At 39.6% G+C, this 144,179-nt stretch overlaps 3 protein-coding genes across 3 annotated transcripts; 1 reads left to right on the top strand and 2 right to left on the bottom strand.

The window, feature by feature from the left end:
- Nucleotides 1-66,830: 66,830 nt before the first annotated feature.
- Nucleotides 66,831-67,849, bottom strand: dctpp1 (dCTP pyrophosphatase 1). The gene has a single exon (XM_056265092.1). The coding sequence runs from the start codon at nt 67,746-67,748 to the stop codon at nt 67,194-67,196; it is 555 nt and encodes a 184-aa protein (XP_056121067.1). The 5' UTR covers nt 67,749-67,849; the 3' UTR covers nt 66,831-67,193.
- A 105-nt stretch (nt 67,850-67,954) lies between these two features.
- On the top strand, nt 67,955-85,036 carry gatb (glutamyl-tRNA(Gln) amidotransferase, subunit B). Its single transcript, XM_056265091.1, has 13 exons — nt 67,955-68,133; nt 69,729-69,879; nt 70,020-70,133; nt 73,975-74,173; nt 74,263-74,385; nt 76,127-76,240; nt 77,263-77,347; nt 79,697-79,741; nt 82,446-82,638; nt 83,538-83,671; nt 84,137-84,215; nt 84,329-84,463; nt 84,742-85,036. The coding sequence occupies exons 1-13, from the start codon at nt 67,970-67,972 to the stop codon at nt 84,865-84,867; spliced, it is 1,662 nt and encodes a 553-aa protein (XP_056121066.1). The 5' UTR covers nt 67,955-67,969; the 3' UTR covers nt 84,868-85,036.
- A 4,955-nt stretch (nt 85,037-89,991) lies between these two features.
- On the bottom strand, nt 89,992-118,198 carry fhip1aa (FHF complex subunit HOOK interacting protein 1Aa). The gene is made up of 13 exons (XM_056265089.1): nt 117,960-118,198; nt 106,157-106,284; nt 104,372-104,580; nt 102,413-103,105; nt 99,562-99,720; nt 99,032-99,118; nt 98,777-98,944; nt 97,513-97,592; nt 97,074-97,273; nt 95,316-96,269; nt 94,409-94,587; nt 91,095-91,209; nt 89,992-90,349 (listed from the first exon to the last, which is right to left on the bottom strand). The coding sequence occupies exons 3-13, from the start codon at nt 104,474-104,476 to the stop codon at nt 90,147-90,149; spliced, it is 2,943 nt and encodes a 980-aa protein (XP_056121064.1). The 5' UTR covers nt 104,477-104,580; nt 106,157-106,284; nt 117,960-118,198; the 3' UTR covers nt 89,992-90,146.
- Between the last annotated feature and the right edge of the window lie 25,981 nt (nt 118,199-144,179).

Here is a 144,179-nt window from a genome sequence, read left to right as displayed (position 1 = left end):
TTGCAAGCCATTCGATCAAAATATATAGTTAAATCACGTCAAAAACAGTGTATGTAGCTTCCTGCGCAGTGAGCAAGAGCGAGCTGTCATGTAGACTCGCATGACTTGACGCTCTGAAATTTGAAATCGGTGGGAAGATGGAGAAGCAGTTGCCTACGGTTGCCTTACATAAAGGTCTCGACTGTCTAGCGTTATATTTTGCCAAAGAACTCAAATTGAAAATGTGATATGGCTTTCTGCCTTTATAAAACAGCAAAAGACTTTAATTAAGTAGCCTATCGGCATTCTGTTTGTGCTGCATGATTTAAAGAAAAGTGCGCACTTTGCTCACGCGATCAGCATGGTGATCTGGTGTTTTCTCCAAAATGAAAGCTCAAGGGTTTATTTCTGGCAATTGATATACTGTGTATATACCTATACTGTGTAATTTAATGCAAAATACTTTTAGGCTACATTTATAGGTCTATATGGATTTTACGTCATATGAATAATTATATAAATCATTATTATAATAATTGTTTGGCATCCTAAAACACCAGTGATAATGTAATGTAGACTGAGACTCTATATATCATAACTAAAAAGATGTTTGAGCCCTCTTTAATGTCCAGGTACAAGTCAAAGCTTTTACTTTGTTCAATGTGCATATGGGTTAAAGCCGGTTGAAGCTCTTAATTTTGAGCTCTCAGAGTGCACCAGATTGAGCATTTAACCTTAAAATGTACAACATTTTCTTGCGGGGGAGCATGCCCCCGAACCCCCCTACAGGGACAGAGGTCCACCCAACATAGTTTTACAAACTCCTATGGGAAACAGATCATTTATGAACTTTACTCCAGCATAGTATAACAAAGTTCCTTTTAAGTCAGTAAAGCCTGGAACACACCAAGCCGACGGTCGGCCGTCGGGCAGTTTTTGTGCGTCGGCCGACTAAGTTTCCTCGGTGTGTTCCGCGCCGTCGGCTGAAATTGGTCCTCGTCGGCTTTGTTTCGGCCGATTTGACATGTTGAATCGGCGTCGGGCCGTCGGTGAAAGAGGGACCTCTGATTGGCTGTTCAGCTTAGTGAAAGAGTCAATGCACGAGAATAATAGCAAAACAGTGAGCGAAGTCGTCAAAACTCTACAGATAGAAGGCAGTTCTTCTTACGTCATCTTACCTGAGTGTTCCTTGGCGAATATTTCAATATTAACACGAGCGGAGTGGAATAAAGAAAGTGGTCACATGAGCTTACCGTTTTAAATCTCAATCCTGCTAAACACAGGAGTCATATGAAAAAGGTATTGACTCTAGGGTGCTCGACTACGCCACCTGGGGCCTTTCACACCAAGATGTACCTTAGCTAGACCTCCAACACCTTGATTAGACAAGAGGGCTCTCACACGCAGATACTTAAGTAATGACAGAGACGTAGTATTTCAATATAAAAGTACAACAATATTTATTAACAAATAATTCAGTAAAAACAGTCTGGGGCTTGTTTCTCATAATAGTGTGAGACGATACAGATTAGGCCCCATAGGCCAGCCAGAGGGAGGTAGTGGCTGCCGCCAGAAATATCAAAACACAAACAATAATGGCTTCAATGGGTCGGCTGTTCGGAAGAGGTTACCTGTCCTGGAAGAGGAGTGAGACCGACACACCACCCGTGCTGCTGACTATGTTGCCTATTCACGCAAACACACACCTGCACACACGCACACACACACACACACACACACACACTCATAGGCACAGATACTATAAAAACAAAGTGATCACTGCAAATAGTGAGGTGCACATTACCACTACAAATACTGTGTGCGATGCGTGAAGAGGAGGACTCAAATCCGGCGACCTACTCCACGAAACAGCTTCAACACTCTGGTTGGATCAGGAAGAGGAAAAGCTAGATGTTAGCATTACCACAGCAAAATAAATGGGGCAGCCAATATCACACCTATGGCTGACATACGACAAAATAGAAGAGGGAAAATAAAAAAACAAAAATCAACCAACCTCGCCTAGGTTTAGGCCAGATCAGACAGGAAAAACAAAATAACAAAAATGAAGCAAACAAAATGAGGCAAAAGCTACAATTACATTAAAGTTACAGAAGGCAAAGCAGCAGTGACAATCTCTAGGGATACAACATTCCACATAAACGGAAATGGGGCCCCAGTTACCTCCCCCGCATGCAAACCTCAACTCGCATTCCAATAGGCAATGACAGAGCGCGCGCACATAGCGTCTTCCAGCCAAGACCTTCGGTAGATAACAATATGCTACCCGGAGGCATCTGGTACAACGTCACACATCTTTCAAAGGCGACAGCACAGCGAACACAGTGTAAGGAGGACGTACGCGGCGAGGGATTACTCAGTTTTCCACCTGATGTGCCGGTTTTATACAAAGTGCTATTGACACTAATGAATAACTAGCCTGCTTACAAGCTAACTAGAGGGCATGGCTGAGAGGAAGAGGGATATGGCGAGCACAGAAGGACAACCTTGCTACGGCCGTTACTATGCCGGTTACATTTGCACTGCTTTGTTTATGGTTTGTGTATCTGCAGCCGGCAGCGTCGGTTTCCCCGTTTTGAATGACGAATATAAATGAATATATCTGCAGAAATAGACAGTTGTCTCATTTACATGCAGGTGCAGAAGGCACATTCTAGCTAACAGTCGGCAGTAGTTCTCTCGGTGTGTTCAAGTGCAGCTTTTTACCCCTACGCGAGGTGACAACACAGTCGGCTTTCATCAGCGCTAGTTCACCAGCGTCGGCTTGGTGTGTTCCAGGCTTAAAACAGTTAATGCCAAATTAAAATGTCCTTGGACAAACTACATTTGGCCTGCCTAAGGGGGGCCTACAAGACATTGTGCCCAGGGCCCTCTGAATTCTTAATCTGGCCCTGTCCAGTCCGTAACTTTTTTGGGTTAAAAATTATCCAAAATAATTTGAGCAAGTACATAACCAGCCAGTGTTCAAAACTATATGCTTGCCTTAGCTCGATTCAAAACGGTAAGCTTGTAATAATGTTTTTAATTCATGTGGTACTGGTGGATTTCCACGGGAAATTCGAGCATGTCTTTGCGTCATCACGTCACATCTGTACACATAAAGAAGGTGCCTCTAGTAGGCTACATTGCAAGTGAGGATGTTGGAGGTGGAGATTTAAAGCCTTTTCTCACAGCACTTGATATAATTAAACTTATTAATTAACAACTAGGTTTTCTAACAAAAAGGAAGGCCACGGGCCTCATAAGCCATAGAAATAGCCTACCTGCTCATTCGTAGCTTGTTTGCTGAGGAACCCGGTCTGAGTGAACTAAGGCATATCAGCAATTAATCAGTTTTACGCCACTGGGCAGCGCGGTGGATCTAACTGTCAAGTGTCCTGACTGGGGAAAGCAAGTTGAGCTTCTATTGGTCCGCCATTTGAAAGGGAAGAGGACAGAAGGCCTGCAGAACAATACAGCAGGCTATATTGGTGGGAACCTTAGGCACATAACCTGGTCTAGGGTGAAGAAACGCTTTGACCCTCCAAGGAACAAGCTCAAGTTAGGAGGAGGCAACCGACAGGGCCTGCAAATCTCCTACCCTTTTTAGAGATGTGATCGCTAGCAAGAAAACCATCTTGAGGGGCAAGAACTTATCTGAAGCTGCTTCAATATAGCTGCTTTAACAAAATATCAACTGGTTTCTCCTCAATGATCCACTACCCAAAGGTGCATGGTAAGCTGCAATGGCCGCCACATAAACCTTTAGAGTGGAAAAAGTTAACCCTGCAGAAAAACAATCCTGAATGAACTGGCCAGTTAACTTTAACATCAACTTTCTGCTCCCTGATTCAGGTGGCCAGGGATGTAAACTGCCCTAGACCAAGAGCAGCTTCCCCTGGGCCCACAGGAGGATCTGGTGTGCCAATCTGCAACGATGGCACAATCCCAGACCCCCCTGAAGATTTATGTATGAGACCACCGATGTGTTGTCTGTACGGACAAGGACATGGTGGCCTCTGAAGTCCATGATGTATCTCAGTGCTAGAAATACAGGCAACATTTCCAGGCAGTTTATGTGCCATGAGAGAAGATGACCTCTCCACAGACCTCGAGTCGAGCGGCTCTCTAGGACCACACCCCAGCCCATGGGGGAAGCGTCTGTCATAAGTGTTCTGTGACGACAAGGCGCCCCCAGCATGGGACCCTGGGCCAAGAACCAAGGCTTCTTCAAAAACAATAGAGTACGAAGGCATCTACGCACAACCCTGATGCAAAATGGGTTGCCACTCCGGAAAAAACTCTTGGTCTTGACCCACCACTGCAAGGGTCTCATGTACAGAAGGCCAAAAGTAATCATGTTGGACACAGCTGCCATGAGTCCCAAGAGTCTCTGGAATTGTTTTACAGTGACTGCTTGGCCTAACCTAATCTTGCCTAAAGCTGAAAGAATTGACTGGATACGAGCAGGAAACAGGTGTGCCTACATCATAGTCAAGTCGCATACCACCCCTAGAAAAGTGGTTCTCTTTAGTGAAGAAAGCACATTCTTCTTACTAGAGTCTTAACCCCAAGCACCTCATGTAGGCGAGAACGATTTCTCAATGCTGAACCTCTATTTTTTCGGATATAACTCCTTGTCAATTTAATTGACTACACGGATGCCCTGGAGTCGCAACAGAGGCAGAGCTGCATCCATGCACTTCGTGAAGGTGCGAGGTGACAAGGCTAGGCCGAAAGGAAGAACCCGCTACTGGTAAGCTTCGCCCCCGAAAGCAAACCTGAGGAACCTCCGTTAATGAGGAACGACAGATATATAGAAGTACACGTCCTTAATATTGTGACAAAACTTGGATCTAATTTGAGTTCCGATAAGCTTTAGTGTTAACGTCTTTAAACTGTACATCCTCAGAGTACAGTTAAGCTGACACAGATCTAAAATTGGATGCAACCCACCATCCTTTTTTGGAACTATGAAGTACCAGCTGTAAAACCTGGAGTCTCAAACCTGGAAGAGGAACACGTTCTTCGGTCTCTTTTGACTGAACTTCCTGCTCCAGGACCGGAGTGGATGACCAGCAGGTAACAACCGAACACAACTATACCCTACAACTATACAACTATACACTCCTCCAATACCCTCCTTGGAGGGGCCGTCCCTCCCAGTCCCACAATGTTTCCAGGTGGACACTGAGCTGGAAACACTGAGGGCACAGAGATGAAGCAGGCGCACTTAGAGCTGGTGTGGACTAGAGGTGGGTATTGGCAAGGACTTCACGATACAATACGCATCACGATACATGGATCACGATACGATTACATCACGATACAATAAATATTCCGATATTCAACACAGTTAACTAAAAATGTAAAAATAAAATACAAGTTACGGTGTGCCATCTGTGAACGATCACATTGATAAATCAGCAGAAAAATTGAGTCAAAACAATATAAATGCAAAATTTCCTTTCCAATTTATTTTTTAGCTGCCATACCAAAATAGACTTGCACTTTTAACAATGGACACACTGATATTGAAAACATTAAAATAAAGTGCATTAGATATTTAAAATTAAATTAAAGTCCAGTGAAGTTAACTCACTGAGGTTGTGTGGGGCTGAGCTTAAATGTAAAAAAAAAAAAAACATGAAAATAAAGTGCAGATGCTCAGGTACTACCCATGTAAACAATGAAGTGAAATATTATAAACAATGTTAATAAAACTAAAATAGTCAGTGTGTTGTAAACAAATACAACTCAAATGATTTTTGCATGTGTCCATTAAACGTTTATATGAACCCTTGTTAAAAGCATTGGTTACATGGTAGGCCTATTTTGACTTCAGATTTTTGTTTAGGAACAGAATCTGATCAACATGTTCTGGGGTAAGTGCATGTAACAGAGTGGTTTCTAGTTTTAATTGTTCAAGTTGGGCGCCAGACAGTTTAGTAACTGACAAACATTTTTATATTTTTCTGTTAACCACCCGTTATGAAAAAAGAAAAGATATCGAAATGTCCATTCACATCTTGTAGCAATAAACTTTATAGTCTCTTAGTGTCCAGAAACACACCTTCAAGAACGAGCAAAACGAAACAATTATTGACAAATGAAATTGCCTAATGGCGCGTCTGCGCACCGGCCGTCAGGGTTCAGCAATAGGCTTTTGCTTACAACAAAAAAAAAAAACAATAAAAGAAATCAAAAACATTCCAAAACATGGTAAATATTTAGTGGAAACTAAATTTGTTCAAACACTGTTAATGGGAGTCAGTAAGGAGTGCTAGTAATTGTTCTTCCGATGATGTGGGGTGGGGTCGTTCACTATTGTTCAAAGTTTTATTGAGACTAGTAGCCTAATCACGAAGGCACGGGAAGGCAAATGTTTTCTTTACCTCTTGGATAGGTGATCTCAGGTCGTCGAAGTGAAAGAACCAACACTCACAGATTTTCAACTTCACTGTCAAAATCCTCTTTGGCTTTGGTTTCTTACGGGCGACGTTCAGGTTTCAGCTCGCTCGGTTAACCCCGTCTATTCAGTACATGCGCGTCCCTTCCCATCTTTGCAATGCAGAAATTCGGATCATCCACATAAACAATAATCCAACAGGGAATCTTCACGACACGCTGAAACAACGTCCTCGATTTCACTTCAACTTCCTCAGACTGGAATCCCAACTTCCCGACTGGACCCTCCCTTCCGCTTCTCTACTTCCTCTTTTCTTTTCCTCTCAATGTCACCAACCCCACCTCTTTTCGTTATTATTTTTAGGTTTTCGTTTGTACGAATTCTAATAAATATTATGAAGTTGTGTAGATTTATTTTTTGTGTCATTTAATGTGATTATTAATTAAATATTATTTGACAATTATCCTCCCCCCATTGGAAAAACAACCATTGGTTGTCCTACTCTTAGAATCCTAAGAATTCTTCTTCATCTGAAGAGTCCTGAAAGATTTCCAGAAGTTTTTGGTTTTCCCGTCTTTCCATCTCTTCAGCCGTAGGATAACAAGGTTTCAGGTTACAAACATGTACATTCTTTAGATCTTCGCCAGTGCTTTCCAAGACAACTTGATAATTTATCGGACCCAGCCGACAGACGATCCGGTAAGGACCTCTCCATTTCTTACCCAATTTAGCAGTGAATTGATGTGGGGCACTTGACTTGGGAAAATTTCTTACCCACACTCGGTCTTGAAACTGGTAAGTCACTTCTCTTCTGTTCTTATTATAGTTTCTTAATTGTCTGAGACGGGCTTTTTTTGAACTAGCTTCTGCCTTTTTTTTAAGTTGATGGAGTCTATCCATAGTTTCATAAAGTGGAGTCTCGGGCAGAACAGGGATTGCGGACTGAAGAATTCGGTCCATAGGACTCTGGAGCTTCCTGCCTACTTGAAGTTCGGCCGGCGTTAGTCCTGTAGTTTCCTGTACTGCAGTGTTTAACGCGAATCTTAACTCAGGAAGGTATGTATCCCACTTCTTATGATTGTCTTCAACGTACGAGGCAATCATACACTTTAAGGTCCGATTAACACGTTCAGTCATATTAGTTTGGGGGTGATATGCTGTAGTAAGCTTTGGCATGACTTTCCATTGCTCACACAATTCCTGAAAAATGGCCGAAACAAACTGGGAACCTCGATCCAATAGAATAAATGCTGGAACTCCCCATCTTGTAAGAACTTCTGCTCTAAGGATACGAGTAATGGTAGAAGCTATTGCCTTCCGAATGGGGAAAATCTCAACCCAACGTGTATAATAATCCACCACTACCATTATGTACTCATGTTGTTGCGAACTGCATGGAAACGGGCCCATAAGGTCTACTCCCAGTAGCTCATTTGGTCTGTTCACAAAAGTCTGTTGTATTTTCCCTGGAGGTTTTTTTGTTGTCACTTTTCAGGACTTGACACTTCTCACAGCATTTAACAAAGTCTTTTACTTCGGACCACATCATAGGCCAGAATGCAACATCATGAATCCTTTTGTAGGTCTTGAAGATGCCCAAATGTCCATATAGGGGGTTCTCGTGATAAGCCTGTAACGTTCTGGCTTTTAGTGAGGAAGGAATATAAATCCGGTAGTGATATTGGTGATCAGAACCCTGCGTTTTCCTATACACTTTGTCTTCCAGCACTGTAAATTTTTCCATCATGACGGAATCTCCTTCTGCTAAAGCACGGAACACCTTTTCAATCTCAGGGTCTTGGTGTTGTTCTGCCCACACCATATCAGCAGAAAAAGGAAGATCCTCAACTTTTTCCTTTGCAGAGAACAAATTGTACCCAACCATCAAAGGAATTCGAGAGAGAGCATCTGGAACAACATTGAGCTTGCCTCTCCTGAACTCTACAATAAAATCAAATTGTGATTTTCACACAGTGAATGGAAGATCTGGTTTGGGGTGTCCTAAAACTGGGGAAGAAGTCAGATGTGATTTTAATTTATCGAATGCATTCTGACACTCAAGAGACCAGATAAAAGGTTGTCCTTTTCTTTTCAAGTTATTCAAGGGTTCAGCAATGTTAGAGAAGCCAGGAACGAACCTGTGGTACCATCCGGACATTCCTAAAAATCTTTGAACTTCCTTCAGGTTCTTAGGTACAGGATACTGCTGAATGGAGCGTACCTTCTCTGGATCTGCTGCAACACCATTGGTATTTACAATGTGTCCCAAAAATCTGATCTCTTCCAGACAGAACGTGCTTTTCTTCATGTTGATGGTTAGTCCTGCTTGCTGGAGTTTTTCGAATACCATTTGAATGTCCAAAAAATGTTGTGTCACCAAGTAAGAATAAATGATTATATCATCTATGTACACCAGGCAACACTGACCACGTAAGTCTCCCAGAACCAACTCCATTAACCTCTGGAATGTGGCTGGTGCATTTTTAAGCCCAAAAGGCATCACATTAAAATGGTAGAGGCCTGAGTTAGTTATAAAAGCAGTCATAAACTTACTCTCAGGTGCCATCTCCACTTGCCAGTATCCACTATTTAAATCGATAGTGGAAAAAATGGTTGAACCAGAGAGAGACTCCAGAATCTCTATGATGGACGGAAGAGGATAAGCATCACTTTCTGTAAGTGAATTGATTTTCCTGTAGTCCACACAAAATCTTTGTCCACCATCTTTTTTAGGTACCAGCACCACTGGGGAGGACCACCCAGACCGCGAGGGTTCGATGATCCCTGCAGACAACATCTCTTCGAGTTGTTGTTTTACTATGGTCTGTTTTACAGAAGACATGCGGTAAGGTTTTTGTTTTATAGTAATTTGGGCAGTTGTATATATGTGATGTTGTAAAACATTGGTTCTACCAACGTCATGGGTACACACTTTAGGATTTGCTTGTAGGATATCATTCAACTGTTTTTTTTCATATGTTTGTAGATTGGCAGAAGAGACAGCCTGGTTTATGTAGTCTTGAACATCGAGACGATCAACCTTCAGCTGAAAACCTGGGGGAGGTATAGAACTGATGAGGCCAAGTTGATGTTTTGGGGAACCACTGCCTTTGTTGTTCCTTAATTCCTGGGTTTTCCAGCCAGACACTGAAGCACTGCCAGGTTGAAAAGGATAAGTAACTGAAGGTGTCTGTTTAAAAGCATACACTTGGTCAGCGACATTTATTTGGAGCTGGCTATGGTAAATAAAGTCAAGTCCCAACACAATTCCATAGGCCAGAGCTTTAGAAGGAAGCACAGCTTCCTCTGAGCTGTTATAATATCCCCTGCAGTAGAGAACTCTCTCTCTCTGAGGACACACTAGTTCCCGGGATACACAGATATTTCTTTGCCATGTGTGAAAAGAAAGGATACTTGCTCTGATTCCCTTTCCACTAGTCCAGTGGACTGACAACACCAAGCGGCAGGGGAGCTTCCTCTTTGTATCTTGAAATCTCCTCCTTTGCCTGCCCTCTGCAGTTTTCCATTTCTTTGCAGGTCCTGTAGCATCTGTTGCACCAAGTAGGTCAGCTAGAGAATGCCTGGATCTCTTGGATGGTACAGCAGAAATGTCTTTTTGCAAAGGACCTTGATTGCCGTCCTCATCCTCTTCTGGCACCACATTCACAACAGTCTCCATCTCCACTGAGTCCACTCCAAGCTCATTCTGCTGAAATAAACAGCAAAGTAAATTAAACATTAGCTTTAGAGAAAAAGTATTTTAAGTCCAGTACAATGAAAGAATTACATTTATCAAACTATACTATATACACTATACTATAGATGTTTGCCTATCTTTTACTGGTATGTGATTTTATTTTAATACTGAACATTTGAATAACTATTCTTAAATGTTGATAAAACTTGACAACAGTATGTTTTATTGTATGGCATTGTTTATCTTACCTGTAATGCTTTGCTCCCTGTAGCTTCTGCAAGGATTGTAGCATAGGTGTCCTGGCGTTGGTCTTCTGAAAGGAAAGGCAGGGCCTTAAACCTCGGATCCATAGCTGTGGCCACATAAAGTGTCTCCTTGTTCAAGTACCTCTTGTTGAGATCCTGGCACATGGCAGATTTGATTTCCTTTGTCAAGTTGGGCTGTCTTGTAGATCATGGATCAGCTGGGCAAGGAGTGGTGCTACAACTGAAAGTGTTGGAGTGGTCTCTTCTGACATGACTAGTGTAGCTACCTTCATTGGCTTCATAGCAGTGACAACTTCTTCAGCAGCTGTTATGTCTGCCTCACTGAGGGTGCAGATGTCCTTCTCTTTCTTCCTCACCTCAGCTGAGAGGAGGGCAGCATGGATGGCTGGCTGCTGTTCTAGGAAGCGCTGCAGCATGTCATGTGCACTATTCCATCTGGTAACTACGTCAGTGAGCAGTTTGTGGTGAGGCAGATTTAGCAGTTTTTGTTTTTCAAGCTGAAAGTTGATTATTCTTCTCACTCTTCCCAGCAAACTGGTGTGAGTTGCAGTGCACGCTGTGAAGCCAAATTCAATGTATACACAAAACATTTAAAATGCAAAGGTCATGTTTGACGCGTTGTCTGTGACGATGGCGGGGTCCTTGCTTTTTATGTCCCATTCCTCTAGTCTAATGCATCTTCCAACACCTCGGCGATGTTACTGCCAGGATGGCTCTCGTGCATTGCCCTCATCTGCAAAACATGAGAAATTACTTCCCAGTCCTCATTGATGTGGTGCGCCATGATCGTAACATACGATTCAGTCGCCCTCGATGTCCAGCCGTCGCATGTAAGGGCAACTCTTTCTGCTGAGCCAAGAGATGATTTTACAACTTGCTTCACCTCTTCATACATCCTGGGCACAGCTACCTCGGTGATGTGTTTGCGAGTCAGGATCACATAGCGCGGTTCCATTGTGTTTACCATATACCTGAAGCCACGGTTTTAAACGACATTGTAGGGGCGCAAATCATGACAAATGAAATGCACCAACGCCTCTGTTATTTTTAGAGATCGAGCTGAGATAGATGGAAGTTTGTTATCCAGTGTAGTCTGCTTCTGGTCGCCAGGTTTCGGTTGCTTCTCTTTCAACGTCATTTCTGCATGGCGTCTGACGAGGTGCGTTCATAAGTTGGTTGTGTTACCTGAGTATTTTATAGCAGTGTGACAAAGCTTGCATATTGCGTTTGTTTTATCCAAGTTCATGTTCCCTGGTTTGTTTTTAAAACCGAAGTGCACCCACACATCGGCTTTATATTGTGAAGGGGCCGAAGTAATTTTGTCGGATGAGTCTGCCATGGCGGCGATTCCAGCTTTCACTATCAAAAGTCGCGCTCTCTGGTGGGCGGCACCCAGCAGGTTGAGGGAAACTTAAGCCGCCGTACTGCGACATCTACAGTAACGGAGGTTGTAGTTCACACCCGTTCAAAATGTGATTTTTTTTTAACATTGATTTTTTGAGCTAGAAATCGATGTAGTATCTGAATTTAAAAATCATGATATATTGCTATATCGATTTTTTACCACACCACTTCTCCCCGGAGGGGCCTGCCCTCAGAGGCCTGAGCCCTCTGGCATCAGGATCTCTTTCCCGAAGCCTTCTTAGAGAGAATGATGGTCGTCAGCAATGTTCCCTCTAATTTTTTTAGCAAAACTTTTTTCTATTGGGCGGACATTTTTCGCCACCTGAGCAAAAATATTCTTTATACCTGACCTGTACAGCATACGTAGAAACACAATGGTTTCAACATTCAGTTGTAACTATTAACTTGAATGTGCCATTTCTATGTTATTTGACCCTTGATGTAACTTATTGGTATTAAATCATATTTTCGAAAAACAAGCTTCTTAACAAATTAAGAAGTCACTAAATGAAGCACATTTTAGGTTACCTGATTTTTTTTTTTTTTTTTTTTTTTACAGTGCTGTTAACTGTACAGTCTTTAGCAAGAAATCCTATGAAAAATAATTACAAAATCTTCTGCACGACAGTTCAATTCTTTACAATAATAGAATATAGTATGGAAGAAAATTAAGCTGTTACACAGATGGTTTGGGAAAACCATAAAGTGTTTTTGTACAGTGAATTAATTGTGTACAGGAAGCATTAAATCAAAGTTAAATGATTGTTTATTGCTTATGAATTTCCAATATTTTCTTTAGCAGGGGGTTTCAAACCTTTTAATGGCAAGGAGCCCTAAACAATACCCTTGTGAGATTCTTTATTTAGGATTATAATATAATAAAATATAGGCCTAATATAATATAATATAAAAAAACGAATTGAAGTATTTGAAGTGATATAATATATCAGTTTAAATGCTTAAATTTGTTTACATATTATATTATTATAATATGAAAACAAAGCATTTAAATAGATCTAATAGCTAAATATTTTCAAGAAAAGTTAATATAATCTAATCTTTTATAATCTAACCATCCCTGAAACTCACACACACACACAAAAACATCTATTTAATCTAATGATGTATTTTGAGTTTGCACGCGGGTGGGTGTGTAATTGTTACCGTTCTGTGTCCATCAACCGATTATTTCCACCACTTTAATCAAACCACTCTTCTTTAAAACATTATGATGTGGTTTTATTTCACATGTCTTTGCGTTTCTCGTTGCCTCTCGTATTGAGCTATTTGGTCCGCACACACAACTCACTGCCAATCACACGTGCTCACATCATCTTTCTATGAAACCTGTAAACTGCATTCACCAGTTTTCACTCTATAGCGGTTGACCAGAGCACTGCAATTATTTCTCACTTAAACTACAATCAAATGGATTTCCCCACACATTTCGCGTCAGTCATCTGCATGGCATTTTATTCTTTTCTGCGCGCCGCCGCTTCAGAATTCAGATAGCAGACGGATGTGGGCCACTTCAGGCAATGATGCGGCACTGGTGGCCTTCTTATGGCCCGGACCAAATGTGTCTGAGCCTGAAGTGGCCCACATGTAAAATGGCAAATATGGCCCAAAAAATGTAAATCACATGTGGGCCATTTTAGGCAAAGATGCGGCACTCATGGCCATGTGTAATCTGAATCTTAGCCTAAAGTGGCCCATTTGATAGATAATAAATATGGCCCAAATATGACAAACCAAATGTGGGCCACCTATGGCAAATATGTGGCACAATTGACAATGACTAATCTGGATGTAAACCAAATATGGCCTACATATGTTTCAGCAAATGTGGCCCAGTTATCTTAAAACATATCTGGGCCAGGTTTGGCAAAGATATGGCTCAGTGGCACTGGCTCATCTAGATGTGAGCCAAAAGAGGCCCACATATAATGTTGCAAATGTGGCCCAGTTATTTTAAAACATATCTGGGCCAGTTTTGGCAAAGATATGGCACAGTTGCACTGGCTCATCTGGATGTGAGCCAAAAGTGGCCCACATATAATCCTGAAAATGTGGCCCAGTTATCTTATAACACATCTAGGCCAGGTTTGGCAAATATATGGCTCAGTGACCACTGGCTCACCTCGATGTGAGCCAAAAGTGGCCCACATATAATGTTGAAAATGTGGCCCAATTATCTTATAACACATCTGGGCCAGGTTTGGCAAAGATATGACTCAGTGACCACTGGCTCATCTAAATGTGAGCAAAAAGTGGCCCACAAATAATCCTGAAAATGTGGCCCAGTTATCTTAAAACAAATCTGAGCCAGGTTTGGCAAATATATGGCTCAGTGACCACTGGCTAATCTGGAAGTGAGCCAAAAGTGGCCCACATATAATGTTGCAAATGTGGCCCAGTTATCTTATAACACATCTGGGCCAGGTTTGGCAAATATATGGCTCATCGAGCACTGGCTCATCTGGATGTGAGCCAAAAGTGGCCCACATATAATGTTGCAAATGTGGCCCAATTATCTTAAAACAAATCTGGGCCAGGTTTGGCAAATATATGGCTCAGTGCACTGGCTAATCTGGAAGTGAGCCAAAAGTGGCCCACATATAATGTTGCAAATGTGGCCCAGTTATCTTATAACACATCTGGGCCAGGTTTGGCAAATATATGGCTCATCGAGCACTGGCTCATCTGGATGTGAGCCAAAAGTGGCCCACATATAATGTTGCAAATGTGGCCCAATTATCTTAAAACAAATCTAGGCCAGGTTTGGCAAATATATGGCTCAGTGACCACTGGCTAATCTGGAAGTGAGCCAAAAGTGGCCCACATATAATGTTGCAAATGTGGCCCAGTTATCTTATAACACATCTGGGCCAGGTTTGGCAAATATATGGCTCATCGAGCACTGGCTCATCTGGATGTGAGCCAAAAGTGGCCCACATATAATGTTGAAAATGTGGCCCAGTTATCTTATAACACATCTGGGCCACGTTTGGTAAAGATATGGCTCATCGAGCACTGGCTCATCTGGATGTGAGCCAAAAGTGGCCCACATATAATGTTGCAAATGTGGCCCAGTTATCTTAAAACAAATCTGGGCCAGGTTTGGCAAATATATGGCTGAGTGACCACTGGCTCATCTGGATGTAAGCCAACAGTGGCCCACATATAATGTGGCAAATGTGGCCCAATTATCTTATAACATATCTGGGCCAGGTTTGGCAAAGATATGGCTGAGTGACCACTGGCTCATCTGGATGTAAGCCAAAAGTGGCCCACATATAATGTGGCAAATGTGGCCCAATTATCTTATAACACATCTGGGCCAGGTTTGGCAAAGATATGCCTCAGTGGCACTGGCTCATCTGGATGTGAGCCAAAAGTGGCCCACATATAATCCTGAAAATGTGGCCCAGTTATCCTAAAACAAATCTGGGCCAGTTTTGGCAAAGATATGGCACAGTGGCACTGGCTCACCTCGAAGTGAGCCAAAAGCGGCCCACATATAATGTTGCAAATGTGGCCCAGTTATCTTATAACACATCTTGGCCAGGTTTGGCAAATATATGACTCAGTGACCACTGGCTCATCTGGATGTGAGCCAAAAGTGGCCCACATATAATGTTGCAAATGTGGCCCAGTTATCTTATAACACATCTGAGCCACGTTTGGCAAAGATATGGCTCATTGAGGGCTGGCTCATCTGGATGTGAGCCAAAATTGGCCCACAAATAATGTTGCAAATGTGGCCCAGTTATCTTATAACACATCTGGGCCAGGTTTGGCAAATATATTGTTGAGTGACCACTGGCTCATCTGGATGTAAGCCAAAAGTGGCCCACATATAATGTGGCAAATGTGGCCCAATTATCTTATAACACATCTGGGCCAGGTTTGGCAAAGATATGGCTCAGTGACCACTGGCTCATCTGGATGTGAGCCAAAATTGGCCCACATATAATCCTGAAAATGTGGCCCAGTTATCCTAAAACAAATCTGGGCCAGTTTTGGCAAAGATATGGCACAGTGGCACTGGCTCACCTAAAAATGAGCCAAAAGTGGCCCACATATAATGTTGCAAATGTGGCCCAGTTATCTTATAACACATCTGGGCCAGGTTTGGCAAAGATATGACTCAGTGACCACTGGCTCATCTGGATGTGAGCCAAAAGTGGCCCACATATAATGTTGCAAATGTGGCCCAGTTATCTTATAACACATCTGGGCCAGGTTTGCCAAATATATGGCTCAGTGACCACTGGCTCATCTGGACGTGAGCCAAAAGTGGCCCACATATAATGTTGAAAATGTGGCCCAGTTATCTTATAACACATCTGGGCCAAGTTTGGTAAAGATATGGCTCATCGAGCACTGGCTCATCTGAATGTGAGCCAAAAGTGGCCCACATATAATGTTGCATTTGTGGCCCAGTTATCTTAAAACATATCTGGGCCAGTTTTGGCAAATATATGGCACAGTGGCACTGGCTCATCTGGATGTGAGCAAAAAGTGGCCCACATATAATGCTGCAAATGAGGCCCAGTTATCTTAAAATGTATTTGGGCCAGTTTTGGCAAAGATATGGTACAGTGGCACTGCCTCATCTGGGTGTGAGCCGAAAATGCCACCCATATGACATGGCAAATATGGCCCATATAATTCATAACAATTTGGACCACATTTAGAAAATATACAGCACAGTCAGCATTGGCTAATCAGGGTGTAAGTCTAACTTGGCCACATTCGAAATATGCCCCCCAAAAATTTAAACCTACATGACAAGTCCATTTCTGGCTTAGATGCAACACTTCTGACAATGGCTAATTTAGCTTAAAAAGGACAGACTTTGAAACTGCCTTGAATTTTTTTTAACAACATTTAACAATATTTTTGGTATAGATGCAGCAGACACTTAGGCTCGTGTACACCAATACGTTGTTTTTTTTCAAGCGACTGGTGTGTTTCTTCAATTGTTTTCAATGAGAGGGCCGCGTTTTTAAAACGCCATGAGTGTAACGAGGTGCTGAGCTTTTTTATTTTTATTTTTTTTTATCTGGCTATAAAGCGCTGAACACTCAGCATTTTTTACAGATCGGCTATTGAGTTAAAGAATGTTCAACTTTGGTTAAAATGCTCATCACTGTCACTTTCTACCAGACCGTCCAATCACAATGGAGGAGGGGCGGGAAAAATACCACACCGACCAACTGTCACAACATTCTTTCTGTACAACATCAAATAGCAGAGTAGATGGAAAAATAATATTTCTGGTCTCCGAACATACGTGTCTATACAAACATTATTAGTATTATACAAATTATCAGCGAAATCAGTTACAAGTAAACTGTGCCACGGATATTCTCAAAGCGTCTCAACAAAAAAACAACAACAACAAAAACGCTGCACTGCCAAAACACTTTCAATCGCTCACAGCTAGGCCTTTTCAGATTGCCATAGCATTTTCAGCTGGCTAAAAACGCTTTGATGGACACATGGCCTTAGGCTGGATGTGAGGGTACATGTACTTACATCTGACATAATATGCTATTGCTCACATATGTTTTGTAGGTAGAGTGTCTAGAAAAGTTCAAGTGTTTAAGTTCAAACTTATGAAGAGTTTTGTTATGGTTTTGGGATGTACAAGAAGATACTTAGTTGCTATTTGTACAAAGCTTGGGGCACAATGATTTTGCCAAGTACATGTCCCTGTATCAATATATTTTTGTTGATCTTGGAACATCATTCCTGTCCATAAAAATAGTCCTAACCCTAACCCTAACCCTAACCCTACAATCAGAGGGACACTATAATAACACTGATCCAGAAGCATGGTTGAAAGCCTAAACTTGGCATAACTTCAAACTTCAATTCTAATTTGTCGATATGAATGCTGTTCCAGGATCAATAAAGATGTTGAGCCAGGAACATGTTTGGTGAAACCATCTTGCTAGCAGTGTCATCTAGGCCTAACTTCTAAAGCAGACCCGGACAAACTTCATATGTGGCCTCAAGATGAGTTAAATTTATGACAAATTAGTCAATCAAGATATTTCTTTATTATTTGGCTATTTTTATAACAAATGTACTGGATTTGTTGTGGAGAATTGACTAGGTCAAAAAGGTTGTGATTCACTGTTCCTGTGACCCCACAAAGGGAAAGATTTGAAACCCCCTTTAAAATATTCAAGTATTTAAAATATAGGCTAATCAAATGAAAAAATTCTAATATTTTCAATATTGAAAATATAAAAAAAATTATTGTAATATTTTAAAATGAAATAAACATATTTTAAATAAATAAATAAAGATTTAATTTTATTACATTTCTGGCTTAATATAATTTACATTTATACAACTGTCATTTTTAGGCTATAAATGATCTTTCTTAAAGATAAAAAATAATTGACATTATAATTGATGAAATACGATTTTTTTTTTTTTGCTTCAGCTTACTTCTTTATAGAGATAATATCTCTATTTTGTTTATAACAAAATATTTACTGCATTTGAAGTTGTCTTTGAAAAAAAAAATCTAACTGACGATTCGGCCCTTTAAATTTAAACGTAGCCGTAAAGCGCGAAAAGGTCAGAGGATTGTCAGTTGGAGGGAAGACGAATACTGCAAACAATCAAGGTAAGATATCGATACATTTATATTTTCTTAGCGATTGCTTCGTTATATCCATGTTGTGTGAGTTAATGGAATAACTTCTAATTTCGAAGTAACATTATTTTGGCTGTTTTACCTCTAAGCTATCTATTATGGTTGTCGAATGCGAAATGAAAGTAACTTATCGATTGAACGGGCGCGCCAATACATTTAGATTTGCTTATGTTGCTCGATCTTGCCAACCTTCAGTCAGTTCTGCACGGTGAAAGTATTTAACACTTGTCTTATTTTGGCACAACAATGAAAAATGTATAATTGCCTATGGTGTAATATTTCATGCATGTTTACATTGGGCATACAGTGATACTGCAGTAACTGCACTAGTTTTATTACTCTGTGACATCATTTTTCGTTAACTAGCAATAATGCACAAATTACATGCTTTATCTTACAATAAAAGCTTTTATGAGATGATTACAAAGTAACAATAGCCTAATAGATATTATTGAGCAAGTTGGTTCAGGTATTATTACTCTATGTATTTCACATTTTTAGTATAGTCATTTTAAAATTAGTTTGCCTGCTTTGTTTTTTTTTTGTTTTTTTTTCATTTACTGTTTTGAGTCAGGATGTTTTTCACCTTAATAACACATGTCAATGTGATTTGCTACAGAAAACTGCTGGTGGGAATAAAATCGCCAACAGTTTAGAATTCACTGTCACCATTAAGGTAAGCTGCTGATACATTGCGTGTGGTACAAAATAAAAAAGTATCAATGTAAAAAATGTATATATTTTTTTCTTTCTTTCAGCGCACCTTGTTCTTGACTGCACTTCGTGAAATTGTAGGTGTAATTACTGTGTCATGGAGAGAGAAAAGTGGAATATCATTTGCAGCAATTTAAGGAAAAGGGCTGTTAAAAGAGTCACCCAGTTTATGAAATCTTTGAATGATGAGGTTAACAACCATAGTTAACCATGTAAACCTCTTGTAACCACAGCCACCTCAAGTGATCTGAGGGCACGGGCGCTTCGGTCTGCGCAAGCGCCGGAAAGCGCCGGAAGTGATCTCTCGCGCGGTTGCGGAAAAAATTCAACATTGTCTGTTGATATATATCGAAATCGTCTTCCATTGCGATTTCCTGTATATCTAAATATGTTTAGATCTTCACAGTGAAAGGTAACACTTCCGAAATCTCTGTGTAAACAATGAGTGACGTACACGCGCGAGAGATCACTTCCGGCGCTTTCCGGCGCTTGCGCAGACCACATGATATGTTCATGATATAAGACCACATCTATGACCAGATGAAAGTGTCAAGTGTGGGCCAGATCTGGGCCACAGCAATTTTGGTGTCTGGGCCAGATGTGGGCCAGTTCTGCTTCATTTGTTTTGTTTACGGCTGACATGCGGCATTGCTATGGCTTAATTGTGGCCCAAATCTGGCAAACAAGAGCGGACCGCCCAAGTGCCATCATTCCACGCGGTATGTGGGCCAGATGAAAGTGTCAAGTGTGGGCCGGATCTGGGCCACAACAATTTTGCTATCTGGGAAGTGCGCGGCCGAGGCATCAGAAGTGCGCGGTCGCGCACGCGCGCAGCTTAGAGGGAACATTCGCTTTCCCCTGTGAAGGCTTCGTCAGTGCTCTCGATCAGTAGGCTATTCTAAAATGAAAAGCTCGAGAACGCCCCAGTAATAACTGAAGTCATTAAAGGAATAGTTCACTTAAAAATTCAAATTCTGTCATTATTTACTCACCCTCAAGTTGTTTCAAACCTGTATGAATTTCTCTATTCGGCTGGACGCAAAAGCAAATATTTTGAAGAATGTCGGTGACCAAACAGTTGATCGACCCCATTGACTTCCATAGTATTTCTTTTCCTACTATGGAAGTCAATGGGGAATTTATACATTATGCATTATTCACATTAATTATGAACCTGTATATAGTAGTTATTAGTAATCCTCTGGTAGGCAAAAATAATGTTAATTATTGTAATTATTAATTAATGATGGAACAGTATTCTAAAGTGTTACCCAAAATATCTTTGGTATTTGAAATAAATCAGCACACTTTCAGCACTTATCCTCTTTATAGGTCAGCAATGAAACACAGTGGTTTTGTTTCTGTGTTTCTAGATGATTTCTAGGAAGAATAAGAAGTGTGTTTACCAATTGAACCCCAACTTAAGATGCTCATGTGCTGTCTCAATGTAGCTTGTGCTGAAGATTCTCAGCTCAACAGCTTTGACATTTATTCACGCACCATGAACCTTTTCTTCCATGTAGGTTGATGCATGAACGCAACAATCTTTGAAGCAATAGAAATGATCATTCCACTCATTATGTAAGGCGAATTTTAGACCCCAAGCCTTGAGGTCGTTTCAAGAGGGACCCCCCTCCTAGGTTGAGGATGCAGCTGTCGGTCTATTCTCTCTGGCATCAGTGATCTACTTTCTTCTGTGCCAGCGAGCTACTGGTTTGTAATTGCTATTTTGATGAGAATAAATGTGGATAAATAAAATTAAAGAAATTAATGAGTTAGAGGAGTAACGGTGCGTTTCAGGCAGACAAAAGCCTTTGTGTGCCAAGAGATTAGCGCTAAGATTGATTTTTTAATTCTTTTTAAAAAGAAACTAAATGAAAATACTGTGTTATTACTATTGTTGTTTCTTGTTTTGGGTAGAGGAAAGTGGAAATTTGCAGCATTTCCCAAGTATCTACTCAAAATAAATAATTCCCTGAGAGCTTTTACAAGATCGAAGCATTGGATTTTGAATAGTGACAAATTTATGCACCATCCATGTTGACTTACTATTATGGACACATACCTATGGCATACAATCACTGAAAATTGCCTTTACCCATATCCCAGTATGAACCATCAAAACACACAAATGCTGGCCTCACTTAAAACCGATAGACAACAAGAGGATGTAAAACAGCTTTGAAACAATATTTAAAGGGGTGGTTTACTGCTTTTTTTCTTTGCATGATTGTGTTTATGGGGTGCAATATAACATGTCTTCGTGTTTTTTATTTTTAAAAAGCCTTATTTTTCATAAATTTCACCTTGTAAGCCGCTTTCTCCTCTGTCATTTGAACGACCGGTTGACTTCCTGATTCTATGAAACCACTCCCTCAGAAACAGGCAATGGGCTCAGATTGGTTAGTTGGGCCGATGTGTTTTAATTGGCTAAACTGCGTAGTGCACGTTGTCCGGAAACTTCACGCCCATTACCTTTACGGGCGAAAGTTGCATATGCTCCGGTCAAATGTAAATAATGGTGTCAATACTGCCGTATCAGTTTGAGCCAGAATCAGACCCAGAAAGCAGCGATGAAGAGAGTCAAGCAGAACCTCCCCAAACACGGCTCTTACAAAACGTGTCTGAATGGTACTTTTTTTTATTATTATTATTCTATTCTATTCTACTATTATTATATAAGAATACGCTGTTACTTGAAAATGCCACTGCTGCTTGTTAGCTTTTGAGATATGGTTTTCTCCTGATTAAACATTTAATATAACTGAATAAATGACTGAGCAATACCGTTTATTGAAGTTATTGTTTTATCGATATAATGAACAACCGTTTATCTATTCACAAAACTTAGTTTACTCAGTGTATCGTTTTCTTTAGGTGTACATGTGGCAACTGTGTTAAAACCATACTGTACATACTGATAACAGCAGCTGAAGTTTGCTGTTGCGATTACATATATTTTTTTTTACTTTATACACGTTTGTCTTATTCACACAAAATAGCATCGAACTAACTGGCTGCTACATACAAACAGCGTTATTACGTTCTTGATCAGATTACGTTCAGGTCCAAAATGTTTGTACGCGTTTGACACACAAAAAAGCATAACTAAGTGGCTACTAAAGCCAGCGCTGGCATTTGTTTACGTCCTTGATAAAACTAAAACATTACGTCTGAAATTATACATGCAAATACATTTAAAATGATTAAGTCTTACTTACAGTTTGTGGCCCAACAACTGCTGCCTCTGGTTTTAAAGTTGGAACTGCTTCATGTTTTAATAACAGTTTCTTGTTGAATCCGGCATTGAATTCGTGGAGATTCTGGAAGCTGTCTTCCGTAAAATGCGCAGCACAGAGAGCTAAATTACGATGGTAATTTTCAGGAACATAATCAAACATAAATTTTAGCCATTGTTGACGAACTACAGCGTCCGTGGGAAGCCCGAACACAGAAGACCTGACAGCTTGCAATAACACACTTCCGATGGCATGGCTACAGCTCTCCACTATAACTCTTCCTCTTTGACAAAGCTGCAGAAATATGGCCATGCCCCCTTTTTTGCATATTCCGGAGGGAGAGTTGATGTAAATTTATGGGTTAGTTACGTATAAAACCCGGGAAGTATCTCGTTGTAGTCCCATTCGAGTCGTTTTTGTAGGCATTAAACTTCCTGATTTTTAAAAGATGATATCTCTGCTTACGTTGAACTTTCAGCGCAGCAACTTTGCAGATACTGTTCATGCACCAACAGCAACATTACACACTATTTAAAATGAAAAAAGTGAAATCGCAATCAACCACCCCTTTAAAAAAAACTTGCCGGCCAAAAACTGACAAGTATTCAATTTCACTGGCAGCCTGAAGCAGAGCCAAACAGATGTTCACCACTGTAAAATGTCTCCTCAGAGAAAACTGTTTTGCTGTATAGCTAGTTACTGTTAAAAAAATATTGGTTATTATTAAAGTAATAATAATTATTATTTGTATTATTATTAGTCGTATTGATGTTGTTATATAAAATAAATAAACGTCTCCAAAAAATGCTCAGAAGTGCAGAATAAGTTAAGTCTAAAATAAAGTAGTAACGCAACACTGATAGTCCATGTGTGGGTTTTTGTTTGTTCTCTTGAGATTACTTTCTCCATTCCAAATCAGAGAGCTTGGAAAAACACGAGAATGTGTCAAGAGTGTTCCCAAATTGTGTGTTTGTTTGTTTCTATTCTTGTTTAGTCGGTAGAGATGTCCTATTTTCAAGTATATTCACATCTCAACCAAAAATAATAATTTCCAGTGTTTCTCCTTTTTTTCTTATTCATTTCTGCTACATAATTTAGCAGCTAGCCAAGGCTAAATACGATTTTATTGTATGTTTTCCTACTGCTACAACTCCCATTTTACATACGTACCACAGAACAATCTTTAAATCTGTCTTCATAACATTCTAAGGTAATGATTTTGTTAGTAAATTTTTATAATTCATTTAGTATTAGCAGTGTAATTAGAGATGGTTGAGAAGCTGTTGAAGTCTATTGAGTTGTGCTCACATAAGAAACATTATGCTAATCTCATTCAATCACAGTTATATTTCCTTTTGTGCCATAAAAAAGATATAACAAAACAGTTAAACTGCTTACAGTATGTGGAAATGATTGAAAAATGCAGATATTAATAAAAATATACTGTAAGCTAGAACAGAAATTCAAACAGAACCTGTTGTGTTGTGGGTTTTTTTTTTTTTTACAAACTAGAAGTTTTTTTTTTTTTAAATCTTTTTTAGATTAATTATGATCATGTGACCAGATCAAGCTCTTTGTCTCAATGGCCTTCCACTGGTTGGATTCATTTCATTCATGCACCATTGTTTCAGCATTCAGCGTTTGAATTATAGATGGAGGTCATGTTTTGTTCTGTTTAATCAGAAAAGACATTACGGTATCCATGGTTTCCAGTGAAGTGGGGTAGTGTGTGTGTGTTTTGTGTAGGGCGAGGGGTGGAGGCTGATAAACAAGCTTCATGTGTGAGGACAGCACTTTAGTTCACTCCACTTTTTTCTGCCGATCCCGCTCTCTCTTTTCTACCCCCTTCTTTTTCTCTCAGCCCTTTGAACATGGAGGCCTTGGATTTGTGAAGAGTTGTGGGAACAGCAGGGTTCTGAATAGGTGGCCTTCACTCTCTGGTGCTCCGAGCGGCCCTCTTCCACAGGGAGCGGAGCCAAAAAGAGCTTTCACTATGACTCTGAATGGAAAAACGAAAACAGATCCCACCAACAAGAGAGGGCCCATCAATGGGGCCCTACTGTAATTAGTTATCTTTTTACCTGGCAACCCTCTTGCTCACAGTGCACTTTCTATTGAGTGTAGTTCAGATGTGGCATAGAGATTCACTAATTCTCCTCTCATTTGTACCACTGGGGCCCCTGAGAGGAATCAGCAAAGACCCTCGATGGGCTGATTTGTGTCTTAATAAGGCAGAATTTAATCGCTATTTAGAGCACTGACAGTCATCAGGGTCCTCTGTGGTGTGTGCCCTCAAGTGGATGCCCCACTATATTACATAGTACATTGTATGTATTTCCATCAAGAGATGAAAATGTGCTGGTTAACATACAGTTACAGCTCTTTCTGCCAAATGTTGTAACAGATTTAGCATAATATAAATATTTATTTCATTTTATTATAATAGTGAACGATGAATGGGGGAAGATGCCAACCTTATGTGCCATTTGTGCAGCTACTTTAAATTGTAAGATATATACATTTAAGGTGACATTAATATAAAATATTATACAACAGTTTGTTTTGGTTCTCGAATCTGATTGGCTGAGAGCTATTTCCAGCCATGCAACAGGAACCATTTCACCGTTTGTATCACTCTGCTTTGCACCATTTTATGACGGATGAGCAAACCCACCATAATTTCACAAATACTGTTTGTTGTGTCACGGAATGTAGTTTTAAAAGTTTTTAGGCAAGAATGTTGTTATTTAGACTTAAAATATGCGACTTATTTATAAACATAGTGCCTATTTGACCATTTGTGCAGACGTTTTCGATATGTGAGCTCCAGGCCGACAGCTACCGTTCAACGCTCATGTACCCGCCGAGAACAGCTTTATCTTGAACAGTCCTTCAGGAATTTGCCACTGGCTCTTTAAACATGAGGTATAATTAATTTTGGGTATTTCAAACAGACAATCTTTGGTCTTATTAATCTATGTTCCAGGGCAAATCAATTTGGCTAAGGGCAAAGTTGTTTCATAGCTTCATATTTTTATTTAATTGAAATCCTGTACTATAACTAGATGCTTTTGTACTTTTGACTGAACTGTTTGATAATGTTTATTTCCTATTGTACAAACTTCTTCTACTTATTTAATGGCTAATATTGTTCATTTAAATACTCTGTTGTTGTTTCTTATTCATCTACATTGTGCCGTCGAACAGTTCTGTTCACAGGATCACAGCCGTGCTGATATAGAGCCATATTGTACTGCTACTCTAAGTCAACTATTCTATTTTATGTTGTATTTCAACAATTAAGTTGAATAACTGATGGCAAAATGCCAGTAAAAAGGATTCCCTTTAAAATGGTAAATGTATACATATTTAATTGCCCATATTTTTAAATTAAGATATGCCATATTAGCAATTCTTTTTTCAGAGACCCTAAATTAGATCTCACATATGTTGATATTCAGATGAAACTGATTTCAGAAGAAAGTAGATATGCAGACAAAATTGAGAAGAATATTGCCGTTCCCCTGATAGCAGCAAACGCACATCACAGATAAGTCTATTTGATGTCTGTAATTACATATATAAGACGTATTTTTTTTAGAGTTTGCTCATCTGCAATATGTCTCCAAGACGTATCTTGTCAGATGTTAGGCTTTTTTCTAATACGTTTATATAACACATGTTTTTCAGATTACGTGCTCTTTAGCAGATATCTTAAGCCGGGGACACAATGGGCCCTATCTTGCACCCGGCGCAAATGACTTTGTATACTGACGCATGTATCATTCCTATTTTGCATCCGTGCAAAGCGGGCTTTTCCCTCCACAGACGCACGTCGGTAAACTAGGAAATGAACTTGCGCTCCCTGGACGGGTCGGCGCAAAAAGGAGGCGTGTTTCGGCGCAAACATTCCCTAGTGCTATTTAGCAGTTCCAGAAAACAATTCCGCCACTGACCAGAAAAAACCTAGTCTAAAGTCAGTGGCGCGTTGTGCGTTGTTCATAATGCTATTTTAAGCGCGCATGCTTGGCCATAATGTAGCGGGTGCACAACGCGCATACACTTTGATTATCTCATCAACACAGATGATGCAAATCATACATTATAACAAGGAAAAATATTAACACATGAGGGAAATCATTGTGGTGTCCATGAAGATGTAAAAAAAAAAATGTAGGCCTAAATCTAGCTTACACATTTACCCACATTTTTCAGGCTAATTGTAGTAATGACGGATCAGACCTGTTTGCCCAGTAGTGGCAAGACACATGTAGCCTATATAAGGACATCTGACAAATTAGTTTGTCCGTCAAGAACCAAAAAAAAAAAAAAAAAAAATCCCATTCCCATACAACGTCACTTCTCTGTCTTTCACTGCCCTGACAAGAACATCGGTCTCCTCGGCTGTGAACCGCTCCTGGCGCGCGCCTGGTATATCCGCCATGCAACATGCGCACCTGCTCTTAAAGGGTATGTTGGATGACGCTCTGATTGGTTTATTTCACGTTACGCCCAAACCACACCTATGAATAATGAAGCAATTTCAGACTTGCGTCGGGCGCGAGTCATTTATCCCGCCGGTAATATAGTAACAGCGCCCAAGACCCGCCCACAAAGTTACTCGCGCTTCGCGCTTGATACTTGCGTTTCAGATCGTTAAAATAGGGCCCAATGACTGTAAGGCCGATTATGAATGTAATTTGATACAATTGATTATGCCCAAACGCAGCGAGTCAGAGACAGTTGCGTTCAGTCGGTGCTCACAAACGGTGTTTAAAATCTGCTCCAGTCGTTGAAAACAGTGTGTATTTCACAGTTCTGCAAGAGATAGGACCCAAATGCAAATGAGCAAACAAGGGGTTTTTATTTACAAGACAGAAGACTAGAGACAGCAGGGAGAGTGAAGCGTGAACCACAGTTCAAACAGTAGGGCAGGCCAGACGACGCAACGACAGGCAGGATGGGTAACCACTGAGACGTCAGTGAGATGGTGATAACGTGAGTGCAATAGAGGCAACTCCAAAGCAAAGACCAGACAGGAACACAAGGAACTCGCAGCTCGATGAAGATCTCAGATGTTGCACCAGTCTTGCCACCAGGTAGAGGCTCACAGCACCAGAGGCTTGAAAGGAGCTAGACAGCTGCACCAGTCAGGCTGCCAGGCAGTTAAGAGAGTCAGTGGCCATGGACTCAGGATACAGGGCAGGAACACACAGAAAAACATACAAGACGAGACTCAAGACAAGACAGACAAGATAAAGCAACAATAAAGATAACCAAAACTAAACTGATAAGATCAATGACTAGAGAAACAAAAAGTAGAGAAATAAATATATTTAAAAAAAAACTAAAATCTAAGAAAAAAAAACTGGAGTAGCTAAAGAGAAGCAAGACTTCCACTTGCAGGGAAAATAAGAATTAAAGAAAATAACTAAAAATAAAATTCTAAAACAAAAGAGAACTCAAACTAGATTATAAAGCACAAGAGCTAAAGCTAAGCAAAACAAAATAGCAACAGGGATAATCTGGCACTGGGAATATGATAACAAACCAGCGTAAGCATTAGGATCATTTCAAGATCACAAACCAGAAAACACCACAAAGTAAAACAAACCAACAAAGGGGCTGTTTACACCTGGCCACTTCATGCATTTTCTGTGATCGGTTAGCTATCCGATCGTGAAAAGACCAGATGTAAATGCCCTCCGTAACGCATTCGAGACGGATTCAAATCCGTCCGCTCAAACCACTTCAGGAGGTGGACAGGTGTAAATGCATCTGGTTGTTGAAACCACATATGTAAATTTTACTCCTCCAAAAAATGCTAAAAATTAAACGTGTGAGAGCGTGTTATAGGCTATATGTCATGTTAGTCAGATATGACGACGCTACTGCAACACGCATCACCTCAGCTGAACGTCTAACGTTATTCATCAAGCCAACACGCCGCAAACTATTGCAAATCAAAGTGAAAGTCGCAGACGCTTAACACACAATAATCTTCATTAAAAGTAAAGAAACGAAATGATCTTACCAGTTCTGTTAACGCTCTCATATTGCTGTCTTTGATTTTGAAATTAGCTGATGATCAATAAAATGGAGCAATATCTGTTGCTTTCGGTGACGTGCACTCCATTAAATCTGCAGCAGAGATTGCAGATCGGATTTATATCCGTTTTGCAAAAAAACATTTATGTGACCAGGTGTAAATGGAATCGTTTTGATAAATCAGATAGCTATCTGATCTGAGAAAATGCATGAAGTGGCCAGGTGTAAACAGCCCCAAAGACATGAGGGAAAGAGGCACAATATAAAGGGACCAGAGCACATGAGGATCAGGTGAGCACAATTAGTGAAACGGACTAAACAAGGGGGCCATGGTAACAGGAAACAAGGAGGCGGGACATGAGGAGCACATGGCAAACACAAACCAAGACAGAGCCATGTGCTCAAACACAAGACAAACATAGAAATATGAAACCACAACAACACAGACAAGGCTGCCAGGGCAGAACCCTGACAGTGTAAGTGTGTTCAGGTCAGTCTTAGAATGTTTCAGCTAGACGTTAAGTGTGTCCCCGGCTTTAGAGACGTACCTGTGCTATCTGGGTCGTGAAGTTTGAGATGGGATTGTGTGTCATCTGTGATTAAGAGAATAAACAAAGGGGGGTGGGGGGCATCTTTCCCCCACTTACTCTAAATGCTCCCATTACTTTAGGAAACATGAAATCCAATCAGCCAATCAGAATGGCTACAGCTCAGTTGATCTTGCAGAAATGTGCACCCATGGGCAAAGATGACAGATTACAATTGTGTCCTTCTGAGTGGTCCTGCCCTAAGCATCTGCAGATTAGCTTAATGGGGAAGCTTATGAATAGCCCATTCCTGTATTATAGATCTCCTTGATTCTCCATGAACTGTGACTGTAAGGGCCAGTTCACACAGAACGTGTTTTTAGAGACAAGTTTTTAAAGGACGAACTTCACTTGACCGTGTTCTGTGTGAACGGCTCGGTCACTATTCAAAGTACTATTATACATACTGTATATACACTATATATACTACAACCCCATTTACAGAATAGTTGGAACATTTTGTAAAATGCAATAAAATCAAGAATCTGTGATTTGTTAATTCTCTTGAACCTTTTTATTTAACTGAGAAATGTACAAAGAAAATATTTCCAATGTTTTCACTGACCAATTTAATTTTATTGTGTAAATACAAGTTTTGATTTTGATGGCTGCAAAGTTGGGACAGAGGCATGTTTACCACTGTGTCACATCACCTTTCCTTTTAATTGGACTTTTTAATCATTTGGGAATTGAGGATACTATTTGTTCCAATCTGACTTGTAATGCTGCCCGAATCATACACTGTTCCTTCGTTGGGCAGAGGAGAACTGGCCCTCCGACTGAGTCTGGTTTCTCCCATAGACAGTAAACGAAATGGACACAGCGACCCCATAGACTTCAACAGAGAAAAGTGAAGTCAAATAGTGTCACGTGTAGGAGAGAGGACCCAAAAGCAAAGGGCAGTTTGACAAAGTTTAATAGTTCAGGTAAAATAACACAGGTGGCACATAAGGCGAATAAATCCAACTGAAGATAGTCTCATCCAAAGGAAAACGGAAAGTCTTTCAGTAATAGAACAGAAATGTACGGTCAGGGCCGGCAACGGGAAATCCCCGGAGGATGAGACAGGCTGGGTCCGTAGAGAGCACGGGAACGCCAATCCTTGACCACTCACGTTAGCTGAAGAAGTAACAAAGCAGAGACGAGGTAATACGGTAGACAGATTGAGGCACGCACCAGACAGGACACGACACGACAGGGCTTGGTTCAGCAGGCACACAGGTACGTAACATATGGCAATAATCTGACAAAGAACAAAGGACAGGGAAGACTAGAAATAGAGAGTCTAATCAGAGAAAGTGGGAACCAGCTGGGGAGGAGAAGAGGGAGAGTGATGAGGTGATGAGAGACAGCTGAGAGCGGCAGAGATAATGAATGGGAATGTGTGTGTGTAAATGGATGTAATAAAGAGTGTGACCAGGAGAGGGTGGTAGAGTGTAAGAGGAGGATACCGGGATCATGACAGTACCCCCCCCCCCCCCCTCAAGGAGCGCCTCCTGGCGCAACGGAGGAGGAGGACTGGCGGGAGCGGTAGAAGTCATCGATCAACGAGCGGTCCACGACGTCCCGGGAAGGAATCCAACTTCTCTCCTCAGGACCGTATCCTTCCCAATCAACCAGAAACTGATGACCCCGACCCCGGGGGCGCACGTCGAGAAGTTTGCGAACCCTGTAGATGGGAGCGCCTTCAACGCGGATAGGGGTAGTGACAGGACGGGGAGGAACACGAGTAACGGGTTTAATACATGACACGTGAAAAACCGGGTGAACGCGTCGAAGATTGGCAGACAATTTGAGTCTGACTGAGACAGGACTGAGTATCTTAAGGACGCGGAAAGGCCCGATGAATTTAGGGGCCAGTTTACGCGAAGAGGATTGGAGAGGAAGATTAAGGGTGGACAGCCAAACCCTCTGCCCAACGGAATAACGGGGGCTTTTGACACGACGTCTATTAGCGGCCCGCCGGGTGCGAGCACGAGACTTCAATAGAGCGGACCTGACCCCTCTCCAAGTACGCTTAGCACGTTGAATGAAGGCTTGTACGGACGGCATCTTAGAGTCTGTATCTTGTGACGAAAAAAGCGGAGGCTGGTAGCCGAGACAACACTGAAAAGGGGATAGACCAGTGGCAGAAGACGGGGCGGAATTAAGTGCGTCCTCCGCCCAGGGGAGCTGCTCTGACCAGGAAGCCGGATTGCGGAAAGCGAGGCTACGGAGAATGCGACCGATTATCTGGTTTGCTCGTTCGGCTTAGCCATTGGTCTGTGGGTGAAAGCCGGAGGAGAGACTAGCCGACGCTCCAATAAGGCGACAAAACTCCCTCCAGAACAGGGAAGAGAACTGGGGACCCCTATCGGAAACGACGTCGGAGGGAAGACCATGAATCTTAAAGATCTTGTCGACGACAATCTGGGCGGTCTCCCTAGCAGACGGGAGTTTAGGTAAAGGAATAAAGCGGGCGGTCTTAGAAAAACGATCAACGACAGTAAGTATCACGGTGTTCCCCTCAGAGGAGGGGAGGCCCGTGATAAAGTCCATGGCGACGTGAGACCATGGGCGAGACGGTAACGGAAGGGGGCGCAGCAACCCGGCCGGGGGAGAATTACCAGATTTAGTCTGAGCGCAAACGGCACACGAAGCGACGAAACGGCGAATGTCGCGCTCACGAGAGGGCCACCAGAATCTTTGGCGGACCGCGGCGAGCGTGCCCCTAACGCCGGGATGGGCAAACAGTTTGGATGAATGGCCCCACTGAAAGACCGCGAGACGAGCAGAAGGAGGAACGTACCAAAGACCCTTAGGACAAAGACGAGGAGTAACGGCGTGGGCCAGAGAGCGCTTGACCAAACGTTCTATTCCCCAGACAGCTGCACCCACCACCACGCCCTGAGGAAGGATCTCCTCCTTATTGGGAACAACCTCTGGGGAAGCAAACTGTCGCGAAAGGGCATCAGGCTTGAGGTTCTTAGACCCGGGGCGGAAGGAGATGGAAAAATCGAAACGCGTAAAGAAAAGTGCCCAACGAGCCTGACGAGCGCAGAGCCTCTTCGCGGAACGAATGTACTCTAAATTTCTATGGTCCGTCCAGACAACGAACGGGACTGAGGCACCCTCAAGCCAGTGACGCCACTCTCCGAGAGCTAAACGGATGGCCAATAACTCGCGATTGCCAACATCATAATTTCGTTCGGCGGGCGAAAGACGATGCGAAAAGTAGGCGCAGGGATGAACCTTCTCATCAGAAGATGAGCGTTGGGAGAGAATAGCTCCAACGCCCACCTCTGATGCATCAACTTCAACAATGAACTGTCTAGAGATATCAAGAGTTCGTAAGATCGGGGCGGAGGAAAAAAGGGACTTGAGGCGATCAAAAGCTGTCTGAGCCCCCTCCGACCAGGAAAATCGGACCCTGGCGGACGTGAGGGCAGAGAGAGGGGCGGCGATCTGACTAAAGTTACGGATAAACCGACGATAAAAATTTGCAAAACCTAAAAAACGTTGAAGAGCAACGCGCGACTCAGGCACTGGCCATTCCGTGACCGCACGGACCTTGGAGGAATCCATGCTAACGCCCTCAGCGGAAATTACCGAACCAAGAAATGAGATGGATTGCGCGTGGAAGGTACATTTCTCGGCCTTAACAAACAGTCGGTTCTCGAGGAGACGTTGGAGAACTTGTCGAACGTGTAGAGTGTGTACTTGGAGAGAGGGAGAGAAAATTAAAATATCGTCAAGGTAGACAAAAACGAAAATGTTCAACATGTCTCTGAGCACGTCGTTAATTAACGCCTGGAACACGGCGGGAGCGTTGACCAGCCCGAAAGGAAGAACGCGATATTCAAAGTGTCCTAAGGGGGTGTTAAACGCCGTCTTCCACTCGTCCCCCTCCCTAATGCGGACAAGGTGGTAAGCATTACGAAGATCTAGTTTTGAAAAGATCTTGGCCCCCTGCAAGATTTCGAAGGCAGAAGACATGAGAGGCAAGGGATAACGGTTCTTGACCGTGATGTCATTCAAGCCTCGATAATCTATGCAGGGGCGTAATGAACCATCCTTCTTTTTAACGAAGAAAAAACCCGCACCGGCAGGGGAGGAGGAAGACACAATGGTACCAGCTTCGAGCGAGTCAGAAAGATACTTCTCTAGGGCTTCGCGTTCGGGGGCGGAGAGAGAGTAAAGTCTACCCCGGGGAGGGGTGGTGCCTGGAAGGAGGTCGATAGCGCAGTCATACGGTCGATGGGGAGGAAGAGAAGTGGCCCTGGAACGACTGAAGATCGCTCGAAGATCATGGTACTCATCACCCGGCTCCTCCTGAAAGACAGAGACAGAAGAGACAGGAGGGACAGCAGACATCAAACACTTGACATGACACGACAAATTCCATGAAAGAATTGAACCTCTAGACCAGTTAATCTGAGGATTATGCTCGACTAACCAGGGATGTCCTAAAACAACAGGGTTAAAAGGAGAACGCAAAACTAGAAAAGAAATTGTCTCTTGATGATTGCCAGAGATGGTGAGACTCACCGGAGCAGTGGCAAAGCGCACTCTAGAGAGGATACTACCATCAAGAGCGTGGACAGGGGTGGAGTCTTTACGTTCAATGAGGGCAATCCCCTGTTCTCGAGCCCAAGTCTCATCCACAAAATTTCCCTCGGCTCCCGAATCGATCAAAACCGGACAGGAGGTGGAAAACCCTGGCCAGCGGAGAAGAGCAGAGAAAGTAGTGCGTGCGCGTGACGGAGGGTCTAGGGTTGAAGCGCTCACCTGTAACCCTCTCTCTACTGGTGAGCTTTGGCTTTTACCGGGCAGGAGGCGACACGATGGGAGGCGGAAGCGCAGTACATGCAGAGACGAGCCGTTATACGGCGCTGGCGTTCGGCCGCGGAGATTCGTAAACCACCCAGCTGCATCGGCTCGGAGTCAGTGAAAGGCGGCGGTGTAGAAGAGCGAGCCGGGGTGGAGAAAAGTGCCCTCTCAAGGCTGCGGCTGCGGCGGCGCATGTCGAAGCGCTTCTCCACACGAATGGCCATATCAATAAGAGGATCCAGTCGAGTGGGTGATTCACGGGCGAGGATCTCATCCTTTATGTCAGCATTGAGCCCTTCGAGGAAACGGGCTACTAAGGCAGGCTCGTTCCAGTTACATGAAGCAGATAAGGTACGAAATTCAATTGAAAAATCTGCTGCTGACCTTCTCCCTTGACGAAGCGTAGACAAAAGACGGGAAGCCTCCGCTCCGAATGCAGAACGGTCAAAAACCCGCAGCATCTCCTCCTTGAAGAAGGAATAACGGCTAAGACAGTCAGCCTCCGAACTCCACACAGCTGTTCCCCACTCCCGCGCCCGGCCAGCCAGCAAGGAGATGACGAAGGCGATGCGAGAGCGATCCTCAGCGTATGTGGAAGTCTGTAGTGAAAAGACAACCTCACACTGAGTTAAAAAGGATCTACATTCCTTGGGCTCACCGGAATAGCACGGCGGGTTGTTCACTCTCGGCTCAGGCGTGTCACGGCTTCTAGAGGTGGAGGATTCCACTCGGAGGTGATGAAGCTGTTGTGAGATATCGGTCATGCGAGTAGCAAGAGAATCCATGGCATGGTGAGCGGCGGCCAGTTCATCCTCATGACGGCCCAGCATGGCTCCCTGGATCTCAAGTGCAGATTGAAGAGGACTCTCCCTTGCTGGGTCCATTTCTGGTCAGATTATTCTGTCACGTGTAGGAGAGAGGACCCAAAAGCAAAAAGCAGTTTGACAAAGTTTAATAGTTCAGGCAAAATAACACAGGTGGCACATAAGGCGAATAAATCCAACTGAAGATAGTCTCATCCAAAGGAAAACGGAAAGTCTTTCAGTAATAGAACAGAAATGTACGGTCAGGGCCGGCAACGGGAAATCCCCGGAAGATGAGACAGGCTGGGTCCGTAGAGAGCACGGGAACGCCAATCCTTGACCACTCACGTTAGCTGAAGAAGTAACAAAGCAGAGACGAGGTAATACGGTAGACAGATTGAGGCACGCACCAGACAGGACACGACACGACAGGGCTTGGTTCAGCAGGCACACAGGTACGTAACATATGGCAATAATCTGACAAAGAACAAAGGACAGGGAAGACTAGTAATAGAGAGTCTAATCAGAGAAAGTGGGAACCAGCTGGGGAGGAGAAGAGGGAGAGTGATGAGGTGATGAGAGACAGCTGAGAGCGGCAGAGATAATGAATGGGAATGTGTGTGTGTAAATGGATGTAATAAAGAGTGTGACCAGGAGAGGGTGGTAGAGTGTAAGAGAAGGATACCGGGATCATGACAAATAGAAGCACTGACTTCCTGATTGCCAAGCGAACTGCGCAGGCTCAAACTGAGCTGGACGACGTAGATGTGACGAAAGCAACCTGTCTCACAGTTGTACGTCTTCTAGTAGCAGTGCCAAGAGGAATCTGAATCTTTCCCTTCCGAATCTTGCAGAGCCGGAGATCGTAAGTATTAGCTGTGTATGAGCTAGCAGCAGGATCAACTTTATGACTTTCTATGGGCTTCTTGCTTGACTTTATACCTCCACGTCCCCCCGATTGCGAGCGAGCTTCTACTTCTGTCTATACGGTCATTTCTCTACTGTGCGACAGAGAGTCGCGTGTTATGACGCAATCGTTAGCCTATTTTTATAAAAACGGCTTCTACGGGGCCATAACGTAAGATACAAGGTAATGGAGCCTTTTATACATTGTCGTGTTTCTTTAGAAATAAACAATGGACAAATTGAGTCTTTAAACGCCTCAGATGTAAAGTTATTCACTGTCAAAGTGACGCCAAAATGAATGGGAGTCAATGGAATGCTAACAGCAGGTGAAGGCTTGTTAGCCAATGGCGGCCCCCGGGGAAACTTCAGTTTCCGGCTGATGGATTACCCCCTTAGTTTTTTCAAGGTTTTTTTTCTCCATTCTGTCACCTGATGGAGTTTTGGTTCCTTGCCACTGTTGCCTTGGCTTTTGGCTTGCTTAGTTGGGGACATTTAATATTCAATAATATTATTGATCTGCCTTACTTAAGGTGGACGTTGACGCAATTTTCTTTTAGAAACAAACTTTGTTGTATTATTTTCATGTTATCACTGTGAAGCTGCTTTGATACAATCTGTATTGTAAAAAGCGCTATATAAATAAAGGTGACTTGACTTGACTTGACTTGACTTATTTGTTGCAGTTTTGCAAGTGGAATATTTGCCCAATCTTGTCTGATACAAGACAGCTGCTCAACAGTCTGTGGTCATCATTGTCCGATTCTCCTTTTCATGATGGGTCATACATTTTCAATAAGAGACAGATCTGGCAACACATTCTCATCCTTTGGCGTCATATAGGTGACGCCATATGACATTTCGTCGAAATCTTACGCACATGGCATCCTTTAGCGTCAATATAACACGCACTGTTATGGGTAGGTTTTGGTCTGGGGTAGGGTTACGGTTATGACGCCTTGGGATCTGCGTCTCATGAATGAAGGAATGAATGAATGAGGCATTTATATAGCGCTTTCATATGTACTAGTACACCCAAAGCGCTTTACAATCATATCAGGGGTTCTCTCCTCAACCAGCACCAGTGTGCAGCATCCACTTGGATGATGCGACGGTAGCCACAGTACAACGGCGCCAATGCGCTCACCACACACCAGCTATAGTTAGAGAGGAGAGAGAGTGATAGAGCCAATTCAGTGGATGGGGATTATTAGGAGGCCATGATTGGCAGGGGCCAATGGGTGGAATGTGGCCAGGACACCGGGGTTACACCCCTACTCTTTACGAGAAGTGCCATGGGATTTTTAATGACCACAGAGAGTCAGGGCCTCGGTTTAACGTCTCATCCGAAGGACGGTGCTCTTTGACAGTATAGTGTCCCCGTCACTAAACTGGGGCGTTAGGACCCACACAGACCACAGGGTGAGCACCCCCTGCTGGCCTCACTAACACCTCTCCCAGCAGCAACCTGATTTTCTCAGGAGGTCTCCCATCCAGGTACTAACCAGGCTCAGCCCTGCTTAGCTTCAGTGGGCAACCAGTCTTGGGCTACAGGGTGATATGGCTGCTGGTTCTCATATTGACGCTAAAGGATGCCATGTGCGTCGGATTTAGACGAGCGTCACCTGTATGACGCCTTGGGTTCTGCGTCTCATATTGACGCTAAAGGATGCCATGTGCGTAAGATTTCGACGAAATGTCCAAAGCGTCACATGTATGATGCCTTGGGATGAGAACGGGCTGGATCTGGACTGCAGGCAGGCAGTCAGGCACATCCCTTCTATGGTGCAGAGTGTCTAGCAACCACTCAGTTTTACCATGTGCAAAATGAGGCCTGGCATTGTCTTGCTTCCCAGGAAAGATGTCATCTTGATGGCAGTTTATGTCTGTAAATCCAAATATATGCCTCCATGTCAGTGATACCTTCGCAAAATGCAAGTCACCCATACCGCTTGCACTGATGCACCCCAATACCAGGACAGATGTTTACTTTTGCACCTGTCGCTGATGAAAGTCTGGATGGTCCCTTTCGTCTTTGGGACTGAGAACTCGATGTTTGTTTTTTCCCAAAAACAAGCTGAAACATGGACTCATCTCACCACAGCACACATTTCCACTGTCTTTTAGACCATCTGAGATGAGCTCGGGCCCAGAGAACTCAGTGGCATTTCTGCATAGAACTGATGTATAGCTTTCTCTTTGCGTAACAGAGATTCAATTGCCATTTCTTGATGCAGCATCAGACAGTGTTAAGTGAAAATAGTTTTCTAAAGTACTCCTGAGCACGTGACTGTATTTAACACTGTAGCATGATAGTTTCTCATGTAATGCCGTCTGGGGGCTCAAAGGTCACGCGCATTTAAAAGAGGTCTCCTGCCTTGCCCTACACAGACTGAGATTTATATGGATTCCCATGAATCTTTTCACAATGGTATTTGTGGTAGATGGTGAAAGACATAAATTCTTTGCAATCTTGCATTGAGAAATGTGATTTTTGAATTGTTTGACAATTCTGTCATGATATTTGGCACAAAGTGGTGAGTCATGATCCATCTTTGCTGGCAAAGACTGAGAAGCTCCTTTTTCACCCAAACATGATACCCTCAACTATTACCAATTCACCTGTTCATTGTGGACTGTTTCAAAAGAGTTGGATAATCTAATCTTTATAATCTTTTCACTTTTATTTTGCCTCTGTCCCAACTTTTTTGTAGTGTGTTGCAGCCATCAATATCAAAATGTGTTCATATTTACAAAATACAATTATGTTGGTCAGTGAAAACATTGTAAAACTTCTCTTTGTGCTTTTGTCAGTTAAAAAAAGGTTCAAGAGAATTAACAAATCACAGATTGTGAATTTTATTGCATTTTACAAAATGTCCCAACTTTTCTGGTAATGGGGTATTACAATTAAAATCTGGAAAAAGGAAAACTGCAAGCAGGTGAGACTCAAACTGAGGAACTGAGAGGAATGAATTTACCAAATTAAGAATAGCTAATGACAACATCAACAGCCCAAAACTGCTCTAATATACAGTAACCTCAAATAGTATAAAAGTATAAAAAGCCATACCATATCAATGTTGTTTCTAATAATGCAGCTTTAAACAACTGTTCAGAAAATATTGCTTAAAGACTTTCCCAAATTACACTCTATTTCCTTTAAGAACACACTTAAAACCATTTTTTTTAGCTCAAAACAAGCACCAATGTCCAAAAACTTTAGTGAGGACCAACAAACTTCAGACAGAATAGCCTGTAAAGTCAGAGGGACATCTCCGCTCCTCATGCATATCTGAGACTGGCCACACTCATCACAAATTCATTTTACACAGATGAAATGACTAATGGGCCAGAAGGCTGGGGAGTAAATGAATAAAAACAACCTTGCAGCAAGAGGAATGTGCTGCCGAATCTTGTATTAAGCAGAATAGGAATGTAAAGCAAGCATGAAATGAAGGCGGGCAAGAAGCATTCAGCAGCATGCATGGAAAGTAGGTCAAATATGCTCAGAGAGACTCATTTCAGGATTCAGTTCGCTGTTAATCCGTCTCCTGTAATTTCCATATGTAAACATCGGTAGTTAAACACCTAAGGGGGAGAGCAAAATTAAAAACCATTTGTTACTAATAGATACTGAAGACCAAATAGCCTACTTTACATTGAAACTTCAACAAGATATTAACAGTACAATTTTTGACAAGTATCTGCATTATAACCAGCAAACATCCAAGAATTGATTCAGATGACAGCTGATTATCAATTGCTTCCACCAGTGTACAGTGCAAGAAAGCTTACATTGTCCATGAGAATTTGGACCACTTTCAGCAACTCATAAGAGTGAATATGATCCTTCTGTTTTAAAATTAATATAAACTTTGGTTACACTTTAGATTCTCACTATTAACTAAGACTTTTGCCTAAATAAACACCTAATTAATGCTTATTAATAGTTAGTAAGGTAGTTGTTAACTTTAGGTATGGGATGTAGAATATGGTCACGCAGAATAAGGCATTAATATGTGCGAAATAGGTACTACTAAACAGCCAATATCCTGTAAATATGCATGCTAATAAGAAACTAGTTAATAGTGAGAGTTGGACTCTAAACTAAAGTGTTACCTAAACGTCATTAACAAACATTATGAAGAGATTTGCAGCTTCTCAGCATGCCAATGAAATATGCAAGCAGACATAGTCCATGCCACAGGCGCCATACATAATCTATGACCTCACACACACACATAAACCAGTGCCCAGCCATGACTCAGTCATTGCTGCCTGACGCCACATTGGATAACAGCTGGCAGATGCCGCCTTGTATTGTTCTGGGCCAAGTTTCCCCTAAACAGGGATGCCTATACAGTATATCACATTATGAGGATCACAGCCTGTTGAAGTAGTAATTCCATACAGAGCATGGTTGGTCAAAATTCTGAATTTAATTCGGAATTGGCTTACATTGGAATTTGAATTGAATTGGCCACACAACACAGGAAGTTGAATTGGTATTTCGATTGAAATGACAGGAAGAGGAATTTACTGAATTCCAATGCAAAGAAAATTGACGCATAATGCATTCTGGGAAATGATGTGTAGCCTACTAGCCAGTGTTACTAAGGCTAAAACACACACACACAAAAAATAATTATAATTAGCTGGAATAAAATAAGAAATATAAAAGAAAATATTTTAAGAAAAATAAAAAATAAAACACTTGAACTTAAAAAAATAGAAAGGCTGCCTTGGCAACTAACTAGAATAAAATAAGCTGAAGTACTAAAATAACTAAAACTAAATACCCAAAATATTTTGTGGAACAAATAATAACAACAACTAAAAATCATTAAAAAGCATATAACAAAATTACTAAAACTTAAAATAAAATTTAATTCAAATATACCATTCAAAATATTAATATATCATAGATGTCATGTTTGGTTTTTTGTTTTGTTTCATGTCCATGTTTTTTATTTTGAGGTTTTCCCATTGTCATGTTCCTGGTTTTGTCATGTTTCCCTTACCCTCAGGTGATCATGTCATGTGCTTTCCTTGTTTCATGTGTCATGTTTTCATTAGTTGTTTTAGTCATGTGGTTCTCTGTTCTGCTTGGTCATTGGTTCAATGTTCATTGCTCTTAGGTGTGTCAAGTCTATACTGTACAGCCCTCATGTTACCATTTTCTAGTTAGTTATTTTGTCTAGTTTTGTTCATTTTTGCTAAGCTTAAGTTCGTGTTGTGTTCATGTTTATCCACAGCTCAAGCCAAGTCTTTTATTTTTGTATTTGTTCACTTTTTTTTTTTTTATAAAATTAATATGAGTTTTCATCAAACTTGCCTTCAGTGGATTTATTACAATAATATTTGATTTATAATACAACAACTGGTTCTACCTTGGTCCACAAAATTAATATCTGAAATTTAATGAAATAAATTCAAATTTCATTAGGTGACATTTCAAACATATGTATTTATTTAAGAAATAGTTCTATGAATTTATTTAGATTTTAATTCTACTTCAATACATTCACATGCTAAGTGCATTTCTGCATTCTTTGCTACCTTGAAATTCAGTTCAATTCTGATTGGCATGCATGCAACCCTGCTAAAAAAAGATCTTCTGATACATCTTAATATAGCTTTCTGTCCTTTTTAATGATTTATGCACACTGGAATTGGACACCGGGATGGTTAATTCCAATTAGCTAAATTTTGTTGCCTTACTTTAATACAGATTGAGCTCACAGTTTCCACTTTTTAGCATCTGCAGATAAAGTTCCACAGCGAAAGTTGTTGTCACGGTCTATGGTTTCCCATTTCATCTGCAATCTCAGTGAATCCCTCCCACACCAAGTTCTCAAGCTAAGCTCTTTACGTCTGGCAAAGTGGCCAAATCTCCAGCAGATATATGGGAGATTTAACTTCACTATCAAGTATAAATTGACAAGGGACCTCTTTTTTTTATCCCTGAAAATAGCATGCTGGAAAAACAGCATTGCTCATTGCCCCTCAAGGAATTGCACATGCTGTGGTGAGAAGACATAATCGCACCAAGCTGCAATTAGGCAGTACTAGGTTAAATTACATGCATTGCCGATATCTTAAAGCTGAGAAGAGGAAACTTGTTCAGGTAATCAAAGCCATGCTGCTTGTTCATTGCACTGTTCGTGTCTGCAGGAAGATGTGTGAGGTTTCCTGCCCCGATATGGCATGAGCAATGACCTGTCAGATCAGGAGAAAGATGAGGCAGCCAGTAAAGGATGTGGCCAGAGCGAAAAATAAAACATGGAGGTGTGATACGACAGACAGAGAGGGAGGAGGACAAAACAGCTGAGGAGACTCATCCACGAATTGCATCAGATTTGACGTTGAGATGGAGGTTTTTTTTAAAGAAAATATTGGTCTATTCAGGGACAGTGGACTGAGCTGAAAGTGGAGGGACACATTATAAATCTCATCTTTTCACAAGTAGGGCCTATGGCACGGTTTCAAATACCTACTGTAGTTGACATGAATATACTTATATTAAAGCTGCAGTCCGCAGTTTTTCCTCTTTGTCGCCATCTCGAAATCTGCAATTGCAGTCATTTGCGGAATTATCAATTTTACACTGAGTTGTACTTCAACACCCTCGACACTGCACAGCGCGGATGAACACAATGTTTGAGGAGGCTGTCAGTCACAGCGCCGGTGTGGATACTGTCATTCAGAATCACAGATTATTCTTTTTGGAAGTATGACCAGCATAATAATTTTCACCGGAAAATGTCATCTGAACTAGTAAGAAACATCCACTTTTGTTCTGGTTCTGACATTGCAGTAAATCGTGCTGATTAAATCTAAAAATCGCTTATAAGTTATCATATCACGCAAAACCGTGAAAATTATACTTTGTTCTCAAATTGTTAATGTTAACAACGTCAGCATTGCGTGACTATATGTAATGTCCTTCCGATATGTATCCTTGTTTTCGCATGGGTCCGGTTGCAGTCTCTTATTTTTCTGTAGCCACAACGGGTGAATCTCCAGTTGTCACTGATGATTGTCGTTTGAACCTTTCTGGATCCACCATCAAATTGATAAGTTTAATTATATCAAGTGCTGTGAGAAAAGGCTATAAATCTCCACCTCCAACATCCTCACACGCAATACAGTCTACTAGCCGAGACTCCTTCTTTATGTGTACAGATGTGACGTAATGACGCAAAGACATGCTCGAATCTCTCACGGAAATCCACCAGTACCACTGGAGTTAAAAACATTATTACAAGCTTACCGTTTTGAATCGAGCTAAAGCAAGCAGATAGTTTTGAACACTGGCTGGTTATGTATTTTCTCAAATATGTATTTTGGATCATTTTTAACCCAAAAAAAGCTACGGACTGCAGCTTTAAATACCTGTTGAAAGCTTAAAGGTGCTCTACGTAACTTTTAGCGGCCTCTAGTGGTGATGTTTCAGATTGCAACCAAATTTTACAAGAGCGCTCGTGCTCAAACTCATAGACAATACCGTCTATTACGCAAATATCTCGGCGAATACTAGACGGATTCGGCGAGCACCGAGCTCGTTGGGACCATCTAGTCGAGCTGAAAAGAACCATATAAGTTCCATAGTTTTTGATGGTGTTTTCGCAGAGATATTAGCAGAAAACCATCGGGCGCGCTGCAAAATTGCGGACGCCGGTGACGTCACGATCTCAAAAGAAAATCGCTCGTATCTTTGGAACGCAAAGGCCCAGAGAGCTCAAATTCGGGGGAGGAGGTCCCAGGGGAACCCTTGCCCGAACGCTAGAGTGGCGGGCCTCGGGGATACCCCCTACCGGATCGCCGTTCGCTGGGACCCCCGATTTCGAACGGCTATAACTCGGGGAGCCGGGCGAGTTGGACCTCGGGGGTGGGCTCGTTCGAAAGGCCCCGTCCAGCACTACGAACGATTAGAGTCTTGGGAATATTGATCAAAGATTGACTGAGATATAAGCCGAAAAACGTGCGCCTTTAACCGGACGTAACTCCCTGACCGTCTACAATAGACTGTATATAAGGAGAGAGGCTCGGGAGCGCGCATGCACGTCACATCCGTTGGATTTCGCGGTAAATCCGACCCGGAGACTTCACATAGAAATAGGAATACTGGCCTTCAGAGGTAATAGCAAAACCCGACAAGTGGATCATTGTAATGTGTGATTACAACCCCTTCACACACAGGCAATAAAAAAAGGATTCATTTTAGAAGAAAAGTTCCATATAGCACCTTTAAAATCATAGGTTCTCAAAGTGCGGCCCGCGGGCCAATGGCGGCCCGCCGAAACATTTCTGGCGGCCCGCGATAACATCTGTAAAACTGTTAAAACTATTGCTTTGAAAAAATGAATATCTCCGTTTAGTGGTGTTTAGCGGCATCCATAGGCATAAGCGGTAATTACATGATCCGACCGACCGATCGTACTTGACCAAGGCCACCAGGAACAGTGGTTGTCTACACAGGAATAGGAATCGTGGCCAACCGAAACCAGCACCACAAATCCCATTGCAATTTAAAAGGGTATGTTGACCAAGTAATCAATATTCAATATGACTTAATAATAATCTTAACAATGTCAAGCTTATTAATAGCCGCGTTTCCATTACCTTTCAAAATGTTCGCGGGCGCGAACACCTGCATTTTCCTATCAACAGTGGAAACAACTTAAACTAGTCTATCATTTCTGGTCATACAGAAAATAATAATGCATTATTCGCAACTACTTTTATTTGTGTAAACTCATAACAAGAAAACGTGCTTTTGTAAAATAAAATAAAACAATCAGTAGCCTAGGCTACTACGCGCTTTCATGATATCCGTGAACTGGAGCGCGAGAACTGAAACAAAATATAGCCTGTAGGCTAAAGCTTAAAATGTGCACTTTTAAACAAACAAACTCGAATCGAAAGCAAATACCTGATTATGTAATCCATATGAAAGGTGGATTTCTCTCTAAAAGCGCATCTGCTTAACAGCGGAGATGGAGATATGTTTTTAGCCGACACTTAGAAAACAATAGTTTATTAATAAACAATTAAAATGCCTCGCTGTTTTTTCAGACGCATTTATTATCATTAGCCTATAACTCACATATAAATCAGGCTAGATCAGACACGTACAGGCTATATGGCTCTTCTCATTCATCACTGCGGGAAAAATATAAATTCCACGTTCTAATTTGGCCTTAGAAAACCAGTAAAATCGACATGTTTTCCATATTAATTTGTGAATATTTAAAATGTTTAATAAAGGGGCAAAAAGTCATTTAAACAAAAATCTGAAAAAGTCTGTCGATATTTACTTTTTTTGCGCAGCAGTTGGTGAAGCCAGTTCAAATTAAAATTATTTTGTTCAACTTTGCGTTTTAAAAAGACAACAACCGTTCATTTTTCGTTTTTCAGTTACGGGTTAAAAAAGATAGATAATAATATGCAAATCTGCAATAATGGAAACGCGACTGACAAGCAATGATAGAAATGAATGATGATGATGACTTGTTTGGTAAGCTTCTATTTTAAAAGTTTCTTTCTCTCCCACCCAAAATTTTCACAAGTTTTGCCAGGTTTAGCCTCAGTTATGAATTAAAATGTGTTTATTGCAACTAATGTAAACTGTAGAGATGCAACCTGGTCATTAAAATAATTTCAAATGGGATTTTCTTTTCAGTTTTTTTTTCTTCGTTTTCTCCCCCGCAAGTGGCGGCCCTCAGTTCAATGTTGGGTTCCTAAATTTGCCCTCACCTATCAAAACTTTGAGAACCCCTGTTTAAAATGAATCTTTCCAAAAACGTCAATCATTCGTTTTGTCCACCCAAAAATGAAAATTCTGTCATTAATTAGTTAGTCACCCTCACCTTACCAAACCAGTAAGACTTTCGTTCATCTTCGTAACACAAATGAAGATCTTTTTGATGAAATCTGAGTGCTTTCTGTCCCTCCATAGACAGCGGTTTAGTCCAAATTTTCTGAAGAGACTCAGTCGCTTTATATAATAAACAGATTTAAAGGGGAACCTGGTAACTATTTCAACTTAAAGCTGCAGTCCGCAGTTTTTCCTCTTTGTCGCCATCTCTGTTCGAAATCTGCAATTGCAGTTATTCGCGGAATTATCAACTTTACGTGAGTTGTACTTCGACACGGCACAGCGCGGATGAATCCAGTGTTTGAGGAGACTGTGAGGCTGTCAATCACCGCTCCGATGTGGATACTGGCATTCAGAATCACAGATTATTCTTTTTGGAAGTATGACCAACATAATAATTTTCACCGGAAAATGTCATCTGAACAAGTAACATCCACTTTTGTTCTGGTTCTGACATTACAGTAAATCGCGCTGATTAAATCTAACAATAGCTTATAATATCACGCAAAACCATGCAACTCAATATACTCAATATAGTCTACTAGCCAAGACTCCTTCTTTATGTGTACAGATGTGACGTAATGACGCAAAGACATGATCGAATCTGCCGCGGAAATCCACCAGTACCACTGGACTTAAAAACATTATTACAAGCTTACCGTTTTGAATCGAGCTAAGGCAAGCAGAGAGTTTTGAACACTGGCTGGTTATGTATTTTCTCAAAAATGTATTTTGGATCATTTTTAACCCCAAAAAAGCTATGGACTGCAGCTTTAATAAAACCGTTTAGAGATCATTTGGATGGTTAAATAACCTGTTCTGGTGAGAATGGTGACTTTCCCCGCTCCCCCAGCGTTCCCAGGCGGAAAACCAACCTTGCAACATGGGGACTAATGTCCCGGGAAGTTGGAAATAGGAAGTCTCGTGAGAAGCAAGAACGAGCGAGAAACATAAACTGCTTTATGGCAATTCGACATAATTCTATGATACTGTGTATGATGTATTACCCACCTCAGTATAGACATAGCTCCACACGATAAAGTTGGCTGGCTCCGTAATAACAAATCCACATAAGCAGCAGTAGAAAGCGGGAGGAGGGTGCCGCAAGTGAGTTTTTTTTTTTACAGTGTTGTGAAATATACGCCCCACAGCAGGGGGAGCTCGATGAGAAAACATGCTACAACAAAAGGGAAAATCAGCGAAGAAATGGCTAGTTGCCAAGTTCCCCTTTAATTTAGTCTTTTATTCACATTTAAAGCTGCTGTAGGTAGCTTTTGTAAAAAAAAATATTTTTTACATATTTGTTAAAACTGTCATTATGTCCTGACAGTAGAATATGAGACAGATAATCTGTGTAAAAATCAAGCTCCTCTGGCTCCTCCCAGTGGTCCTATTGCCATTTGCAGAAATATACCGCTCCCAGTCAGAAACAACCAATCAGAGCCAGGAGGAATGTCTTAGCACTGTCAATCACTCTCGTGTACGCGCTGATCACACCCCTCTCTTGCACAGCGTGTACCGTCGTTCAAACTCAAGATTGCTGGTGTGCCGCAGCTGTGTTAATGGCGGAGAAACAACCTAAACTGCCAATTTCTCGAGTGGCACCTGCTCATAAAACAAAGACGGGTGAAAGGAAAAAGACCGATGACGATAAACAAGCGAAAAAGAAAGAATTAGACAGAGCCCATTGACTCGGTGTCAAAACTCTAGCTGCGTAACATGTAGATAAAATGTCACACTGTGCAAAGCAACAATTGAAACCTGCTAATTCACTGGCTTGACATGTTGCTGAAATAATGTACTAGCACACCTTATCTAGCATTAGGCCTACATATCGCTAGAATAATTACTTATATACTGTTACGTTAGTTACCGTTATATTATCTTACTAGCTATTTATAACTTATAGAAAGGGTGCAACGTTATAAAGTTACATTACATGTATTGCAAAATACGTAATGATTTGAGGACCAAGTTTGTAGTCAAAGTATGGGCAGGCCTTAGTCAATGTAAAGCATATTGTTGATGTATTGCATCATCGGTGGCCCTGCTGACTCCGCTGTGGGGGACGAGCTGTAGAGGGAGGGCTGTAGCGCAGCAGAGAGCAAGGGGGTGGGACCTGTAAGCTGTGCTTGTTCAAATTTTCAGGCTAAGTCAACTTTTCTCAAAACTCCCTACTCCAGCTTTAATCAATTAAATGTCAGTCTGTTAATATAGTTCATATAATTGAAAATATATGGGGCCAAGCCAAAGAAATCAAATCATTTAAAACTGACACGTGCATACATAAAAAAATATTTGAAAATAATAAAATGTATAAAATGTGTCAGTATGTTTCACTTAAATGTGGCCTAATGTCAAACTTACCACATTTAAAATGAGTGTTACAACTGTAGCCAGCATGCACTCCTTTATTGCAGCCATTAATTGTGAAAAATAGAAATTGCTTATGCAGGTATTTGACATTTATTTTATTAGACAGATAAAGGCATCTCACTGGGGTGGGTCCCGTTTCAATTGTTTATGCTGGGCAGTATTTGTACACTACTATTTTTTTTTTTTTTTTACAATTGTGCTCTACTGTTCAATTGTGTACTGTGGATGCAGTTTATTTATTTCACAGGCAGCTACATTATTCTCTCTTCGTTTAATCGCAATCAAGACGAATAATCATCTTTAAAATATAATGATCTCTAAAAAACTGATTGGGGAATTTGGGGGACCAGTTTAATCATTTCAGAGAGTGGAGGGATATGCTTCCCCCAATTATAGTATTTGCAATGCAAAAGATAATTTAATAAAATCTGATTGTCTATTGCATTCTGCTGTGTGCTCTATACTTACATTGTTGACATCTACTGTATAAAACTCTGCTGCCTATATACTTTGGTATTGATCACTTCAAGCACATGAACTGCAGTTATAGAGTGTATTTAATGTGAGGGTGTCCATTTTTCATCTGTATTCATCCTTAGTCTCGAGTAGCATAAATTCTGCCTTCAGGCCCTGCTACCTGAGTGTTCCGAGAATTTGCGCAATGCACACCCTCAGTTGTTCACTCACACACACACACACACACACACACACACACACACACACACACACACACACACACACACACACACACACACACACACCACAGATGGATGAAGTGTGTAAAGGCCATCTGTTTTTGACAGCTGCATTTTTTATGGTGATGATGACATTGTAGAGGTTGCCTCTCTCTGGAGCGACAGACTATTTAACACGCGCAACCTTAAAATTCATCCCAAACCATTGGATCTTCAACCCTCCACAAGAGAAATTAGCACAATCCTTTATTTAAAAGGGAAAATGCACCATCTGTGATTCAGCTGCTTTGTTACTGATGCAGTGCACTCTCACTGACAAGATACTGTGCCATAGACAGCTGCAATAACAGGTTTTATCTAATGTCTGTGATAGATCTTTGCAAATCAGGCATGTGTGTGTGTGTGTGTGTGTGTGTGTGTGTGTGTGTGTGTGTGTGTGTGTGTGTTAACAAAGTCACTGGATTTGTATGGTTCTGTGTGTGTGTATTCAAACAAGTGTCTTAATGTAGAAATGCAATATTCACTCACATGAGTAAAGCAAATATCTGCAAGCAAACTGCATATATGAATCACAAACTCAATTCATTTCAGTCATATATCACAAGCAAAATGTCACGTGTGAAAAATGCCCTCTGGTGGTAGTTTTTCAGACAGCATTGGTCTGTTCTGATTGCTAGTACACCAAGTCAATTGGAATCTCTTCCATAGCAACAGTCCTACATGGCAACAACTATCTTGAATACAAGATTGCCATTATGGTCTGCCGCCCTCTCAAGAGAGACGTCAGTTAGAGTCTTTCATCCCGAGAGGGAAACTGCAATAGATAAAAAGCAGCTCTCTGTATATGTATCACAAATATTAACAATTTCAGAGATTAGTTTTTTTTTTTTTTCATTTCATTTATAATAAATACAGACAGAACCATTATAATAAAATCTCATAAGAAATAAGATATGGCAGGAAATTTAGACAAATCAAAGGAATAACTAAAAAATAATAAATAAACAGGTAAATCTGTCAATGACATATAATGAGTATTTATGATAAAGAAAAGGAAATATTATCATTTTAATAGTAATTGTGTCGAGTTCTTAGACCCTTTGTATTCATGTTGGTTTCATTTGGTTTTTGAAAAACATTTATACCATTAAACTTCTGTCATCATTTACTTACCCTCAAGTTGTTCCAAACCTGTATGGAAAAAAAAAGTACTATATATGTCAATGGGTTCCATCAACTGTGTGGTTACCAACAACTTGAGGGTGAGTAAAAATAACAGAATTTTCATTTTTGGGTGAACTATCCATTTAAGTTTCAACCAGTTTGCTTTCATTAGGTTGGTTGGGTGACTTAAGGTGCTGGTGGTTTGTTAGAAATGGGGGGTTGCAGGGAGGAAAGGTGAAGTGGGGGTTCTAGAAAAAAAAACATTTATTGAGAAACATGAACTTTATAGGTGAATGGTCTTGTATTACTTCAATCTCTGATAAAAACACTGTAGTATACTCTATACTTTCTTCTTTCTGACCCTCTTTTCACCTCACCCTTGAAGGTTTTGCAGGAAATAAGTGATAGAATCTGAGTTTCGTGTGCACTCATCCACGCTCTGGTCCACTTATACAGAGGCTGGAGTCATCGGACCCATTACTCAAAATGTGCTGATGTTATTGCTGTGGGAATGTATGGCACTTTAGTGTCATTGTGAGAAATTCACTAACTCCTCTTTCCCCATGCAGCACTGTTCCATCTCCACAGTATACCACTTTGATTTAACTGACTGGATGTTACAAAGTGCACTTTTGTCTTTCATTTTCATCCTGTGGGAAAAGGTTTTACTATTGGATCTATACAGACGGCACCCCAGAACAACAGATTCAGATCTGCACAGGGATTAGTCGTATCTGAAGAAGAGAGGCATGGAACTGAATATAATGTAAGCCAATAGCTGACTTGAATATTCAGAATATCTATAAAGAGAATTAAAGTTTGAGGTTCAAACTAGGGTCAGGTGTAGCTTTTCAGTCAAATGTTATAGCCTGACTATACTTCCATGTAAAATACAACCTATTACGCATCTGCCGACGGGGTCACCGTGATTTTGCCAAGTAAGACATGGTCCTGGATCAACATATTTTGTTGATCCTGAATCAGCCAATTATAAATATCTCAGCTGCTAAGTGAACCCAAACAAACAAATGAACTAGATGAAATGACTAGCAGTTTGAGCACCATTTTCTCTAGAACATTAGATATTGTTGCACCAATTAGATTAAAAAAAGGTTAGAGAGAAAACTAAAGCACCATGGTACAATAGTACTACACATGTTATCAAGAGAGAAACTCGTAACTTAGAGCGTAAATGGAAACAAACTAATTTAGAGGTCTTTAGAATCGCGTGGAAAGACAGTATGTTACGTTATAAAAAGGCTCTAAAAGCAGCCAGGGCAGAGCATCTCCGCAAACTAATAGAAAATAACCAAAATAATCCAAGGTTTTTATTTAACACTGTGGCTAGACTAACAAATAAACAGACATCACCGGAGCAAAATATTCCGTTACAGTATAGCTGTAATGATTTTATGAATTACTTCAATGAGAAAATAGAAAGCATCCGAAACACAATTGTAAATGTACAATCCTCTATGGTGTCTTATGATTCAGCCTCAATTATCGCCCCTCAAGAACAACTACACCGCTTTACAACTATAGGACAGGAAGAGCTAAATAAACTTATCATTGCATCTAAACCAACAACATGTTTATTAGATCCAATACCCACTAAACTACTGAAAGAAGTGTTACCTGTAGTGGAAGAGCCTCTTCTCAATATTATTAACTCGTCTTTATTTTTAGGTCATGTTCCAAAAATATTCAAGCTGGCAGTAATAAAACCTCTTATTAAGAAACCGCAATTAGATCCAAATAACTCCAATAAACTACAGACCCATTTCTAATCTGCCATTTATGTCTAAAATACTAGAAAAAACTGTGTCCGCTCAATTGTGCTCTTTCCTGGAAGAAAATGAGATATATGAAAAATTTCAGTCAGGATTCAGACCGCATCATAACACAGACACTGCGCTAGTTAAAATTACAAATGATTTACTTCTAGCTTCTGACCAAGGCTGTATCTCAATACTAGTTCTACTCGATCTTAGTGCTGCGTTCGACACTATCGATCATAAAATACCCTTGGATCGACTACAAAACTACACTGGTGTTCAGGGACAGGCATTAAGCTGGTTCAGATCGTACTTATCAGACCGTTACCATTTTGTCTGTTTAAATGGGGAAAAATCGAAGATAACGTCAGTAGACTATGGAGTGCCGCAAGGATCGGTGTTAGGCCCTCTGCTATTCTCAATATATATGCTGCCACTTGGTAATATTATAGGAAAACATGGAATTAATTTCCACTGCTATGCTGATGACACTCAATTATATATTTCATCATGACCAGATGAAAACACTAACTTATCTAAATTGACAGAGTGTCTTAAAGATATAAAATGCTGGATGACGTGTAATTTCCTGCTATTAAATCCAGATAAAACTGAGGTATTACTTATTGGTCCAAAAAACTACCCACAAAATATCTTACAATACAACTTTAATTTAGAAGGATGTCCTGTTACTTTATCCACTACAGTAAAAGACCTGGGTGTTATACTAGACCGCAACTTGTCTTTCGAAAATCATATTTCATATGTTACAAAAACAGCCTTTTTCCACCTTAGAAACATTGCTAAGCTACGTAACATGCTATCTGTTTCTGATGCAGAAAAGTTAGTTCATGCATTCATGACCTCGAGACTAGATTACTGTAATGCTTTATTAGCTGGTTGTCCTGCATCCTCAATAAACAAGCTACAGTTGGTCCAAAATGCAGCAGCTAGAGTTCTTACTAGGTCAAGAAAATATGATCATAACACCAATTTTATCTTCTCTACACTGGTTACCTATTAAGTTCTGTATCAATTACAAAGTATTACTACTGACCTATAAAGCCCTAAATGGTTTAGCTCCTGTGTATTTAATGGATCTTCTATTGCCCTACAATCCATCGCGTTCTTTAAGATCACTAAATTCGAGGCTTCTGGTCATATCTAAGTCCACTAAAGGAGGGAGGGCGTTCTCACATTTAGCTCCTAAACTCTGGAATAGCCTTCCTGATACTGTTCGTTGCTCAGACTCGCTCTCCCAGTTCAAAACTAGATTAAAGACGCATCTCTTCAGCCAAGCATTCACATAATGCTTACCTTTTATACCACTGTTGAATCAGATCGAATGCATTAATATTATGAACAGCAGCTACGCTAATTATTTCCCATCTGCTTTTCTGCTGTTATCTCGGGACGACAGTCCCGAGGTAAATAGCGTTCGTCAGCTCCAGTTTGTATCCAGCCTCTCACGGAGACTTCAGATGCCCCAACACCTGCGAAGAGACGACTCAACACCGGCGATATGTTATGCCCTAAATTAATACATGATGATTAACTAACTGTATTTTTCTATGTACATTTCTGAAATGCACTTTCTGTAAACCTGCTTTGAAACAATATGTATTGTGAAAAGCGCTATACAAATAAATTTGAATTGAATTGAATTGAATCAACATTCCTGTCCCAAAATTTAGGCCTTACCCAATCCCTACCCCTAAACCTAACCCATAACTTTTCCCTAAAATCAGAGGGTAATGAAAGGTTAATAACACTGATGTTTAAGTACTTCACTCTGGTTCTAAGCCTAAACTTGACATAAACTGTAAACTTGTCCCTCAAATCTGATTGGTTGATTGGAAAGTTGATCCAGGATCAACAAAGATGTTGATCCAGGAACATGTGGTACTTGGTGAAATCACGATCACCGTGCAAACGGTTTAAAACAAAAAGGAGACACTATCCACTTTAGACATTTTAACTATAAGTAACTTTGCAACTGCATGTCGACTAGTCACTAGAGTATTAGTAGACTGTCTGCTTAATCTCTGCTGTCACTTATTTTGATGCACCCCCAACAGACATTCTACTAACTAGAAGTAAATTTGCAAGTACATGTCAATTTATTAAAGGAGAACTCCGGCGCAAAATGAACCTTTGGTCTAATTACACATTGTTACCTAGTCAACCGTTATCTGAGATTTGTTTTCATGATTATCGAATGTAAATAGTTTTATCTCTAAAAACAGTTTAGCCTATAAAGCTAGTATAACGCTAGTATATTGGGCATAGTGTAATGACAAATAAAAATCGCTTGTTAATACCACTAACAAGGCTCAAAATAGCCCCACACTAGCACGGTAGCATAATGAGGGTCCCTACTTTCAAACCGAAGCATTGAGAACTTTGTCAGTGTCCAGACAGTTTAATAAGAAGATATTTTAAACATACAGTCAACTTCGCGTATACAGGCAGAAGCCATCTTTGAAATACAGTCTTTACTAGTCGATCTACGAACGCCGATCCAAGCCTGCTGTTCGCGCTCACCTTATCACAACTTATAGCTCGTTCACATCTCACCAGCGCACTTGGATCGGCGTTCGTAGATCGACTGGTAAAGACTGTATTTCAAAGATGGCTCCTGTCTGTATACGCGAAGTTGACTGTATGTTTAAAATATCTTCTTATTAAACTGTCTGGACACTGACAAAGTTCTCAATGCTTCGGTTTGAAGGTAGGGACCCTCATTATGCTACCGTGCTAGTGTGGGGCTATTTTGAGCCTTGTTAGTGGTATTAACAAGCGATTTTTATTTGTCATTACACTATGCCCAATATACTAGCGTTATACTAGCTTTATAGGCTAAACTGTTTTTAGAGATAAAACTATTTACATTCGATAATCATGAAAACAAATCTCAGTTCCCTTTCGAACGGTCACTTCGTATTGCGTAGCTATACGCAGTGGGGAAACTCCTTTTCCTCGATTTACTGAAACCTATATGTAAAACGCATTTGCAGCTGCACAGCTAGCACACTGAGCGTCTGGCACGCTCATAGGCTGTGCTGCCGCAACTGCACAACCAATGGCGCGGGCGACTCTGACATACAGCCAATGAGCTAGCTCAACGTCAGAGCCCGTCAAGGGGGTGTGGTTTAGCCTATAAAAGACCCCCGAATTCGCCATTATAGCAGATTTTACTCCTTCAGCGACAGTACACATGTCCCTGAGCTTTTTACTGTGAATTCGCCGTCGAACAAGCCTTTCAGCCTGAGCGAGCTTCTCTTCAGCAGACTTCGCCTGCACGTCGATTGTCTCCTGACGCCGTCTCACCTGTGGCTATCCGGCGACATCCTATATCCTTTATATTATTGTGATTTGTTTCAGAATGCCTCGTTCATCCTGCGCCACGTGCGGAGGCCGTCTGCACGAGGCAGACCAACACGAGAGCTGCATTTCCTGCTTGGGTGTCGACCACGCGGAGAATGCACTCTCTGCCGGCGGATGTGCGGCCTGCGACTGCATGCCTATCTCCGTGCTGCGCAATCGGCTAGCTCTCTCTCGAGACGGCGATGCCGCTTCAACCACGCTTTCCATTCCGAGGAAGAAGAAGCGTCGCAGCCAACGGCAACCGGAGGGTATGGAGATTTGTGAACGCACGCCGGCCGCGTCCCCGCGTGCTTCACTTTCTCCGACTCAAACGCCATCACCGGTCCTGTTCACAGGAGACCAACGCCCCCCCCCCCCCCCACACGTGGCGGGCCTCGTCTCCTTCGGCGGATCTCTCGAGCGCGACGACAGCATATCCATCGCCGCTTCTGAGGACGAATGGCCGGGCTCTCTCGACCCCGTCACCGCTTCTCAATCCGTGGCCAGTGGATTAGCGACCAGGACGAACTCCGACGCCGAAATGCTTCGGATCCTGACGAAGGCCGTCGCGGACCTCGAGCTAGAGTGGGCCTCGCCCGAGGAGCCGCCTCGTAGTCGACTGGATGGATGGTTTCTGGAGGGGCGCCAGCAGGCCCCGCGTCACAAACCGGCGCCATTTTTCCCCGAGGTCCACGAGGAGCTAACCAAGGCCTGGCGCGCTCCTTACTCAGCACGTGTGGGTTCTGCAGTTTCCGCGACGCTCTCCTCCGTGGATGGCGCAGCGGAAAAGGGTTATGAGTCTTTGCCGCCCCTCGAAGAGGCCGTGGCAGCTCATCTTTGCCCGAGCACTGCAGCTAGCTGGCGAGCTAGAGCCGCTCATCCCAACAAACCCTGCCGAAACACCTCAGCCCTCGCTGGACGCGCGTACTCCGCCTCCGGTCAGGCTGCATCGGCCCTGCACACGATGGCCGTGTTGCAGGTCTACCAGGCCAAACTCCTCCGGTCCATGGACGAGTCTGGCCCGGACCCGGAGACCTTTCGAGACCTGAGGAGTGCTACAGACTTAGCGCTGCGTGCTACTAAGGCTACAGCACAGGCCATCGGAAGAAACATGGCGAGCTTGGTCGTGCTCGAGCGCCATCTTTGGCTTAACCTCACTGAGATCAAGGACGCCGACAGAACGAGGTTTCTCGACGCCCCGGTGTCCAGCTCCGGTCTCTTCGGCCCGGCGGTGAAAGGATTCTCGGAGAGGTACACAGAGGCACAGAAAGCGTCCCAGGCCATGCGACACTTCTTGCCGAAACGGTCGAGCTCCGCGACCAGCAAGCCCAAGCCGCCGCCTTCGCCTCATCCAGCCAAGCCGGTGAAACAGGCCTCTCAGCCCCGCCCTGCGGCTGATAGCCAACGCCAGCTAAGGCCCGCGAAGCGCTACCCGCTCCCCAGGCGTCAAGGCCCTCGACCCAGCGCCGCGGCCGACCAGGTGCCTCCGAAGTCGTCCTAGCACGGAGAGGAAAGAGAGAGGGCTCGTGTCTCGCGCTAGCCGGACCACCCTCGAAAAAGCTGGCAAAACTTCCCACAGCTCCCTGTTCAGTTCAGGCGGCTGGGGATTTTATTATTGTAAACAGGCCCGCAGCAGTGAGCGCGTCTTTGCAAACAAACGCCGTTTTCACGGCGACCCAAATAAAGCACAAAAAGAGTATGTTTCACAATCACATCACACGGGTTCACGGTCCCCCTTCACTAGGCGGCCCCCGCCCTGTTGTAAGACTGAAATCCCCCCGGGCAAAAGCCGGTATAATCAGTCAAACACTCAGTATGTGCACAAATCACAGTGTAAGGGTATCAGGTCCCCCTATGTTAGGCGGTCCCCCCCATTCAGTGTGTCAAGCCCTAGCCACACGGGTGATGGCCTGGCAAGCCATCCCCGGTGTGTCGAGTTGGGTCATAAACACTATAAAGCGAGGCTACTCGCTCCAATTCGCTCGCAGGCCCCCGAAATTCCAGGCGGTTATCGAGACATCGGTGAGAAGCGGCGTGGGTCACGTGCTTCGCACCGAAGTTCAGAATTTATTAGCAAAAGGAGCGATAGAGTCAGTCCCTCCCGCGCTAATGTATTCGGGGTTTTACAGCCGCTATTTTCTAATTCCAAAGAAAGACGGCGGGCTCAGACCCATACTAGATCTGAGACGTTTGAACAGGGCTCTCATGAGACGGCCGTTCAGAATGTTAACACTCAAACAAATTCTCGCGCAAGTTCGCCCGGGGGATTGGTTTGTTTCAATGGATCTGAAAGATGCATACTTTCATATTCAGATCGACCCTCGTCACAGGCCATTCTTGAGATTCGCCTTCGAGGGGAGGGCATATCAATACACCGTTCTGCCGTTCGGTCTGTGTCTGGCACCCCGTACATTCACGAAATGTATGGATGCAGCGCTTTCCCCGCTAAAAAGCCAGGGTGTGCGTGTGCTGAATTATCTCGACGACTGGCTGGTGCTAGCGCAGTCGAGAGACGAACTAATAGTTCACAGGGATTTGATTCTCGGCCATTTAAAATGCCTGGGTCTCACAATCAATGTTGCCAAAAGCGAACTGAACCCCAGCCAGACTGTGGTCTTTCTGGGAACGGTTTTAGACTCGGTGACAATGAAAGCGCGGCTCACTCAGGAGCGCGCGCTCTCTGTGCAGACACTGGCAGCCGCATTCAGGGCGCGCGAGCACGCGCCTCTGAAGAGGTTTCAGAAACTGCTTGGTCTAATGGCAGCCGCATCATCAGTACTCCACATGGGATTACTGCGCATGCGCCCGCTGCAGCACTGGCTGAAACGCCGTGTGCCAACCCATGCATGGCAGTCAGGCAGCCTGCGCATTATGGTGAATCACGGGTGTTTAAGAGCACTGATTCCCTGGCGGGCTCAGGACTGGTACCACAAGGGGGTGACCATGGGGGTAGTTTCCAGGAGGAAGGTGGTTTTTACAGACGCATCCAACCTGGGTTGGGGAGCGCTGCACGAGGGCAAGCCTGCCTCCGGCCTCTGGTCGAGCACGGAGCAGAGCTTACATATCAACTGTCTGGAAATGAAAGCAGTTGGTTTGGCCCTGAAAGCATTTCTGTTAAACCTCAGGGGTCACCATGTCCTGGTCCGTACGGACAACATGTCAGTGGTGGCCTACATAAATCGCCAGGGTGGCATCAGGTCGGGCAACCTGTATGCTATGGCGAGGGACCTCCTCCTATGGGCACAGGCCAACCTGAGCTCCCTGAGAGCAGCGCACATCCCGGGCGTCCAAAATCTGGGCGCGGATATGCTCTCACGGGGCAACACTCCCCTAAGCGAGTGGTCTCTGAACCCTCAGACGGTCAGTCTGATATGGGAGAGATTCGGCGAGGCCGAAATCGACCTTTTCGCCTCGAGAGCCAACACCCACTGCAGGGGGTTTTTCTCGAAGAACAGGGACGCGCTGGCCCATCCCTGGCCCAACCGCCCCCTTTATGCTTTCCCCCCCATCTCGATGGTCCCACAAGTCATCGAACGGGTCAGGGAGAGCGGATGCCCAGTCCTTCTGGTGGCTCCTCTCTGGAAATCCAGACCATGGTTTCCGGAGCTGGTTCAGCTGTCAGACACGGTCCCCTGGCCCGTTCCAATGAGGAGGGACCTCCTCACACAGGCCAAAGGGACGATATGGCACCCCCGACCCGATTTATGGGCCCTCCATGTGTGGCCCCTAAACGGGTACCCGGGGGCCTTCCTGACAAGGTCTTAGGCACTATCTCTGAAGCAAGGGCCCCGTCTACTAGGCGTCTGTATGCTTTGAAGTGGTCGGGTTTTTCCAGCTGGTGCTCGGTAAATCGAGTTGACCCAGAGTCATGTGAGGTATCGGTGGTACTCTCCTTCCTGCAGGAGCTACTGGACGCGGGCCGCACCCCGTCCACGCTCAAAGTTTATGTGGCAGCCATCGCAGCGCATCATGCGTTGGTGGCTGGTCAATCACTGGGAAGAAATGACCTGGTAGTAAGATTTCTGAAGGGCGCTAGGAGAATTAACCCCTCCAGGCCCCCATCAGTACCTCCCTGGGACCTCTCCACGGTCCTCAGGGCCCTGAAGGGGCCGCCTTTTGAACCGCTCCGGTCGGTGGGTCTAAAACCACTCTCGCTCAAGACTGCTCTCCTGTTGGCATTGGCATCTATTAAGCGAGTGGGAGATCTGCAGGCCCTTTCTGTGAGTCCGGCATGTTTGGAGTTTGGAGCGGATGACTCCAGAGTCATTCTCAAACCCAGGCATGGTTACGTACCCAAGGTGCTCTCAACGCCGTTTAGAGCGCAAGTTATCACGCTATTAGCCCTTCCCCCTTCTGCCGAGGATGGGGAGGTTAATCTTCTCTGCCCTGTCAGGGCGCTGAGAGTCTATCTGGAGCGTTCTGCGTCTTTTAGACAGTCAGAACAGCTGTTTGTCTGCTTTGGTGGCCGATCTAAGGGTGGTCCAGTTACCAAACAAAGACTGTCTAGATGGATAGTGGATGCCATTTCTATGGCTTATACTTCAGTGGGTCAGGTTTGCCCTATAGGTGTCAGGGCCCATTCGACTAGAGGCATGGCCTCTTCATGGGCTTGGTCATCTGGGTTTCCCATTCAAGATATTTGTGAGGCGGCCGGCTGGTCCTCGCCTTCCACATTTATGAAGTTCTATAATATGGAGGTGCCTTCCCTGCAGGCGAAGGTTCTTTCAGTATGATTAAGACTCGATGCTGTCTGGTCTTGTCTACAAAAAATTACTGTGCATAATCACATACATACATATATAAAACCCGCTTAGGCTGGTTATGAATGGTACTAATAATCCTGACAGTGTCGGGGTTTGTTAGTATATTCTGTTGGTTGTTACTGACTCTTATATATTATTCAGGCCTGACAGTGTCTGGTCTGTTATATATATATATATTCTTATATTGGGTTCTGGCTTGTTCTGTTAGCTCAGGGGGCCTGAGTTGCAGTGCAACCAGTTACTAAGGGTGCGGCGTTTTACAGGGCGTCCCCACTGCGTATAGCTACGCAATACGAAGTGACCGTTCGAAAGGGAACTACTCGGTTACTATCGTAACCTCAGTTCCCTGAGAGAGGGAACGAGTATTGCGTAGCCGGCCGCACTTAGTAACGGGTGAAGTTGTCGCTTCAGTCGTATAAACCTGCTATAATGGCGAATTCGGGGGTCTTTTATAGGCTAAACCACACCCCCTTGACGGGCTCTGACGTTGAGCTAGCTCATTGGCTGTATGTCAGAGTCGCCCGCGCCATTGGTTGTGCAGTTGCGGCAGCACAGCCTATGAGCGTGCCAGACGCTCAGTGTGCTAGCAGTGCAGCTGCAAATGCGTTTTACATATAGGTTTCAGTAAATCGAGGAAAAGGAGTTTCCCCACTGCGTATAGCTACGCAATACTCGTTCCCTCTCTCAGGGAACTGAGGTTACGATAGTAACCGAGTAGATAACGGTTGACTAGGTAACAATGTGTAATTAGACCAAAGGTTCATTTTGCGCCGAAGTTCTAACCCTAACCTGAACTCTAATCCTAACCTAACAGTCTACAACTCTAATGAGAGTTAGTTGAGCTGTAGTTGCAAAGTTACTTAGTAGATTATTATCTAAAGTGGATATTGGCATTTTCGTGCAGAAATCAAAGAGTGACAAATGTGTGGTCTTCCATACATACAGTGGTGTGAATAAGTTATTACCCCCATGCTAAAGTTGCCTAAAAAGAGGAATAAAAAATCATCTTTTGGAAATTGATCTTAATGCCTTAACCCTCTGGGGTCCTTCATTTCAGAGTCACACTCAGGACCAAATGGGCCGGAAGGGTGGGATTAATATTTATTTTTAAAAAAATCATCTTTTTTTTTTTTTACTTGTTTTTTATAATATTTTTTCTTTTCTTTTTTGGTGTTTTGAGATAATTTCAAAAATAAAAATGATTTATAATTAATATGAATGCAATAATTATGACCCATTTTTTCCCCATTGATTATAATAGAAATTCAAAAAAAAAATATTTTTATTTTTTTTTATTTTTTTTAAAGCTGTATTTCATTTTAGAGTCAAGCCTAGGCCTCATGAAACTAATTTTTGAAATGAGATGGATGCCATCTGGTGGACAAACTGAGCATTTTAAAAATTCAAAACCCATATGTAATCTGAATTTATTAGTGTGTATGTGTATAAAAGTGTGTTTGTGTGTGTGTGTGTGTGTGTGTGTGGATGTGTCTGTTTTGCACTCTTGATGTTTTATAGATTCACCCCTTCACTGTTGTGTGCTTTTTTTCTGGATCGTGGCTGATTTGTAGTTTGTACGCACAAAATAACTCTGTATTTTCACATTTTTGCCAATTTCCCATTCATTTCCTATGCGGGTCCATTTGGACCCGAAGGTCCTGAGTGTGACTATTTTTTTTTACAACCACTTAGACTATTCAAATCCTGTCCCCAATTTTTTGGGGTGTTCATATGCCAAGTACCAACAAAGTCACCAAATTTCGGACCATTCCGATAAAGCAATGATTTAAAAAATATATATATTTAAATGCTTCGGGTCCATTTGGGCCGAAGGACCCCAGAGGGTTAATTAGAAAAATGAGGAAAAATCCAACCTTTAAGGACACCAATTTTCTTTGTGTATGAATAATGTATCATAAATAAATAAATGTTCTTCCTTAAAATACAGGGTGCATAAGTCAGGCCCCCCCTATGTTAAATTCCCATAGAGTCAGGCAGATTTTTATTTTTAAAGGCCAGTTATTTCATGGATCCAGAATAATATGCATCCTGAATCAGTAAGAATCAGTAATCAGTAAGAATCAGTAATCCTTTATCAGGATTCCTGATAAAGTTCCCTTGGCCTTTGGAATTAAAATATCCCACATCATCACATTCCCTTCACCATACCTAGAGATTGGCATGGTGTTATTTCAGTTAGCCTAATAGCTGGTTTGATTTGCATTGAAAGATGATCTTATGGAAAGTACCCCATGCCAATCTCTAGGTATGGTGAAGGGAATGTGATGATGTGGGTCTATTTTAATTCCAAAGGCCAAGGGAACTTTATCAGGATGCATATTATCCTGGATCCATGAAATAACTGGCCTTTAAAAATAAAAATCTGCCTGACTCTATGGGAATTTAACATAGGGGGGGCCTGACTTATGCACCCTGTATTTTAAGGAAGAACATTTATTTATTTATGATACATTATTCATACACAAAGAAAATTGGTGTCCTTAAAGGTTGGATTTTTCCTCATTTTTCTAATTAAGGCATTAAGATCAATTTCCAAAAGATGATTTTTTTATTCCTCTTTTTAGGCAACTTTAGCATGGGGGTAATAACTTATTCACACCACTGTATACACTCACTGAGCTGGACTGGCCATCGGGCATACCGGGCATTTTCCCGGTGGGCCGACGTGCTTTGTGGGCCGATACATCTCATAATTTTTTTTTTCTTTTTTTTCTGAACAGCCTATAAAACTCGCACATCGGCGGCCCATTGCGTTTAGTTTTGATTAATTGGTGGCGCTGGGATCTTTGTGCCGGTGTAATGCATTGGACTGTTGGACACAGCGTAGGTTTTTTTTTTTTTTTTTTTTTGCAGACCGGCACATGAATCGCGTAGATCAGCGGCCCATTTGGTTATTTTCTTGATTGACACTGGTCTGGTCCAGTTACATCTTTAAACACATCCCCCTTTGAGCTGAGTGAGCGAGCAGTGTCAGTGTGTATCTGTCAAAATAGTCAGAGCGATGGAGAAGAAATGCAAGGAATGTGCAGAGAAATAGCGTGAAAAAAAGAAACTTCAAAGGCCCTTCAAGTGGCTGATGAGGATAGTGAGGAGGATAAGGAGAGAAATTAGTGAGTGTAGAGAACTGTGGTAAGCAGAACGCTACTTTCAGAACACTTAGGCTATGTAGGAACCCACTACCCAGTTACGCATTATTTTCACATCTGCATATTTGACGATTACGCATTTTATTAGAATTGTAATGAGACGAGTTTTTTTCGCCAAAATAAAAGATGATGCCGTTTCCGTCAAAATAAAAGATCATGTGCTTATCTCTTTCAAGTATAGAAATTAGTACGAAACTAATTATGAAAGTTGCTTTTATTTTTCACAGTGCATTTGTTTTACAACATATGGCTATTACTGCCATGGGATTAATATTACAACTAGTATTATGTAGTAGTGTAATGTAGACAGACATCACAACTAAAAGAGTTTTGAGTTTTTCTTTGTTCAATTTGCACACTGCATATGGGTTGGAGCTCTTAATTTTTAACTCTCAAAGTGCATCAGATTGATGAATTTAACATTAAATAGCACAAAATTTTCTTACGGGGGAGCATGCCCCCAAGGGTCAGAGGTGCACTCACCACAGATTTCACAAAATCCTGTGGGAAAAATCGGTATTGCTATCCCAATGCAGCTTATAGCTTGTTTTAGGATTAGTTCAACTTAGTAGTTATTTCATCCGTTAACTCTTACTCAATCCTATTCACTTATCACATGGCATTAGTGGTTTTAATAGGAGTTGGTATACATATTCAAGGGCGTGCAAAGTTCGGTTGTGTTTATGATCATATGTAGTGGGCCAGTCTGGGCCAAAATGCCCGGGTCGATTTTTTGTCCCAGTCCAGCCCTGGACAGTCTGGATGACATCAAATGAAAAAGAGATGCTGGGAAAATTACTGTCTGGCTACTAAAGACTGAGTGGCATGAGAAATCACTGAGCGAGGGGGAAAGCAGCAGTACAGCATCCCCTATGGTGCAGGACGCTGACAGCTCACTCTGCCCCCCACTCTGGCAGACGCAGACAGAGAGATACACAATAGATCAACAATGTCGGGGAGATTCAACTTCTGTTTGTATCCTCTTTATTATGCTTTAGCTATTTTGATACTGCAATAAAAACAACTTCTTATTTGCTAAGGGTTTAAACAGCAGTCATAGATAAAAACCTCTGCTAAAACAGACTTTGGTAAATAGACCTCAAATCTTTTAAATCCGGAAACAATGAAAAGCTGCAGATGGCCTTCATCGAAGGCACCTTACACTTAGCTCAGGAGATGAAACACTCTAATAAGCTGATGAATTGAATCAGGTGTCCAAACCTTTACTTAGCTAATTAAGAGGTATACATGCCATCAGAAAAACAAACACTACAGGATGATAACCAAAAAAGCCAATGTCATTCCATAATTCTCTGAAGGGCATAGTGTTGCAGGGATTATGTATTTTTGTAGACCAAAAACTGGAAATGTGTTTATTTTAGCACTTCCTGTTCCATGACCCCAAAGTCAGTGCTTTTTTTTTAATAGGTTCTTAAGTAAATAACTTAAAAAAGGTCAGTGGTTTACACGAGGTCAAGATATTTTTTTCACATTTTATTCCGACAAAAAACATAATTAAAGCACCCTTGAGATTTCATTAAGGGCGGTTGCTAACATGAATAAATTGGACTACAGAAGTTTCAGGGGCATTGTAAGGATACACTGGAGGCAAGTTGTAGCGGGAACCCAAGTGCAGTTTATTCAAAATAACATACAACAAGATCAAAACATAAAGCATTACATGGCATGAAACAAAACCGTGGACATAGACTTACACAACAGAGGTTACAGGAAACAATACTTGACCAAAACACATGGCAAACATGAGGGCTTAAATACACAGACTAATGACAAGACAAGGGACACCTGTGAGCAATGAACAGACGATTAACCAATGCCAAGACACATGACAGGATCACATGACAAACAGGGAATCACATGACAGACATGGAACATGACATGAACAAAACCAAAACGTGACAGAGACAAGATCAAATCGTGACAGGCATTAAACATTACACACCGAATAGGAAAACTCATCTCCCTTCTTTTTCACACCCTCGTTGTGCTTATGGCTCAATGACAAATAAAGCTTCAAAAAAAATTTGTTTGCTTTTTCAAAATTGATGTAATGCGTATTTTTGAGCCAGGAATAATGTGTTTAAACAAGTTTCAATTGTTAAATAACAGTTCAGCATTTTTTTTTTTTTGTCAGGTGGTGCAATCAAATATATTATAATTATGCAGTCTAGTGGCCAGTTATTTAGTATCTTTAGCATTCAATAGGCATTCTTTCACTTTGACTATTATTCGAGTTTAAATCAGGAATTTAGATGGTTGTACCACCTGATGATAGTTGTGCCACCTGACAACCTTAATAATTACATGGAATATGCTGAATGCTAGATTCTTTATTTCAATTATAAAAACAAAATACAAAAACAAGTGTTTTAGTCAACAGTCTCTATTGAAGTAGTAAATTGAGTAAAGTGAGTGAATTGAGTAAATTGATAGGCTACAGTGCAATATGGTTACTGTAGATACAGTGTAATCTTGTGATTGAATAACAACAAAGTCATGTTTTATATTGATACAAAAATAATCTTTAGCTTAATTCTAAGTTGTGAATTTTAAATTAAAATCTCAAAAATGCATTTATCAAAATGTTTAAAAACATTAAATGCATATAAACTTTAATGGAATACTATAATAACTACTGAACAAGATTATCACCTCATTTTTCTTTTTACAAGATATGATTCTTTTGCATTCTCTTGATATTTTAATGCTCATGATTTTAGCATTAGCATTAATGCATAATCATTAGCAATGCTAATGATTTAATGCTAATGCAATTAAAAATGATTTTAATGCTGTGTCATGCTTTCTGTCCCACATTATTTAAAGTGTTTTAACTACTACATACAAACAAACATTTAAATAATTTAAATACAATGCACTTATTGTCTACATACAGTACATGTCTTACATTGTACTATTTAAAAAATGCCAGCATGTTACATCTGTAATTAATTTCTGTACAGTTGACCCTTCTCTTACCCCTTAGCACCTCAACCCACCCTGAAACCTATACCAGTAAACATGTCCCTATCTTACCAGCAGTATCCCACCTAAAAAGCAGCACAAGTGTTTTGCTAATAATTTTATGTTTGTTTTGTTTTTTTTAATTTTTGATGTGAGTACATAGTTAGACACCTAATATAAAGTGGGACCGATTCTTTACTTGATACAATAGTCTAATTGAAAATGATTTTTCTGAACTGAATTGACTGAAAATGTTGTCAGAAGCTTTGTGAGGCTGAAACGTTTATAAAAGTTGTTCATTTGTGAAGATTAACAAACCATCTAAGAATCATTGTTGGTTTCAGTCTATTTTCTACAATAATCCAAAAGCCAATGGAAAGAAATCATATTGGGCTTTTGTTGAGGGAACCAGGGTGATACAAAAAATATGCCAAAACTGCAGCACTCAATTGGCTTTATGCCACAGCTTCACTACTTCCTGAACTTCAGCCAGCCCTTTGTTTCCTGTCTGTCATTATTGGACAAACTGATTAATCCAGGTGTGCCTGGCCTCAGTAACAATAATCAGGCACACCTGGATTAATCAGTTTGTCCAATAATGACAGACAGGAAACAAAGGGCTGGCTGAAGTTCAGGAAGTAGTGAAGCTGTGCATAAAGCCTATTGGTTTTGGGTTTTAATATCAGGTGTGCAGGAGGATGAATAGGGCATTTATGGATAATTCCAGCAAATTATGAAGATCAGTATCAGTATACAAAAATGTTATTGAACAGCTCTGTCAAAATTGACAAATTACCTAATCTTACATTAGGTGTAAAGTTCGGACTTATTTTCAAAACCAAGATTTTTCTTAATTATACCCATTTTGCAATGTCTGAAACTAAAAATAGCAAATGTTTTTAATGCACTCCAATAATGTCCCATGACATTCGACCTTGATCGAACTCGCTTGCAACTTTTTTTTTTTTTTAGTAATCTTTGACCTGAAGACCTTGATTTGTTTGATCAGGACCCTGAGGGCCAGAATCAAAGAACGCTGTATCAGTACAGCTATATGCAGCTGAGCTTGAAAATGTCAGTTTGGATGTTTCCAGAGTGAACAGCTGCACAGAGACCACGTGTGCGGCAAAACAGTTTACTGTGATGCAAAACACTACAAAAGCACAAAGTAACTATATCAGCTCTTGTTTGGTAAAATAAAAACAGAAGAACTTTAAAACGAAGTTGCTTACATGTGGAAATGTGCAAACATTGTTTCTTACATACAGATTCTTGCATATAAAAGCTTAATGTAAAACCAAGGATAGCAGTCCCAAACTATAACAAAATAAAATCTAAGAAAGAAAAAAAAAATCAGCAACTAAGAGCCCAGTGGAATTTTACAGTTTGTAACTTAAGGCATTTAAAATCAGTTCCCTCGAATATAGGCTACTGTTCAGTAACGATCGTCTTTGGCTACAGCACGAAATCACCCACACCACATCAGTCCTTGTATTCCGTGTATTTCTTGGCTGATCCATGAACTTTGCTGGCCGGGTACTTGAGTCGATTGAGAGCCATTTTGCGCAGAACAGCTTGAGGTAAATCAACGTGGCATTTCTCAGCCAGTTCAACCAGATAGATCAATACGTCGCTGAGTTCCTGAGCCAGGTGTTCCCGCTCCGGCTCGGTCCAGTCCGGTAGACCTTCCGCCACCTCCCCGCGCCACTGGAACAGCTCCGACACTTCCCCGACCTCTCCGACCAGCGCAAGCAGCAGGTTCCTCGGCTGGTGGAACTGGTTCCAGTTCCTCTCGTCCGTGAACTCAGCCTGCATGTGGCGGATATCTTCAAGTGTCGGTTCGGGGGTGAAAGTGAATCGCTCGGTCTGATTGCTCTTGATTTCTCCGTTCCCATTTACAGCGGAGTGATGGCTGGAAGTTTCGTCGTTGTGTTTGGGCATTTTGGATGCGGTCCCGTTTTGTTGAAGTGCCATTGTAACTGAGACGAGCGAAGGGCTAGTAGTACTGAAAATAAAGGGGTGATCAAAAATGATCATTCACGTGCAGGACCATGCGTGAATCTCCCGCCACCAACTGCCCCACAGTTATGAGATTTCGCGGTTTGTGAATGCCGTCATAAGAAATCGCCGGAAACATTGGCGTTAAGCCACTGGCATTGTGGGAGTTGACGTTTTTTCTTTATTATCCTACGGTACATCAGCGGGTTCCTGGTGGCTCTAAAACTACATGCACCAGCTGCCCAAACACAAACACAAGCATGGCGGCCTCCTCTTCAGGATACAGCAGAATGCTCTTTAGCCTGAGAAAATATACTAATAAATCACAAAGTTTGTATTATATTGATACTTTTAATTTCATGATAAGGACAATATGGACATCCGGATCAAAAAACCAACTTAAGCCCAAAGTACAGAAAAAAAGGTAGGCATCAAATAACCCCCAAAATGCTGTCTACTGAATATATTTGGAGACGGAGATACAGGCATTCTGACATTTGTCATCAACATGATACACGGAATTTGAACAGTCTTTCTCTGGTTTAATCGAATTAATTAATGGAGTGTAGGTGTGCTGACAGACTGCAAGCCCACACTTGATTGCTGACCTTGACTTTACATATGTGCTCTGAAAAATGTACAAAATGTAAATCCCATTAACAGATACTACAAAGAAGAACAGATGGTGTTTGATAATAGTGGGTTTGTTAAAAAAAATATACGAAATAAAATAAAACAAACTGATAATAATAATTCAAATGAATTAAAGTACTGTACATAGACATTCTTACAGGTGAGTCCATCCTGGCTGGTTCTCACATTTTTTACTCCAATTAATTATTCTTAGGGTAGGTGTATTTTTCTCAATAGCCACATAAAATCTTTGATGCAAAAAAACCGGTATTGATCAAATTTAATCAGTAAAACCAGCAAGTCAGTTATAATTATAGCCACATCCTGACATTTATGGAAATACAGCATTGTCCTGAGAACACAGTTCAACAGTTTATTGTGTAAAAAAAAATATAACAATAATGGAATTTTAGTTTGGGTGACAGAATTTACTAACACAACACATTCTATTGTAAGAGGGCTTTAAACTACACTACCGTTCAAAAGCTTATAATATTAGTTTATATCTTTTTAGAAGAAGTCCCTTGTGCCCCTCTAAGCTGCATTTATTTGATAAAAAAATATGAATAACAGCAATATTGTGAAATATTATTACAATTTAAAATACCTGTTTTCTATTTTAATATATTTAAAAATGTAATTTATTCTTGTGATGACAAAGTGTTACATGATCTTTCAGAAATCCTTCTAATATGCTGATTTGGTTCTCAAGTAACATTTCTCATTATTATCAATGTTGAAAACATTTGTGCAGTTTATTATTTTTACGAGAACATCATGATGATGAACATGATTTTTTCAAGATTCTCTGACGTATAGAAAGTTCAAAAGAACATCATTTATTTGAAATATAAATCTTATATAATATTAAATGTCTTTACTGTCACTTTTGATCAATTTAATGTGTTGTTGCTGATTAAAAATATTAATTTTGTTATAAAAAATGTCTTACTGAGTACTGACTCCAAGTTTTTGAACGGTAGTGTGTATTAATTTGATACCAACATACAAATCCAGTTATTGGACTTCTGACTCAAAGCATTATAGTAACTGAGATACACATTTTTACTTGTCCTTTTTCTTTTTATAATTACATATTTTTAATTGCATTTAAAAAAAAACATAACTCTCTCTTAACTAGTTTGACCAACTAGCAGTTAGCCAAGGGATAATAATCAATCTTATTGTTTGGATTTAAATTAGACCAATCTACCTTTTATTTAAACTTTGATTTATATATCTTCATATAAACTCATAATTTAATGGAATTGAGCTGCTGATTTTTAAAGCATTATATAATTGTCTTTTAATATCCTATGTATTAAAGTAACTGTAGAGAGTCACCAGTTCTCACCAACTCTTCATCTCTTGTGCTATGTTTTCTAGTCTTCCACAAATGGTTGGTGTTGTGGGTCTGGAAATCCACGCTCAGATTCAGTCCACATCAAAGCTCTTTTCTGGATCTCATGTTAGATTCTTGGCTCCACCGAACTCGCTTGTCTCACATTTTGATGCTTCGTTACCAGGAACACTGCCAGTAAGTAAATCAATTGAATTAACATAGAAATGAATAAAAAAATTGATTCTCAATTATATATTAATATAAATCTACACTATATATGTCATTTCATTGCATTTATAAATGCTATTGAATGTCTTGCTGCTTCTTTTCCTAAGGTGCTGAACAGAAGATGTGTGGAGGCTGCTGTATTGACAGGCCTTGCTTTCAACTGTACCATCAACAGGAAGTCACTGTTCGACAGGAAGCACTACTTTTATGCAGACATGCCTGTGAGTTCCCTTAGCTGCACACACATCTGGGTGCTTAATTAATTTGTCTGTAGTTTTATCTTCGTATTCCAAAGCATAGAAGTGCTGATGATACAAATGCAATAAACAAGAACATCTTTCTTATGCTTCCAACTCTATGTGGTTGTTATTTTTGATTAGCTGCTTTATAGATCCATCGTTTGTCAAAGAGACATGCACATATATCCAGTGCATCACTCGCTCTTTTCCTTAGCTTTAATAAAGAAGTGATGGCTGTCCATGCTGAACAGGCAGGAAACAGAATAGCTGCCACTAATGTAGATGAATAACAAGTGTCAGCTCTTAAAAGCTTAAAACATTCAAGCTTTGGTTCGAGCAATGTTTCAGCTCTGGTATTCGGACTTGTGAGGCCATATAGTTGTACAAGTGGGGGGGGGGGGGGGGGGGGGGGGGGGGGGGGGGGGGGGGGGGGCGGGGGGGGGGGGGCTAGACATTTAGGAACATAAATATGTTCTTAATACTATCACCACCAAACAAGCGCTACAAACCCATCGAGTGCTTTATTTGAATAATATTTTCCCTCAAAATTTGGGTTCGAAAATCACAGAGCTTATTTCAGGCATTTAACCTAAAACCAATTAAAAAAAACAACAACACTGATTTCAAGACGATGGAAGTGGAAGTGTGAAAATGCTAACTTGTTTTCATGTTTTGGCCTACAAAAAAAAAAACCCTACAAACAATTAGCTATAAGTCAACAGTTTAATATGCAGTATATACAAATAAATTAGTTGATTTTAAATGTAGAGAGATTTTCAAGTGGTGGATTACTGTAGAGTGAGATTGCTGCATTTCTTGCTTCCATGGTAACAACGCCTTCTCTTATTGGTTGATCTCTTTTGAGCAGTGTGGGTAATGTAGTTCTCCATTGGGAATTCTGCAACTGAATATGATGTTCTTAAAATGAAATTGTGTAGCTCGGTCTGAAGCTATCTCTGAACAACCCTGGAGCTTAAGATAATCTTCTTTAAAGGTTATATATTTTATCATCATTAAAAACCTAATAATAAGTTGGATTTTATTTCCTCTGGAACACGACTGTTGTGCTCTCAAGTCTTTTCAATGATCCTTTGGACAAAGTCCCTTTACAGATTGATTTTTGTTGTATCAGCGCATCATAATTGAAGACCAGATACACCGATATCTCTTGTGTAAAGACACAGTGTTTGAAATTAACTTGTAATTAAATAGCATTATTAGACTAAGTGCAAATGTCATTTTAGTTCCGACACAAAATAACCGCAAGACAAAATATGTTTTGAATTCATGCATATATTTGAACAGTTATACGAGTGATTTGTGAGGCATGTCCTCTTTTCTTGAATTACCGGTATGCATTGACATTACCAAATGGATTGCTAAACCAATTTTAAGCCAAAATAAACAAAGGTAATCAAGGACTTGCTTGAAAAATCAAAATCGAGTTGGCATTGAGAAAGCTCAGATATTGAAATGGAGGAGGGAATCTTTGACTTCTGAGGAATCTGTCACTCTTCATTAGTGCTAATTTAATTTCTTAAGTGCTTACATTTGTTTGTTTTTGTGCTAGTGATGAAGTAGTTGATCAGGTACAACACACAGATGGTAATGGATAATTGCTTCTTCCCCTTTCCTTTACTCTTTTGCATGCCAATAACTATGATACATTTCTAGTGGCTTTTTGGTCATGGTGTTGCCATAGCAACAGTTACGAGTGCTCTGTTTTGCTTCACAGTTAAACTGAAGGAGGTTGAAAATGTAGCCAGATCACAAATATCTGTATGTGGTTTCATTTAGTCATAACCCTAATCCTGGCCTTTTAACCCTATCCAACCCCAGATTTGATCCTGATGATGGTTCTTCACAAAAGACTACTGTGATTATACAATTTTGATGTTTTAAGGTCATACAATTAGATTTCAAGTCAAATCTGAAAGAGGTCTGACCCAAAACACATCACATCAGTGGCTTTGATGCTACAGTCACCCAAATGTGACAATCTCCTAAAATACAAAAGGCAACTATATTTTAATGTTTAAAGAAAGACCTCATTTATACTGTGTAAAAAATATTATAAATACACTACCCTTCAAAAGTTTGGGGTTGATCTGATTTTTGAAAGAAGTCTCTTATGCTTTTATTTGATCTGTGATGGTAAAGCTTATTTTTCAGCATCATTACTCCAGTCTTCAGTGTCACATGATCCTTCAGAAATCATTCCAATATGCTGATTTGCTGCTCAAGAAGCATTTCTTTTCATTATCAATGTTGAAAACAGTTGTGCTGCTTAATATTTTTGTGGAAACCGTGATAAAAATTTTTTCCTCGTGATGAATAGAATTATAGAAACTTCAAAAGAACAGCATTTATTTGGTAACAATGCAAAAGTCTTTACTGTCACTTTTGATCAATTTAATGCATCCTTGCTGAATAAAAGTATTAACTTATTAAAGGGGTCCTATTATGACCTTTTACGAAGTCTTGATTTTGTTTTTGGGGTGTACTAGAATATGTTTTCATGCTTGATTGTTCAAAAAACTCATTATTTTTCACATATTTTGCATTGTACAGCTCCTCTCTCCCCAGTCTGGCTCAAATACGCCAATTTCGACGAAGCCCCTCCTTCTGAAATATGAAATGTGCTGTGATTGGTTAGCTGGCCCAGTGTGTTGGGATTGGCACCGCTTTGCACGTGTTCGATAAATGTCCCGCCCCTCCATAACTGCGAGTTCTTCTCTCTAGTGTAAATATTAAGGTTATTTCAAACCTATTTGAGCCCGATTCAGACCCTGACAATGTTAACAAACAAGAGGATCGTCCAGAACGGATTTCATGCACAGACTTTGCAAGCACCGATTTCACAGGATGTGTCAGAGAGGTGTTTTTTGTAATTTTCTTATACATTATATATATATAGATGTTTCCACCATTTAATCATGACATTTGTCAGAAAACTAAGGTGATATAAACATTATTTGATCACAAAACCATGGTTTATTTTTCCTAAGAAGCGGTGAACCCTCTAATAAAAGCGAGAGCTTACAAAAGCAACAGAAAACAAGCTGTTCTCCATAAAATGTGCAGCGCACAGATAAACGTTGGGGTTATAATGTTCAGGAACAGTGTTTAAAATACATTTTTACCACTCTAAGTTCGTCAGCCTTAGGAAGGTTAAACAAATGAGTTTTGGAAATGTTGTGGAAAAAACAGTCTCTCTTTGACATAGCGACTTTTCTAATGCAGCTCAACCAGGCCTCGTCCACTTTTTTGCATATGCTGTGGGCACGGATTATTTAAATGAGTACCATTGTGACTGTAGTTCAAACGAGCTGTTCGTTGTAGTTCTTGGAAAGTGGATTCTGTTATATAAAATATCTCCCTTTGGAGTGGACTTTGAGCTTTGTAACCTTGTAGATCTTTTTATGCTCAAACAGCAACATTACACACTAATTAAAGTTGAAAAAGTGGAAAAGCATGATAGGACCCCTTTTAAAAAATTTTTTTGAACTGTAGTGTATGTGTAAAATATTGTCTAGAAAATATTTATTAGTTTCTATTAGGTTATATTAAGTAACTGTGATTTAATATTATTTCTGACCAGTATTTAAAATGCAGAATAAAATTGTAACAATGACAAAATCTATCATTGTTTTTATTTTTATACATGGCTCTTCTAGCATTCTCCTGCTGTTTGGAAACCCAAAAAGTACATTACTGTAACAGATCTATTTAGGTCTAGATAAACTTCTGTGTAGCAATTCAAATGGTCTCGACACACACTGTTGCTTAGTTTTGTAACAGTTTTTTTGATGTGTGTTTTCAGGCAGGCTACCAGATCACTCAGCAGAGGCTTCCCATAGCAGTGGATGGAACACTGGTCTATAGTCTTTTTGAAGGTCGCAGAAGAAATCAAGTGATAACCAAGAGTGTAAAAATCAAACAGATCCAGCTTGAGCAAGACAGTGGAAAGAGTCTCCATGATAATGAACAGAGCCAGACTCTAATAGATCTCAACAGAGCAGGTGCTGCTTCTTTACTCTTATACAGAAACATAATGACTGTATCTTTGTGGACAGTGTCTGATATGAAGGCTGTGTGTCTCTGTCTGTAGGTGTAGGTCTGATGGAGCTGGTGATGGAGCCTGAGATGTGTTGTGGAGAGGAGGCAGCAGCTGCCGTCAGAGAGCTTCAGCTCATCCTGCAGGCTCTGGGCACCTGCCAGGGCAACATGGCTGGTGATTTAATACACCCCCTACAGCTAACATTGATCACAACCTTTAATGTTTACACAGATTTATTCCCATGAATTGGTCTCAGGCACAAATCGCATTGCCTGCATCAATGTTATCTGAGTTAGTAATCCACCCAGTACCCATAAGGATGGGCCATATGGCTACAAATCTGTGTCGTAATCTTATATCAGAAGAACCATCATTTTGACCAAACAGCCCCTGTCACTAGATAGATTTATGTTGTAGAAAATATTTCATGCAATTAAATCTTGCTAATATTAAATTCATATTTTAACAATTTAAAGGGATAGTATGGGTAACCAAACAGTTGATGGGACCCATTGACTTCCATAGTATTCATACTATGGATGTCAATGGGGTACATCAACTGTTTGGTTACCCATATTCTTCAAAATATCTTCTTTTGTGTTTTGTGCAGAAGAAAGAAATTCATACAGGTTTGAAACAACTCGAGGGTTTCATTTTTAGGTGAACTATCCTTTTAATTCATTAATTTGCCATGCAAACATTTGTGAGTTGGCAAACGAGTTGTTGAATCAGAACTAATTCACTGAAAAGGACAATTTGAACTAATTCACAGAGATTAATTGAACCTACCGACTTGATTTGGTCCCTGAACTTTAAATTAAAGATTTGCTTTTAATAAGACCAGTAAAGATTGCAAAAGTTGTCCAATGACACAGTGTTTATAAAACATAATGGCTAAAAAAGAATGTTAAAATGATCACAATAATCATAATGCTACTGAATTTTATATCGGCAGCAAAATCATTGCAGATAAAGTGTTAATATTCAATATACCGACCAGGGGTGCGTTTCCCGAAAGCATCATTAGCCAACTATGGTCGCAAGTTCCGTCGTTACCAATAGAGTTCAATGGGATTTGCGACCAACTTGCGACCATAGTTGGCTAACGATGCTTTCGGGAAACGCACCCCAGCCCAGTACATAGTGTTCCATACGTCACCAAGATGTCTATTAAAGAGCGCATCAGGTGGAAAGCCACTAACGCTAATTTTTGTGTTCAAACATCCGATAAACACATGTGGACTCGCGTACGTCTTAAATTATGAATATTGCAGAAATGCCTGCTGAATGCCATTCTGACATCTTAAGATGTATTGTAGATGAGAAAATGTTCACAAAATGATGTTTTTTACAAATCTAAAAATCATCTTTAAAACTGAAAAAGACACACATAAATAGAATGTCTTGGCATTGTAACACATTTTTTCAGAGCTAAATGAATAGCCTATATAGCATAAAAGGATTATAGGTGGCCCACCACATCAATGACCCTCTTTTCCCAACCAATTTGTAAACACCTTTCCCCCTTTCCGACTTCACTAGTATTTGTGCTTCGGATGCACTGAGATGTTCTTGTATCTTAATATGAGTAAATCATAGTTTCAGTTACACACTTTAAAATAACTGACCTGTTCCTCAACCCTTCTTAATGTGTCACTGATCAATAAACCTGTTGTCTTCCTGTAATGAAAAATTCAATAGCTCTTGTCTAATCAAAACCCCTTGAAGCAAAATACAGCAAATTGTTTATTTGTTGCAGACTATTCAACGGTGCTCTCAGAATACAGTATTTCATGCAAATAAATCATTCAAATTCAAATGTATGCACTGTTTGTTAAGCAGGGGTTTTGAGAGCTGTGGATGGTTGAATTGTAATGACTGTTCTCATTAGATCCCTCTTTCTCTCCTCTCACAGAAGGGCAGCTTAGGGTTGATGCCAATGTGTCCGTGCATCGACCTGGAGAGCCTATGGGAGTGAGGACAGAGGTCAAAAACATCAACAGTGTCAGGCACATGGCCAAAGCCATAGGTGAGGATATGTCTAACTGATACTGAGAAAGAATTTAATGGATATCAAGATCTGCCTGTTGGTTTGGAGAAGGTTTTTCTGGTTTAAGCACAAGCATACAGTAAAATCTCTTTGCTGCTCCTCAGTACAGCAAGACGTGTCGAGGGAATGAAATAGACTTTTAGCCAGTGGGTTTCAGAAATCTTTTAATCATGCTGCATTCATATTCACAGACACACACACACGTACTTTAGTAATAGCTGGAAGTCACTTTTCTTGTGTGGTTGGTTGTCACATTTAGCCCAGCATCAGTTGGAGGGAATGAGTGTCTGTGTGTAATTATGCCAGAGCTGAAAGTCAGACTGCAAACTCCAGATAAGAAATACGAACAATAAGCATTTTCACCTCACTCCATCTCTGTCTCGTGTTAAATGCTCTGTCAAGATGTGCACCGTTGAATAAAGGCTGCAGAAGCAATCATCTCTGCTGCATTAACACACACACACAAACACACACACACACACACACACACAAACAGTACACGCACACAATCACAAAGTTGTGTTTTTGAAACGAGGAGTTTCACTCAAAAGAAATCTGACTGATTTGATCCAAGAAAATGAGTGTTGAAGACCCACATAAACATGCCTGTCAAGGACAAGAAGATTAAATAGTGCTGTCAATGAAAGCAAGAAAAAAACATTGAAAACATGAAAATATTTAATCGCTGAATCATGTGACATTATGTTTTACACTGTTCCCCCTGAGAGAAAGTTGTGCAATTTAATTAATATTTATAATGCATTTTGTTTTGATGTCTTGAAAAGGCAGCTATTGTACTTGTTTAATACTGCACATTGTCCTAAAACTAAAGGACTACCAGGGGTTTTCTACACTAGTACAATTTCCCCCAAAAGCACGTTTAAGCAGTCATGAGGAAAAATGCTGATGTGCATCCATTTCAAAAGTACTTTAGGGTCTTTTTTTTGGCAGAAGGTTGTGGTTAGAGTTTGATTGGTCCTCTCTTGGTACATGTTCCATAGACTACGAGATCCAGAGACAGATGGAGGTTCTGGAGAGCGATGGGACGGTTCTTAATGAGACCCGAGCATTTGACAGCAAATCTGGGTAAGGGGGCCCAGAACAGGCAGATTTCTACAAGAGCTGCATTCTCCTGTGATATCAACTGGAACAGGGCAAAGCAATTAGACGATCTGAGTTTTACATGGTTTGAGTCTCAGATTCTATATTGGTTTCTTTTTGAATTTTAAACCCACCACAGACACTTTAAATTATTCATGTCAGATTAAATGTTTAGCGTCTCATGGCTGATCACACACATTGAGCTTCTACTTCAGGTTTAGTCAGTGTTTCTGACAGAATTCTGTTTTTGCAAACCAACCACATACTGTAATACAATGCCAAAAAACACAATTTATAACCGAAAACTTGTTAAAAATCAACAGTGTCTTACGAACAACCAGTCATAATGCTGCTAAGTTTCAAAAGTTATTGCTTTGATTCGAGCTAGACGTCACTTAAAGTCAAGACTTGTGCTTCTGTAAGTACACTACCGTTTAAAAGTTTGGGGTCTGTATGTTTTTTTTAATCAAAATTAACGGTAAATACTTTTACATAGTTATTATATGATAAAAATGCTATTTCAAATAAATGCTGTTCTTCTGAGCATTCTATTAATCCTAGAATCCTGAATAAATGTTGGAAAAGAAAGAAAATCAAGTTTCCATAAAAATATTAAGCAGCACAACTGTGGTTATAATTAGAAATATTTCTTGAGCACCAAATCAGCACTTTTAAACAATTGTGCAAGTCAGGAACCTTAAAGGATCCGTCATACTTATTCAAACCAATAACGTTCATTTGTTTGTGAATCATGCTGCACTTGTCATGCTGTTTTTTGTGTGCAGCCAGTGAAGACAACACAATAGACAGACATGTTGTCTTGTCATTATTTTGTGATACACTGTCTTTTATCTCATGTTCAATTCAAACTGCAAACGGTTTTCTTTTGTGGCGCTGTAGATTCTGCAGCACTGGCAAATAGTGATTCTGGAAATGTTGTGTTTAGTCATGGGCAGCATACTTTTCCCTGGGTCTTTTTCCTGTCCACCTGTGACCAAAGATGAATGTGGTCATTTGACCTCAGTAGCTCTGTCATGTGTTGACTTGTACACATGGCAGCACCAGACACACACACACTAACTCATGTTCTCTACAGATGACAGAGCAGTATTATTGTGAGCATCTGCCCATGAAATAAAAGTCTCATCTCACAGCTGTGTCCTCCTGCTCTTGGATATGATCTGCTAGCACAAACCACCAATAAATAAGAGCTTAGTACACAACCTTCTGTTCTGGTATACTTTATTCTAATTGGTCAATTGTGGCAGTCTGTCGTCAAATATCTTTCTATAATGGCCGCAAAACTATAATTTACTTTTCATCTCTTCTCACATAATTTCAACAAAATTTTTAATCCATTTATGTTTTATTTGGTTTATAGTCATTCAATTTACAGGATAATGTACAATTAGCTGGATGTTATCACTAAATTAAGCACATCAGGTTGATACAAAAGCTAGGTGTGTCACACACATATTTTTGGTGTCCTGGGCAACGTAACACGTAACCAAAATAGTTTTAGAATAAAAAGAAAGGGAACCTGGGTTCAAATCCCGGCTGTCAAAAGATTGGAAACATAAAAATTTTATAAACATAAAATTTAAATTTACAGTCTCTTATGCTCAACATTTATTTAATTTACTAAATTGTTCAATTGTTTGCTATCCATTGACAATATCAGTAGAATTTGTAATTGACAAAGAAGGGAAGGTAAAGGAATTATCATAATTATTGTAAAATGCTTGTAACTACAACTTGTAAACCTGTAACTTTCTGAGAGCCTCGACTTGTACCACCTGACCACTGCAACGTCATTCATAATCACTCAAAATGGCAGCAGTTTCAGAATTAAAATGTAGTTACAGTAGTTAGCAGTTATTTAATAATAATTCCTGTAATTGACTATTGTTAATGTCTTAATGCAAGATTAATCTGAAAATAAATGAAAGACACACTTTAACGTAGCTTGCACTGTTGGATAACTAAGTCCTGCTTAATAAGCTAAATACAAATTTAAAGTTTATCAAAAAGGCATTGGCCTAATGACTGTTACTTGTTTTATTGTGGTTTTGTCTGTTGATTACTGAAATTACACATTCATTTTGGCATTAATAGTGTTGCCATTAAGTCCTGGTTGTCATCTAGTAATTACTCTAATTATGACACGCTGTGAGCGCATCACAACTCCTGCATGGTAATAATGACCAGCTGACTGAACATGTAAAGAGCTAAATTCCTGTAAGAACCTTTTATCAGAACATACTTTGCTTGTAACTTTTTATTTTATTTTAAGCTATAACTTATTTATTACCATCTCTCTTTCTCTCTCACCAGTAACACAATTCCGATGAGGGATAAGGAAGGCCTACAGGACTACAGGTGAGTGTAATGCTCCATTGAACCCTGCAGGTGAGTGAAATCTGCTCCATCCTGTGGAGTACTATAGGGAGTAAAGATAAAGAAAAACAGGAGAGGACGTTGGAAAGAGTGATGGAGTAAAGGGAAGCTGGACAGTGCAGGATAAAATGAAAACGGGTAAAAGGAAAGCAGCAGAAAATACTGAGTTTCCATAGACAACAAGGGAGTAGCAGGGGGGACAAAACAGACAAGGAAGAGGACATGAAGACTAGACAAGTTGTGATATGAAGGACTGAATATGCATCAGCTGTGCTGTGATAATGCGGCTGTAGATCCACATAAAGGAGGAGGGAGGGAAGAGTGGGTGTATGTACTAAAGAAATGGAGCAAATCATGCAGTGCCATCTACAGACTGTGAACAAAATAAACATTTATAAATCATTGAAAGCCACTTTCCATCTACACATATTTTAACTATACTGTATATATGTATATACACTCACCGGCCACTTTATTAGGTACCCCATGCTAGTAACGGGTTGGACCCCCTTTTGCCTTCAGAACTGCCTCAATTCTTCGTGGCATAGATTCAACAAGGTGCTGGAAGCATTCCTCAGGGAGTTTGGTCCATATTGACATGATGGCATCACACAGTTGCCGCAGATTTGTCGGCTGCACATCCATGATGCGAATCTCCCGTTCCACCACATCCCAAAGATGCTCTATTGGGTTGAGATCTGGTGACTGTGGAGGCCATTTTAGTACAGTGAACTCATTGTCATGTTCAAGAAACCAATTTGAAATGATTAGAGCTTTGTGACATGGTGGAAGTAGCCATCAGAGGATGGGTACATGGTGGCCATAAAGGGATGGACATGGTCAGAAACAATGCTCAGGTAGGCCGTGGCATTTAAACGATGCCCAATTGGCACTAAGGGGCCTAAAGTGTGCCAGGAAAACATCCCCCACACCATTACACCACCACCACCAGCCTGCACAGTGGTAACAAGGCATGATGGTTCCATGTTCTCATTCTGTTTACGCCAAATTCTGACTCTAACATCTGAATGTCTCAACAGAAATCGAGACTCATCAGACCAGGCAACATTTTTCCAGTCTTCAACTGTTCAATTTTGGTGAGCTCTTGCAAATTGTAGCCTCTTTTTCCTATTTGTAGTGGAGATGAGTGGTACCCGGTGGAGTCTTCTGCTGTTGTAGCCCATCCGCCTCAAGGTTGTGCGTGTTGTGGCTTCACAAATGCTTTGCTGCATACCTCGGTTGTAACGAGTGGTTATTTCAGTCACTGTTGCCCTTCTATCAGCTCGAACCAGTCTGGCCATTCTCCTCTGACCTCTGGCATCAACAAGGCATTTCCGCCCACAGAACTGCCGCTCACTGGATGTTTTTTCTTTTTCGGACCATTCTCTGTAAACCCTAGAGATGGTTGTGCGTGAAAATCCCAGTAGATTAGCAGTTTCTGAAATACTCAGACCAGCCCTTCTGGCACCAACAATCATGCCACGTTCAAAGTCACTCAAATCACCTTTCTTCCCCATACTGATGCTCGGTTTGAACTGCAGGAGATTGTCTTGACCATGTCTACATGCCTAAATGCACTGAGTTGCCACCATGTGATTGGCTGCTTAGAAATTAAGTGTTAACGAGCAGTTGGACAGGTGTACCTAATAAAGTGGCCGGTGAGTGTATATATATATACACACACAAAATTTTGGGGTCAGTACATTTTTAATTCAGCAAGGATGCATTAAATTGATCAAAAGTGACAGTAAACACATTGTTACACAAAATTCAGTTTGTAATAAATGCTGTTCATTTGAACTTTCTATTCATCAAAGAGTCCTGAAAAAAAAATGTATCACGGTTTCCACAAAAAATACTAAGCAGCACAACTGTTTTAACACTGATTATAACAACAACAACAAAAGTTTATTTTGAGCAGCAAATCGCCATATTAGAATGATTTCTTAAGGATCATGTGACACTGAAGACTGAAGTAATGGCTACTGAAAATTCTGTTGAATAAATAAAACTTTAAAATATGTTAAAATTGAAAAGTTATTTTTAAATTGTAATAATATTTCATAATATCCCTATTTTACTGTATTTTCAATTAAATAAATGCAGTCTTCTTTCAAAAACATTTTTAAAAAATCTTAGACTCGTACAGTATTTATGATTGGTTAACTATGCAGAAGGAAGTCATTTCTCAGTTTTGCCTTTTCAGCTGCATTTTTTTAGAGAAACAAATGTAAATGTGAATATCCATTCTGATTGGTCATTTTATTCATCTGAGATGTGTCCTCTGACATTCGTGCAACGATCAGAACTCAGCTACAGTACGATGCATGAAAAAATATATATGCATGTGAGTTATGGTTATTTGTAAATCGATCACAACTATTTTTAAAGGAGGCTCAGCCTCCATTGCCTCTGATGGACTGCCACTGGAGAGGATGCTCTCAGACACACCGAGGCTGGACATGTGTGGCCGGTTCAGGTTGAAGAGATATATGAGGAGGGTGTGACAGAGAGACAGAGAGGGCTGGAGATTAGGCCTTGAGATGACACACGCTGTCTGAACACTACAAACGTTGGCTTATCTTTGCACCTGATAAGAACACGCTCTTGTGTTCCCCCACATGACCTGCTTGAATCACGCCTTCTGTTGTGTTGTATGTACATATATTCTCTCTTTATCTCCCAGGTTCATGCCAGAGCCCAACTTGCCGCCACTGTTTGTTTATGAGAGTGAAGCTTCAGTGCCTGCTGGCGTTGACTCCGCCCAGGTTGTGGTGATTGACAGGCTGAGTGCCCAGTTGCCAGAGCTGCCGTCTGTGAGGAGAACGAGGCTTGTGGAGACGTACGGTGTTCTGCGAGAACACAGCTTCACGCTGGTGGTGAGAAAGTTCACATTCAAGATGTGCACGCTTGTCTGTGGTCATGAAAACTAAAAAAAAAAAAAAATAATAATAATTCTTACAGTTGCAATATTATTTCTTTAAATTGTGAATCGTATCGTCATATCTCACAATTGTGACTTTAATTCTCTCAATTGCATCATTATTTCTTTTAATTGAGAATTCCTATCTCACAATGGCAACTATTTCTTGTAAGTGCCCATTTTTTCTTAGTAATTGCAACTTTATTTTAACTGTGACTATCTTACAATTGCAACTCATAATTGTTTTTATATCTTACAATTGTGACTATTTCTCATAATTGTGACTTTATTCCTTGTAATTGCAACTATTTCTTGTAACTGTGACTCACAGTTGCAGCTTCTCATAATTGTCAGTTTACCTCAAAATGGCAAATATTTATTGTAATTCTGACTTCATCTTACAATTGCTGCTATTTCTTGGAATAGCAACTTTATTCCTCGTAATTGCATTGTTTTAACTTCAAGTATTTTTAATCACAACTTCTCATAATTGTCTTAATTCCTAACAATTGTGACTATTCCTCGTAATTGTGACTGTATTTCTTGTAACTGCGACTATCTCACAATTGTGACTTCTAATTTGTCTTTATGTCTCACAATAGTGACTTTATTTCTCATAATTGCAACTTTATTTCATAATTGTCACTTCATGTCTCACAATGTTACTTGCTTTCTTAAAATGTATCTCACAATTGCATATTTGCTTTATCTCACAGTCTTATTTTTTTACTCTGAGTTGGAAACATGCTTCCATAGTTGTGGGTTAATCTTGTCATTTGTTATACTTTTTTTCCATCACAGATATGTAATATTAATATAAAAGATAGTTAGTATATGATAACTATTATGTTTCAGAATGAGGACGGCCTTATGGACTACTTTGAGAGTGTTGTTCAGATGACCAAGGTAGAACCGAGGAAGGTGATTGGCTGGGTGATGAATGAGCTGATGGGAAATCTGAATCTTCAGAGTCTGAAAGTCTCTCAGAGGTGAGCCAGCACTGAGAACAATCATTCAATAGATCCAATACATTGTAAAATAAATTAGAATAAATAATTCCAAGCAATAGGGAGAGAGGAAGTGTGCGTGTGTGCCGTAGGCTTTTTTCCAGTCTGTTTGTTATTCCTTCTCTCCAATATTGTTTCCTGTCAGTAAATAATAAATAATGGTGGTTGTGTTCACTCCATGCCTAGGGATATATATATATATATACACAGGATTGTTTTTCTGGGACTCCTCCAGCTCAGTGATCAGAAACTGCCTCAATGATCATCTCTTGTTTTCTTGAGTTCACTAATATGTGAGTGGGGCCAAATTGTGAGAAAGAAGCCATGTTTAACCCATCCAGTAATGAGTTCTCCTTGGTCATAATGTTGCTAAGTCTTGCTCACCGAATTATGTATTGTGAGTGTGAAATCTGTTCTTTCTAACTAATCTCTCCCTTTCTTTCTTAGTCCCATCTCTCCATGTGCTCTTGCTGAGCTGATCAATCTTGTGGAATCTGGTCACATCTCATCCTCGACTGCCAAACAAGTAAGAGAGAAAAACAATCCTCAACTTGGCTAATTGACAGACGTACAAGCCATATTCTGTGAGGTTCTCCTTAAGCCACAGGCCTGTTTTGTGTTTGTATGTGGTGAGCACAGGTTTTCCAGGAGATGTGGAAGGCTACAGAGAAGACTGTGGGCCAGATAGTGAAGGAGCAGGATTTGTGGATGATAAATGACAAAGAAGAGCTACGAAAGATCTGTCAGAGGATCGTGGACCGTCACACTGAGGAGGTAAATCCAGACATTATTCCACCTTAAAAACTATTTTCAGCTAGTAGAAATTTATTTATTTGTTTGTTTATAAGATTAACTGCTAGCCAACGATAATCTGTACACTATTTTTCTCGAATGAATTTTGTTTTTGCAGCTTCTGGTTATCAGAAAACCTTTATTTTGTACACACATGTGATATTATTGTGAAATATAAAACAATTTGTTTTTTAAAGATAAACTATTTGCCAAAACCTAATATCTTGCACACTAATTTTTGCAAATGAATTTTGTTGCAGGTTCAGATTATCAGAGGGGGTAATAAGAAAGTACTGAACAAATTAATGGGTGAGGTTCAGAGAGAAACTAAAGGCAGAACTGACCCGGTCCAAGTCAGAGCCATTCTAGAGGAAATGATCTCATGAACTGCCCAGCATGCCTATTTTGTGGGTTAATGGTGTCTTCTGGTAAAGCAGCTTAATGGAGCAATGGAATTTACATTTAATAGCCTCTATACAAACGTTCCAGAAAGGTGTCTCCACTGTAAAATATATTCATCAAACATTTTGATAAACAAAAGTGTTTCATGCAACATTACTTTGTGTTGTTTTACTTCTAAGGATTTCAGTATTTAATTAAGATTAACACAGCTCAATTCTGTGCTCTGAGACATTTATCACTCAATGATCCACGATTCCTTAATCTTGTGAGAAAATCTTGTGTGTGCACAGAATCTTTCGGTGCTGCTTTAAGTTGTTTGTGGCTCTGTATGGATTTTCAATCAGAATTTGGTTTTGTGGGATTATTCGTCACTTGTAGAATTTAGCAGGTCAGGCCAAGGTTGCCTGAAACTTCTGGTGTGTAATCACCATTAGCCATTGCTAGCACAGACGATGTCTGCTGGCATGAGTGATTGAAATAAAAGGAATGTTTTTGTGTACTACTAAGACTTTTTGCTTTTTGTCAGACCCAACGTATTTAAGACAGCAAAAAAAAAAAAAAATTCATTTGAGTTTTATATGTATATGATAACTTGATGGTTGTCTGTATACTCGTGCCATATGATTAACTAGCGCCCTCTGGTGGAGTATGAATTTCATATACCATTATGTCGAGACCTGTGAGTCATTACTCAGTGCCATGGTCAACATACTTTAAATTTTGAATTCAACTGAATTTGAAATGTCTGTGAAATTTGTTCCGTTTATGTTACCTTTTATTTTAATACAAATGTCTACACATGTTAAGAAATGTGCTAAAAAGCAGTATGACTCTTAAGAGACAAGATATTTTGATTAAAGTAGTCTTATCCATAAAATAAAAGTTAATCGTGATAGATGGATATATAGATACATATCACAATTAGCCCTTTAGAAAAAGGTTTGATGATAGAGACTTTTGCTGCTGCCATTAGTGAAAATGAGTTGAGGAAGCACCCAGTTTTAAACAAAAAACTGCCCCTTCGGCTGAAAGGACTATCTGGGGAACAGGAGTTAAATTGTGTCAACAGTGCATGTGCATACATGAGTATCCATGAGTTAACATTACCAAACATACAGACGCAACTTCACCCAGAGCTGTACATGTAGTAGGCTAATGTTAACAATAAATTACAATACAAACATTTGATGCCACTACCAGGCCTTGAGATCATATTTACAATAGCATTATTTGGGAGTAGGCACTTCATGGACAATTCTATAATGTTTTATTTAGGTATATAAAAAAACCCTATCTGTTTATTTATATACAGTATATATACAAAAATTACACAATGAGCAACCTAACAAAGAGAATTTGTGTGCTGTGATTATTATATGTATGGAATTTGGAGCTGTAAAAGCAAGTATATTAAACAAGCAGCAGAAAAGGGATCGTTATATCAGTTAAAGCACAGAAGATTGACAATGTTATTGCCCACTAACTCATATGACACTTCTGTTAGTGGACAAGAGATGTCTTTATTCAAGTCATCATGCCTTACATTTCTGACATAGAAACTATTGCCTGCCATTTGAAGGTGAAAATATGAGCTGGGCAACCAAGGCATACAGAACTGTACAATTTAAGTAATGCTTACCACCAGTAAAGGCAATTTAATCAAGAATTTCTAATCTATCCCTTGCTCACACCCCCATACCAAAAAAGTCACCTTCATTACATAAAACTGCATATAAATATCTTTGGATTGACAAGCTACATTGTGGCCTCCGGATGTTTGGTAATCAGGTTTTGATTGACATAATTTGTACAAGGGGGAAAGCAAAACATCTACCTTCAAAAAATGACCACTGAATATGTTGAAGATATTTAATCAAATATGTCAAAAATATACATAAAAATTTTAAATCTTCTCGTAAAACTATTTAAAGCATAACCACCAATGTTCATGATCACCTGCTTATGGTGTGTTTACAAATTCCATGTAACTATCAGTTTGCACTAAAAACAAATGTGCTCAGGAATCAGGTGAACTTCCAGAGTTTCAATATACATACATATAACAAGACACCTGGAGATAGTAAAAATACTTTCAAATCAAGACAACTTTTATAGTAAAGGTCACTTTCTCTTTTGCATATGGGGTGTTTAGATACACTGGAATTGTATATCATTTGCTTTCTTTTATGCATTTAAAATATGTGATGTACAGTATGCATAGTCTCTCTGATTGTGTTTCAGCTAAATTAATGCCATTTATGACCATTCTCAGAGGCCATGCAAATTCAAGAGAAGAAAAACAGTTAAAAAAAAAAAAGAAAATGTCTTAAATCATTTTTGTGAAGATTCTATGTAACTGTACAATGGTTTTAATACACTATCGTTCAAAAGTTTGGTGTTGGTACGTTTTTTTTATTTTGAAAAATGCTCAACAATGCTGAATTTATTTTATCAAAACTAAAGAAAAAAATCAGTAGCATTGTGAAATATTATTACAATAGATTTTTTTTTATTATTTAATTGTTTATATTAATTACATTTGTAAAATGCAAGTTATTCCTGTGAAGGCAAAGCTGAATTTTCAGCATTATTGCTCCAGTCTTCAGTGTCACATGATCCTTCAGAAATCATTCTAATATGCTGATTTACTGCTCAAGTAACATTTATTATTATTATTATCAATGTTGAAAACAGTTGCTCTGCTTAATATTTTTTTGTGGAAACCATGATGTATTTAAGGATTATTTGATGAATTGAAAGTTCAAAAGAACAGCATTTATTTGAAATGTATATACTTAATCAAAATTGACAGTAAATACTTTTATTTTATTTTTATTTAATGCATCCTTGCTGAATAAAAGTATATATTTTAGGGCTGTCAAACGATTAATCGCAATTAATCGCATCCCAAATAAAAGTTTGTGTTTACATAATATATGTCTGTGTACTGTGTATAATTATTTTTAATACATAAATACCCACACATGCATGTGTATTTAAGAAATATTTGCATGTATATACTGTATATAGACAATGTAGCCTAGATATAATGTATATTTTATATAAATATAAACATTTTATATATAAATAACATTTTTCTTAAATATATACATGTGTGCATTTATATACAAAATAATTATACACAGTAGTACACACACATATATTATGTAAACACAAACTTTTATTTTGGATGCGATTAATCGTGATTAATCGTTTGACAGCCCTACTATATTTATTTCTAAACCAAAAAAAAATCTTACGACCACAAACTTTTGAACGGTAGTGAATGTCATCTCACTAAAAAAAGACACCTCTTCCTGATTTACAAGTAGGCGTGTTGCTACTTTCAAACATGTTTGTTAACAACTTAGTACCTTTCACATTGTACTAAGTTTATATCAGTGATGCTCTACAAGGAACCAGAACAAATGTGTTTCTCAAAATCCCTTAATTCTACGGGTCAAGTCAAGTCACCTTCCTTTATATAGCACTGTTAACAATATAGATTGTTTCAAAGCAGCTTTACAGTGATAATAGAAAATTAAAGTAACAGAGATTGTTTTGGCTTTAGCAACTCTAGAATAAAGTTATTGTCCAGCTAAAGTTAGTTTTGATTGATTCACTTCCGTTGCAAAGATCATTAGTTATTAACTTAGGGGCCGCTTACACGACACCGTTCTAACAGAAAACCCTTAACGCGCTCCGGCCCGCTCATTCGCACAACAACAGTGCCTGGGGGCTCGAGAACGCAAACCTTGAAATAGGTTCCAAGGTGCAAGCCTTGAAACATTGAAGAAAAAAAAAGTTGTCTCTAATAACTCAAACGCGTGCACATGCATATTACGTGTTTAATCTATAGGTATGCGCGTTTGAATATATATGTGCGCAGGCGTGTAGTCTTTCTTAACAAATTGACCTCAATAAATTACTTGTCTGGCCAGAATTTTGTATCGCATCCACGTAGCCATGAGAACCGGAATTATTTTGACAAGTTTTATCTGTGAAGGGAAAGGACGGGAAGGAGGTCTTCACAGGGGAGAGACTAGTTGACACTTCAAGACTGCGTTGTCGTCGTGTCCAGGCGCAGGTCCTTCGTCAGATCTAGATACGGCCTGGATCCGGCGGACTGCGGTAAACCTCGGGATAAACAGAGAGACTAACCGGTAGCAGTCGATTTTGATATTCTACTGTAGGTATTATCAACTGGCCAGAATTTTGAGATTGCAATAGACTATAAAGGACTATAATGCGTTAAGAGCTCGCTCAAGTACTGGGGAGCTAAACCATTTAGTGCTTTGTAAGTAATCAGCAATATTTTTAGATTTATACGATGTTTAATTGGGAGCAAATGCAGAGCAGAGAAATGCAGTACAAATACTTCCTGGGTCTAGTAAGAACTCGAGCTGCTGCGTTTTGGACTAGCTGTAGTTTATTTATTAAGCATGCAGGGCAACCACCCATAAGAGCATTACAATAATCTAGCCTTGATGTAATAAACGCATGAACTAATTGTTCCGCATGTGTCATTGAGAGCATATGACGTAATTTAGATATATTTTTAAAGATGGAAGAATGCAGTTTTACAGAAACTAGAAACGCGACTTTCAAATGAAAGATTGGTATCAGGTCACTTGGTCAGTTGTATAAAACGTTGACCAGTGTCCAGGTTTACAAAGTATGTTTACTGTATAGAAAACTACAGACATGTGTAAAATTAAGTACTAAAGGAATAGGCACTTTTAGTATAAGGCCATCAGGAGAACAATCCAGCAAGAGACATCAGCATCACTGAACAGTCTGCAAAGAATTCAGTCGTCAAGTGTTATTAATGTCTAATTCCCCGTCACCTCTTAATGCTCATGGCTGTATGACCGTCACTCTTTGGTTTTGGCCTGAAGTTTCAGTTAGGCAGGCTTTGTCCAGCATTTGTCCAGTCTGTAAGTCACTTAATGAAGTGAAGGCACATCAATTCATTGCCTTATGGCAGGAGACACTGGTTTTATGAGTGATGATTTGTGCTGTAACTGTATTTGCTGGGAAATGAGGCTTGGTATTGCATAAATAAATGATGGAAGTACAAAAGACTGTTTCACACAGCAGACAAAAACATGCTGAACGTATCCCCCCATCAAAAATATATATTAAAAAATTGTCCAAAAAAATGCCACATTAATTTAGAGGTTTAGTGCTTTCAACTAAAATTCCTTAAAAATGTCAAAAGTTTCCTGGAAACATTAACAACAAGCAAACACAGAATCAAAGGCTACTGGTCTGTGGGAAAATGAGAAAGAATGGAGTGTTCTTGTGCAATGGCTGCCAGTTCTTTTAGGAACTCTGTGAAAAGAACTGTGGCATATACCTCAGTTTTGTTTAGGGGAACCACAGTTTTAGGTTGGATTTGGTTCTTCTTGATTCTGTCTGCTTCAGAACCATGGAGCCAATCTCCAGTCTGTGGACTCTGAGAGTCTAGATTGAAATGAAAGAAAAACCTAGTCATTGTGCAATATTTAAGCATTTTCATAACGTCTATCATTCAAACCAATAAAAGGATGAGTAACTGAACAAGTCAAATAAATAAGATGAAGCAGTTTATATTGTCATACAAAAGACAGCAGCTATGTACCCCTGAAACTGAGAAAAATGACTTCAATATCAAATAAATTAGATTCAGAGTAAAACAAAATGAGTAAATCAGAAAACAGTTTCTTCTATATCTTTATTATATTATATTATATTATATTATATTATATTATATTATATTATATTATATTATATTATATTATATTATATTATATTATATTATATTATATTGGGTAATTTGCCATGATTGAACCGGCTATTTTCAGCAATATGCAAGTAAAACAATAAATGTACAACAATTATGAAACACAAAACAATTGGACTTTCAATTTAAAACCTTAGCTAGCTACTAACCTTAGCAACTTTCCTCAGACTATACAGTTTTTTTGTTTTATCTCGATTATTTTCATAATTACAGACCCTGTGGACAAACTACAGTACACCTGTTGTGTGCAACCGTCTTCTTCAGAAAACATTCTGCTTACACAGGAGCAGACGCTCACTGTGGGTCATGTTTATGAAACACGTACATATTGTTCATTCTTAAAACAGTTTTATGTTTATTAAGCTTTGATACATAGTGTCTTAAATATAAAACAACATGACTGAAAGGATATGAACATACTCTGACCTCTTAGTGAACTCTCTCTGGCTAATAAGCAGTGCTGAGCAACTGTGAGGAGCTCAGGGAAGTCTTTATTATTCGCGGACCACTGCTCTATCTGGTTCTTCACTGAGGCCAGTACCTACAAAATTAAAAATGGAAAGGCAAGAAGGGAGAGAGAAATGAATGAATAAACATATTCCACATTCCTACTGATACCATGTATTAATGACCAAGCTTCACTCAGATTTTGAGGGCTATATGCCCATTTTGGAGAGACTTTTCCACTCTTATACTGACAAAGGGGAAATTCTAAATAATACCATAAGTATTGAGTACAAAACCTTGCATTGACACTGTCATTCTGAGATGTCCCACTGAGTACTGTGCATCTGTATAATATTAGAGTTATAGAGACAAATGCAACTTTAACGACTGAGACAAATCAGACACAATTATTTGTTATATGTAACAAATAATCTTTAAAACTCACTCTGGGATCTATGGTCCCATCCCCCCAACAAGGGCAAGAAGGGTCTTAAGTTAGATAAGTTGGATTTATTGCTGTAAAAAATGTGGTCATGTGGTCAAGGCAGAGGCCATAGAAAAGACAGAAACAGACCTTAAAAACAGACTTTTCTGCATTAATCATAGACGAACTGATCTATAAATGAACATGCATCCCAGAACATTGTGTGAATGATTTACTGTCTTGTGTAGTGTCTTTTAATTCTATTATTTTTATTTTTGATACTGTGTATTTTATGATAGAACCAACGGTCAATGTAACCTCACCTATACAATGTTTGGTCTCAATAAATTGGTACTTTGAAGATCGAAATGATTGTGTACATGATATGTCAATAGCTGCGCAACATATTAGTATATTGAATATTTCAGAGTTTCTTCATCAGCAACCAATCCAGCTGCACATGCAAATGAACACGCTTAAAACAAAGACCCATAAATCAACAACAGAGGAATTTCCAGCTTGGAAATTCCACCCTACTCATTGGTCAAGCAAACCCGGAGAGGTGGGACCTTTCTCAGGCTTTAAATGGTCTCTACACAAGCCCTTCCCTCTCTTGGCCTTCTCTTGTCCGTTCGGGTTGCTGTCCTGCGGGCCGCCCCAGGGCAGCAGGCCTTGACTCACAACCAGCCGTGTGCTCATTCAGGAGAGAGAGGACTCTCTCAACCACAACAGTATCAAGGACAACCTCAGGAGTTTGGCACAACGTCTTCATTCAATGCAGAAGAAGTCCATCGCAACTCCCACCATCAACTCTTCCGACTTCCTCCCTTCTCCTGTTTGTTCTGCGTGTCCTCTGATCCAGTATCAGTACTGGTACTACTCGACCTCAGTGCTGCATTTGACACTGTCGATCACGACATACTTCTTGACAGGGTGGAAAACTGGGTGGGGCTTTCTGGGATAGTCCTAAAATGGTTCAGGTCATATATAGAAGGGAGAGGTTATTATGTGAGTATAGGAGACCATAAGTCTGAGTGGACATCCATGACATGCGAAGTCCCTCAAGGCTCAATTCTTGCGCCACTCCTATTCAACCTGTATATGCTCCCAATGAGCCAAATAATGAGAAAGAACCAAATTGCTTACCACAGCTATGCAGACGACACACAGCTCTACTTAGCCCTAACGACTACAGCCCCATTGACTCCCTGTGCCAATACATTGATGAAGTAAACTGTTTAACTGAAGAAAGTTTTGGCACATCCAACTAAGACAAAACTGAAGTCATTGCGTTTGGAAACAAAGATGAAGTTCTCAAGGTGAATCCATACCTTGACGCTAGGGGTCTAACAACTAAAAATCAAGTCAGGAATCTTGGTGTGTCTCTAGAGTCAGACCTTAGTTTCAGTAGTCATGTCAAAGCAATAACTAAATCAGCATACTATCATCTGAAAAATATTGCAAGAATTAGATGCTTTGTTTCCAATCAAGACTTAGAGAAACTTGTGCATGCTTTTATCACCAGCAGGGTGGATTATTGTAATGGACTCCTCACTGGCCTTCCTAAAAAGACCATAAGACAGTTGCAGCTCATACAGAACGCTGCTGCCAGGATTCTGAGCAGGACCAGAAAATATGAACATATCACACCAGTCCTCAGGTCTTTACACTGGCTCCCAGTTACATTTAGGATTGATTTTAAAGTATTATTACTGGTATATAAATCATTCAATGGGCTAGGACCTCAATATATTGCAGATATGCTCACTGAATATAAACCTAACAGATCACTCAGATCATTAGGATCACATCAGTTAGAAATACCAAGGATTCACTCTAAGCATGGAGTCTGCTTTTAGCTATTATGCCAGCCGCAGCTGGAACCAACTTCCAGAGGAGATCAGATGTGCTCCTACAGTAGTCACATTCTAATCCAGACTCAAAACACATCTGTGTAGCTATGCATTTACTGAATGAGCACTGTGCCACTGTTCGTCTGACTGTTTTTACTGTACTGTACTTTATTTTATTTTTTATTCTAAACTGTTTTAATTATTCTTATTTGTTTTGATTATTTTAATTTCTTCTATGTAAAGCACTTTGAATTACCATTGTGTATGAAATGTGCTATATAAATAAACTTGCCTTGCCTTGCCTTGCTTCTCTGCTTGCAACAAAGTTTATTTTACGATTTTGACTACAGGCTCTTAGTAGTACTGTACAGTAAGAAAGACCTTTCCCTCCCCCGGAAATGAACATTAGAATTAATTAACAATTAATACTGAGTGTTCGCTGGACGAACAGGTGGATTGATTGTAATATTATTTAATAGATTAAGTTAATTCCATTAACCGATCCAAATATTCATAATCAATTATAACAAGTTATGATTTATTATTAATATTTCTTTAGAGCTAATTTGCTACACAACATTCACACAATGTGGTCCAAATACATTTTTTTATCCTCCACATCCGAGGCAATGTTCACAAGCTCTTAAATGTGCCCCACATTAGACATTGGTCTGAACAGGTGACATTTCTAAACTGACCTGCATACATAAAACACTCAAAACATCTGGAATGTTAATCTGAGAGAAATGTATTGAGCTTGATTGTATTGAACCTGATGTTTAGTCACATTCTTGAGACTCATTATTTTCTACATTAAGCATGCAATTACAGTGACTATTGAGTTAGTATGACTTAAAAAGTGAAAGTGGGCCAAATCCTAATTGAAAATATATTAATAAAAAAAAAATATATTTGGGCAAAAAATATTGCCTTACTGTCCATGGCAAAACATAGAAGAACAGAGATATGTATGCAAGTAGATCAGATACTGTATGATACTGTATGTACTTCAGTACCTGGTATAGTGAGCGGACGCTGGGCTGGAACACCATGTTTGTGTTGAGAAGGAAGGAGCGCAGCAGGGGCTGAGGATAAGAAGCTAACTGAGCCAGGATGCCGGTCAGAAGCAAGTTCACATGGAGCGCGTTACTCGGCATGTTTTCTAGACGAGACAGCAGTACACTCACAAACGGCCCTAAAAGAGACAAGAAGAGTAGAACTCAAATAAATGGAACACAAACCCAAATATCATACAAAATATTAAACTGAAGCTAACACTAAATAATTCCAAAACTCTGCATAGTAGTTTATGGGGGCCAGAACTAAAGTCACACTTCATGAGATATTGGGCCTAATAATGCAATGCACTCGGCTTGACTTTAGATTAGAATCAGCAACATCAGTTGCAATCTTTCTTGACTCGTGCTTTGATTTAATTGCCATGCAAATGTAAAATGATTGCACAAATGGTGTATAGATGCTAATTGTTGAGTTGAACAGGCCATGTGACATCAGAAGCATAGTACTGGTGAAATTATAGCATACTGCATACTGTTTTACATGACCAGGCAATATACATTAATGCAGTGTTTCCCAACCCTGTTCTGGAGGCACACCAACAGTGCACATTTTGGATGTCTGCTTTATCTGACCCATATACAGTATTCTGGTCTCTACTAACGAGCTGATGAGTTGAATCAATTGTGTTTGATTAGGAGGAGTTGGAAAATGTGTAGTGTTGGTGTGCCTCCAGGAACAGGGTTGGGAAACACTGTATTAATGTACAGTGCAGTATGCTAGTATTCCATGTCTAATACAACATTTGATTAGCTGTTTCAGGTGTGTTTGATTTGGGTATAGAACAAAAATTTGACTCCCCATAAGCTTCTCATTATGAGTCCATATCAAAATATGTTTTCCGACCTGTAAAAGGCACAGAATGACCCTTGCTCCCACTGCGAGGTTTGGTCCCAAAAGGAGACAGCAATGTTTCTGCCTCTGGTGTCTCAGGTGAGAAAGAGTTAAAGTCTATCTCATCTTCCTCATCATTCATGAGGTTTGTAGGACTCTTGAGTTCACTGTCTGCTTTTGCTGGACTACTAGGCTGTGCACCCAGAGTTCTAATCAGTTCCTCATACTGGGCCATGAGGTCCTCCCCTTCTGGACCCATTGACTTGTGGTTTGATTGTGACCCTCTCTTTTGACTGTCCATTTCATCTACTGAGGAGCTCAAGCCATTGCTCATTGAAGATTCTGAATTTGTAGTATTTTGATCAGTTACTGGTCCATCTAACACCTCCTGCTCTGCTGGTTCAGTAGGGCTGGATGAGACATGATAGTTGCTACCAGAGTCATTGGCATCCTTCTGAGCTACCAGGTCATAGACCATAACATCATTCTGAAACTCAGACTCTTCAATGTAAGAGCCCTTCACAATCATAATAGCAGTTCTCCTTAGTTCTTGAATGTGCTTTGGGGGTTCCTCAGGGATGGGACGAGTCTCCTGATCTTCCTCTGGATCCAATTGTGTTGGACAAGCATCATAGCTATCATCCCACTCCAGCTCCAGCATTCTGGGAGTAGCAGTGAGATCTTTGAGGGGTGGACCAGAGCGATGCATCTGATTTGGGGTTTTCCTGCTGGCAATTGGTTGCCGAGTCCTACCTGCTTCTTCCAAGGTACTACGCTGGTATTCCTCTGGAGGAGGGTTCTCACCATCGTATGGGGCGGACCACACACGGCATGCTCGCATACAGTGACTGATGCCGCTTTGTGCATCGTACAAGTAGTGCAGGTAACTGACATCCAGGTAAATCTCTGAGCCAATGACACAGGAGTTACCACAGTCGTCCTCCTCTGATCGGACCTCCTTTGATTCTAAAGGAAGATATACAAGCAATTTTAAAACTGTTTTTTCACACGTCTCATTACATTTCATGACCTCTTTTTCACAAATACTGATCCTAACAAAAGTAGTTCTCAGGAATTTGTATCAGCTTGTAAACACTTTAATAACAGGCACAGACATTAAGCGGATTACATAGTCTGTAATGAAGAAATTAACTTGATGCAGTGAAGTATGTTGCAGATTTAATCCATAAGACGGAAGTCACTAAGACGTGAATGGCATTTCAGTCTACAAACAGGCCACAGAACAACTGGAGTCCAGTCATCTGAACCAATTTTGGTCAAGTTTGACCAAGTTTGATCTTTGTCAACAAATCTTCAGCGCAAAATTTATTGGAGACCAACACAAAAAGATGCATGAAATCTTGTTGTCTCACTTTTGACATTGAAACCTGGAAATACTTTGATAAAACAACTTTAACAATTACCACTTCTAAGGCTAGCCAATAATCTAGGACAGGAATGTCCACTTCTTACTCCTGGAGAACTAATGCCATGGTCAGTTCAGCTTCAACTTCAACTTGCCCCAACACACATGCCTGCAACTTTCTAGTCAGCCTAAAGCCCTTAAATTAGCTGGTTCAGGTGTATTTAATTGGGGTTGAAGCTAAATCACAGGACAGTGGCCCTCCAGGAGCAAGATTGGACACTAATGATCTAGATCCTTAAAAGATTTTTAAAAGTCTTATTACAATTACACATTATACACACTGCAACCGCAAATTACATAATATGGCAAACAGTTCCACAAGAAGTAATGAAACTACATCATACCTATTGTTCCTGTATGGAAGCCATCAGTGACTTTTGACCACAAGATGGAGTCCAGTTTTCTAAGTGGCGGGGGGATGATATCTGGAGAGCAGCAAGAGGGTGTAAGGGCTAGAAACTTGGCAGCCGATACAGAATAACAGTCTCTCTCTCTCAGGACTCTACGCTGACTCAACATCATATGGTTACAGGGGATCAGGTACCTGTCGGGGGAGGAGAGAGACAACTTATAGTGCCCCAAGATATGCACACCCAAAAGGGAAAGTGATTAACATGTCACAATGAACAACTGATACTGTGAGACTGTGGTTTACAGAACAGAGAGTATGGTTAAGTTCACACTGCAGCCTTTGAGAATAATTAAAATACATGTGATGAAAATCTTGTCAGCAATAGAACAAATGTGTAAATAAACATGAAGAGGCAGCAGAAGTATACTCACTTGAAAATCAACTGGAGCATGACATCCTCACAATATAAGCCAATGAGAGTGCGGAACAGAGCCAGAGATACAGTGCCAAGCTGTAACATAAGCACAGCCTATAAAACACAATACTACAAACAAAAACAGCTTAATGAAGACACTGAATGTTTAAAAACAATAAATCTAGTTGATGTAAAACATTATTCCATATTAATCTTGGATAAAACAAAGTTGACTTTATCGTGGATAACAGGATGCTTAAGGCTCAGTGCTGTAGGGCGTTTTGTTTGAATACACATGCTGTGAAAACTAATATTTGACTTCAAATATTAGTCTCATGTATTAGAGAGAGTCTGCAATTGGAGAACCTTTACCTTCTTTCCATCCCTAATATACCAACCACTTCTTACAGGGATAGTTCACCCAAAAATCATCAATAAGTCACCCCCATGTCATTCCAAACTCATTACATTAGACTTTATATGGCACCAGTGAAAGCATCAATGAGCATGAGAACCAATGAGGTTTGTTCTTGTGCGTCACACAAGCATGTTTGAGCTTCTGCAATAACTGATGAGATGTGTTCTCGCAAGACATGCAAGTACGGTACCTGCCATTTACCTATTTGATGTGCTCTATGTACTGTATGTGCATTGATCAATTCTTATAAGTGTATAAAAGCATAACTTAAACCCAAGGGCGTAGATTTGGTTTGAACATTGGGGGGGTTGAAGTTTGGGTATGCCTCCTGATATTGTGATCATGGTATAAATAATGGGGGGGTTGTAATGCATAGATTTAAATATTGGGGGGGTTATATCCCCCCCATCCCCCCCACAAATTACGCCCCTGCTTAAACCTGTTTATTATATAAATTGATTGTCTCTTCAGTAGACTTTTAGTAGATTAAACAGCTTAATTCATATAGATCACTTTTATTATGTCTCATGAAGCCTTTGAAACTTGAAAGTTTGGTGGAATTAACTTTTAATGGTGGGACAGAAATCTCTCAGGTTTTATTAAAAATATCTTCATTTCAGTTTCAAAGATGAACAAAAGTCTTTCGGGTTTAGAATAACATGAGGGTGTGTAATTGACAGAATATTTATTTTGGGGTGAACTAACCCTTAAATACTTCCGTAGCCTTACTTCACCCTTTATTTGAAGTATAGTAATACAGTAGTGTTACTAACAGTTGTTCAGTTGCCCATTCTCAAGTACGTACTGTTTTTTTAGATCGTTTAATGTAAATGGCTGACATTCAGAATAAAATTGTGATTACCTGAAAGGGAGTATTGATGCGGCTGACTAGTGTGTCCAAAATATGTACACTGTCATGGCGATGGAGCAGGATGAAGCTGAGGAAGGTGTGCAGTAATGCAGGTTCAGAAACACTGCGTATAAACAGGTCCAGGTATGCTGTTGTGGTCATCACCTCTTCAAGTGTCAGCTACAGAAGATAAGGTTGCTTGAAATTAAATCTTTTTTTATATCAGCTGTCGGATCTAGAAAAAAACATGTCTCATGGCTCACTAACCTTGTGTAATGCCGGTGCTAGAACAGGCACCAGAAAACCATTATGGATGTAGCCAACCAGCTGGTTTCTGATGGAAGGATGAGCCACCTGCACACAAAGCAAAGCTAAACTGTGACACATTCACACTATATAAACGTATTTTCACTTCCTTTTATCAACTTGGCACATAAAATAAGGGACCAACAATAATGTTTATTTAAAAGCTCAACCTTTGTCTCCTGACATAAACTTGCTACATTTTTAAACATTCTTCCTGAAGTCTTGTGTCTGATTGTAAAATGATTAATCATTTTTGCTCTGGACCAGGGGTGTCCAGTACTCTTTCTGTAGGGCTATCTTCAATCAAAGTTTAGCTCTAGCCTAATTAAACACACCAGCTGAATAAGGACTTCAGGATCACTAGAATCTTCCAGGAAGGTGTGCTGGAGCTAAACTCTGCTGCAGGAAATGGACCAGGAGCAAGACTGGACACCTCTGCTATGGACAAAAACTCAGTAGTGCAGTAGAAATGAAGTAGCAATAGCACAAACCTGTATGACAGCGTTGCAGAACTCCAGGGAGTTAAGAAACTGCACAAGAGCGGGCAGCTGCTGCCAGTCTTCACGGTGCAAACAGTGCCACTCCTCACTTGGTACATCTAACTTGGTAGGCAAAGATGAGTAAAGCCCACTCAGACCTGTAGCCAAAACCTTTAATCAAAACAAATGACATGTGTTACTCCATTTCATTCCTCTGCAAACATTAAAATCTTCACCTGGGAACAACCTGACAGTATTTTCTTCAGCTGGCTTTGAAATCAATGAGAAAACATAACTGAATGAGTTATGGATGAGCACTGCTGTGGATGCCAGGTTTATAATGTATGAATATTGAGTAAATGTAATAGCCAAATAACTCAAAATGCAACGTGTGCACATTTGAAGAAAGACAATCATTATGTACTAGCACAACAATCTTTAGTTGCATGCATCTTGTCTTTATTCACTGGCAGATGCATGTGAGGTCACATAGGGCTGAGAGTGCATGTGAGGCTGAGAGTGCATGTCTGCTGCCAGACTCTATTGAAGTTGAGGGTGATGTCATCTTAGTAAGAAGGGTACTCATCTATGGTGTAACGGATTATGCAATTATCTCTAATTACTTTACATAAGCACATACAGTACTGTGCTGCAGGAGGCCCACGGTGGCAGATATTCGAAAGAAATTCAGAAACAAATCCAGGCATTCACTAAAGCAGTTTGACTGTCCTGTTGGCTTTATTTACTGCATTTCATTGTGATTTCATAAACAGCCTATGAGCATAAATAACAGTTTGGAGTCATTTTATCTGGCTATGTTATAATGAGCATATTTCTTTAGGGTTTGCTAGTTCATATAATGGTGATTATGATGTGTTTTGTATTTTGTTCGGTCACATTTAACAAAATTTATTTATGGATTTAAAAATTTCAGACAATACCAATAAGCGTTAATTATTTTTAAAGTTTTATCGGTGATAAAAAAAACTATCGGTCTAAAAGGTTAAAAATAAAACAACAGAAAAAGTAGTTTTAAAAGTTACAAATTTAGGCATCTCAACATGCATATTCATTTTGAAATGTACTAAAGATTACATTTAACATTGTTATTAAATATTTAGCTTTTTTTTAGATAAAGATTAAGATTTTAGATTTTTTTATGTGAGCAGAACATGTGATTAGAGCATAATCATAATTATGATGAGGATAAATAGTCTATTTTAGGGCTCTGAAGATTTTGATGATGAATTGTCTGTTTTAAGGCTGTCATACTTTTTTGTGCTCTTCGTTTATTAAATAATTGTCACAAATTATTTTAATTAATTTAATCCTTTGTAAGTTATTCAATTCTGTAAATTACTGAAACATATCACAACAAACTAGCTCCAGAAAAGGACATTATTAGTGGTCAAATCGACAGCAAGTCGCGATTAATAGCATCTAACATAAAACTTTTTATTTATATAATATGTGTGGGTATATGTATATTCTTATATTTATGTGTGTGTGTATAAATATACACACACATACATGCATATATATATATATATATATAAAAATGCATAAATAAATGGACACACACATACATATATTATATATAAAATATAAACACATATTATATAAACAAAAACTTTTATGTTAGATGTGATTACTCGTGATTAATCATTTTGACAGCACTAATTATAATATAAATGTAATAACTTTGCTTTTCATTTATTACTTAAAGCCCACTTTAAGTTCTTCGATACCACAGCAAAAACTACTTGCCTAGCCTTAAATAAATAACTAAACATTTAAAATAAAATCTAACAGTAGCATTCAGGTACAGAAATGGTACAAAGCTGTGTAACATTAATGACAAAGTGACAGCAGCCTATGAATACCTGCAGCTGTCTAAGACCGACTGCACGGATCAAATATAATGAAACACATCCTATTTCTTTCTCAACGGTTTACGTTCACTTAAGACATAACCGACTGTTTACGAGAATACTCGCCGAGATGGGGTTTTTTACCATAATTGTGTGTGTATGTGTCTATTCAAGCGATATGAGATGCAAAAGAGGAATCAATTCCGTGTTGGCACACTTTCTAAAACGTGCCTGTCTCTGTGTGTGCGGCTCTCACGGATCAACTGTGATCCGTTGTATCCCTAAATCTGCGTAAGCCACCAACTACAGATGTTGTCTTACAACATGACAATGTGTATATAACAAGACTATAACATCTTATGAGGCAGCAGCAGAAACACGGGAGGCTGGCATGTGTGGCTTTATTCCCTGCTACTGTGAACTGTGTAGACTAGGCTGACTAGCAGTATATTGTAATATTTTGCTCTTCACAACAACTTTGTTTCTGCAATTACTTTCAGCATGTTTCTTACATGATTACGTATATATGTCATAAAAGTCATGTGGAATGCAGAAAAATGCAGAAAAGCTACGTGAAATCCAATCAGATGATTTCAAACCACATATCTGTAGTTTAAAAACAGATTTGTAAAAACTGTATTTTGTGATATTTTTTGTCGTTCACACAGGCTAAATATAAGATTCAAATTGGTTTGACAGTATGAACAAGGCTTTCAATACAGTATTTTGAACAAGTGAAATGGGAATGCAAGCCAACTGGAAATTCCTTTTAATGCACTCAACACTTCAGAAAGCACCAAGGTCCCTAGAGACTATTTAATTAAATGGTAATTTAGGCAATACACAGCATTAAATAAAGTAAGCCTACCACAGCAGTAACTTGGATTCTGTCCAGAAGTGCTCAAGATTATCCAAGTAGCTTAAAGAGAGAGGAAAACAAATAGAGAAAGACTATAAATAAAAGAGGACGACCTACAATAAGAGACTCATACCGGACAGAAATAGGTGTTCTCCGCAATGTGTTTGGCCACAACATTGTTCTCAGCAGAGAGAGCCATGATAAGCAGAAGCGCATCCCTGGCCTGCTGTCCGACTGACCCTTCCCTGTGTATGAAAGGGATGAGTAAGGAAAAGATGAGGAAATTAGCTGCTCCTTGGTCCTCACTTGTATGGAAAAACAGCTCCAGGACTGACGGGTCTTTAGCCAGGACACAGCACAGCTGGTTCAGGAGCAGCACAAGTTCTGTCTCCACAGTGGAAGAGCTCGGACCCGACGGGGAGCCAGAGCAGGATGACAGGAGCATCATCAAGGGCTTCAGTACAGGTTTATGATGAAGTAATGGCTGACTGGCTTGCCCGATCAGCATCTCATACATCTTCAGTTGCTCTATTTTCATATCATCTGTGAATTCTCGCCTCAGGCTCCAGATAAACAGTCTCTCCAACACGTTCTCCATAACCACAAACTCCAGGATGGGCCCCATGGCTCCATTTTGGCCACACTCCTCCTCCATGAGAAGGAAGAGCATGTGCTCTACATAGTTCTGCACAGCGCTGGCCTCATCGCCAGGGATTGGACCAAAACGAAAGCTGCCGATTCCTCCGCCCCCACCAAGACCGTGACCTCCACCCAGGCCACCAACATTACTGCGAAGTGGATCATGCTTCTCTAGAATCTTTACCACCTGAGAAAATGTCAAGAGATCAGAGATAGTTCAAGCTGGAGAGAACGGTCAAAGTTAACAATTTTAACATGCTAATGCGATAGAAAATTACGAAAAGTTCTCTCTTTACAGTATGCAGTCGCCCAAAGTGTTCTTAAAAATAATTAGATGAATATAGTTGTTATTTTTATAGTTAAAAGTTATTATTAATCCTGTTCCTGTAATATATTATGCTAATTAAATCAGAAGTAGGTGAAAGCTGCTTATCCTGATCAACTGAAACAATGGGCCCCCTGTCCTTGTGCTGCTGATCTATTAACATTGCGACAAAACTCCCAGTCAGGTGTGTCAGACTAAGATTTAGTTATTTGCAGAGCCAAGGAAGAGGAAGTGCAAGCAAGGGCAAATGGCATAATGCTCTTAACAAAGTGTATCATTCATCAATGCAAAGTAAGCAGGAAGAGGTGAAAGAGTGAAAGTGTTAACGAATGCAATGGAGTACTAAACTATTCAAATGATTTGATATGCCGTTACCAAACATACTAGCTTGCTTTCAGAAAACCACCGTAATTTCTGTCTTTAGAGTTTCTCTAATGGCCTGAACTTGTCTTCTGTACCCAAACAATGCCTCCTATGTTCTGGAGCATTCTGCTGAATCAACAGGAGAGGTCAGGAGCCTTATTCACAGTGTAGCATTACAACAGGATAGCCTGTTCTAAGACCAGTTCAATCCAGTTTAATTTACTTATTTTAATGATCGAAAATGTTATATTTTATTATCCACAAAATAATACCATTTAAAATGTAAATATTTTATTTTAATTGTATTATCTTATTTTATCATGACGCTTCAAAACTCCTAAAAAGTAAATAAAAAAACAACACTACTTCTATAATATTTGGTTTGTACACTTTTCAACTAACAACTTATTTGTATTAGACCTGTATATATGCTGTATATTGACAATCTAATTTTATACAAAACAAAAGTAGCAAGAAGGTTGTATAGAAGGTAGTAACGGTTATCTTCTGTCTGCCAGTTATATACTGCATTATAAAACATTATTTCCAGTACAAAAAAAATACACTTGAGAGTTCCTTAGCAAAGAATTTTAAGAAAACATGTAATTCTCATTTGGAGGTCATCACAATGATTGTGTGTTTTATTTTTTTATTTTGCCAACAATAGCAACATGTGTACATAAAACAGAAGAGAAATAGCACTGCATAGTTGAAGAGAGTGTTGTTTATATTTACGAAGAGCACATGCGGAAAGATATTGCGTACCTGCGCCCAGTGGTTTTTGAACACAATCATGCATGTTTCAGGGTCCACTCCTTTCAGGACCAGTGACTGGCCATCTCGGATCCCATCGGCAACCATGGATGTCATTGTGGTGCCCTCACTAAACCATCATGTTCAGGTTGAAGGGTGGCGCTGATGCCAAATTTCAATGTGGACAACTGCACGGTACTGTAGCATTAGACACTGATCACCTGCAGATTAATAAATCACAGAAAAACCTGATTAAAAAATGTATAAAAAAAATTAAATGAACAGTTTCAATAAATCTGAAATTGAAAAAAAATGCAAAATTAATTTTAATGTATTAATTAACTAACTAATGTATTAAATCATACATACACACATAAAAATAAAATATAAACATCTATACTTGGAGTTCCGGTGGGATGAAGTAGGCTACTTGCACAGCACAAACCAAACACTAATAGTAACATGTCTGTTTCAAATGGGCATCGCTTTCAGTAGATGTCTTGGCAACAGCATTGTGTCATCTTTAGAAAATCGAAGCCTTCCAAGCAGGATTTGCTGGGATAATGTGGCTGCCTAAACCCTAAACATAAGAGGGACTTCTTTATGAAAGTGAATGAATGCACTGCCATCACTTCTAGATGTTAATTAACAGCATGTGGATGTGAGTGTTATGCAATTTCATAGCCTACATGTTAAGGCTTATGTAATGCTTTCTAAAAAATATATATATATATAGCAATACCGCATAGCTTTCTCTCTACTGTGTATGCCAAGCTATTTTTATCAAATCAATAAGCAGATCCACAGCCTTAAGCATTTAGATAACAGCTATTGGCTTAAACCAAATGTGTGTGCACTAGTGATTCTAGATGGACACAAAGATAACCTTTGTCTCTAGTCAAAAATGCATGTGGGGAGTATTATCTATAGATTCATGGTGTGTGTCTAAAAGATGAGCAAAGACATTCTCCACAATCCATGTCGTCTGGAGTTCTTTCTAAAGAAAGATCACACCTCCAAGAATGCAGTTGTGAAAATTAAGTTGTGACCAAAAATCGTATATAATTTGAGATATATTATTGCACGCTCTGGGTATTCTCTCAAGCTTCGTGAGATGCATGCTGGGATGCTGTTTAAACCTATTACGTACCTTAAACATTCCTCTGTAGGATGTTTGGCTCTTTTTCCTTCGCAGTCATTCAAACTCATCAATTTAAAATTGATTTGTTTCTTTTATAAAGTCATTGATATGTAGGCACAAACTGTCTAAAAAAATGCAGTTTTTGTTTTTTATGAAGAGACCATTTTTAATGTTTTTCCCTATAAATAAATACATAATGATGCAATTATAAATACAACACTAACTACTAAATAAAACACTATATTAAACATAATATGCATATTTTATTCTCTTTATTCTTCTTATCAACAATGGAAGGGAAAAATTATCCTCGGCAGCATTATCTCCTGAAGCTGCAGTGGCTCATGCAGTCTCTCTCTACATTAGATTAAAGTTTAAGAAGTGTTCTCAGCATAAGCATGTGTACAGCACACCGCTATTAACAGGACCCTAAATGAGTGCATTACACACCACAACTGAATCTTTACACTACACTAACCAGCCAATCAGTAGCCAGAAACCATGCCTGAATTAGAACCAATCAGTGCAGAAAGCTCAATCTATCTCAAACATAAATGTGACAGAAATAGGCAGAGATACACGTGGGGCTATCCACTCTCACTAAAGCACAGAAACAGAGGGGAGACCGTCAGAATGGATTTTAAATTTCCACCTACCTCAGTCAGACTACTGCTGAAAGCTGCTGCCGGGGACAAAGTATTTCGTAAGGCATAAAACATCCACATCTTCAGAGGGTTCAGGAGTCTCATCTGAGACATGTAGATTGAGATCTAGTCAGGGGGCTCTGAAAAAGATTTTAACAAAATGGGAAGAACAGCTTAGCTGTGCTAGTGAGAGCAGTGTGAGTGAGACGAGCAGGGCCAGGAAATGACTAGATGGATCAGAGCAGTGACAAAGAGCTTTAGAATGGTACTGCAGAAGAGCAGGAATGAGAATGAGGAAGACACCAGAAGAGGCGGGAATTCAGAAACGCAGAAAGCAGGAGAAGGGGAGAGAGGAAACTAGTTTCTGTGAAAAATTCCAAAATTGCAACTGCATAAAATCCTCAAATAAAGTTAGCCTACTCTTAAATCCCATTCAATAAATGGACAGACACAAAGAGCATGAAAATACTGATCCCATGAGCCACTGCAGCTTCAGGAGATAATGGTTAAACTGCTGGGGATAATTTTTCCCTTCCTTTGTCAGGACCAGCCCTGCCAAAAAAAATCCAGGTTCCCATAGGGCAAGTTATATATCTTGAGCACCAAATGAGAATATGAAATAATTCTGAAGGATCAAGTGACACTGAAGACTGTGGCCAAAGACTATAGAATAACACAGGATGAGTCACTCCTATTGTTTTGAAAATGGAAAAGTGCAAAGCTCAATATAGTGGAATAGGTCACGCCTTCTAAATAAGAGCCAATCACCGATTGGTAAAGTCATCGCATCACTGCAGCTGCCGTTAGAAGCTCCGGTTAGTCAGACGCCCACTTCCACTGCGCATGAGCTTGATCCAGCCTGAAAATGTTCATTTTCTGTCATGATACTAGTGTTTAGAAACTAAATTTATGAGACCGTTGTTGTCAGATTTCAAATATGAAATTTAATTGTAAGCTAAGAGAACAGTTTTTGAGAATTTGATGTTTCCCCATAGATAGGACCAGCACTTGCATGCCCGAGAGGCGTTTCAAAGATGGCCGCCGAGTGAAATGACCTATGGAAATGACTTGTCTTAAAAGGGACTTTGACTGTGGCCCTCTGATGTTTAGAAATGGCTGCTGAAACCTTTTTCCATTACAGGAAACAATTAAATCAGATTTAATTAAATTTGGTCAGTCTGATCAAGGCCTTTGCTATGCTAAATTGTGATGCTTTTGAGTTTTTATTGAGAAGCATGTCCTTGGAAACAAAAGGCGTCATGGCAAAACAAACATACAAATGTACAATTTGCCCCAAACCTCATGTTTTTAAGTCCTGGCCTGAAGACATGCCAATTTACATTATAGTCATAGCCAATATTATTAGAGTCATATTTGCAACAGGGACTGACAGATGATTTTACACTGCGTTTTATAGCAGTGGTTCCCAATCCTGGTCCTGGAGCACCCCCAGCACTTTTAGGGGCCTCCCTAATCAAACACACATGATTTAACTCATCGGCTCATTAGTAAATACTCCAAAGCCTTGTTCAATCCAAATCCGATTTTTGTGTATATCTGTTCAGTAATCCAATCATATTTAGCAAGTGTTAATGGCAAAAAAAAAAAAAATGTGACATAGAGCCACACATACCAGCCTCCTACAGTTCTGCCGCTGCCTCCTAAGACGCAGTAGTCCAGCAAGGCGGCTGCTACACATTGTTCAAGTTGTAAATAAGACAACATATGTATTGCAAACACCTCCATGTTGCAGTTGTTGTTGTCATTTTTGGTGTACCTACCAATGCAACGTCATTGCCATAGAAATCAATGCAGATATTCCAGAAAACGAAAGAGAGGCATGGGACACACAGATCGGATCTGAACAGTTGCACTACACAATGTGGACAGTCAATAATTTTAGATCAGATTACAATTGGATACACAAATATTTAGATTTGGACTGACAGTGTGAAAGTAGCCCAAGACCTTAAAGTATGTCTAAGATAAGAGAGACACCAAAAAAAAAAAAAGAGGGTGAGGCCTGGTTGAGTCAACAATGAAAAAATTGTAGGAAAAATTTGTTTTTTGAACAATAAATTATGAAAATGCATTCTAGTAGACCCCTTAAAATTATGAACCTGTAAATTGGAATAATAGTAGCCCTTTAAAATAAAAGAATAAATGGATAGTAAACCAAACAAACAATTTTCATATCTTCATATAATAAAATGGTTGTCTTAAAGGAATAGTTCACTTACAAATGAAAATTCTGTCATCATTTACTCACCCTCATGTCGTTTCAAACCTGTATGAATTTATTTCTTCTGCTGAACACAAAGGAAAATATTTTGAAGAATGTCAATGTTCAGCAGAAGAAAGAAATTCATACAGGTTTGAAACAACTTGAGGGTGAGTAAATGACAATTTAAATTAAGTGAACTATTCCTTTAAGTTCACTTAAATTTATTGTAGATCCTTATACACAAGGTTATGATGCCTTTGGAAGTTTCCTTACATAATGCTTTCATACAAAAAGACGGTCACTTAAATCATTGACTGGGTAGCAAGGCAGCCATCTTCAGTTTCAGACAAACTGCAACTGTGCATCAATGCCCAAACAATGTACCAGTGTGTGACAAGTGGACAAGTACATCTACTGTTAATCATATGAACCTGGCTAGTGACTATTCAGCAGCATTATGCCACATGCCTGACCTTTACCGAGCGATCCAAATGACTAGACACAAATCACATTCAGTTATAATGTCTGAATGCTATGTAAAAAAAAAAAACATTCATTGCAATAAAGGCAGCTTACTAGCCACTTCTTAAAGTAAGAGGTGGTCCAGATGCAGTACGCTCACAGGAAATGACCAGGGTAAGCGTTCTGTTATCAGAAAAACGTGACCCAAATTGCACATACACTCATTAATCAGAGTGAGAGAGAGAGGGGTGGACAGAGTAAACCACTGGAGAGGAAACTACACTGGATTCTTGATCTTGTTCTACTTCTTCAAAGAGATCAGAGGAGATACTGGGAAAAAACTGGAACAGAGGCACTACAGATATTAGGAAATGACTTTCCTGACTGAGCAGCACATATGTCTTATCTTAGTAATGGTCTAACGTGTGGGTGTATGAGAATGAGGTCACTCATGATGAGCACACAGGATCTGTGTTGTTTACCTCAGATTAACAGCACTTATCCAATTAAGGTCATTTAGTTAATTAGATAATTTCCACTTCCTGAGAAACTACAAACCACAAAAAAAGAATAATTTTAAGGTAAATGTATAATCCAAAAAGACAGTCTCACAACACCTCTCCATTTTTGCCTGCTTAGGAATGAGAAACCGATTTTTATCTGAGCACCAATGCTGGTCACATCCAATAAAGCAGGTCTGAAATGACATCACCCTTTAAATGTCATGCCACACCACTGAAAAACAGGTTCCATGTGTTTGTAGTCACGCCAAAACTCACAGGACCTCATAAGAGCACCTGTTCCTATACGAGAAAAAAAAAATCTAACCATTTTCAAAGTTTAACGACTGAGATACGGCAGAGTTCTCTTTTTTTACAAGGTCATCACTTTAAAAAGTAATGTGATACTGGTCAGGGCTGGACTATTTGTTTGGAGTCCCTTTGTGATTGACTCTCCTTTGAGAATAGGTTGGGTTTCACGCCCTTCAGGCCAAAAGGAGTGTCCTTGGAGCTTTTCGTGCTGAAGCGAGAGGTTGAGTAAGACAGTCCCACCCTATCACAGGGCTGTCGTAACTTGTGTTGGAGATTGTTCTGTGCGCATTCATTTACTAGCACTTGCCTGACACATTCCACACCATATGTTCGACTGCCATATGTCAGATCAGTAGCTCAGAACATTCATTTGAAGCAAGGTTGAAATGAGGTCGGTTAAATGAACAGCAGCATTACTCAGAAAAAACCCTCATTAAGTTATATGAAGACTTTTACAAGTCAAATTTGGCATTAGGGTTAAATAATGAAATGGAACAAGAAAACATATTGAGTAAAAAATCTATTCTATAAAACTACACTTTAAATTCTATTCTTAAAAAATTTGTTTTAGTGCATTGAAAACTAAAATTACTCATTTTAAATGCTAAGCATTGCATGTAGTGTGAAAATGGGTATTCACTGAGATTTGCTGTAGAAAGAATACATTTAACAATGTTACTTTTATTTAAAGATTAAATTGAAATGAGTGGTAAATGATGGCAAATGTAATTGAAATAAAAATAGGGGCAAATGAGCAAGTATAATTAAATATTCAATATCTAATCATTTCTGATTTTGTTTAATTAAAAAAAATCCACTATGGGGCGATAACAAATATGGTACATTGAGAATATCGATACAAATAGAAACACGATGCACATATACAGTAATAGACTACCAAACTTAATTGTAAAATTGCACACTTTAATTAGACATCTAAATAGGGACATTCCATAAACGTCTATTGTTTTATGTACTGTACAGCTAAGTATAAATACAATAGGCTAACCTGAACCCCAAAAATGTATTCTTTAAACCATTTTTACAAAACAACATTCATTTGAAGCAAGGTTGAAATGAGGTCGGTTAAATGAACAGCATTTAACCGAAAGGAGGTTCATAAAAGGAGGTTTTGTCAGATTTAGCTCAATTTGGGGTACTCATTTGTCTCCAACATACAGTACACGTTGTTGTTGTTGTTTTTTTATTTTATTTTTATGAGGACTCTACAGTCATAATATTTTTTATACTGTACAAACTCTTTAATTACAAAAAAATTATAAAAACATAATTTAGTAAGATTTATAAGCGGTTTTCCTAATGGGGACCAAACGTTTGTATCGAGAATGTCAAAAATATTAGATTTTACTATTCTTGTGGAGAATTTTTGGAACCAAACATAAACACATAATACACATACACACGTCTATTCAAAGATTTACTTATCAGCTGCCACAATAATGTCTTTGAGTTATTCATTTCTGTAAATATTGAGCAAAATTAATTAGCTCTTGCAATTCATTTGATTAAATAGACTGATAGCCATAGGCATGCAAATTTTAGAAAAATAAAATAAAACCACTAAAACAAAATAAAAAACTATAATTAAAAATTCCCAATATCACAAAATTACCACATTACCAATAGACAGTAATTCATGGTTTTTGATCTCGTATGACTTTGAAGATGGAAACACCTGGCCCTTCCTCTCTTTCTCTCTCACTCTCTCTCTTTCTATCACACACACACAGTGATGCACGTACAACACATGAAGGACGCCTAAGCAAATCAAAGCAGGGACATTTGTCATGATCAAGCGCTGTCTGAAGACACACAAGGGAATTCAACAGGAGTCCTGCATGGTGCCCATGGTGACTGTGACGTGAGGGCTATTACAGTGACAGAGTCTACTGAAAAATTTACAATGGATGCAATGAGACAACTGCACCCTCAGGTACTGATCCCGGCTCAGGTCCCAATTTCTGACCTGAAAGCAAACCCACACATGAAAACTCCTTTTCAACAGCTACACCTTCCCATGGAATCCTAAAGGGCAGCAATGCATTAAGATCTTTAAATGATTTGTTTTTGATATTGATGTCCAAAGGCTGCAAAATGCAGCAGATAACCAGAACCCTTATCATAATTTTATGGCCTGTGAAGGTTTTACTGTTTCACACTAGATCCAAACACGTCCTGTGCGTTTATACTATACTGTCTGTTCCCTACCCAGAGTTCAAAGCACCTGATCTGCATAAATATTATCAACACACCACCTGTCTCCATCTCCTAATTGTTGGGAACTGCACAGGCCTAGAGGTAACTTGGGACCAGTAACTATGGAGACATTCACAACCCGAGTGTTACTTGCAAACAGGGAAGAGGGTTGGGGAGGCAACGACTTTACATAATGCAAGAACCCATGCAAATATGGCATGTTTTCATACAAAACATGGTTGGTGTTCTTCTTCTGTTTACAGAGCGTGACTGTTTCCACACTTACAGTAAAGAAAATCATACACAACAATCCTGACGAAACACACACAGAGAGAAACAGAAAATCTATGACCCCAAGCAAAGCAATCCTTCCCAGCTCCCACAGAAGAAAGCTTTTCAAAAGGAAAGGATTTTATGGAGCTGCCTGTTACACTGAGATAAAACAAAACTATGGTGCCCCCGCCCCATTAAGTCAAACAAAGGAACAGCAGTCAGGTGTTTTCCTTTTGTGATAAAGTACACCATTGTGTGAGAAATCCTGCAGGCATGAAGGTGTGCTCACTATTTAAAAGTAGTTTTATGCTACACAGAGTGGGTTGTGCTCTCATGGGAGCCAGCAATAACATTTACAGTTATTTTTTATGGAATATTACAGCATTTATTTTAAATGATTTATCAATGCACATCATTTTTTTTAATTCATGTGCCCTCGTAATCTTTAATCTGAATAACTTCCCCTCCCTCTTGAAACAACATCTCTTATTTTCTTTGATGATGTGTTTACTGGCAGGAGGGCGGGACATCCTGTCACTCACATGAGATCACAGCAATAGCAAACCTCAGCCATCCAATCATTCAATCAATTCGCAATAGACCAAATCAAGTCTTTCCCTATACTTTTTTTTCTTGCTGTTTCACTCGGATATACATCACAACTTCTGTTTCATGCCGACTTTAAGATCACATGACCAACTGTGTCACGCAATTGACTGGGATACTCTCTAAAAAATGCTAGGTAATTTTTTTCTACCCAAACACTTTTTTCAGTGTTTGGGTAAATGGACTGCATATAGTAACACAGCGCTTTCAACAGACCCATGGCCACCAAAGCGCTTTACATATTGCCTCACATTCACCCATTCATTCACTCATTCATACACCGACGGTAGTTTTTGTGTTGGTTATAGAGCGCAGGCTTTTTGCATTCTCTTCAGAGAGCAGTCCTCAGCGCCACCAAATTGGTGAATTTCTTTGGTGAAATACATGTTTGTGTATACTTTATTTCATTTATTAAATTGTTACTGTGCTGTAAATAATTTAATCTTATGCAAAGCCACATACAGGGACGTGATGCAAGTCACCGACCTAAATGAGAGTCGCACCGGAATGGAAACGCCTGAATCCTTGCATAAAATAAATGATTTTATTTGAACACAATAGAAAAGGGATAACAGAGACTGATTGATTACACTTGGATTACTTTTAATGTTTAATTTTTACTTCTTAAATATTTGTTAAACTGGTTTAAATTTTGGCAATATTGTGTACAAGGTTTAAAACTGTATAAATACTGTATTAAGAACTACTCATTGAAAAAAAGGAAGATGTAAACCTGGTTGTGTGAGTATTTGACAAAAGTTTAGATGATGATTTAAGTTAATCTGCAAGTACTAATTCATGTATAAAGTAAATAGTTAAAGTAAATAGCTAGTATTACTGTAAAAATGAATGAATCAAACCACACAACTTGCTGGGTAAGATTAGCCCAACATGTGTTCTGTCCTATATTTACCCAGCCGTTGGGTTAAAAACAACCTAAATAGACAAAATACACAAAGTGGCGCACTCCATACTTGAGAATCCATTAACCACATTATTAGACCGTTTACTAAGGCTGCAAGATATATTAAAAGTAAAACCGTTTAAAAATCATAATATAGCATAGTGCTATTGTGAAATCACAAAGGCTGCGATTCAATTAAATATGTAAATGCCCTGCAGGTTTCAGATTGAAGCGCGACGCGCAGAGCTGCCAACTCTCACGCATTGGCCGTGAGACACACGCATTTGATTGATTTCACACGCCACACCCCCGATTTCTCACGCTGAAATGTCAACCTGGTCGGTCAAATGCCTGGAAGATGAGTTTATCTATATATCTACCTGTTGAGCCACTCGTGATCAACTAGTTATGCCGCAAACTAATTAAAATCTCCCGTAATCTAGAGCGAGCGCGCACGCGAGACAGAGATTGTGACAAACCACGTAGCGCGTGCGCACGGCAGAGAGGGAAAAAGACAGATGACGATAAACAAGCGAAAAAGAAAGAATTAGACAGAGCCCATTGACTCGGTGTCAAAACTCTAGCCGTGTAACATAAAATGTCACGCACTGTGCAAAGCAACAATTGAAACCTGCTAATTCACTGGCTTGATATGTTGCTGAAATGTACTAGCAAACCTTATCTAGCATTAGGCCTACATATCGCTAGAATAATTACTTACATACTGTTACGTTAGTTACCGTTATATTATCTTACTAGCTATTTATAACTTACAGAAAGGGTGCAACGTTATAAAGTTACATTACATGTATTGCAAAATACGTAATGATTTGAGGACCAAGTTTGTAGTCAAAGTATGGGCAGGCCTTAGTCAATGTAAAGCATATTGTTGATGTTTCGTCCCTACTAGTGAATGTGCCGTAACTGTTTATCCGCCGTCATCGGTGGCCCTGCTTACTAGCCTGCGTGTTCACGGCAGGCTCCGCTGTGTCAACGTTTTCTCAAAACTCCCTACAGCTTTAAACAAGGATTTGATCTGCTGTAAAGTGTAACAACAACCACCAGTTGGCACCCTCTGCAGGCATTTGTTATAATTTGTAATATACATAATATGATTATGTTTATATTATGTATATTACTTTTATGCATTTAAAAAGTGTTGTTCAACAAAATCATATGATAATTTGCTTTTGAAGGAATTACTATAAATCTATTTTAAGTCATTTTAAAGGCTATTATTGTTTGTATAGGTCTATTTTTAGTACCACAAAAAATATCTGATTACTCGATTAATTGTCAAAATAATCGACCGGTTACACGATTACCAAAATAATCGTCACAGCCATAGATTAAATAAAACATTTCAAAGTGCACCTGCATTGTATTTTTCCAGTATTATATTTAGTTTAGAAGATTTCTTAAAAAGTGTTAAAATATTGTGAGTGAAGAGTATTGTCACACCCCTGAAAAATGCATATAAACAATAAGAAAAACAAATGATACAAATCCTCATAAGACACCCAATTCAACAGCGTAATCTATCGGGATGGCATAGGTCTGTATGAGTGCCATTCACCAATCCAAATAGAATAAGTGTAAGTACAAAATAAAATGTACAAACAAGCAGTGCCTGCTGGAGAGATGAAACTGAGAAAACTCATAGCTCCCAATCCCAAGCTACAGACTGAGGATAAACAGCAAAACATCAAGCACAAACAGGACAGCTACTGTGTGAAATGCAGCAGCCAACTGCATTAACCATATACATTTGTTGCGATTGAATCTAAAAATGTCATTTATGAAACAGAGAAAAACATTTATGGGTGGGAACAAAACCCAAAAGCAAACACAAGACCCTATTTGAGGGAAAAGGTAAAAAGAGAAAAACAACAAAAACAAAAAATGTAAGTTTGTGTGAAAGCAGAAAAACAGGTGTTGTCGTGTAAACGGTATTAAAAGTTTTCTGTTTTCAGTTGAAAATGGTGTCGTGTAAGCGGCCCCAAATAACTAGGCCTAATGATTTTTACAATGGAAATGAATCAATCAAAAACTTACTTAAGCTAGACAATGACTTTCTTCTAGAGCTGCTGTACAGCCAAAACTAACTTTGTTGCATTCATTTCTTATTATCACAGTTAAGCTGCTTTGAAACAATCTGTATTGTAAAAAGCGCTATATAAATGAAGGTGACTTGACTAAATCTCAACACCATAGGACGAAGAAGAGAAGGCAAACAAAGACTCACTGAAGGCACCTTTAAAATGATTATTGGCCTTCTCTTGGCGTTAAACTTAGGCTATTCGAGTTCAGGATGTGTTCATGAGTACCAATCTCGTAATTAAATCATCTTCTGAAAAACAACATAAACTCTGTCCTGACATGATTCTGATATAACAGGCATGCTACATCATTGTTGGCTTGCTAGCATTATTAAAACATTAGAGATGTTTACACGTACCAAATGAGCAAAGGCTGTTTGATTCAAAGGGGAAGGGCAAACAAAATGAGGCAGATCATAAAAAATGATAGAAAGAAGAGGGAATGTTTGCACACAGAAAACCCGCATGACATGGTTTGTCTCACAAAGCAAAAGAGATGCACGCATGCTCCAGTTACACGAGTCAGATCAAACGCAGAGATGAGAGAGACACAGAGAGTGCTTTTTGAAGTCTGAACGCTCCTTGCAGTCCCATTGAGACATTTTATCCTGTAAGCATTCAGTGCCACTCTTTCACCAGGAGTCTCTGATGATTCAGTAAACACGATTTATGAATAGAACATAATAAACCAGAAATTAGTGAAATAACTGGAGGCAGGGATTAAAAAATGATTTACCCAACATCGTGACATAGTTAAAGTGATGTAATAATCAGTCACTATTCCCCCAGCATTCTCTAGTGAGTCTAATGTCACAGCTATGCAGTACTGAAGGTTGGGGTGTGTGCGTGTGGTGTGTGCGTGTGTGTGTGTGTGTGTGTGTGTTAATCTTCAGCACAAGACAAGGCTGAACCAGACGGGGCAAGCCGAGGGGAGGCGCTACGGCTGGAATTGTACACTGATGTTTAAAAACAAGTTAAAGCTGTTAATCGGTCTTCTACTGCAAATCCACATAAAAGTAGCATAAAATCAACCTGAAGGGTTTCTCCTTTCAAAAACCATACAATCCATTATATTCATCTTGGCAGCTACTGGAATGCATCACGGATAAGCTTTGAGATGACGCATTTCAGAGTTATTGAGACTATATCTATGACAGGCAACTGTTGGGATGATAGCTAACATACGCCAGTGGTTCCCAACCCAGTTCCCTGAGGCACACCAACAGTGCAAATTTTTTTAAGTCTCCCTTATCCGACCCATAAATTTCTGGTCTTGGAGTCTTTACAAACAAGCGGAGTTGTTTCAGGTGTGTTTGATTAGGAAGAGTTTGAAAATGTGTAGTATTGGTGTACCTCCAGGAACAGGGTTGGGAACCACTGGTATATGTGACAAGTTAACAGTATTTTTTGCTGCTGTAAGCACAAATACAATTATTTTTTTTATAAAATGGCATCTATTTCAACTTGGTAAAAACATACAGCCATAAAGTCACATGGTTCCAACTTCCATCACAGGTGCAACCAAACAAAGCTTCAGATGTGCAACTTCTTCACTTGTTGCTGAAGAATAACAGCACACAGAGGGATCTTCTCATGTGTACGAACAGCCCTCCCTACAGAGCATTCTTAGAATTCTCACACTTTCATACTAAATCTAAACCCTCCCGCTGTTCTGTCATATATTTTGTTTTCTATGTCCGTTTCTTCCCCCTTAACTTACATTTCTGCTCAGCTCCCCTTTAATTTTTATTCTCACCCTTGTTAAAGTTTTCTTGACTGTCTCATTATCAGTGTATAAACGTTTGAATTCCAACTTTGTTGAGCCAATCCCAGCATACACACTGCATTAGGCTACATTTTAAATAAAAATTAAAAGTTTCCTGAATGACCAAATTCAAACAAAACATCTGTTGCATTTTTCATGCCATGTCAACAAAGAAGCCAAACTTGGTACACTACACAAGAGAAATATCTTTAGAATGGACAATGACCTGAGTATGTGTAGCTATAAATAACTAGGTAGGTTATTAACTATGTGGTTATGTAAATAACTAGAGTTTTGTTTTAGTAGTCATGGCTCCATCAAGAGTCCACGCATGTTTTTAACAGATCTTGTTCATGTTCGGGCTGGATTAGAAACAAGGTACAACTCCGAAAAATCATAAAACACAAGAATAAAACAGCACCAAGATAGACAGCATTGTAAAATAGCACATACTTCGCCTTTAATGTCCAAACGCTTTTTTTCTTCGACACCTGTCAAAACTTCGACTAAGCAGCTCCGTGTCCCTGTGTTATTCCTCTGTCGTTGAAGCAATCATAATACCGTCTCTTTTTCGCTTTCATATTTCATAATCGTAGCTCGTAGTGCAATTCGCCGCGACGGTTCTATTTATCTGTCAGATCTCACTTTGAATATCCAGAGAGCTCTGACGCCACGGCTCTTGCTCGGTCACCTGAGCGTGGATTAGAAAGGTGAGCTCCAACACAAGCCCCGCCCCTACTTTCTACACCGACCCGGATTGGCTGCTTGGGCGATTGCTCACTCCTGTACGTTTGAATAATTTATTCGTCTCTATCTGTGCGTCTTGAAATAAATAAACAAATAAATACCGGTAAATAACATTCATAATACTGCGCGCGTAGAGACATCCCAAGCAATCGCGTATAGCCTAGTCACAAACAGAAACAATATCCACAAGGGTAAATGTTTTAATACATTTCTTTTTGCATAGGCTATAATGTCGCCATTTAAATAAAAGTAGATTATATTGAGTATAATGTATTCTAACCTGATTCTAACACACTCTTGTTTTAATATTTAAATATAGAAAATATTCAATTACATCTTCAAATTTAGATGAAACATATTATTCAGTAGGCTAATTATTATTACAGATGGTTCCATCCTATAGCAGGTCTCTCACAGCAATACATATTCCCATTTTTTAATGTCATATCTGTATTTCAACGGAATTAAAAACAGTTGTGTTACTCTTCACTGGGTGGAGGATATTCAGCCATTAAATGTAATGTAGGGTAGACTGGGTACAGTTGAGACATAGGTACAGTTGAGACACCTTAAATAACTTGCGTGCGCAGCCAGCACAAGTTGTGATTTTTGCTGTGCACATGCGTATTAGTGTCCTCTTTGATCGTGGGAAATTTGATCAATGGACGCATCTCCGCTCCGAAGATATCGGCAAAAGTTTTTTTTTTAAGGTAAGACGTTCACTTCACCATGCACACTCCACAATGAATAGCTTATTATCCTTATGTGACTGTTAAACGTAACTGGTATAATCACAAACGTTATTCTGTGCCCTAAAAACGGGCATATTTCATGGGATTGTTTCAGGCATGGTCATTGCAAAATCTAGAGAAATGCGCGAGGTGGCCATCAGGGTACAGTTGAGACACACTGTCTTAACTGTACCCGCGATGGAGTTCTATTAGGAAACACACTGTTTAGTTGTTCAGTGTTATGATAACAGGTTAAATGTCATAATTAGCCAGCATAAGCTGCAAATGAAATAAAAATTTGGTATTTGTGATAATTAAACTGTGTATTATTAATGAATATATAAAATATGTTGTTTCTGTTTTATAAAATTTAACCAGTGCTAATTTAAATAACATTAATGAATTTGAATGGATGAATAAACAAACATGTTGCCCAATTGTTATTTTTTTATTTGTCTTTATTTATTATATTTTCAATGAACGATTAGTTACCTTTACATCATTAAAAATGGGTGTCTCAACTGTACCATGGTACTGTCTCAACTGTACCACATATGGGTACAGTTGAGACAAAGTTGAGACAAAAAGCACCTTATTTTTATGAGCTAATTGTGGAAAATATAAACTACTTATGAGTAATATTGATTGATAATATCTTAGTCTACAAGCTCATGAAATGTCATGTGGCATATCATGTGGAAATTCACGTCTTTTCAGCATCTATTTTTGTGTGAAAAATCAAAACGCAAAAAGTGTCTCAACTGTACCCAGTCTACCCTACTGTCTCATTTTCAGCTTTAATAAACATTTCAAGTGGACAATATTGTCAAAAAATATATAGGCCTAACATATGAAATTCTTTTGAGTTCCTCAAGAACCACAAAATGTCATGTCATGTGTCTTTTCTATGGGTATCCAGCCAAGGGGTGGGGTAATAAAATTGCTGATACATAGGATAAAAAAGCTTTATGGCAACCCAGCAATACCTTTGATTAAGTCAGAAGCAAAAGGGAACTAAAATATTATTTAACACTAAATTGGCAAGAATTCATTTAAATAGTAGCCTATACAAAAGCAATTAGTGGTCGTTATGATAATAGAAAATATTATAGTATTATTATCAAAACAGGACACTCGTTTATATCATTCACTATTGACTACAGATAAACATAAATCAAGAGAATGTATGTTTATTGCAATTAAGTTGGCTAGAGACAGATGAGAATGTTATTACAAGCGATGGGGAAAGTCTAACCTGGCCCTAGCCAGATGAATTTCGCTTCGCCTAGCTTCACTCACATCCATCTGGAACCGATCCATTGAAATTGCGTTTCAGAAGGCTGGGCCTTATCAAAAATCCTTGCATATCATTGGATAAGCCATTTGTCTGTCATCTTTATCGACGTGCTATTTCAACCACTCACACCGAAGCCAACCCGTGACGCTGAAGAATCCGGTCGGGAGAAGGCACTGATCTATATAAAATCGTTTCCACCAACAAAAGCCTTAAAGGCCATGGTGCAGGTTAAACACCACTGTCGATTAATGGGTACATAAAGCAGTTAAGATATGTATATAAAGTTAGAAATGTCTCCCAAATTGTGTTAAAGTCCAGTTTTTGACGTTTTTGCTTAGTAACGGTTATTTTTTTACGCGACTCGGCGATGACGTCACATGAGGTAGACGCAGGCAGCGGCGCGCTTGGTTTAGTTACAGTTCTGATGGTTCACAGCCGAGGAGATCGATGTTCTCGTCAGGGCCGTAAAATAAAGAGAAGTGACATTGGGCCGGGGATGGGACAAACCCACCCAAATTAGCTTCGGTTAAACATGCACATAATAATTTGGGTAAATGTGTACGCTTTATGCCTATTTTTCCTATCGTCATGAACACAACAATGATTTCACTCGTGTTTAAATAGTTTTCCTTATAATAATGTATCATTTGCAAAAAGTAAAATGCATCTGTGTAGATGAGAGAATCATCTACAGTGTATGCGCGTTGTTCATTCTGTATTATGGCCAAGCATGCGCGCTTAAAATAGCATCTGAATGTACGCGCTAGACCTAGACTTTAGACTAGGTTAGGGTGACCAACAGTCCTGTTTTCACGTCCTGTCCTGGCTGGGTTTTTTTTTTTTTTATTATGAAAATGTCCTGGTTTTCAAAACTTCTGGGAAAGATCAGCTCTAAAGCAAAACATAGATGGGCAAACAAGGAGAATGAGGAAGAAAAACAGGATAAAGAGGAAGACTAAAGATACATTTTGTTAGTTTGTTTTTGTAAGCTTGTGAGAGCTATTTTTGTTAAATTTGGAGGTATTTCTTTTAGTTATTTCTTCTTTATATATTTATTTTTTTAATATAGAAGAGACATTATTTCATTCATTCAAACCTGTAATAATTATATATTTCTTTTTCTAATACAAGAGACATTTCATTCATTCAAACCTTTAATAAAACAGGCTCTGAGAAGGCTATCTGAATTTGTGTCTTGTAATATAACCATTTTCTACAGAGGAGGCATAGGCTACTTTAAATATACTGAAATTAATAAGGCATCGAGTAAATTTCGAGTATAATTTGAGTATCTGTTTGCCGGGCCGAGTGTCCTGCTTTCACCTCTATCTCCAGTGAAAATGTTGTTTGCAAACGTAGCTGACGATGAGTAGGCTGGTCATGTCTTCAGTCAGTGTGATTATTGTTGATAGTGCTAACTAGTTTTCCTCATGACTGTCATTGACACCGTCAGGCTTACCAGGAGAGGGAGTGAGTTGTGGGCGGTGTCGTCCCATGGAAACTGTGGTGGAGAGCTTGTGTTGTAGGGAGGTGAGCGCGTTTTGGTCGCTGGTCGAGGACCTCACCCCGCGGCCAGCAGTTGTAACGTGCCTAACGCAGCATCCTGGATATGAGGCTTAATGCCTGAATCCGTTTGTGCTACACATAGCATACTCACACTTCATGCAGGATAATGGTCCCCTTCAAGCCAGCACGCACGAGTATGTTCATGGTTTATGTTTACTTTACCTTTTTATTTTTTACACGGAGTCCTTTGAACAACAGCTATAGGTGACAGGAGATGTGTTGCATACACAATAAACATGCATCAGAGACGTTTCCAACCTACTTACAGAGTTTAAAACTTAAGAATCTTTCCTACTTATCCCTAGGCAATACCGGTACACTGCGTACAGGCAGGCTATACGCTGGCCTGGGCTTATGGAGTTTTAGGCAGGAGTATAAGAAGCCTCTCGTGTGGTTTCAACCATCAGACAACAATTCCAAAGTCGTGACCAGACCTATCAGGGCTTTCAATCGCCTCGTTTGGATGAAAATGTATAAAAATAATAATTGCTTATTCTGTTGTGATCGCCCAATTTGCCCTCAAAATGTTATAAAGTACACAGAACACATGAATTTCTATAAGAAAGAAAAAAAACAGTTTATTGGCATTGCTTGTAATAGTTACTAAACATTTACTGAACAAGGACAAAGATTACTGAACAAAGACACAGGTTGCAAGTAAACAAATCTATATAAAAAAAAGCCCACTGATGTAGGGCTAGACCTGAAACGTTTGCACATTGTTTCTTTTGCCTGCAATAGTGTGGTCCAGACAGAGCCATAGAGAGAGAGAGTTGCGACACTCCCATAGACCGCCATAGGAACTTAAAAATGCGCAAGTAACGCGTGTCGTGGAGCGGCCGATAGTTCCAAACACTGATAGTTCCAGCATTGAACCCCATTCATTTTCAGTGCTTCCGAAGTACGCTCGCTGGTAAAATAATGAAATTACTGTATTTTTTTTACTTTTACACACATTAGCCGACCTCTCGTGAATCTAGTCAGTATATTTTATGTAGCCAGTTTTAGTTAATGCTTATTGGAAGATAATGGGTTACTTGCAGCTAGCTATAGCTCACATGACCAACTCTTCATTAAAGTTAGCTAACTTCTGGTAACCTGAAGTATATATTATATTATTTATAATATATATGCATAGCATATGCATGTATGTATGTTTGTACGCCTATGCATATATACACACATAACCCTAACCCATTTAAGTAAATGAATTGTGTGTGTGTGTGTATATATATATATATAGTTTATATTTACCGAACATTACTGCAAATTTGTACATGCACACTTATATTTTATGTTGGTTGTAATTCTGAACGGACCGCCTCTCCAGACCTCTTTGCGTGATCACGAAGGTAGGCTAATGGCTGAATCGGAATTTATAAGCAGGATCACGGGAATCAATAGCCTAAGAAAAAAAGTAATGATTTTGTGCAAAGTAAAACCAAAGCAACAGCACACAAAGAAAAAAAAAACATGCAGAATGCAGGAAACCACCACTAAATGAATACTTACAACTAAATCATTGGACTTGTCTGTGGAAAGAAAATAATGTGAAATTAGGTTCTTGTAGCGTGACTGCCGGGTTAGGTAGAGGCTGACGGCCTCCTCAGGAACCAGTTTGAAGGATGTGGCGATGGGGGCGGGTGCATCAGGACAAACTGGCGCTAACCTCTCGAAGAGCTGCAGGTGGATTGGTGTAGCTTTCCCGAAGCGCCTTCATTAATGATGTTGCATAACCTGCAGACATAATAATAATACTGTATAAAGATCATTGCCACTAATGGAAACACATGAAATTGTCCTGCATATGAATTATAGCAAACATAAACAGTAAACAGAATGTTACGAGATTGCCAGGGAGATTACAGTACAGTGGACCCTGATATGCGCTACTAAATGTTTTAAAAATACATAAAAGAAATTCAGAACATATTTGATGATTTGAATGTTACAATTAAATGTTTACACCAATACTAGTGGTAATACATGTGGTAAAGTTACATAAACTCTACGAGGTAGTGAATTTACTGAGAGGTAGCTAAACTCTGAAGTGAGAAGTGGATAAACTGTTTCTGACATAATTTCAGCGGTGGGTAAACTGCGTTTGGCCTCCACTACAGCCCTGACGACACGGTCACGGTCAAATGTGAAAGAGAACCGTAGCAGTCTAACACAAAAAGCAAACACGATTGCGAAAGCCGCTTGATGATCATCACCACTGATCCAAACACTAGCCATGAAGCTTTCATGACGATATGGACATTTACTTCAGGGCAATTTTGTTTTGGCTCAAATTCGTGAATCACGAAAAATGCTCTTCTAATGTCAGAGTGATCGTGCTTGTAGTGGAGGCTGTGTCAAAGGGAACACGGTAGCTATACAAAATACACACAGAGCTAGCTAACACGCAGCTTGTAAACATTAACGTTAGAATGAACTTACCGTGGCAATATCTCGCTTGCGGCAGACGGTGTCTCTCGACCTCGGGACAGGGCAAGCAGAGAGGTTTGCATTCACAGACGGCACGGCGGTAGGAAGTAACTTAGCCATCCTCTCACTCTTTAAACTAAGTGAGACCATCTTGGCATCCCCTGCGTGGTAAATTAATCCTCCTCTTTGAAATGCGCGCTGCATATTCTCGAGTAGGCGGCGACAGAGCTAACTTAGCTGAAAAATCTGCTCGCCTAATCTTGACAAATTGCACCCAGCTTCGGAAGCTCCCTTTGTCCTTGGGGAAACAATGGACCCCATGTCCAGTTTTGATAAAGTTTTTGCACCCGCCACAAACACAGTAATAAACCATTTTGTCTACTTATTATCTAGCTTACTCTTCTCTAAGCTGTTATGCTATGCTATCTCTCACTATCTATCTATGTTATGCTTATGATATCTATCTATCTATCTATCTATCTATCTATCTATCTATCTATCTATCTATCTATCTATCTCGATATATTTACTTATCTGACACTGTCACTCTTTCACTAGCTACCGTTAGCTAAGTTACTACTCGCGGGCTTTCGTCTGTTGTCCAACAGCGAGTACCTCATGTGACGTCATGCAATGCATTGTGGGAGAAATTAGAATCCTCGCTAGGCTAGTGGTAAATGCTAACACATCACCGACTTTTCCGTATTATATTTCTTTTTTGTAATCCCCTACAACATAAAATACAAAGGATAACTGTTTAAATGTTTATTACCAACTAGAAAACTGGCAAAAAAAAAAAAAAAAAAAACCTGCACCATGGCCTTTAAGAGCCGTTCTCTGATGTTCTTTTAATGAAACAATATTAGGTAGATTGGACAACACGGATGAAATAGCAGCATCAATGTTAACGCTTGTTTCCTCGATGCGAGCCGCCATTGTTGTCTGAATCAAAACAGTCTCACGGTCGCTTCTCCACTACGTCACATCTATGAAACTCCCGCCCTGCGTCCTGATTGGCTAAACCATAAAGTTGGTTGGAGAAATCACTCTCAATGGAAGAGGTTCCAGATGGATGTGAGTGAAGCTAGGCGGAGCGAAATTCATCTGGCTAGGGCCAGGTTAGGGAAAGTCAGCCTTACAATGCTAAATCTTCTTAAAGCTCCAGTCCGTAACTTTTCCTCTTTGTCGCCATCTCTCTGTTCGAAATCTGTAACTGCAGTGATTCGCAGAATTATTATCTTTACGTGGGTTGTAAATCGGCATGAAACAGCGCGGATGAACACAGTGCTTTGAGGCGAGTGCTGCTGTCAGTCACCGCGCTGTGTGGATATTGTCATACAGTATGGAGCCAGATCAGACTCATTAATAATTCACGCAAAAAATACGATTCACACATGCGTAGACAATTTCACATGCGTGAAACCTAATTCACGTACACACAAAAAAAATTCACGTGCGTGAAAAAAAAACATATTCAAAAAAAGCAATTCACATGCGCAAAATAAAATTATATATTCATAAAATACATTTCACAAATACAAAACACAATTCGTAGATATACAACTGTGGACAAAAACCTTTGAATCTTTAAAATGTACGAGTGTGTCCTTGAATTTGAATGTGCAAATCGTCATTCACGTACGAATCGCCTTGGATGTGTGTGTGTGTATTTTTAAGACTTTCCTGGCAGCGCTTACTCGTAAAACAGAGCAGTCGTACTCTTCAGCCAATCAGATTTAAGCTCATCAATCGACCAATCAGTATCACATGAGGGCGGGCCTACCTGCATGTTACGTCATCAGCTTTCGACCAGTTCATGGCTGAGCAGAGGTAAGTGCAGTTAATCGTTCATTTCTGTGTTAACTGAAGTTAGAGATCAGTTGAAGCAATAGTTTATGAACTATTAACTGATGTAAGCAAGTGTTGTTGTAATCAGATGTCCCATATCGTGTCAAAAATGAAGAAGGATGATGCTTGTTTTGTTGTATTTTAGACAGCTCTCAGCTACAATCATCACGCTAATGATTGCAAAACAATCATCTGTGGTCAATACCCACCCTAGCTCTCTCAGCATGGCCTCATCCAGATTGTTCTTATAATGGTGAATAGACCTATTTAATGAGCACCCAGTGTTTATTTGCTATTTGTGTATGTTGTTAAATTATTATTAACACTTGTTTCCCTGCATTTTTCAGGATTACTCCCCTTTGGTGTGACATCTGGATAGCAGTCACAAACATCTTAACTCATGTTGTTTCTTTATTCTCTTTTATACTTTTGTTTTTATGTCTTAATTGGTAACACTTTACTATAACGTTTCATTAGTTAACATGAACTAATAATGAACTGCACGTAAACAGCCTTTAATTATTTTTTGTTAATGTTAATTTCAGCATTTACTAATACTTAATTAAAATCTTGTTAACATTAGTTAATGCACTGTAAAGTAACAATAAACAGCTATATTTTTAACTAACGTTAACAAAGATTATCAAACACCGCAACAAATCTATTGCTCATGGTTAGTTAATATACATTAAGTAATGTTATTGTACCATATTGTAGTGTTACCAATATTCAACATGCATTTCCTTATGTTTTGTGCTGTATTGTCATCTTAAGGTTTTTAAATAAGGTTTTTTATTGTCATCTTAAGGTCTCACAGGACAATATTGTGAAGCATTAATTTTACTTTGCTTAGTAAAATAGGCAAATCTGATTTTGTGCTGATAAGACAAAGGTACTTATCATAGAGAGGCAATTAAGATTATGCGACTAAGATTACTCAGTAAACTCTATTCAAATACCATCACTTAATTTCCCACGTCCTCTGTCTGCACCTCTCGTACTATAGGTTTTTACTATTTTAAAAATAAGGACAAAATCTGATATGTCCTAACAGAGAGGTCTACTGATGACTGGATTGAACACAATTCAATTGTTCACTTTTCACTTGATGTATTTCACGTATATTTATATACTTTAAAAGCAAAGCAGACTCTGACTGGATCTCACAACTCTGGAAGAGATGTATATTTCTCTGTACTGAATGTTCATGATCTTCATATGTAACAGGAACATTAATCATGATCAAGTCATTTTATATATATTTTATTCCCAAAGAATTTCGGAAACTTTCAAATTAATAAAACGTGTACATCAAATTGAACTATGTCTTTGAATCTTTTCATTCTGACAAGAACATTTAATAATGCATGCATAGCAGGGCTGTATTCCTAGAGCGTGTACATATAGTCCGCAGGAGACAAATGAATACAGTAACAATGCATCATTTTCAACCTCTTGTTGAAACAACTGTCAAAATGGTTGGCTTGCAACAGGACTGTTTTCAAAGATTTACAGTAGGAATGGTAAGATCACAGTTCTGGTTGTCTGCAACTTCATACATCGTCTGTCTCGGAAATCTGAAACAATAAAACTACATAATATATGATGCTTAAAACAAAACATGTCTCCTATATATGCACGTCATTACATACATTATCATCAGTTGAATGTGTGGTGGACAGGACATGAAAATCCATCAATACTAAAAATAAATGTTTATGTTCACATGTGGACTAAACAGCAGTTAATAAACTATTGCATCAACTGATCTCAAGCTTCTTTAACTTCAGTTAACACAGAAATGAACGATTAACTGCACTTACCTCTGCTCAGCCATGAACTGGTCGAAAGCTGATGACGTAACATGCAGGTAGGCCCGCCCTCATGTGATACTGATTGGTCGATTGATGAGCTTAAATCTGATTGGCTAAAGAGTACGACTGCTCTGTTTTACGAGTAAGCGCTGCCAGGAAAGTCTCAAAAATACACACACACACATCCAAGGCGATTCGTACGTGAATGACGATTTGCACATTCAAATTCAAGGACACACTCGTACATTTTAAAGATTCAAAGGTTTTTGTAAACAGTTGTATATCTACGAATTGTGTTTTGCATTTGTGAAATGTATTTTATGAATATATAATTTTATTTTGCGCATGTGAATTGCTTTTTGTGAATATATTTTTTTTTCACGCACGTGAATTTTTTTTGTGTGTACGTGAATTAGGTTTCACGCATGTGAAATTGTCTACGCATGTGTGAATCGTATTTTTTGCGTGAATTATTAATGAGTCTGATCTGGCTACAGAATCACAGATTCACTTTTTGAAAGTTTGACCAACATAAGAATTTTCATAAGAAAATGTCTTCTGAACAAGTAAGTAACATCCATTTTTGTTCTGACCAACTAAGGGGGAAAAAGCATTCGACATGATAAGCTTCTTTAGATTTAATCAACGCGATTTACAGCAACCGTGCAAATTATAGCCTACTTTGTTCTCAAATTCATGTTAACAACATCAGCATTGCGTGACTAATGTTAAATTTAATGTGTTTTATGGTTACCTGTGTAGTTCAGAATTCATATTCTCCATAATAGCAAAACGAGAAAGGCACAACAAAGGAAACTCCATGTGTGAATTAAGAAAACGTACTGTTACACGATTGAACTATTGAAATGTCTTAACTTACTTGTTCAGCAGAAAAAAGCCGTCTCTTCTTCCGTTTTGAACCCCTTCAAAACACGGAGTTCACGCACTTTTCAAAAGCCCCGCTGATGTTTAAATCCTTGTGTTCGCATGAGACGGTTTCTTTCTCTTTCTCTAGCCACCTTAAATCCGAAGTACGAAGTCTTTTGGGTTTTATAACTGCTGAATCTCCAGTTGACACTGATGATTGTTGTTTGGATCTTTCTGGATGCCATAAGTTTAATTATGTAAAGTGCTGCGAGAAAAGCCTATACATCTAAACATCTCGTCACGCGCAGTATAGCCGGCTAGCCGAAACTCCTTCTTTATGTGTACGGGTGTGACGTAATGACGCAAAGACATGCTCGAATTTCCCGCGGAAACCCACCAGTACCACTGGAATTAAAATCATTATTACAAGCTAACCGTTTTGAATCTAGCTATAGCAAGCAGATAGTTTTGACCACTGGCAGAATACGTTTTTTTTTATATAATTATTTTGGATTATTTTTAACTTAAAAAAGTTACGGACTGGAGCTTTAAAATGGTCCACGACAAGAAAAGGTATGCCACATTAAAGTATCTCAGAGAGTAACACATTTAGGCTACCTATAACTAAAACTTTATTTAGTAGCTTATTTTTCCTTCCTTTGGTGCTCCCCACTCCTGCCCAGTTAGTGGCGCTATGCCTAAACCAAAAACCAACCGCGAATAAACTAAGAAGAAAGAGGACCTGTCATCACCTTTCTTTTACTGTCTATGGTCATCACATGTGCCATAAACGTGTCTCAGTTTCTTATAAAACTTTTTAAAACAAACATTATGGCTTCGGGAAACATGATGGAGATTAATGTAACATTAGATAATGTCTCAGGAAGAAGGTAAACAAAATATCTAGTTAATTTGGTTTGTCGATGTAATTCTGTTTTTGGTTATGGTAACAAATTTGACAGTGCAGACTTAGGAAGAAATTAGGTAAGGATTAGGGTTAGGTTGGGTTAGGGTTTGGGAGGTTAGGAGGTTAACCCTAGGAAGATTATGTAGCCTAGCAGTGATGGGCTCATGGGAGAAACGAGGCTTAGTTTTCGAACGAATCAATAAACATATCGCTTCGCAAAATAATTGACTATACCGCATCTGTTGGTTAAAACGTAGCCTAAATGTGACGACCAACGAGAACAACCCAAACATGCATGCATTACACACCTTTTACAAATCAATTAATAATATTTTTATGAAAGTGTAGGCCTATGCTATTAAATGTAATCATTACATACCATTAAATATGAAGTGTACGTATAATTTGTCTTTTGTTCATTTGTAATGCTTGTTTTATGTGCTTTTAGAAAGGGTTTGGCTAATTAGGCCAATTAAAACACCTGTCACTGTGCTTTTTTTATGATACACGTGTGGGTGTTTATTAAAATTCCCTAAAACTAAACCTACACTGTAAAAAATCTTTTTTATCATTATTTTACTAAACGAAACTTAATTTAACGTGTATTTGAATTGGCAAAATAAAAAGTCATCTTTTGAAAGTAAGTAAAATACAAACAAACCGCTGTCTCGAAACCGAGGGGTCTGAGAATGCGGGACTCTGGGTGGGGGACTGTAGCTGCAGGCTTTTTTTGGGTTAAAAGAGGACAAAAGTCGGGCACATAGGCCTAAAGCAAAGAGGAAAAACTGCGGACCTCTGAAACCTGTTGCGGCGCATTACTGTGCTGACAGGGGGCGCGGCTGTATGCAAACAAAAAGTTGTACAAATTGCGTAGGGGGGACCAAGTTTCATTGTTCTACTACATGCAAATGAACATCATTCCAATAACAAATGAAAAGTGAACTTTGAGCTGTGAACATAATATCTATATTTGTTAGTGCAATCTGAAGATTAATCCAGGTAATTAATGCCTGATTATTGTTACTGAGGCCAGGCACACCTGGATTAATCAGTTTGTCCAATAATGGCAGACAGGAAACAAAGGAGCTGGCTAAAGTTCAGGAAGTAGTGCAGCTGTGCATGAAGCCAATTGCAAAACCATTACAAAAGACAATTGTCTCCAGGTGATCTTGAGTTAGTTGTAGGGAAACATACTGTTATAGTTTTATGTAAGTAAATAATTTGTTTGAGTTACAGTTATTTATGCATAATGAGTATAAGCCAATCAGACTTGGCTACGTCGTTAGTTACACATGGATTAGTTCACTGCTTGTTTACATTTAGCATCAGTATGCTCGCAGGCTCAGGTACGGATAGTTGTAGACAAAACCCATCAGCGCTGGGCAAGAGCATAAAACCCCTGTTGTTGAAAAGCTGTGTCTTATAAGTAAAGTTCCAGCAACGGATTCTCTCTGTTGTGTGCTTCTCTTTACGCCTCCACGGACACTGAGAAACTAGACAGCTGTTTGTTTTTTGTTTTTTTAATGAAAATAATTTATCAGTTGTATGGTTGATCTTTCTATTTCTAATTTTTTTTTTTTTTATCATTGCAGATGATTTAAGATAAAGGTAAAGAGACCAACATTAAATTAAGAATATACAAAATGACGAAGACATATTTTGAAACCAGCGGAGACGACAGCGCGGAAAAAAGCCTTGCATACCAGCCTCCTTCGGTTCTGCCGCTGCCACACAAGACACAGTAGTCCAACGTGGCGGCTACACATTTCCAGTTTGTAAAATTTAAATAAGACAACATCTATTTCGCAAACCCCTCCATGTTGCGGTTGTTGTTGTTTTTAGCTTATGACTACCAACGCAACGTCATTACCATAGAAACCAAAGCAGATATTCCGGAAAACGAAAGAGCTGCGTGGACACACAAATCGGATCTGAACAGTTGCGATACACAGTGTGGACGTCAATCATTTTAGATCAGATTCCAATAGGATACAAAAATAATCGGATTTGGACTGACAGTGTGAACATAGCCCTAATCTATTTTAGGCAAGGCCCAGATGATAATGGTGCTGAATTACAGCAGAATGCTGCCCTGAAGAAGTATAGTTCTGTATGGGGCCAATTGCAGTTGCAAGACCAGCGGTTGGTACGGGTGTCCCCTTACTCAGATGCAGCTTCAAAAGCAGAGGTGATGCTCCCTAAGGTGCTGGTAGCATCTGTGTTGAATCAACTTCACAGCTCAGTAACGGGAGGCCATCTGGGTATTCAAAAATTGCAAGAGAAAGAAAGATCGTTTCTATTGGCCAGGGTGGTTTGCAGACGTAAGACAGTGTGTCGATTGTCCTTCTCGAAAGATGCATGGTAAGCCCTCTTGTGCCCCGATGAATTCTTCAGTTACATCCCGTCCTCACAAACGTATTAACTTGGATATTTTGGGGCCTCTACCTGAGATGCCTAAAAAGCATAGGTATATCCTTGTCGTGAGTGATTACTTTTCTAAGTGGAATGAGGCATTTCCCCTTCCCAACCAGGAAGCACAGACATTTGCTTGTGAGGTTGAGGAGTGGATATGTCGCTTTGGCAGTCCCCGCAGTTATCATTCTGATCAGGGGCATTCATTCTGATTTGAGTCTGCCCTGTTTAAAGAATTGTGCCGACTGTTGGATACGAGTAAGACACGTAGCTCCCAAGGGGGTAATCCATCGACCGGAAGTTGAAGCCGGCCGGGTGCCACCATGTTGTAGCAGAACTTCACTTGCGTTAGCATTTCCATTGACTCCCATTCATTTTTGCGTCACTTTGACAGCGAATAACTTTACATCTGAGCCGTTTAAAGACTCCATTTGTCCATTATTTATTTCTAAAGAAACACGACAATGTATAAAGGGCTCCATTACCTTCTATGTTACATTATGGCCCCGTAGAAAGCGATTTAGTAAAAATAGGCTAACGATTGCGTCATAACCACTCGACTCTCTGTCGCGCTGTACAGAAATTACCGTACAGACAGGAGGAGAAGCTCGCAGGCAATCGGGGGGACGTCCCGTCAAGGGAAAAGCCCATAGATAATGAGTCCATAAAAGCAACGGAATACTTACTCCTGCTCACTCACGCCAAAGAACTCTTTGCTCAAGTTCCCCGTCTCTGCAAGATTAACGTTGGCAATTTTCACGCACAGCTACTAGAAGATTAACGTCTGTCAGACAGGTTGCTCACGTCATCAAGCTTAGTTTGAGTCTGCGCGTCAGGAACGGAAGTGCTCAAAAATCGCTAAAAATGGGCTTCAACTGTCTCAACTGAGTTCCAATGAGATGGCTCTGTCCACTTCTTATACTGTCTATGGTAGCTCCCCATATCACTCACAATCTAATGGTTTGGTGGAGTGATTTAACCTTACTTTACTGTCTATGTTGAGTTTGTTTTTTAATGACAATCAAACCAACTGGGACTGTATGTTGCCATATGTTATTGGGACTGTATGTTGCCATATGTTATGAAGGCTTATCAAAGTAGTGTCCATGCCAGTACATGATTTACAACTTTGAAGATGTACAAGATCATGTTTGGACAGGAAAGTGTTCTTCCTCTGGATATGATGCTGAATGTAGGTCATCAGGAGCAGTTTGTGTCCGTACGTGACTGGGTTGGCAGACCCATTATCCATGGTGGTAGAGGCAGTAAAGAGACATCAGGCTAAAGCCTTTGGGCAGCAGAATTAGTCATTTGATCTTCGGGCTAATTTGCAGTTCTATTCTGTGGGGGAATTGGTGTGGGTACAGAATAAGGTAAAGAAAAAGGCATTTGCTCAAAATTACAAAGGCGGCCCTTATACAGTTTTGGAACACATCTCTGATGTATTCTATTGCGTGGTGTTAGTTGAGGGGGGTCCTGGGATAGTGGTACATTATAATAGACTCAAACCATAAGTTCTTTCTTCTCTCTCAGAAACAGCTGCACCCTTGGTCCTACCGCAAGAGGGAGCTGAGTCCCAGTGCTCAAGTCGGAGGGTGGTTGACCAGTTAGATCTCCCTTTGGGGGCCAGTTGGGCTAATAGTGTAATGTGTGTTGCATTTTGGAATATTGCCATGGCAACTATTTAATGGAACTGATTGGGGAATGAGGAACACTGGGGCACGAGCTGTGTATTCAGAGACTGGGGGTGGGAAAGGCTTAAAAAGAGCGCAAAAGACAATGGACGGGGGCTCGGTTACGGTTAAATTATAAGAGGAAATAGGACGGCGGTACTCACATTGTCAGGAGGGAGGTGTTGTTCGGGGTCAGTTAGGGCCGCTGGCGACAAAGATGGATAAATAGCGGGGACGAGGCGGGAGTAGATAGAGACGGGGAGTTAGGAGTGCCGTCGTTCCTTACTCTGCTGAATGCTGATGCTATTGAACTGCAAGAGCGTGCCCTTTCTGAAACAGACTTGCACTGTGGGGATGGGATATCCTTTTGTGGCTGAGACTGTCATGCATAGAAGTCAACGTGAGTGCTGAACTGACGACACACGGCTCGCATTTCCTCTTATGGAATGGTGTGGAATTCCCACGGATTCTGGGGGTTGTCACCAATGAAGTGAGTGAATTCATGTAGTATTCTGTTTAGTCCTAAGGCTTTCTAGGTTGTGTTTAGCTTGTCCTTGTAATCCGCTGTGTGCTACTTTGATCGAAGTCATGGTGGTGTTATCTTCTGGTGCCAGAACATATTGGCTTAAATAATTAGAAGTGGTGGCAGTAGCCTATTAAGTAAATAAAATATTACAATGTTATAAAAGACAAGTTAAATTTACCCAACACATTTGTCACCAGCATGGCCCCAAAGGTCTTCCTTAATCTATCCAGCACAGTTGTTTTTCTTTTCCGGCTATTCACTTTCCCAGCCAACTGAGGTATTAGAGTGAGCTTCCTCAAAACAACTTTGCTGTCTTTTGTATTGGCTTCATAAAATCATACGCACATAGTAATCCGATGAACCTGTCATTGGATGACCATTAAAGTCTGGCACTGTCTTTTTAGTGTTCAGCCAAGGTAGTGATACTTTAAGCTGCCCACATTTGGATGAGAGGGTTCTGCTAAGCGACCTTCAAATGGAGAGATGGGTACCTTTTCTGATTTACCTTTTTCCCTTAAATTGATGTGTGTTGCAAGACCCAGTGCAAAGTCATAAATTATTCGCATTTGAGACTCTAAACAATCCCACATGGGTACATGATCACTGCCGAGCCTCCCTAAAGGATTTACAGTAAGAGACAAGTCACATCCAATGTGTAAATCGAAAGTATATATTTTCATTTGTTTGCCTCTATTTTATTTCATTTGACAATCTCAGAAGGTGGTCACTGTGAGATCCATTGGAGTCCAAACCACATTCTTTACATAACTTTCTAATGACCTCAACCTAACAAAACAAATATTATTTTATATTTAATATTATGTGCTGGGGCTGATGCCAGTAGTCGCTGGCATGTTAAGTACTGTGCTGCTGATGGGGTCCAAGTAATCACTGGCATGGTCATGGTTGCTACCCCTGGGATGGTAAATGTTGCACTGGTGGCTGATAGCATTATGCATGCTGTGGGAAGATGCCACCTTATATTAACAAACAACTCATGCAAACCACATTCAACTGCCTTTTTAAAGTGAATTTGAATGTGTGCATTCAATATGTCTCATCTGGTTGGTTTAAAAACAATGGCAACATAAAAAGGCAGCGGAAATTGTTGCAGCATGTTGTGCATTGATGCAAATGAGGAACCTCCCGGAATCATTATATGGCTCTATAGATGAAAAAAAAAAACATTGCTCTGAGTCGGAAAATTAAACCAATACAATAAAATACAGCGCCAACAACATATTAAAATCACAAATGATGAATATGTTACCTAACAAAGTGATACAATCCATTTGTAAAATATTAAAAGACGTGATCAAGTGACTTCATCGCAAAGCCCATTTACAAAAAGCTTCTGCAGTTGGTATTGGAAAATTCTGCCTGTTCCATGTTGCCCAGGAGGGCTGTTCCTGAAAATTCTGCCTGTTCCACATCGGCCAAAAATCAGCTTGCTCTGTATTGGCCAAGGAGGCCATTTTTAGACTGTCTTTGTGTCCAGTATCAGCTCCGCCTAAATCCTCTGGCACCCTGGCTTCACCTCAGCTGCTCGTCCCCGTGGCTCCACCGAGGTCTCCAGGTGCTTCTGTGTCACCTAAGGCTTGTTTGAGATGAGCAAAATCTGCGCAGAACCGAGATGCATGCTGGTTAGAAACGTGTCCGAATGCGGTCCGCTTTGCTCTAATGTCATGCTGACGTATGTAATAAAAAAACTCTCGCGACCGCAAGGCGCACGTGTCGGATTCTGCAGTCGCACACAGTTGCTTTCCACCGACTGCGCTGATCAAAATCATGATGGGAAACGACTTGCTGACGACACAGCTTAATGTTCATTGGTTTAAACAACCGTGATGTATTGTTCTCTTTTAAAATGTTTGATTTTAAAACTCTGATATCATGTTTTATGTGTATAGCCTACGTATGTTATGTGTGAATAAACTCTCTGACAATGCGATATGGGTTATGTAATGTCATTTTTATTAAAACAATATAAAAAAACACATGTCTGTATTAAAGAAAAAATTATTGATAAACACGTATTTGGAATGTAATTAAATAACAAGTAGCCTACTTTGAGTGTCTTGTTCATTATATTTATTTTCATATAAAAGCAACAGAACTTAAATTACATCCTACATCCTACATGCAACACTACGGTGGCCGAGAGAGCTCAACACGCGGCAACAGAAGAAAACACATACAAATAGAAAAAAACGCATGCAAATAGAAAAAAACGTGTGCAAATAGAAAAAAACACATGCAAATAAAAAAAACACCCGCAAATTAAGAAAACATCTTCATCAGTTTCACAACACACGTGTGCTCCAAATACTCACAACACCACCAAATACAGAAACGCGCTGCAAAAGCTCACAACACAAATACATAAACGCGCTGCAAATAACACGGACCACAACGGAAATGTTTCCAGGGGAACCAAATAAGTGACGAACCCGGCTGGGACGTGCTGGCACATAGACATGTCTATGTGCTGGCATAGATCCATAAATCTATGCGTGCTGGTGCTTACAGCTTAAAATTCTACTTTATTTATTTATTTGTGCAAAACATACGGAGATTAATTTTTTTTATGACATACAACTTGTATACAATGTACAAAATGTATTAACAATAATTATGTTCAATGTCATCAGAATACAAATGAGAAAAGAACAATGAATTGGAAACTAAAATAAATAAATAAAAAAAGATAAAGAAGAAAAACATGAAGGAAAGATATTTATCTATACATCAGTTACACTGTACAAATTGTTTCATGTTATGTTTACATTTTCATAAAGAAAAGTTTCGTAAGAAATGTTAGGTAATGTAGGGTCCAAAATTTTAAAGTTGAGACACACAGATATATAACGCATATTTAAAAAAAAAAGTAAAAATACAAATGTATTTGCAACCGTTATGTTAACAGCATTATATTTCTGTCGTAAGACCAGCTCTTCAGCTGATGGACGCCGTGCTTCGTTGTCATGGGAACATCCCAGGTGAAAATAATGAGGAATTACGTTGTCTTTAGTTGCTCCTTCATCAAGTGCGTTCCACACGGCTATAATGGCACACTAGAGCCCTGCTCACTCCAAAGTCCCACTTTAAGGGCTCTGCCGTCTGCCCTTCGAAGGAAGTAGGGCACAGAGGCGCTCACGAGCAGTAAGCACGTCCCAGCCGGGTTCGTCACTTATTTGGTTCCCGTGGAAACATTTCCGTTGTTTATCTGTATATTCAGCAGAAATAGTAGCAGTCATTATTGCATTGCAGTGGGTTGAAGAGGTCAGACCAGACAGGGTGGTAATATGCACAGACTCTTTAGCTATCATAAAAGTATTCAGTCTATGATATCAGTCAGAGAAGATCTACTAATAGAACTCTATCACAGTTTGTTAAGATTGCATTGGGGTGGTATAGATGTTCAGTTTTGTTGGGTACCAGCACATGAGGGGATAAAAGGGAATGAGATTGCAGATAAACTGGCAAAAGAGGCATTACTAAAGGTAATAATAGTTACAATTCCACTAGGAAAAAAGGTGAAGGAAAAGCGGTGGTTAAGAGGAAAGGACTTGAAATATGGCAGAAATGGTGGGAAGAAGATAGGAAAGGAAGGAAACATTATAAATTACAAAAATCTGTCAGTATTAAAAATTACATGGAAAAAACCAGGAGAGAGGAAATTATAATGACAAGGCTAAGGGTGGATCACACAGGGCTAAATGGCACTTTATTTTTAATGGGCAAAAGGCAAAGTGAGAAATGTGAGAACTGTGGTGTTAAAGAAGATGCTGAACACATAATATTGTACTGTACATTGAATGAGGTGGAAAGACGGGTATTTAAAGATAAGGTTCAGCAGACAGGGCGGGAGTGGAATCTAGTAGGGATTCTGGGATCAGAAGGAGAGAGAGAGGATATAAGAATTACCAGGGAGGCACTATTTAAATTTTTAAAAGACACAAGGTTGTGGAATAGAATTTAACTAATTATTAAGTGACATGATGATACACACTCCAGTACAGTAGGTGGCGGTATGCACCTAAAAGTTGTTTGCAATCCGCCAATAAAGAAGAAGAAGAAGATTTCCGTTGTGGTCTGGATTTGGAGCTCACATGTTTTGTGAAACTGATGCAAGATGTTTTTTTTAATTTGCAGGTGTTTTTTTCTATTTGCACGCGTTTTTTTTTTATTTGCACGCGTTTTTTTCTATTTGCATGTGTTTTTTTCTATTTGCATGTGTTTTTTTCTATTTGCACGCGTTTTTTTCTATTTGCATGTGTTTGCTTCAGTTGCAGCGCATTGAGCTGTCTCGGCCACTGTACAACACCGTGCACGGACGTGAATCCCGCAATATCAGTCTTTGATCTCACAGGTGTCTGATTGACTGCGAGAAGAGAGATCTGTCCGTCTTGCCTGCACTTTTTTCACTCCTCCCCTCCCTGCAGCCGCCTACTCTTGCATACATTTCAGACGAGGCAAGGCGCATCTCAAACAAGCCTCTAGTCTCTTTGGCTCCGCCTGGGCCTCCAACACACATTTGATTTATTACCTGCACTAAGTAGTTTAGGTTATAGCCAGCTTCTGTTTGTTGATTTGTTTGTTTGTCTGTCCTGGAAATTTTGTGAGCCTTGTTAGAGATATACGCTCTAGTTTTGACAGTATTTAATTTATTATTTACTCGTTCATTTTATTAGTTATACTTTTGTATTATTGCTAGAATATTGCTTTTATTATTGATATATATATATATATATATATATATATATATATATATATATATATATATATATATATATTTTTTTTTTTTCCCAAAGGTCAACTCTTTAAAAAAAGGATGATTCTTGTGATAGTGTTCAGTACTTAATTACAATAAAATTTGTGCTTTCAATGAGTTAGTTTGTGTATGCATTTCCCAAAAGAAGAGTTGGGGTGAATAGGTATAACCGCTTAAAAGTTGAATTCATATTACACTATCCTAGTGGGGGATTTGTCCCAGAATCAAATAATCTTGAGTATACAGTTGTAGGACTGATGTGGTTAAGTGAGGTAAGTTTCATGGATATGACACTTTCCGAGTGGGAGATATGAGGGGGTGCGTTTCCTGGCAGACTGGCTTGCCGTGATAAGCACCCCCCTCTAAAATTTGTCTCTGTTCTTCCCAGCATCAAATAATTTTGAGAGTATAGTTTTAAGACTGATGTGGTTAAGTGGGGTAAGTTTCATGGATATGATACTTTCCTAGTGGCAGATGTCAGGGGGTGCATTTCCTGGCAAACTGGCTTGCCTGAGTTAAGTTTTATGCCATGTTTCAAAGACTGTGAGAGAACATACCTGTGTATACTTACTTGAGTTATGTTTGATGCATAGTTCCAAAGACTATGAAAAGCCTTGCCTGTATGCTTACCTGAGTTATGTTGAATGCATCTCTATAAGGACTTTGTGAATACTAGCCACCTGAGTTGTATCCTCTTCTGCCGTTTCTGGTGAAAGCCTTCATGCTTCAAGTCTGTGCTGTGCCACCCATTGCTTCTCTCTGGTCCAGTAATCTTGCTTGTCCTATGTTGATTTCAATAAAGCTTGTTCAATAAACCTCTTTCTAGTATCATTACTTTACCATGGTTTTTTATGTTATTAGATGATCAGTCATGCCACATTTACCATAATAGCGCCTCAAACGGTGGCATAGATGGAGAGAGAGTCATGCACAAAAAGGAACAGAGAGGTTCAGTATTAGAGTGATTCCGAAATAAATGTTTTTGTGATATTCAATTCAACAGAAGGTAAAGATTTCTGATGTAAATGTATATTTTATAGATAATTTTCTAAATGGATAGACAGATACCTTGCTCCCATAACAGTTTTACAACTTGTTTTAAAGAAAACTGCAGCATTGGGATTACCTTTTATTTGTTTGCTGTCACATGACTCTTTCCACATTTCACATTGTGGTGGCTCAAACTGTTGCATGTTAGAGAGAGTCCTGCACAATGCGTCATTGAGAAGACAAGGTGTAATTTTTAAAATAATACTTTTGTGATATTTCAACAGAAGAGAAATATCTTTAGAGATATCCTACATAAAAAGACAAATAATGTGTTTGTTAGATATACAAAATCAAAAGATATACTGTAATAAAAGTAGTAGAATGTTCCTGTACGAATAAATGATAATACACTAATTCGCCTCCCCATTCAGGCTTAAAGGTTAATAGTAAACTAACTGGCTTGCTGTCCTTGGACGAGGCTCGAACCCGAGGCTCGGCTTGAGCTCCGAGTTAACCCCCCCATGATGGAATAAGAGGATAGAGATAATTTACTGGAGAAGAAGGGGAGGAGGAGGGCTGCCAGACGAATTTGTCAATGGGATGACGTGGTGTCAGCTGTTTATATAGTATGCTCGTAATGATGATTGACAGGACTGAATGTTTAGGCTCCTCCCGAAACTACGTTTTGAACTTCATTTAAATGCTTTTCAACGCTCCAATTAAGTGTTTACAGCTTGTGTTAAAGCAAACAGCAGCAATGGGGTTACCTTTATTTGATTGCACATGACTCTTCTTCCCCCACAGTAGTGGCTCAAACAGTGGCATGTAGATGGAGCGAGTCCTGCACAAAAATAAACAGAGAAAACAAATCAGATACAGTGTTTTTTTTTAGGAAAAACACATGCTGCATAGTTTTCTGATGTATTAAAATTAAATGCTTTCAGATTTTCTTCAGATAATATTAGATGATCCATCATGACACATTTACAATAATAACAGTAGCAATTAGATGGAAAGAGTGTCATGCACAACAAGAAATAGAGAGGTCAAGTATTGCTGTCGCATAACTCTTCTTCCACATTTAACATTATGGTGGCTTAAACTGGCATGCAGATGTGGAGAGAGTCATACACAGAAATAAACAGTTGACCTATATCAGTCACAATGATTTTTTTGTATATAAAAAAATATAAATGCCACTGCCCTGACTTAAACAGCAGGGTGTAGATGGAAACAGTCATGCACAATGAGCAGAGAAGATTGGAATTAGAGATGTTTCAGAAATGTTTTTGTGATATCAAATTTAACATAATTTAATGATTATTTTATGTATTATAGAGGGAAGACAGATAAGCCCTACCTATAGTCGCACACAAGTAGGGAGACCGGGGACAGTTGCAACAGGGGATGGTTGCAACGTCATTTTTCTCTAATCAGAAACAAGCTAGAGTGATGACACTCACACTGCGACAGGCTCAGAGAAAAATCAAGGAGATTCCTGAGCTGCTCCAGGATTTATTGAAGAAAAGCTGTTTTTGAGGCATGAACGTATTTCTTTTCTTAAGCTTTGTTTTTGTTAAACTGTTGTCAGTGTTTTTGTGATTCAGCTCAAACTTATATGGTTTAAATGAGTGATATGTTAACTTTAACTTAAGCTATATGGTTAGCATGTATCAAGGTCACCTTGTTTAGCTAGCAGATGAGGTTTTATCTGACAGGAACGGGGACAGTTGCAACAATGCATAAATATAAAAACAGACCACATAGCAGTATTTATAACATTTTTTCATAAGTTTTTACTTAAAATGTTATAAATACTGCTATGTGGTCTGTTTTTATAGTTCATCAAGTTGGAGAAAGGAGGTGTATGTGTGTGTGTGTGTGTACGCGTGCAGATGTCTGTGACCATGCATTGGTGCAACTGTGTTTATGTGCAGAGGAGGACACAGTGAATAGTTTAATTATATAAAATGACAATAGGCTAAATAAAAGTTAATTGCCTCACAAATTGTTCCATTCTTCCTATATCACTAAAAGCCTACTGTATTTTATATCAATTTGAATATTTGACATCTGCACATAAGGCCATCTAGACACATCTATAATTGTCATCTAATCAAAGCTGATTAATAAATTACACTGTAATATTCTTATAACTTACATTTTTGATAATAATGATTTTGCTAACTCTGACATATTGTGACGATCTGCGGCTGGAGTGCCCGCTTGAGCCTCTGGGGGGCACTCCTTCCTAGTTTATTGTTTCCTTTATGTTTTACCCTGGACTGATTATGGTTTATTTTATGCACCTGTGTTTTATTATCTTGTTTAGTGCACCTGTCATAAGCCTGAGTGGCCCTTTGTACCATTGCTCAGTATTGTATGTGTCTGACTGCATTACCTAGCCTTGTTCCAGTTTCCTTGTATTCTAGTGTTTCGGTTCCCTGATTATCTGCCTTATCCCTGCACGGATTTGATGTTTGTTTGGACTGCTTACCTGGTTTTGACTTCTGCCTGTTTCCTTGTACCTATCTCTGGATTCTCCTCTTAATAAAGCCTGCGTTTGGATCACCACTGTCCTTGTTCCATGTGCAGTTTCATGACAGAATACTGAGCCACTACTGATCCAGCGGCTGAGAGGAACACGGACCTCGTTATGGATCCCACAGCCGCAGATCGTCACACATATATTGAAATATAGTATATTTGTAACATGTTGCAACCATCCCCAAACAATGTTGTGTTTGACCCAGGCCCCGGGGTCAGTTGCAACATCTGACTCCTTACATTCAAATGCAAATTGTGAAAAATTTAGTTTCTGTAATTATCTTTAAATGATTTAAACAGACAGATGTAAGTTTATTGTATAAACAATGGTTTGTCTAATCCAAACCGTCTCTGAGTGACAGAGCCAAATGCAAAAAGTGTTGCAACTGTCCCCGGTCTTCCTACTAAAGACTATAACACTCATGTTCCAGTGCATGATGTTATAGCATTAGAATGTTCAGGTATATATAAACAAACATCAATGCAGCTAAACGTTTCCATGATTATGTTACACACGGTATACAAGCATGTAGCCTAGTCCAGAACAGGCGCACTTGAATAAATGGCCTGCACACAGTATTCAGTATAGCCTACAGAAATGATAATAGCAAAACATTGACAGACATGCCTTTAAAGCATGTCTAAAGCCTAAAGCTTTTAGTTATGCTGACTTTAAAGTTCCATTCAAATGTTTACAGCTTGAGTTAAAACAAACAGCTGCTAAATATAATTCTCTAATAATAATAAAAACTTCTTTAAATACAAACATTTCTCCAGAACGTGAACTTTCTCCATTTTCAGGGGAAATAAAACGCATGTCATTCGATCACGTCGTTAACAATAGTTAAACAGAGAATAAGCATAAAGGTTATTAGACTACTTCTTAAATCACTCCAGCGTCATTTTTCACGTCAGCATTTTCAAGCTACTAGCAAAAATATTCTGGCTAAAAATGTTCATCCAAACACAAGAGAGCAGAAGAGCATCACTGCACAGCACACTCATCTGCTTGTCATGATGCTCGCGCAAAGCACCCCGAAAGCACCAAGCGCAGTGTTCAGTTCATCAACGGTTCCCGTTTAACAGACACACACAGGTCTGCGATAACTCAAACTATACAACTGACTTTTTATTCAAACAATACATACCGTTAGAGTTTGTTCAGGTGGGGGAAAAAATACCTCAGAACTCCAAAACTTTTATTTTTGAAAAAATAATGTTAAAAATACTATAATAATAATAATAATAATATAACAATAACTGTTCAACAATAAGTAAAGCAAAAATAAAAATAGTCCTATAGCCTCATGCACTAGGCTAATCATCGGGATCAAAGAATGTCATGTGCATCTATGTAGGCTATACAATTTACATAGCCTATCTTTTCAAATTAAACGTGTGTTTAAAAAGATGTAGTGTATCTTTAAAAAAATATTTACACTATAGACTATAGCTATAAGATTGATTATTTCATTGTTTCCTCATTTTAATTAGACATCAATATGTTCAATATATCTGACAACTGACAGACAAATACAGTGTGT

This window comes from Rhinichthys klamathensis, unplaced genomic scaffold (assembly GCF_029890125.1).
Source record: "Rhinichthys klamathensis goyatoka isolate OS25496 unplaced genomic scaffold, OSU_Roscu_1.1 h1tg000229l_1, whole genome shotgun sequence".
NCBI classification, from domain to species: Eukaryota; Metazoa; Chordata; class Actinopteri; order Cypriniformes; family Leuciscidae; genus Rhinichthys; species Rhinichthys klamathensis.
This window is presented reverse-complemented; position numbering and strand designations above follow the sequence as displayed.

What these genes read in the sequence shown, in the direction of transcription:
- dctpp1 (XM_056265092.1), bottom strand. Translation starts at nt 67,748, where the DNA reads ATGATCATTTTTGATCACCCCTTTATTTTCAGTACTACTAGCCCTTCG.
- gatb (XM_056265091.1), top strand. Translation starts at nt 67,970, where the DNA reads ATGGCGGCCTCCTCTTCAGGATACAGCAGAATGCTCTTTAGCCTGAGA. An exon ending in CCCAAAGTACAGAAAAAAAG is followed by an intron (nt 68,134 to 69,728) that starts GTAGGCATCAAA and finishes TATGTTTTCTAG; the next exon opens with TCTTCCACAAATGGTTGGTG. An exon ending in CATCCTCGACTGCCAAACAA is followed by an intron (nt 84,216 to 84,328) that starts GTAAGAGAGAAA and finishes TGGTGAGCACAG; the next exon opens with GTTTTCCAGGAGATGTGGAA.
- fhip1aa (XM_056265089.1), bottom strand. Translation starts at nt 104,476, where the DNA reads ATGACATCCATGGTTGCCGATGGGATCCGAGATGGCCAGTCACTGGTC. An exon ending in TCTGCAACGCTGTCATACAG is followed by an intron (nt 99,119 to 99,561) that starts GTTTGTGCTATT and finishes CTTTGTGTGCAG; the next exon opens with GTGGCTCATCCTTCCATCAG. An exon ending in GCATCAATACTCCCTTTCAG is followed by an intron (nt 97,593 to 98,776) that starts GTAATCACAATT and finishes CTTATGTTACAG; the next exon opens with CTTGGCACTGTATCTCTGGC.